A 144,179-nucleotide genomic window follows, 5' to 3' on the forward strand; every position below is an offset into this window, starting at 1 on the left:
CAATGGAATACGTTGTGAGCTTGTAGATCTGATATTCTTGCCTTTTTTAATTAGAAACTTTTGGAAATTTGCCCAAAATAGATTAAAGGGGAGATGCTCTTAACATAATTTAATTAATTTAATTATTGTGATATTATCGCACATAAATGTCAAACATATCAGTCATTTCCCACAAGAAAATGCATGTATATTCAGTCTGACCTGAAGCAGTGTTTAGCTCCCTACTGACCACCAGTATAAGACTGTGGTTGTACTGGTCAGTTTCCAGTGACCGAAAGTAAGACTGTGGTTATATGGTCAGCTCCAACTCACAGTGACCCAAAGTACAAGACTGTGGTAGAAGACTGTGGTCGTACAGAAGCGATATATTTTCCCTGGTTTTTAAAAGTGCTATATAAAGTTAGTTTGATGATGATGAATATGATGATGATGATTATTATTATGAATGCTGTGTGTTCAGTGAAACTTCCATGGATAAGCAACAGTTCAAATGAAATCTAAGCTACTGACTGCAACACATTTGCTGCAACATCAGAGCTCAGAGCATTGTCTGAACAAGTTCCTGTTCTAGGCAGTAACTGGAACCCGCATGACTGCAGGCTATGGGGTTAAAGAGGTTGATGTGTGCGATCACATCCCTCACCTGGCAGGTAAAACTGGCCACGGAACCTAAATGAGTAATGGCTTGGCCTCCTCCCCTCCCTCAACAATTACTGATAACATAACAACTGCAAATGTGGCCTTGAGCAACATATTTAAAGGGGAAATTCACTTTAAAACATTGTCATTGTCATTTTAATGTCTACTCTGGCTGTTTTGTGCACCCAAGACAGTTTTTAAGTTGCTTGATTAAATATTTGGATATTATTGATATCAATTTGATCAAACGCCCTCCATCCTATATAAGCTCATTTAACATCAAACTTAGAGTCAGACAATGGGACACCCGTCACAGGAAGTAGACCCATGGCAGTTTAGTGTTCAACTTGAGTCTTTTGATGTGTACGTACTGTACCTGGAGAAGTAACAATGACAATGTCTGAGGTGAAGGAGACTTGTTTTTTATCTAGATAGATTATCGATTTGAGTGAGAATACAAAGAAGAAGAGCTGGCTTACTGTGCAGGCTGATCGTGTGAGAGCGAGTCAGGAGGGGGTCAAGATTTGTCTAAAATGAAATGATTCATTGAAAAATGTGTGTGTTCACATTCACTAGTAGGACATTGTGTTTACAATGAGTGAGGTTAAAGGTTCTATGACATTCATTTTCACTTTTTTTATTTTATATGTTTTTTTCGGGGGTTTTATGACCTCAATTAGACCCAAAAAAATTGGACATTCAGTGGATTTTCTGTGGTCTGGGGTTTTCTGAATAATTAGGCTGAAAAGTAATCTGTGATTGACCCCTGGACTTTGATGTTACAGTCCATTAATCCCGCCCCCTCTCCTCTCTACCCCTCCCCTATCCATTCCTTTTGGAGGGGGGGGGGGGGGGGGGGGGGCGGAGCAGAGGCGATGATTGACAGTCAAAATCCCTCAACAGCGACACCCGCAGGCAAAGATTTCTTTCTTCATTGCAGTTGAAAAGGCTTTAGAAATCACAGAGAAAAAATCCTGCCATGGATCACTGGAGTGGATTTTTCAGTTAAAACTTTTAATACACGTTTGAAGGACCATGATAAATACTTTTAATGTGTTGTAAAACTGAATGTCATGAAACCTTTAAAATTAAGTTTGATGTCTGATCAAATGAATATCAAGCCATGAATTGGCCTGAAAAAAACATCTACCAGGAGAACAAAGGGGGAAGTAAATGCAATTTTCCCATCTCTTTTGTACATAATAGTGTTTGTATTTGTTGATGACATGATGTATTATGTTAATTTTGTATGCTATGTTGATGAATGTAATACATAGGACCACAGTGGAAGTACCCATGGCATTTTTGTGCTATCCTTTTAGCTTCATAATGTCTTATTGTACCACGTGCTGTTTACATTTCTGAGCCAGAGTAGGCATGAAAATGACCTCAGAAGTGTTTTAAAGTGATATTCCCCTTTAACTGAAAAGTGCTGCAGTGGATGAAGCAGAATAGGACTGCATGTCCTTACCATGCAGCCCATGTGTGAAGTGTTATGTACATTTATGAATGTGAAGCATGGCAGCGCATTCCCATGATAAATGAATAAAGCGCTAAAAAGTCATTCAATAAACCTATGCTAATCCACCCGATCCTTTACCCCTCAGGATTTGAGTACACATAACTTGTGTTCATAGTATACTGCACAGTACTGGGACTTAAAGTTATATGGGCTAGAGGCCTGTTACTTAACTGTAGGAGGGGAGGTACTACTCTGAAGACAGAACAGTAGGTTCAAAGTTATGTAATCCACACACATACACCCACCCACCCACTGACGCACACGCGCGCGCGCGCGCACACACACACACACACACACACACACACACACACACACACACACACACACACACACACACACACACACACACACACACACACACACACACACCTCTGCAGACTAGAGCTTGTCCAAAAAAAAAGGTTTAACAGGAGGAGCATATGGGTTGTCAGTTTGCTGTGACATAAGTTCAGGCTAGCACTCTCTCAGGCTGCGTGTGTGTGTGTGTGTGTGTGTGTGTGCGTGTGTGTGTGTGGTGGCCACAGGAAGGAGGGTGTCAACTTAAACTTCGGCGTTTCCCCCTTTCTAGGGGGCGGGGCTGCACTTGACTTTGACTTGCACTCATTGGCCACAGGTGCCATCGATCAGGGACTTATCGGCCAGTGATTGGTCTCAGCCTGGAGTTTCCCCTGGCCGTGTATTCTTTTCAACACTCCGTGGAGTATGTGAAGCGTTGCCATGTCCGCTTCTTATAAGCGACTTTGTGTTTGTTTTTCCTGTAAAGTTGCTTGTAATGCTTCATAATGTTGTTTAAACATTGTTTTGTTTTGTTGTTCTCAAACATTTTCCCCCAAATTAATATGTATTTGTCCACAGACTCCCTCCCATCTTAAAATATTTTGTGCCAGGGACCCCCCCCCCCCATAAAATGTTTCAAAAATATTCCAAATTTTTAAAAATGTCTTCAAGATTTTTTCACAACACGTGGCATCTCGGCTATTTTCAAATAGCCAATGTATATGTTCAAAGGGAGAAGGGCTAGCTTCTTTTGGGCTTGTTTTCATAGACCCAGTTGCTTATTTCTCTCACACAACCTGGCAACATTGACGTGGAGTAGTGTGTGTGTGCCTGACTAACTGCGTGTCTGTTGAAGTGTGTCTCTCTGTGTGTTGGTGCTCGTGGCGCACTAACTTCTTCCATCCACAACTTCGCGTCGGACTCAAACTTTGAGAAACGACCAGAAAAAGTCTTTTTAAAGGACTTTTTGGAAGTGTGGAAACAACTTATTTTCTGGTTGGGTTTACAGGTCTAGAGGAGGAAGAAAGAAATTAAGATAAGAAGAAGAACAACATGGCAGACGCAGAGGAACACCGAGTCTCTTCCAGTTCTCCTCACTACTACGACGAGGACTCCTCCAACCTCCTCGGAACGACGCCCATGGCGGCCAAAGAAGACCTTCTGGGGTCTTTCAACGAGGCCACGGCGGCCAAACAACTGAACAACGACATCCTGGACCTGGTGGGAGGCGCGCAGGACGCCATCCAGAGACACATCGCCGAGGACGGCTGGACCCACGAGGAGGAGCCGGACCTGGTGGTCGCTTCCCCCCCGACGCCTCCCCCGGTACCCACCGAGCCGAGCACCGAACCCATCCGCGTCACGGAGCTCGAGGAGGCGCTGACGCCGTCGCCGGAGCCGGAGGAGGAATTCGAACCCGAGCCCCCCGCGGTACCGACCCACGCTTGGGACGAGGAGGTTCCAGACTCCACCACAGCCGAACCAGTTCTCCTCCTCGCCCCCAAAGCCGAGCCGGAGAGTTCGCCAGAACCAGAAGCTGAACCAGAGCCAATCCAGCAGCACGTTGACGTGGTCTCCTCGCCGGTGGTGGAACCCCCGAGAGAGGAGGAGGAGGAGGTGGTTGAGGCTCCTCCTTCTGCTCCTCCAGCAGCAGCAGCAGCATCAGAACCGCTCCCACAAGAACAACCGGCTCCCGTGGTGAAACCTGCAGCATCCGAACCAGTACCGGCTCCGGCAGCGTGTAAGTACTGTAGCTTTAGAGTTCGAATCGAATAATTCGATCAGCGTGCAGGAGCGTTTATTATTATTATTATTATTATTATTAATGGAGGGGAGTGTAATTGATTTTTGTGTGATTGTGTCAATGTGCCGTTAATTCATCATGATGCTCCGTAGTTATAGTCGTCGCTTGCCGACAAAAGCGCAGATCTGCAAGCTCACGGCGCTCACTGCGCTTTTGTTCGGCGAGCGACGCCCGTTTTGTAATTTTGTGAATATGAATATGATGAGAGGGACCACCACAGTCAGCATCTTGTGGGTGTCTGTCCAGAGAAAAGGTGTCATATATATATATACACATTGAAAGTGTTATTTATTATAAACCGACTTGATCATCTGCACTAAATGAAAAGTTGGTGAATTTGGCTTTATTATATTTCTTTAGAATATTTCCCCTGCCATCTAAACCCCCGATATACCTTCTTTTTTTTTTTCTTTTAGCTTTTACCTCAGAAGCTATAGGTGTTAGCTGTATAGCCACTGTCAGTGAATGAGGGCAAATTACATTTAAATAGCATAAAGCAAAAAAAGAGCTTTCCCCTTTGAATCTAATTCAAGCCAAATTCAGTTTATGATAATAATAAACAACGATATGGATGGATCTTCATCTTCTTAGATGATGGGGTGAGGAACCAAGAAGGATGATGAGCTAGCAGGTTGAGCTAATGCAGGCCCACCTGTTTTTGACAAACAAATAAACAAACCTGGGAGGGGGGGTTGCTTAATAGCAGATGAATTGGACTTGTTCACTACTACCTGATCAAACTGGATCATCAATAACGCGTTTCCATAGGTTTCGGGTGCCTGATTTGACTTGCAATAATGCTAGGAGGTGGAGAAGAAGATGGCATTATGGCAGACAGTGGCCATCTGCTTTTGTGCCTGTGCTGCTGCTGCTGTGTTGCTAGCACACTGTGTACCACAGATACACCCCTGATTACTCACACACAAAGGAATCTGCCTCTAATGAGCTCCCTGGTCCACTCCCTGGATATGTCACACTCTATGACAGGACTTAAATACAATGGCTTTCCGATCCGTCATCATCGGGTTGACCAGCTCCTAGACCGGCTGCTATGCCGGCCCACTCCCCAAATAATTTAAGACCCCCCTCCCCCAGGCCTTTTCTTGGCCTGTGTTGACGGTGGAATCGGGTCTTATGGTTTAAATGTTTTAAACAATAGGAAACACTTTACACAGTAAGTTGCTGTGTTTTAATTCACAAGTCCTAGTTTTAAGAGCATTATAATGCTTATAGTCTCGGCGGTAGATATACGGTATAGGCCTATAATTGCTTTCTCTGACATGCAAGATAGCTTGGAAGCTAGGAGAGGAAAGGAGGGGAGGGGCAGGGTGGGGCTGTGTGTGTTTGGTAGAGAGGGCCACAGGCGGTCAGTGCTAAGCCGTAATGACTGAGTGACGGCCCGTTTTAATTGTCCACTACTGGCCTACATCTTATTTTGGGTCCCTTACGTCCATCAGCCCTTTGTTTACTGCTGGCAATGTGGTCAGGTGGATTAGAGAGGAGCGGGCCGGTGTCAGCCGTGGAAAGACAGTCGGCTTACACTGCCTGAGCCTTTGTGGGTGTGTGTGGAGGCTTGTCTCTCTCTGGGCACAAGCTATTGTGTGTGCGTCTAAATCCTTGTGTCGGTCAGTATGTTTTGCTTGTGTGTGTAGGCCATTGTGAAGTGTTCCGTCTAGTGTTGTTGTTTTGATCGGGTATCCTAGTGAAGCAGTGTAATCGCAGCACATCAGTCAGATTGCCCTCCCCTAAGCAATAACACACGCACTTCTCTGTCTTTTCTCATCTGTCTCTTAAATACACACACTCTCTGCCTGCCTGCCTCTCTCGCTCTCTCTCTCTCTCGCTCTCTCTCTCTCTCTCTCTCTCTCTGTCTCTCTCTGTCTCTCTCTCTCTGCCAACACAGCAGCTTTTCCACCCTGAGCTACAAAAAAAAACCTGACTTCTGAATTGGATATTGACCTTAAAACCCTATTTAAAAGAAATAGTGAAAATAAAGAACGTACAAGCTCACAACGATTTGAGTGTGTAGGCCCATTATTTTCACTGTTTTGACCATTGGTGGAACATTTTTGAAGATTGTAGTAAACATGCCCAAAATACAGCTACACCAGGTTCAAAGTGATGAAGCAGTTTTAGATCTCACTGCTTTTGCTGTTTGCTCACAAATGCCCAGTTCCAGTAAACGATAACCTGTTTCTACTGTATTGATTTGACTGTAGTCTGTATTGATTTTATTTACATGAAAGTCTTTCAGGCTTTCTTATACATATAGATTTAGTAAGGAGTAAAAAAGGTCTGAGCCATAATGCCCAGATGACATTCCTCCTGAAATCCTTTAAAATCATACAGGAGAATTAACGTAATAGTGCCAGAAAGTTGGTAAGAGGAAAAAAAGTGGTTGGAGCTTGGAGGAATGTTTTCCTAATTGAAAGCATTGAAATGATTTAAATCTTTCTTTCTTTCACCTTGGTATTAGATGTGCTTGATTGAAGTCTATTCTGTGCAAAACGATGATTGATTTGTGCAGATATTACACAATGACTCCCCATCGCAAGCGTTTGTTGATTTGAGAATCCAAGCGTGTGTATTTTAATTGTGTAATATTCTACAGCAGGACAGGTGGCGTAGAGCAGTGGTTCTCTATGTCAAGGACCCCCACATTTATACTTAATTATTTGACTGTGAACCCCCATAAAAGATGCTGTGCCAGGGACCCCCATAAGAAAATGTTTGTCATTTTTCAAAAATGGCTGATTTACAAGCTCACAACTAATCTACAGTTTTGTAGATTGGCTTCTTTCGAATGGCCTAAAAATAAAATGGGGCAAGTGTTTAAACTGGTCTTCATTTTGCTGGGTACCCCCTGGAACCCCCTCAAGGAGAGTGTTCCAAGACCCCACTTTGAGAACCACTTGTGTAGAGGTACAACACAATTAGTAGCATTTTATGTGTGGGGATCTTGATGGGGGGGGCTATGATTTCCTCACTGCATTAGCGACCGCTACTGGTTGATCAGGGCAATGGTTGACCAATGTTTTTTCCCCAGCTGATACTATCACCCCGCCCAGGTTCAGGTTATCCTTAATCTATTCTATACTCTATTGTATAATGGTGTTTCACAATGAAAATAGCAGATCTACTGCTATTTTCGGCATGGAACACCCTTGCACAACGAAGTATAAATCCAGTTTCAGTTGAGGTCACAAGGTCAGGTCAGTGTGTAACTTACATTTCTGTAGTCTTTCGGGCAACACCAGTGGCAGCTACCTGCACTAGGTTGCATCAGCTGTGCATAAGTTCAAACATGGCCTAGTTTTTTAACTTCATTTATAATTTAACATTTTATAAGGGTTGCACCAGCTGAAATAGTCCCAACGTAGGCAGACCAGAAACATTCATGTCAGTGTACTGTTCAAACATAGTTACACACAAGATCTTTTTCTCTACGATACCTACTGTATACATCCTTGGACAACAAAGCACTATTGAACATGACTCAGGTTGGATCTACAAAATAACATTACATAAAATCAAAGTACTTTTTTGGAGAGGATTATAACGTGGTAAATGACAATGATAATGAAGAGGGCTCACCACAGATGTAACTTGGCAGTCTATGCCCTGAATAGCTTTATCCTTTTAATGAATAGAGTTAATAAAATATGAAAGTCCTATTAATTTGCTGTGACTATGGTATGCAACAACCTTATCCCAGATTGATCAGCCCGACTGTTTGCATTCTGCTAATTCTGTATGAGGGGACCGTGTTTTTTCAATTACTTTTTTCATAAAAATAAATAATAAATAATAATAAATAAATAATAAAATAAAATGAATGAAAAAAGTAATTGAAAAAACACTGCCTCCTCACACATTGGAAGGCCAATATCAGTCACCGAAACTAAATATGGGTGTTTTCGATGAGTCTAACATGGTTAAAATGGTGTTTGAAGTTACAATGGGTTGTATAGGAAGGGGGCTTGTCTGATCAAATTAATATCAAATATCTAAATACCGAATCAAGCAACTTAAAAATCATTTGGGGTGCTTGTGAAAGCCAATGTAGACATTAAAATGACCCCAAACATGTTTGAAAGTGAAATATCCCTTTTGAGAGAACTTGCACACGGCTGGTGCAACAGGCTGCTGTTCATTACAGTGATCTGTTATTATAACTTTTATTAGCAGGAGTCCGTTACTAAACTAAAATAGTCTGGCTGGAACTAAGCACCGCCCCCAATACAAATACAGCATGTTCTAAGCTGTAACGGGGGGAACCGAGTCTCCGGGCTGACATGCAACGCAGTGCCACTCATTGTACCATCCCACCCACCCGATAGCATTAGGCATCGGCAATCTTACAGGGTACTGTTAGGATCATAGGAGAATGCTTAACATTGCTCTACTCGAGTCAGGGCACCTGTTCTGTGGGGAGGATAGGAGAGGTGGTGTGAAAACCGCTCACTGTCAGGTGAAAAGCAGCTGTTGACTCCATGTGTGTCGCAAGACGAGACACGTGCAGCCTCCACCCTCCCCAGACCAACAAGTGGGGGTTGGCAGGACACATTGGGAGTAGACTACTGTTTCTCAATGTCTGGTGGTCCCGAGACCACCAAGGGTCCAAATGGACACTTACGGGTCTGTAACTCAGAGAGTGTGCAATGGGTTATTTCTGGCTCCCCAACACCGTAAAATCCTCAGTGTTAATCCTTAGTGTTAATTTAACTACATGATTTTTTTACACTCGAGTTACAGACCCGTAAGGGTCCATTTGAACCCCTGGTGGTTCGTTCACACACCCGGTCGTTGAGAAACAGTGAAGTAGACAACTAAATGGGGGAAAAATGCAAAGCACTGAATAAAAAGAGAAACGGCGTTGGTTTAGAGTTGATAGCATTGGGTGTGTTGCATTGATTTTTGTTTGTTCTCAGGGTGAAGCCTGTATTGCATTGTGTGGTGATAGTGAAGCAAAGCATAGAATTCATGCCCAGTTTGGTGATGTGACACCACGCACACACAGACCCTCTTATAGGCTAGGCTCATACAGAGCCACACCGTGAAAATGTATGGGCTAAAAAAATATATAATAATGATACAAAGATTCTGAGTTACCATACAAAAGAAAACATTTAACGTGTGAGTTCTGGTCAGTTTTGCTTCAAAGGTAGGGTAAGAAATGTTCTTATGATTTTCTATCCGAATATAAATGGCTCTATATTCGGATAGTAATTATTGCTATATAGTGTTTGTTCAGTAACAGGAGTCTCCATACCTCTCCATCTCTTTATTATACGGAAAATGCATTTTCAGGTCAGGGTGGAGAACTCAGACAGGATCAAGTGAAATTGGAAGTGATGGCACAAAGAAATGAGCAGACAAAATGGAACACTATACAAATTAAGCTGATAAATGGGTGCTTTCCCCTGATTTGCTGAAATTTTGGAACCCACCTGAAAATGTATCTGTTTATTAAAGAGCTGTAGAGATGAGAAGACCCCTGTTATCCAACAAACACTCTATAGCAATGATTACTATCAGACTATAGTGCTTTAACCTTTTAACACAAAACGTTTTGTTTTAACCAAACAGTATCACTTACCCTACCTTTTAATTTCAGTCATAACATGCCATCATTGTTGACACTGTATGCATGGACATTTTGCCAGTTAGAGCTACTGCACGGGATTGGCCGATGGAATTCTGGGTATTGTAGTTGCTTACTCAAACTCCTGTCCTCCTGACGTTTTTAATTTGATTTAAATACAGTGATGTGGGTGTATATTATGGATTTTTTATTGGGGATATGTTTAAAGGACCACATAACCCATTTTCAACCTTATGTTCATATAATTGGTCCTCACTAATGCACATTATAAGATTGCACCATTTTCCATCTACTCTCTCTGCGTCTCATTGGTGGGCTGAGGTCCGGACACTTCAGAAACCTGCCTACCCCCATGCTGAAATAGAAGCCATTGTTCTTGCATTCATAAAAACATAAAAGTTTAAAATCTTGTTTGAAATGTCCAAATCTGCCTACCGACGGATGATGTCACTGGCAGGCAGGGTTCGGATTTGGAACTGTTCACAGCCCTCTGAGACACAGAGTGAGTAGACAGAAATTGTGAGGACCAAATATATAGTCCCATGTTCAAAACTGTTACTTTTCAGGATTCAAAACGTGTCGCTTCACGCCTTGTTTTGAGCTTGTAGATCTGCTACTTAGTAGTATGATCAAATAGGGCGTTACTTACTTTACGAAAAAACTCAAAAAGTTATGGAGAATATGAATATCAGAGGTTTCTGCCCGACAGCAACGATATGAAGATGGGTTGACAATGGAGACCAACCTTTTTATTATTTTTTTGTCGGTAAACACACAGGATATCCTCATTGAGTAACTGAAAGAAAGAGAGTCCAATGGGAAGATGAGTGTCTTGAATTGTTTTCAGGGGCCAGCCTGGGAAAGGGGTGGAGTCAGTCAACTTCTAAGTTCTATGTATACTGTATGTTCTATGTATAACCCCAAGCCATGTCTCCTGTGACATGTCAAGTCATGGAACTCAAATGTCATTTGGTGGACTCTGGCCCAAGGTCATAGTAGTTATGTAAAACTAACGAAATAACACACATTTGATTGAAATAAACTTAAAAAATAGGCTTTACAAAGCCTAAAAACTAGCAACTAATACAAAACTAAAATAAAACTAAGCCTTTGCAAGCCTGCTTTAAAAGCTAATTAAAACAAAACTGAATTTAATTAAAAACTGTAAAACTTTAATAACCTTGCTCTGGTCCCGTCCCTGGGTCCAGTTGTGAACTTAATTAATTTATCTTGTATTCACTCTTTTACTCTCTATTAATTTAATTCTCCCTTTACCTCTGCCTCTTACTTTTTTTCCCTTCTTTTCTCGTTCCATCTTTTGATCTTGTGCATTTGTTCATTATCTTTTGCTCTCACCACCTCTGACACTGTCAGATTTTTACAGTAACCACCACTATGACATAAGACCTGTTTTAGACTTTGTGGCGTCAAGGTTGTCAAAAATAACCAAAAAAATGTTAATGGCTGATCTGGCTCGTGAGCTTATTGATCAGCTGTTTTCAAAAGGTACTGGTTGAAAGTAGTTAGAAATGTTAACTACATGGATCATAGCGTGTGTTACTACACTTGTATTACTATACTTGTGAGGGCCAAAGTCCCCACAAGTATAGTAAGTGGGAAATAGAGGACCATTTCCATAGTCCTTACAAGATAAATGGTTGTTTTGTGGTTACAATTCAGGTAGGGGTTTGAGTTAGGATTTGGCATTTAGAGGTTAAGTTTAGGGGTTAGCATTGTAGTTATGCCTGATTTATACTTGGGCGTTGCCCACCGAAAATAGCCGATCTGCAAGCTCACAACGTGTCATGAACTTGTAGATTGGCTATTTTTGACTTGACGGTTAGGGTTAAGGTAAAAAATGGCATTCGTAATAAAATCGCTGTCCTCACAAAGTATAGCAATACAAACGTGTGTGTTTGTGTGTTAGGCTAGCTGTGCTCTTAGCACATGTTATGTCATAGTTTGGAATGGTCGGCAGGGAGTGGAGACGCCTTTTGACAGCAAACATACATTGAGTTCTTTTCTCCTGATGGGCAGATAGCAGCAGGTGAAACATTAGCTCACGTTTTTCAGCTGCTCACTCATTTGAGCCCCTATAGAGTTTCAAAGAGCCAGCAAGGAGACAAGTCTTTCTTTCTTTACAAGGCTCAGTCAGAAATGTAGTCATGTAATAGTGGAGAATGGAGATGAAGGAATTGATGCACCTCCTTCCTTCTACTGCACTCTCATTGTTGCTCAGAGTCAGGAGGATAAGGGCGTTGGAGGCACATACTGTGTGTCCCAGTTCTAAGCAACACACCATTCTCCCAATCCCCGTTTTGTAGTCCTAGTAGAAATGGGTGAATCACTAATTATATTATACGTTTTTCAGTAGGTTTGGGTACCGAAACGAAACCCGTTGTCAATATGACACTTACACATTTGATTGATTGATTACTTTATTAGTCAGAAATGTAAAACAGCACATGGTACAGTCAGACATTAAGGCTAAAAGGATAACACAAGGAAGTCCTGGGGACATTCACACAATAATACCCTTGTGGTCTCCTGAGTCCTGATGTTTCAGGCCAATTTTGAAAGAAGGAAGTGGTCAGGGCATTCCACACGCATTCTACACAAGGTAGACGCCTCCTCTGGCTCTAAAGTGTGTGTATGGTGGACGCACTTCCACTTCTGGGGGGCAGCTGGAAATTTCCGCGTATGTCACAGAAGGGGGCGTTCAGTAGGCCAATGAGAGGCAGGTGGGGGCGGGACAACTAGATTCTGACAAGTCCTGGAAAAGACGCGCTGTGATTGGCCAGTAGTCAACGCGCTGTGATTGACCAGTGCCCGTGCCCCCCGGAAATATGGCGGCCACCATACCAAGCACGTAGCTCCAATGAACTGCAGAGGCCAATGAGGTATCTAGGTTTCTATATCTGTGATTCCACATTTTGGTGGCCGAGTAGTAGAATGAGAACTTTTCCATTTTTGTTCTAAATTTGGGTGGTACCAGATCATGGTAGCTCCCTCTAGTGGTGTGTGGGTGTCACTCACTTTGGAGAAGTAGTTTGACAGGTATGAAGGTATTTAGGTTACTGTCTCTTTGACCATCTTAAATACCAATCCCAGAGATATTTGCTTAACCCTGTCTTCTACATTTACTTAAATCGAACTGCATCGAATCGGTGCTTCATTTTGATGCCACATAAATGCCAGAGCTGTCAATTTGTTCCTCTTTGTGCCAAAACGAACATTACAGGCAACAGAAGCATCAGAACACCACCACACCACACGTGTGACTAGTAAACAACAACACTGCTCTGACAGCAACATGTAGGCTAATTGCTTAGCTTGTTAACTCAAACATGGTTAAAAATGCATGAAGCTAAACAATTTAGACTCTGTGTGGCTCCATTGTACTTGAAAAGATTCTAACACTGGAGGAAATGGGGGGAGCCCCCCCCCCCATTTCACACGTCAAATTTAATGAACAGATTATACTTATTACAATTTATAGCCTAAAGTAGCCGATCTACAAGCACACAATTGCGTTGTGAGCTTGTACATCTCCTTATTCATGGTTGTAATGAAGTTTACAACAATGAGCAACAATGAGTTGCTGACGTAGCTGCCTCCAGTGCCCCCAGTAGTACAACATTGCATCATACCAATCATACCATACCAAAGGTTCCTAGTCCTACCTATATTCCTACCAATACTGCAGTGGGGAAATTCAGTTGTTGATGTAAAGTAATGTTGATTCATTGTAAATCTTGCATTCATACCATCGTTTTGTGCCTTTTTGGTTCAGATACCGGTATCGGATGTAACCCAAAAGATGCCCAACCCTAGATTTAAGATGTGTTGAAAGATGAAGTTGTGTTGTGCTGTTCAGGAAGGAAACTGTGTGAAGGCACAACACAATTGCTCAATGTATATCCAAGTCAAAGTTCATGCCATTTAAGCTCCACATGCAGAAATGTTGAGAAGTGCGTTCAATGCATGCAAGAGATGGTGCAAGAGATGGTACATAAAAAATATCTATATGTAAAAAGCACATATTTTCACCAGATTTTTCACCAGTCATTTTGGGGTGCCGTTTGTCCATAATAATTTCCTTTTTACTGTTATTTTTTTTATTGAAATTCAACGAGTAAGTTTAATTGCTCTGCGTGTGTCTGTTGGGGGTTGGGGGTTGATCCCGGAGAGAGCAGAGGAGAGATGACTGCAACGCAGTAAAGGCCCCGAAATGAAACGAGTACTCATAAATAAGATACATTACATAAATTACATACACAAACATTGGTTGCTGTGGTAACTCTGTAATGACATAGGTGTGAGTAATGCTTGAGTTATACTCTGTATGATGGCGTTGCTCCCTGAAAATAGCTGATCTACAAGCTCACAATGTGTTGACAAAGTATAAATCAGGCTTCAGTGTCCAAGTGCCCATGACATCTTTAGAGATGGGGTTTATTTTAATGGCATTTCAAACCATCTGGAAATGTGGTTCAAATCTGATTCCATCCAATCTGGATGAACCAAAAATAAGATCTGGGCTGCCAGTCTGTGTTGCCATGTCTGCTTATTATAAGCGACTTTAGGCTTGTTTTTCTGTTAAAGGTAGGGTAAGTGATTTACTTTGGTTAAATAAGTGTTAAATAGTTCTATATTCTGATTGTACTCATTGCTATATAGTTTGTTCAGTAAAAGGACTCTCCCATGTCTCTCTAGCTCTTCATTAAACAGAAAATGCATTTTCAGTGCTCTCTACTGATTGGCTTAAATGTTGTCACCTACCTGAAAATGTACTTTATTCTGTTTACTAAAGAGCTGGAGAGAGGGTGATTTAGACTGCAACATACTAGCTATTTTGGTGAACTGAACAGAGCTTTTATTGTGGTGAACTGAACAGAGCTGTTATTGTGGTGAACTGAACAGCTTTTATTGTGATTGTAACTGTAGGCCTATATATTTACTTATATTTATTCATGCTGCTCAGTATGACTTTGTTTCCCTTACGCATTGTGACATGTAGTTAGAATGGAAACTAGCTGATCTACAAGCTCTTATGTGACACAATGCGACATTGCTGTGGGTTGTTGTGAACTTGTAGATCTGCTAGTTATGGTGCGTGACACTGATGATGCATGACACAAAGTATAAAATAAGGCTTTAGCCATAGAAGGAATAGGTTATTCTGTTGTCAATGCCCACCACACTTATTTCCCAGCATTGCTCTGAGTGATCTGTCATGTGATTATCTTGTTGAGCTATAACTTCATAATCATGTAATCTGCATCCATCCACACATAGTCTGAGTGAGTGAAAAGGATTTTAGTCAAATTGTTTAATAAACAAATCTTGCTGTTACCAAAGCACTGGCCTCATCTGTAATTTACCATTGTATTAAAACTCTTCCTCTAATGTGCAGCTTGATGACAAAGCATCAGCTAATCAACATAAAAAACAAAATGGATTCATCAAGTTTAAAGGTTTCATGACATTCAGTTTTACAACACATTAAAAGTCTTTGTCATGGTCCTTGAAACGTGTATAAAGTTTTAACTGAAAATTCCACTCCAGTGAGCCATTGCAGGTGTTTTTCTCATTTCTAAAGCCTTTTCAACTGCAATGTCAAAAGTAATCTTTGCCTGCAGGTGTCACTGTTGAGGGATTTTGCCTGTCAGTCATTGCCTCTGCCCCCCCAAAGGATAGGGGAGGGGGTGGGATTAAGTGACTATGACATCAAAGTCAAGTGGCCAATCCCAGATTACTTTTCAGTCTAATTATTCAAAAAAAGAAAACAGACCACAGAAAATCAATCAAAAAGTCAATCAAAGTTCAGTTTTTTGGGGTCTAATTAAGGTCATAAACCCCCCCAAAAAAACATAAAAAAAGAGAAAATGAATGTCATAGAACCTTTAATGTTGTAATTGTGTTTACTCAGTGCTGGCACCTAGACCGGAGAGGTACAATAACTGAACAACAACACCTTAATTAGGGCTGGAGCCTGGGACAATAACCACATTAGACAGACAGACCTTTATTTGATTCAGAGGGAAAATTCGGGTGTCATAGCAGCACTGCAGTAGTCATGAAACAACCGGGCAGATACAGGTAAAGCCTCAGTTATACTTGCGTGCTGGTGTCATGCTCAGTAAATGGCAGATCTACAAGCTCACAACGTGTCACAAATGCAACTCCTTGCAACTGCAACTCCTTTCAACTACTTGCAACCATTATACCCAAATTGTACCAGTCTGCAACTGGTCAGTCCTGCTGTGACATGTTGCTTTTTTTCACCGCTGTGAGAAAGAAATTGAAGCTCTGATGTGGATCTAGGACTTCATGTGACCAGCCTGTGCTGTGACACATTCATCTATGACGTCAGTCGTCTATGATGTATGACTCCACATTTGGGCAAGGTTACAGTCTGATCCGAGAGTAATTCACTTGACTTATAACATTTAATATTTAGCTTCAATATTTAGCTGTTGTCGGGGAGAAACCGATCTCCATATTCTAACTACATTCTAAAAGTAGCAGATGTCTAAGCTCGAAACATTTTGAGCTTGTTTATCTGCTACATTTGAATTAAAATCCTGAAAAGTAACAGTTTTGGACAAAGATGGTTCCCACCCGACAGACGATTTAAAAGAATATGTAGCCTACTGGCAGTGTGCGCAAGACATTTGGCTCTGATTGCTCGAGCAGTTTGTGAGATTAGCACCGGACACAGACACACACACACACAGTCCCTCTTATAGATGGCTAGACTACACAGAGCCACATCTGAATAATCATTGGGTGTAATCTTATCATTGTCACATTAGCAGAATTAAGAAAACCTCAGATATGATATCTTGTAAAGTGTCCCGTTCACTTTAGGTATTCATTTCACAGCTGCTGTCATTTAGTGTTGGATGAGAGCGTTGCTTTGTGTATTGTAATTGAAGCCTGAGCTCTGCTTCAACACTGATGTCTTTGATGTGGGCCAACAAACATAGTTCATGTTGAGGCTCACTGATTCCCCTTTGGTTTACAGTGGAATAAAGATAACTTATTAGGTATGAGGTATTTTTATTTATTTGTTTGTTTATTAGGAAGGGAATCTGAGAATGTACTCTCTGTGCTTTTCAACCTGGTGTCCCTATGTTGGCACATTTATAGGCAAAAAAAGTAAAAAAAAAAAAAGAACGGGGTTAAAAACTGTAATGTCTGCAAACTCATTGCAGATTCACACATTCAAAAGTGGGAGCTGCCACCTACAAGGGCTGTCACAAACAACATTTTAGTTGAATAGCTGGGATTAATTATTGGGCTTTTTTTCTGTTTGCCCTTTAGGCTTTGTAAGCAAAATAAAATGCACAGGGCAGATAACATTAGTTTTGCGCTCTTTGTTACACACTTCAACATACAAGGCAATACAATGGCTAAACCTAATCCCCTTTGTGTCATTCTCTTCCTAATAATAAAGATGAGTGCCTTCTATCCATTCTTGTGTGGCATGTCTGAAATGTGTCTCTATTTGTAATTAATGCTTTAATACCTGCCTGTCTTTTCTGACACTGACAGACAACCATCTGTTGTCAATTATGGCACTTACTATAAGTGCTGATGCTTTGTCTTTTCTTATCTGACTTCTGTTCCTAAACTCTTGCCAAATGAAACCTTGAACTGCCTACAGTATATGTACATTAACTGTTGGGTCCTCACACGTTTACATATCTAATTTTTTGCCCTTTTTTTCTTTCTTTATAATTTCAGCTTTTTGGGACGTACTGATCCTAGGCGTAGCCAGACGTATCGGAGATCTCTCCTTACCAATACGTCTGGTGACATCTAAATTCACCCTGGGGGCTTGGACTGGGTGGTAAAAAAATCCCAGCTGTTCTAGCCCCTACATTGAATTTAGATGTCACCAGACATATCGATAGGCAAAGATCTTTACAGATCCCATGTATGTTTTTCTTTTCTTCTGGGTTCCCTGAAGGCTTTCATTTGGCAATAAAGGCTTTTCCTTTTCCATTTGTACCTAACTGACTGATTTGGCTCTCTCCGTCTCTGTTTCTCTGGTCCGTCTCTCTGTCTCTGCTACTCTTGTCTGTCTCTTTGTCTACTACTCTTGTCTGTGTCTGCTATTCTGGTCTGTCTCTGCTACTGTTGTCTGTCTCTGCTACTCTGGCCTGTCTTCTCTTCCACAGATGCACATTCTCCATCTAAAACTCAGACTCACCCTCTGATGCAATTCCCCACAGGCAAGTTATCTCTGTGTCGCTGTGTCCACTCCATTCCTCCCTCTCTTCGTCCTTCCTGCAACATCTTAAGTTCATTCCTCATTATGTCTTTAAAATCAGTTTTGTTTATAAAACAAAACAAAACAAAACAAAACAAAGAAACTGCATGGGAGAAGTTGTAGCGTTATTATAATTTTGCGAGTAGTTTCTGCATTTTGTAAATGACTTTGCATTTTCTATGTTACATTGGTTGTATTTGCCCTGCCTTGTGACCTTGTAGTTATAGTATACTAGACTGAATTAACTGAGTTGGAATACACAAGCAATGTCTATTGGAATAATGATTCTTTCTTGTTAGCCACAGACTTAAGACTTTAACCACATTAATCCTGGCATCTAGTTGTAATGTATTACAAATTTACAAAAAATAGCGAAAATTAATAAATTGATGGCTATTTTTGCTGTTCATCATCATACAATGGAGCACCGAAGTCTGACATCTCTGCCGCTAGAGGCCGAAGTCTGACATCTCTGCCGCTAGAGGCCGCTATCTCCCTGGGTCAGTTATTTTTTCTATTGGAATTCCCATCTGTTCCAAAAATAAACAAATCACCCAGCAATTGTATTAATATGGATATGAAGCATCGACTGACGGTGAAAAAGTACAAATTTATCCAAAGATTTTTTTTTTCTCTAAACACAAACGTTATCAAATGTATCTCAATATCATAAACGATACCTGACAAATTGGGTGATTTTGTGTATTTTTGGAACACAATTCTTATGACACAATCTAAGATTTGCCTATGGGAATTCCAATACAAAAAATAACTCTGTGACCCAGGGGTAGTGTAAGTGGGTAAAGTACTAAAAGAGGCTATGCACCTCCAAAATAAATCCGGTGCTGGGTCAAAAACGGAAACTATGGAACGAAGATCACTGCAGAATATTACCATAAAGTGACAACCAAGACTACACATACCATGTATCATTTAAACCGTGAAAGGAAAACATGACAGTGTTTTGGAATTGAATGAGAGGAATCATTATCTCCCTCAATGGACGGCTTGTGTGTGCTTGAGGTTGAATGAGGTTCCATTGGGCATGACCCCTGCTGTCACCAGACCTGGGAAAGAAAATAGAACACATGTGATTTGGGTTTCAGTACTTGAGATCAGGGTGGGGAATTTTTTTTTTACCAGACAAATTGATTCTTGGAATAAAAAAAGACACTGGTTGTTACCTGCTAAAGTGCTTTAGACTAGTGCTAGTGCTTAATATTCCACCATGGCTCAAAATGCAGTTCATATTTTACCCAGGTGTGGTGAGCACTTTGAAGGAATGGAGTGTGTCTTTGATATGTGCTGTATTGCATTCTCCTTCTCCCCTCTCCCTCTCTACTCAAGCACTTGGGCAGAAGGGTGATTCCCCTGCTCCCATCTCTCCTCTTTCCCCTCTCCACTCTCCCGACTCTCTGGAAGAGTTGTCTCTGACTGAGAGTCCCAACCAACCCCCTACTTCGGCATCCGCTGCACTATACTGCTCCTCTTCTTCCTCTACCGAACCACCCCAAACTAAGTCCAAGGACATGCCTTGGGATCGTGAAGAAGTTCACTCCGGAACGGTGCATAGTAAGAATCAGGAAGACGATGTAGATCCCTTAGCGGGCCCTTATCTGAGTTTAGGCAAAGACCCAGTGCACAAGAATCTGTGTGAGGACAGCGGAGTGTCCTTTTCCCCTGAAGACAAAGCTCTTAGTTCAGGCAGTCAGTCGACTGACGGCCCCTCTCCCCTGAGCCCCCAGGTTCAGGCATTCCCAGAGTCTCACCCTGCCTCCTCTAACCCAACAGAGCCCTGGGATTCGACACGCCTTGCCTCTCAAGATAACTCCCGTGTCTCCATGGATACCTTCTCCAAGGACACCACTCCCATTGGCTCCTCCAGGTATGAGCCAGACATGCACGGTAAGCAATCGGATGAAGATGAGGATGACTTGATGTATGAGGTGAAGAAGAGCAGCCATCCGTTCCAGGGATTCTCCCCTGTGGCAGACGCAGGGTACTCCCATTTTGGGGACGGCAAGTCTGACAGTAAGGCCAGCAAAATGTCAGAGAGTCCAACCCCAGATTTGGTCCAGTACGGGCAGACTGGAGATTCCCAAGACACACTACCATCGTTCCTTGATGAGGGCAAAGCGGCGTTTGAGTCTGCTAAGATGGCCACCACAGACTCCCTTATGAGTAAGTTCTCTGGCCTTAAAGAAGATGAAGACGATGATGATGAGGATTCAGCCCTGCCACCGTCTCTTCCTGACATCCTGAAGTCTTCTCCTCTCAACCCTGAAAAAATGGACTCTGGTTCCTCCACCGAGGGGACTCCTGAGGAGCAGAGTCCCGTGCTTGAACGCAGGATGATGGAGTCTCCCAATCCGCCCATCAACCTGTCGGCCAACAATCCTTTCGCCTTCGACTCCAAAGTCTCTCTGCTGAAAGAGATGGCCGAAGAGACGGAGGCCAGAGCTGCCGAGAAAACCTTTGGCGCATTCGACCTGGTCAAGGAAGCGGAGGAAACCACCCCAGCAAAGGTCAAGGAGGAGGAGCCCGTCAAGATTGAGCAGAAGGACTGGTTCTCGTGCCACGACTCTCCCAAGATGGCTGACACATTTAAGCCTCTAGATTTCCAGAGCCAAAAGCTCCCCGCCACTGAAGACGATTCTGATTCCGATGTCCCGACAGCGGACTCTCTCTCTCCGGTTCTGGAGGCCATGATCAAGAACCCTGCCATCTTCCAGGTGGAAACAGACGAGCAGAAGAAGAAGGCAGAACTGAAGATGGAGGTAGACGATGATTTTGCCGAGGAGGTGTCCGAGCCCGAAATCTCCTCGGAGGAATTTGAGTTCATTGAGAGGCCACCCAGGGGCATCATTGACGAGTTCCTGGAGGCTCTGGACAGCTCCAAATTCCCCTCCTCTTCCAAGGCTCCAGAGTTGTTGGATGATGATGACCTTATTTTCGGAAAGAAGGAACATTCTGCTTCAGCAGAACTTGAGGAAGAGTCTCCAAGCCAGACGAGCCAGAGTTCCTACCTCCTCCTGACTCAAGCCTCCCCCAAGTCCTCCCCGCAGAAGGGCAAGGCCGAGCTGGAGAAGACTGAAGCCCCACAGGCCCCAGCCCCATCCCAAGCTCCGCTTATCCATACACCTGTCAGCAATCCAGAGGAGGAGTCTATCGCTAACAAGAGTGCAGAGGGGTGCAAAATGTTTCAGATGCCAAACCTCAATGCAGACACAGGTAAAAAAAATAATAAAGAAATCGATGTTGGCATGGAAAACGTCACTCCATCATCCTCCTTAAGTTTTCACTTGATGCTTCAGTTTTCACTCCATCGTCCTCCTTAAGTTTTCACTTGATGCTTCAGTTTTCGTTGCCATCAACTCCCTCAGCACCCTTATGCCTAAATCAAGCCTTACATTCTCATTATTTATCCTCTACAAATCAACCAGCCATCTTCTAGTCAACCAAACATCATCTCCTCGTCAACAAAATATCTTCTCCCAGTAAACCAACCATCTCCCCTTTCTTTTAAATCGTGAGTTTCTCATTTGCATGACTTTTCTCCTCTGCACCATTCCTTTTCGCAATGACATTTTAACCATTGCATTTTGTTTGATTTTCTTTTCATTTTTACATTTTAACCATTGCATTTTGTTTTTATTGTGTTGTCCTTGCTTCGTTGTGGCCTGAGATTTCCGATTGTGTGGTGTACATTCTCATTCAGTAGAATAGTGTCTCATTCATCACTAAAATATGTTGTATTGCTCTGTTTAATCTTGTGATGGGGTAAGTAGACTGTGACTGTTCACACATCAAAGCCCCCTCTTGCTCAGCTTTAAAACCATTAATAGAAAATATGATAGAGTAAGTCATTTTTTTTTAATCAAGTCTATGTTTAGCACCCTGCTATCCCTGCTATGGGGTGCAGACTCCATTTTACACACGCACACACCCTATCTCTCTCTCACTTGTCGATATCCCCTATAAGCCTTTTTGCTCTTTGGAATTCAATATTAGATTACCGTGTATACTGATTTTAGCTCTGCTCTGCTCCACTGGAAATAACCAGAGGTGTCTGGCTGAAACCTGACACCACCATATAGACCACACCCTAAACACCACCCCCCTCTGGACATGCTCACAGGAGCTGTCATCTCCACCCTGTTCTTGGTTAGAATAGACGGGAAGTCTATCACTGCTGACTTAAAGTAGGTTCAAAAGCTATGGTCTGTGTAATCTGATAAAGTGTGTGATGTTTTCATAAACTGTTTGTGTAGCTGACATTACAGGATAAAAGCGGACATATACAATGTTTATTGAACGAAATTGTGAACGTAACAGTTTGAAGAAGTGAACGGGTTCATTCACGTTCACAGTAAAGAACTAGTTCTTATGAACGAATCGATCATGATGACCGACCCATCACTACCCCCCACCCTTAGAAGCACTTGGAATTGTAGGTATTGCATTTAGTTTGACTCGGTTCCACAGATAAATATCGTGAAAATGCAAAATATTGCAAGGGGAGAAAAAATATTATCGTACGATATAATCGCCACTATCGATATTGAGGTATTTGGTTGAAAATTATTGTAAAAATAATTAGATTTTTATCACTCAGCCCTATTATATCCATATGTTCACAGTTTAAGAGTTGATTGAATAAAATGTATATAGGTTTGGTAGACATCCAGTGTACACTGATAATACTCCCCTAGATGTGTCTGTTTATGATTTAGAACAAAAAAAGCCAGACCTGCCTGCTTCAGCTGGCCTTTCAGGAAGTGATTAGATTGCTGACGTGGCTCCTCTCTCTCTCTGTCTGCCTCTCCCCCCCCCCCCCCTCTCTCTAATGACATTTCAGCTGAGTCTTTACTTTAGTGGATGACTATGTTTTATTCAAACCAATATTGACCCATTATCACACACACATGCGCACGCACACACACACACACACACACACACACACACACACACACACACACACACACACACAGCATCTGCGGGGTTGCAGGCAGTCGTCATAAGTAGAGCAGTGGGACTCTGCTCTTTAGCATTGGCTGCCAAGTTGTGTGTTTGAGGAATCTCCCATTAAAAAAAAACTAAAACGTGTCGTCGCTGCATTGCGACACTGGCGTCCCATCAAACTGTAGCCCTCCTTGCACCCAGTCAGCACCTACTCGTTTGTTAGACTGGAGCTGAAACTCTGCAACGTTAAGAAAAACATGTGAACACTAGCATCCCTATTCGGGGGGGCATTTGCAAAAAACTGCCGATCTACTGCAACGCGTTGTGAGCTTGTAGATCAGCTGTTTTTGGCAAAGAGATTTGGGGTCCTATCTTGCCTTACGCCTAAACTTTTTTGTCATTTTTTACTATTTGAAAATATTTTAAAATACTGAAAATAGCAGATCTACATCAACATGTTGTGAGCTTGTAGATCGTCAGTTTGAACTATTTTAGTTTTAGTTTCAAAATAGTAGAAATATTCCAAAAACGTTTAGGCATAAGGGGTGCCTTTGGGGCCCTTGGTGTAGAGGGAAAAAAGGAACCCCAATTCACACAGTAAAGTGTTAATTTAGCCCTGAGAGGGTACAACTGTGGGTCCATATGGTTCCATGTGTACACTCTCTGAGGTACAGACCTGTGAGGGTCCATTTGGTTCTGAACTATCATTTGGCTGGGGACCCCCTTGGAACACCCACAAGGACCCCTGGGAGCCACTGATATGACCTTAAAGTATATCAAATATGTCAATATTCATTAGTTGAGCCACTATGAGATTGCAAAAGTGTGTGTGTGTGTGTGTGTGTGTGTGTGTGTGTGTGTGTGTGTGTGTGTGTGTCACTCTGCCTGTATCAACTCACTGTTTCATCATCCAGTTACAACTCAAGGCCATGAAAACCTTCTGATATTTGTTGTGTCAGAATTTAAAGCAGGAATGACACAAGGTTCTGTCGCTTTCTTTACAGAAGAATTAGTTAATCGGAGAGTGCTAAACATTATGGGCAAGACACCAATGTGATGAGTCACATTCTCTCTCTCCTCTCTCTCTGTGCAGCTTAAGGTTGGCCCCATTGAATGTAAAGTTCTTAGTGTTGCTTTAATTCTGGGAGAGTTTAATTGGATACAATTAACACTGATTTTAGTGTTTGGTTGGGACAGGACATAAAGATGACAGTTTTGTTTAATAGAGAAAACAATGCCTGTGTCTAGTGAACGAAGAGTGAATTATTGTGTTAAAAGCAGTGGTTCTCAGCAAAATGAGTTAATATAGCATCACAATCACCTTAACCAGATTTTATAGTATTTATACTTGCTATTCAAACATCTATTGTGCAAATCTTTTAATATATATATATTTTCTAAAGCAATTTTATGTTACTGAAATCTTTGTTTCTGGAGGTCCCTGGCACAAAATATTTTTGAGATGGCGGTCCGCAGCCGAATGCATATCAATTTGGGGAAAAAGTTTGAGAACCACTGGTTTAAAGTGATCATACAAAAGAACCAGGTGTAAATGTGTGTGAACAGTGATGAGAGACGTGAAGCTGAAGTCTTTATGAAAGGAGACAGCTGCCCTCTAGTGGACTTACTCTGTGATTACAGCTCTTGATTCACATGCTGCATAGTACATTACATCCAGTTCTTATCGAGTGTTATTTAATGCATGATAGTTAATATCACAATTCCCCATAGCTATTTAAGTGTGTTTGCTACAAGTTATATCTAAACAAAAATCAAATGCTCTTCCCTGTAATATTTGTCTTCATAGAGATACAGTGTTTAGGAGAAATAGAAAGTAGGAAAGTTGAGGGGGAGACAAGAGTAGGAGACAGTGTGGGTGGGAGAGACAGACTGTAGGAAAGCTGAGAGACACGGTACCCCTCTCAGGACCACAATGGAAACAAGCCGTTAGGGCTTTTTGTGTTATCCTTTTAGCATCATTGTTCGCACTACTGTAAAGTATTCAATCAATCAAAGGAGAGACATCGCTGCCGGTAGAGGTAGTGTTTTAACCTACCACTTCATTGATGGACAATCATTATGATTTGCGTTTTAAACTGTCCAGTTCAGTTTAATTCACATTTACCCAATGTGTTCAAGTAGTATTTCCATTCATAAGCCATCTGTAGTGTCCATTTAGAGCTGATTTAGCATCTGTGTCAGACTTGGCCGCGTTCCAGTTCCATTTAGGTAATTGGAGCCGTCTGCTGTAAAAGGCAGAGGTAGTAGAACCTATTACTGGATTCATATGCTTACGTTGAAGTTCATTTTTTAAACCCTCCCATGTGCTTTATGTCTGTCAGAAGATGTCAAGTGTGTGTGTGTGTGTGAGGGGGGGGGGGGGTAGGCCTGTCACAATTATTACATAATCGTCTATTGCAATTATTTGAGATAAATGCAATTATTTTGCACAGTGGTCATAATCATCTCCACGTTGTTTTTTTCATACATACATTTTATTCAAATATTAAAAATAGCAGATCTACATATTGACGCGTTGTAAGCTTGTAGATTGCCATTAACCCATTTAATTTTTTATTTTTTTAGGAAGTTAACATAAGATTATTACATTTGTCAGTAATTTCTTTGTATATTTAAGCTATCTGCCCAATGAATGTTTTGATTACAAGCCTAAAAGCCCTCTCTTAGAACTAGGGGTGTGCCGATACACTAATTTCACCAAACGATACGATACGATATTTGGCTCACAACTTCGATACGATTTCGATACGATACGCACTTTTTTTATTATGAAAATATATGGAGGAGAAAAAAAGAAAATGCAAACAAATAATTCTGTTTTTGCATTATTCAGACATGCAAATTTGTAGCTTTTCAGCTACAATAGCCGTTTTGAATCCAAATAGTATGACACCTGACCCGAAAAAAAAACATGTTGTCACTCTTTTCACTTCGGGGCCGTTTGCATGCCTGATTATTATGATTGTAAAAAAAAAAAAAAAAAAAAAAAAAAAATTTTTCAAAAACGATATTTATTTTTTTCAAAAACGATACATATCGTCGCGAAAACGTATCGCGATATATCGCGGGACGATATATCGGCACACCCCTACTTAGAACCCCTGTCAGCTCAGCACCCAGGACCTTAAGCCTGAGTTATGCTTAGTTTACGGGCGGGGCTTTGTTCAAACTGTAAAAAAAGCTGATCTACAAGCTCACAAAACGTTATTTGCGGTGTGCAAGCTCTGCGCCCAAACCTAAGTATAAATCGGGTATTATAGAGTCTGAACTTAAAAGAGTCAGATTTGTGCACAAACCAGGCTATATATGTCGATTCCAGACAAGGAAATAGGATCATTTTTAAATTATCGAGTCTTTATTCATGCAGTAGATTTCATACATTGGAAGTTCTCTCATACAAACAGAATAAAGCACTGGCAACATCTAACATCATTAGTTCCCTGCTGTGTCTCTCTACCTTATCATGTTTCATGACAGAGTGACAGACAGACGGATGGAGACAGACTTTGATGAACAGACAGATAAATACAGGTTGGTAGGGACTGATGGATTGAGACACGGGAATCTAGGATAGACCGAGTGAGACAGACTACAAGACGGATTGAGACAGATGGAGAATGATTGACAGTGATGGAAGGTTACGGACAGACAGATGGATATAGACAGACGCAACGTGTAGAGGCTCACCTATTCATCATTATGTTTCAAGGCCCAGAGAAAAAAAACTATCCTCAACTCGTTTGGCTTCTATTGTCTCATTTAAACAGCCAGTGCTTCTAATTTATGGATTTTTAAAAAATATATATATTTATTTATTAAATTATTTTCAAAAATGGTGGGGTTTTAGAAAATGTTTTTAAATAATTAAAAACAAGATGTAGGAAACAAAAAATAAAGGGATATTTACTTGTAACCCGTACAAAATGGTCCGTGACCCACAAATGGGTCCCGACCCACTGTTTGGGAAACAGTGGTATAGGCGGTACGGAGGGAATATGTTGTTCCCCCATTAAAGCTAGCAGTGGTGATCAGAGCTGAATTGACATTATGTGTAAAAGGGACAGCAGGCACTTAATGTGCTCTCTCTCTCTCTCCCACATTCTTCTTTCAGAGACCAGCATTAATCAGAACCAAACATATCTGTCTACAGCATCTACGGTCCGCTCCGCACACCTTCTCTTCCATTTCTCCTCCCAACGTATTGATCGCACACAACACGCCGCTCGCACGAATTCGCCGTCGTAACGTGATGCACAGCAACTTTGCTTGTGTTTGAACTAAGAGTGGTATTTAAATGTGCACAAAAGCATCTCAACAGACGCTGATGATGTTGTTTTAACCACTTTAACCCTGGTGCCCCCATTTTGGGGACAAATTGCGATAGCCAAAAAGTTTAATAGTGACAATACGTTAAGATGCGACTCATTGTTGTGAGCTTGCAGATTGGCTATTTCCGCTGATCATCGTACGATGAAGTAGATGGGGCTTCAGTGGTTGACGTCGCACCTCTTCATTCTGGAACGCTGGCATGCTATGTAAAAGCACCCCCACTGGGGGGTGGTATTAGGCTGGCTTTGTTTGGTTCTGTATAAAGAAGCAAAGCTGCATTTCCGTTGAGCCAATATTGTGGGGTCTCTATATTAATAGAGGGATAGTTAGAGATTCACTGGGTTTATGAGTGGGAGAGAAAGCAAATGACAGCTGTGTGTGTGTGTGTGTGTGTGTGGGACAGTGAGATTCGCTTACTGCAGTCGTCTCTCCAGGGGAAGGTTTGGGTTGGTGTCCGCCCCCCCCCCCCCCCCCCCCCCCTCCTCCACTTTCACTCCCCACACTACACCCTCCCTCCAACATCACAGGGCACCACAGCACAGCGCACCACGCCACAGCTCACCAAAGCACAGCTCGCCACCACAGCACAGCACACTACACCACAGCACAGCACTCTACAGCTCTCTGTCTCTCTCTCTCCCTGTGTGGAATCTTGTATTTGCCAACTCCTGACAAGAATGGAGACCAACGGTAACGGCGTCACTAACGGAGTGGACAAGAAGAGCCATGTCGCGCCTTCGCCCAAAACCTGGAAAGATCACGGTACTGCTGCTACTACGCACACGGCTCTGTCTTTTTGACACGCTTGACTAAGGTGTCTTTATTTTTTCAGATTGCTCTGCTGGTAGGCAGCCTCTGTTGTGCTGATAACACGGCTGTTTTGTCGGATCGATTGTGGTAACTGTAAAAGCAGGCTGTTGACATTAGGCTGCAGCAGTGACAGATATTGTTGGTTAATTGTTAATTGTATGGGAAATGTCAGCACTGCTGGGTCGCTGGTAGGTCACTGTCTGGCTGTTCATGCGCAACACCCTCCTCTGTGACTCATGCCTTCATGGTTTCATGGCTGTGACTGTGGCCCTTATTTTGAAATGTGACTGCAGAACTTTGCATTTTAGAATTCCTATGAGTATTGAAAGCATTGTCGTCGTTCTGGAATGTTCTGGAATGTCCATGGAGCTTGTTGCTAAGGGAACTGAGGTAGCTGCCAGCTCTAGTAGCCCTGCAGAAACCTTTGGACGATTACTGATTGAGCAAAGGTGGCTGTGTGTGTGTGTGTGTGTGTGTGTCTGTGTGCGAGCACACACACACAGTCACACGTGCAGGTGTTTGGTCTGAGCATGGTGACATTTAATCATTGGCTCGCACATACTGGCTCACAGTCTGTGTGATATTATGTTCATAGATTTTGTGTTGGTCAATATGTTGTATTCTCAGATATCATTTTAATATGCAATTTATCATGTTGCAGTTAATTTATGGTATTCAACAGTATGAAAGGATAAACTAATTCAGCATAACAATCTCTCCTAGTGTCTCGGTGGCTTGTTCTTTGAATGTGCTATTCAGAGAAGTTTAGAGACGACATTAAGACATATTTACTACAATTGTTTGGTCCATTACCATGGTGAATTGGTGATAATGCTATACTAACTGCTGTAGCTGAGTCACACTGTGCTCACAGTATGCAAGAGACCCCCTAATAGAAGCATCAGGGGTTGGTTGCATTGTATGTGGTTGATATATGATGTATTAATATTAGTATTTTAAAACGGACTATTATTATAAAAATCACTCCAGCCTTATATTTTTAAATAGTAAAAATAGCTGATCTACAAGCATACACACTGAGCTTGCAGATCTGCTATTCACAGTATTTTTGAACATTTGGAATGTTTTAAATGTTTTGACAATAATTTACAGTATCTCTGGCTCTCTCCCTCCCCCCTAATGACAACAAAACTATGTTGACAAGACAATGTTGGTGTAACTAAGAGATTTGCTTGAAAGTCAAAGTATTGCATGCTTCTATTGTCAACTAATATGCAAAATAGTTAACAGCCAATGGCAAAAGATCCCATATGCTGGACAAATAGCTTGCACCCGATTGGCTACTTCCTTGCAGACAGGTATCCTAAAGGCTGGAGGGACAATTGGTCTGCGTGATTATTAATCCACTAAACCCTTATTACCAAGCGGTAGCTCACAAGCTCAGACGTGTGTGTGTGTGTGTGTCAATGAGCAGGTGAGAAATGTGACTGTACTTTTGTCATTGCGTGCTTTTTGATATTGGTAAATTGGTCTTACATTCTGAGTGGCATTACAAAGTCTAGTCTTCAATCACTTACCTAAACCTGCAGTTTCTACTTTTTAAAGTGAAATGTCCATTTTTTTTCAGTGGAGGTGTGGCATTGCAAGAGCAGTATCAGTATTGAATTCTCTGTAATATAATATTTTAGATCGTCCCATCGGAACGAGTCATGTGGCACCAGGTTTGTACGTACAGTGAGTTCTAGTGATTTTTAATATCAAGAGCTTGAGTTACTGCTGTTTGAGACATCGATCTATTTCTGTCACTTACACATCCCCTAGTATCCCCTACCACTAATGTATAGTGTGTCCAAGTTTATACACTTAGCACTTCATGTCATTTTTCTATTATTGGCGTAGATTTTCAATATTGTAAAACAGTTTTAGATGCATTATTGAAATGTGCACTGTAAAGTTTATCATGACTTATTTAATAGGGTTGAGCAGAGTCTCCATTCCTGCAATCAAAAACATACATTATTAACCACCTTATATACAGTACTTGTTAACCGGACTCCCCCAGGGGTCTATACTAGACCCCCTATTTGTCTCTCCACACCAAATCTTACCTGCAAAAATAGCCATTCTACATCTACAAGCTCACACGATGCGTTGCGCTGTTGTGAGGCATTGTGTGAGCTTGTAGATCGGCTACTTTCGCCGATGTTCACCCCCAGTATAGGGACACTAGGGTTCATGGGGTTGGACCAAGTAAAGCTGGCTGCCTGAAGGACTGCAGGAGTCATCATTTGGTGTCAAAGTTGGCCGCTCTTCTGCGTGCATGTGCCTGTGACACGGCTCCTATTTTTGGGGTGTGCAGCTGAAAAGGTTGAGGAGCCACTGTTGTAACCTATATCTGTGCGTGTCACTGCATGACCCCGTGAACCCAGCATATGCTGCAGGCTGGGTTCAAGCGCTAGACGAGCAACAGTGAGGGGAAACCCAGCGCGTTGGCTCACCGGAGCATGTGGCCGTTTATGCAATAAGTGCAACATGACAATGTACGTACTACATACACCAGTCGTCACACTTAACTAGGACCAGTTGTCACACTTAACTAGGGATGCAGCTATCTATTTTCTTAGAGATTATTGTACCGATTACTTTTTCAATTAATTGAATAATCGATTAATTGAATAATCTTGAAGCCTATTTTTTCATATTTTTTTGTTTTATACATTTCAACAAAAAAAGTTAAATTGATTATTTTAATAGAATCTGTTTTTTTTTCCATAATCAGTTGATCGATTAGTTTGATACTTATTGGTACTTATTGTAGCTGAACACCCAGAGCCATGCAGGCACCCAGAGGAAGCACACCTGTACCAGACATTATAGTACATACATATCAATTACAACCTAGACTGTAATCGGTAAATGTCCATATCGCTCTACTTATAGACTATATACGTATAGTACGATATGTACGTACATATCACTGTACTGTACGTACAGACCGCAAGCTATACATATCCCTTTACAAATAGACCGTTAGACTAAATGACTGTGTTTTACTGTGCAGAGTAATGAATTGACGGCTGATGTAGATATGATGACTGATACTGATATGGGGCATCCCTAGTGCCATGAGTACCAGGGTTGGGAGCCACTGTTAGAGCCATATGAAATCCGTTTTATTTTTTTCCCAATTCCGTTTTATTTTTTCCCAAATTCTGTTTTTTCCATTTTAATATTTCTGAATTCTGTATTTTGCTTTTTATGCTCATTTTTACCATAAAAAAAAGTGTCTGGTAAGTGGAAATGAATAAATGTTCAAGATATAACAGTCCATACATGGCCCTTGTTGTGTTATACGCAAAAATGTTCCCAAAATAATTCGGTGACTTCGGTCTGAGCATGCGCAAAATGGCGTCGCGCGTGTATTATTGTTTCTATCGTCTTTCTAAGACTATTTCTACGTGGATTTTACTGTTTATAAAGTAGGATGTGGCCATGCAAAATGGTGGTGTCCCGTGGATTTGTAAAAATTCGCGGTAAAAAAAAATATTTTACCGCGAATTTTTTTTTTTTCCAAATTCTGCAATATTCCGTGTTTTATTCCAATTCCATTTTTATTGGTCATTTCCGCGATTCCGTCCGCGATTCCGTTAACACGGATTTCATATGGCTCTAGCCACTGTACAGTAAAGTACAGTATGTAATTTGGCTAACGGGTTGTTTCACATCTGTCTAGTTATGTCTAGGTTAAATATGAGCAACATGACTTTCAAGTGGCATCGTACATAAAGCTGTATTATCCTAACTTTTTTTTAATACAATTTTATTTTCTCCAATCTGTATGGTAGAGTATGTTAATACAATATAACAAATGGGGTGGTTTTTGTACGATGTGTCAGACATGTGACAGAAATTTGAAAATAGTTGATTTGAGGTTTGACAACATTCAAATCATCTTCAAGAAGCTGAGAAAAAGCGTGTCAAAGATCTGTGTTACCTCACACATCTCAACATCCAGTTGCTGATTTAAGGACATAAGTATTTTGTGATCCTAAAACGAATCCTAAAAACAAAACAAACCCATCATTTAACGAAACAAAACTATTTGATAGACTTGACTAAACATCCTTATTGATATAACTTCATCAGACCGCAAAATGCAACAGACTTGTTGTGATTAAATTATATTTCCCAGCCCAGGTTGATATAGTGTGGCCTGGTTGTCATGTGTCTGGTATAGAGGTTGCATCAGTTGAGACTGTGGAACACATTGCAACACAGAGAGCTTATTGTATCACCCTCGCTCTCTCTCCCTCTCAACGCCGGGCTTGATGACCCAGTGTCAAATCTATTTGACTGGATGACCTGCCATTTATTCAGCCTAATGACTTCTATGGAGTTATCTGGCAGGGCGCGTTTGTTATTCTACACCACAATGAAAGGGGTGTTTGTGTTGTTCAGGTGTGTGTGTGTGTGTGTGTGTGTGTTGCTACGACGCTGAGTCATATACTGTGACTAAGCAGATTTTGGATGTGTGTGTGTGAGAGAGAGAGAGAGAGCAGCTTGAACCAAATAATATCTTAACATCCACCCGTCAATCAATCTTGCAACTTTTGATAGTAAATTATCCTTGCTTATTATGACAGGCAGGCACGCTCAAATCTGATTCCTCTGAACGTTATTGTCCCGCCTGCCTATCACTTTTCACTCAGACATACATCATGATACGGAAGTTATACCCTAAAAAATGCCATTTCATCTGGACTTTAAATGTATAGCTTACTCAGCAGTACGTAACAGCTGTCTAGCTTCAGGATGGAGGATTGTGTGACCTCTCACACACATACAGTACATGACTGGGATGACTCACACACCCCTTGCTCTTTTACCCATATACTGCTGCATTTGATAGATTGGGTAATAATTAAAAACAACCCTTATTGTACAATATTATTGGGTAATAATTAAAAAGAAACTTTATTGTACAATATTGTGGAATGTCTATGGTACAACGTGCAACTGTCCGCAACTCTGCATTGAGCAACTCTGCATTGAGGAGGGTGGGGGTCTTTTTGAAATGCAGCCAACGCTACAAAAATGAACAAGCGTGTGTGTGTGTCTGTTCAGCAATCTCAGCAAACATGTCTGTTACTGTACGCTTCCTTCACCAGTACATCCACATGGGGCCGTTCTTACTATTTCTGCTAGTTCAAAACCACTTAAAGGAGGAGTTCACCCAAAAAATGACTTATTTTCTATCAATTACACACCCCATGAAGCCTTGATTTCATGGATTTATTTTAGTTTTTGTGGCATTCCTAAGACAATAATTTGATGACTGTGTGTATTTCCGGTAGGAGACACAAATAATCTACTTTGTGTCTCCTACCGGATACATTAGCCGGTAGGAGACGGGAATCAAATTATTAGCTTAGGAATGCGTCAAAAACAAAAAAGAATCCATGGATTCAAGGCTTCATAGGGTGTGCAATTGATAGAAAACAAGTCATTTTTTTGGGTGAACTCCTCCTTTAAGCCCTATATAATTTGATTTATGACAAATAGCGAAAATAGCCGATCTACAAGGACACAACACGTGGCTGGCACCATGATGTGTTCTGGGCCTGTTAGATGTGCTACTTTTTTGCCATTTTTGACCATTATTGGGCATTTCATATGGGCATATTAAATGCCCATAATAGGGATGACAGGTTGAAAGTCTTCTGATAAGCTCTTCACTGCTTTTGGTTGTTGGATCTCCATTGGCCACAGTGTTGTGACTCAAAAAAAAGCATAAACTAACCACATATCTGCAGCTCCAACAATACTTGTGGAATTTGTGGAACGAGCAATGCCAGTTGTGTAACGCCAACCCACACCCAGTTACTGTCACACCTGGCTGATAACATGCAGCATTTTACAGACATTTCCATGTTGATTGTCCACCTCAGTTTAAAAATTAACATTGTGTACATGTGTATACTCTGACCTTAGTGTATACTCTGACCTTGCTTTCCTGTGGTATTTTGTTATACTGCTCTGAATTTAAGTATAGATCTTAAATGTAATTCTGTCAAAAAATATGCTTTGTCTTCCTCTTATTCCCTCTGTCTCTGTGCGAATGCACACACACACACACACACGTATGCACACGCACACACACACACACACACACACACACACACACACACACACACACACACACACACACACACACACACACACAATTGTATTTGTTTTGTACAATAGTTTTCACATTCAATATATCCTATATCCTGTAATCTTGTATTAGAAGGTAGAATTTGCAGGTAGAAAATTAGAGTCATGCTGAATGTCTTTTTAATCCGACGACAATAATTATTAGGAAATAAAACGGTATGCAAGACGAGCATTTGGAAAAAGAACAAAAGGGTTGAGAAGTCAGCTAATGGGTGTTTTTATTGCCTATGGCTAGAAGTATTAAGGAAAAGCATTTGTAACAGATTGTCTTATTTCATCTTTTAAAAGCAGTAAATCGTCTTGTCGGTGGAAACCTCATGTCAAACTGTTACTTTTTAGGATTCAAATTCAAAAGTAGCAGATCGACAAGCTCAAAACGCGTCGCTTCGCGCACTGTTTCGAGCTTGCAGATCTGCTACTTTTGATGCTTTTGTGTGACGTTGTAATATGATCAAGTAGGACATTAATGTACCAAAACAAGAAATTACTAAAGTCATAATATAGCCGCTTGCGGCAGGCTTTTTTTGCCCCAATCTTTTCATAGACCTGATTACTTGTTTTTCGGATTGCTTGTTTCTCTCGCCAGCGTCACAGAATCTGCGACGCTAAACGCTCTAATGTTTTTTATATAAGTGGTGGCAACATTTTGTGACACCACATGGGTCTTCCCAACAATAGCTAAGATTGAAGTCAGTGTGAACATGGCCAAATAATAACTTAAAAGCCAAACTAGGTGTAATGAAGCACGCTAGCATTTAGGCTAACCCTCCTGCCTGAGGCTCTCTCCCTTTCTCTCTCTCTGCTGCAAAGGAGAGGCGGGTGCTGCAAAGGGCCGTCTCCCCATTGGCTTAAACGGGGGGAAGTGTGAAGGACAGCCAGGACAGCCAATGACAAATAGGTGTCAAAGGAGGAGAGGCGGGTGCTGCAAAGGACCGTCTCCCCATTGGCGGGAAGTGTGAAGGACAGCCAGGACAGCCAATGACACTTAGGTGTCACTTGGGTGTCGGACTAGGACTAGTGCTGTCTGTAGAGCCGGCAGCTTTCAGCAAGCGGCTAAAAACTGAAAAGGTTGAAATATGAATTTAAGAGGTTTCTGCCCGACAGCGACGATATACTTGAGTAAGTATAATATGTTTATGTTTAAGGCTGCTTTGAATAGACCCCTTAACAGACGACGTCACACTGATAAGAACCAGTATGTGCGCAACCAGTATGCCCGCAAAGAAACAGGTTGGGAATTGATTGCATGAAACAATCACCTGTGTCCAGTCTCAATGTAGAGTAAACAAATAATTGGTCTATTGCCTCAGGCTTATGACAAATAGTTGTTTGTTGTTTTGTTTTGTTTGTTGGTTCATTGTTTTTGCATCATTTGGTTCATGAAAGGTGCCATATAAATTCAAGCTATTATTATTAAGTTAAAAAAGGAGAGGAAAAAACTAAGTCATGCATTTTATTTTGAAGTCCACTACAGGAAGTGATATCGTGCCCAGTAGTGCTGCGTTGCCTGCAGGTTCCTCTCTCTCCTCTCTGTGCCTCTCTCTCTCAGCCTCTCTCGCTCTTGTCCGTTCCTCTGAGCTAACCGTGCTAACTAACGTTAGCCGGGCGGAGCTAGCAGCCTAGCCTTAATAATACCAGGGAGCCTCTCAAGATGGATTCCAAACAGGGTTAGTTGTTCCAAACATATTAATCTCTTCTTTTTTATAACCGTTTTGAACGCGTGCTTAGTTATTATGACGCAGTTTTATTACAATTTTTTTTTAACCGACCGTCGTGTGTCTCGAACGAGCGGGGCTCAGGAGGAGGGGTAGTTAGTTGAGGGACGGGAGGAGGAGGCTTGTTGTGGGGATTGAAACGCAGCCTTTGGTCTGTGTGTGTGGTGTGTGTGTGTGTGTGTGTGTGTGTGTGTGTGTGGGTGGGTCAAGCCGCGGGTGTATGATGATGATGGAGGCTGCACTGTCCGTCCGTCATCATCACCCCCCGCAGAGGTGATCACAACACGGACGCCAACCCGTCATCATCCCGCTGCGGGGCTGGTTGACCATAGTGGATCAAGCCCTCAGGGCTTGGATAATAAAGTGCTATTTATAGCGTTGCTAGCTCATGCTTTTGCTACCATATGTAGACAGAATAGACTCGCTCTACACCCCTCCTCATCCTCCTAACAGCGCTGCTGTTTGTCGGTTCCCCACACAGTGGTGTGGTGGTGTCGCTCTCCGAGAGGACTATCTACAAGCCCACAGTGTGTGCTTGTAGATCGGCCTCTTGTCGCGGGAAGCGACGCCTAGTTCGCGGGAGATGAAACAGCGTGGCAGCCGGTGTGTGGCAGCGTTGAGGTCAGCCTGGGTTGGCCGCTATCAACGCCCTCGTTATTTGACCCACTACCGCACCCACCCACCCCTTCCTCCATAGCAGCACAGAACCTTCCAGAGTGTGGTGGTGGTGGTGCTGCTGCTGATCGGGTGCATTTCATTTATTAGATCAGTGATTGGTTTTATTACTCGACCTTTATAAAAAATTAAGGTACCCTCAATCTGATAAAGATGTTTTTTTTATCTCTGGTACCCTAATCTATTTAAGATTTGTTTTTATTACACGATTGATACATTTTGGTCCAGAATTCCTTTACACACTATGTCCTGTTATATATAGATAGGTATATAGATAATGATTATTCTCTGATCAGAAAAACTGTTCTGTTCTCAAGTTGTATTTACATGTATTATGTAACGGTGGTGAATATTAACCCATCAGTCATTTAGCTGGGGACCCCCTGGAACCCTCCTCAAGGACCCCTACTGGGGTCCCCAAACCCCATGTTGAGAACCACTGTATTAGATGTTGGGGTAGCTTTTATTTAGAGACGGCACGCATCCATTTACTCTAATGTGTATCGGTTAAGATTTTGGGGTAGCTTTTGTTTCGATACACATCCATTTACTCTAATGTGTATCGGTTAAGATTTATCTGTTTGATGTTGGACCAGCCCATCATGTCCCTCAAAAAGCAGTCACTCGTTGCTAGAAATGTGGGTTTGTGATTTCCAGGCCTGTAAGCTCTGATTCATTGCCCGGCGGTGAGCCATTTCAGGAGGGTTTTTGGTAGGCTGCCAAGATGTGTGTCGCAGTCGGGGTGGGTTATTCAGCCGGCTAGCCGGTGGTAGAGTGCAATATGGCAGCCTCTAGGCTACATTTGTCGGATAAAAGTCACGTTAAGGGGTGCAGCGAGTCTTTGGTTCACACTGCGTCAGAACCAGTAAGGAAACGTACTAGGACTTGTTCTTGTCTAATATTGTCCAGTGACCTGCCAGGAATTCTTGGTGAAACATAAGCACAGTCAGGTGCTGTACCCTTAGACCCGAGATCAGCTGTCTAGCAGGAGACTACCGACTACCCACCCAACCCCCTCCTAACTTCAGTCACTCCCTCCTAACCTCAGTCACTCCCTCTCCAGTTACCAGTCCCGTCTATCCCCTTGACAGAGAAGCCCCCCCCCCCCCTCAGTTTTGAGCATACATTTTTCACGTCTGGGCCCCCCCAGACATGAAAAAGTTTTTCATGTCAAGGACCCCCAAGATTATGTTTTAGGCCACGGACCCCCATCTCAAAAATATTTTGTTCCAGGGGGACCCCCAGAAGCAAACATTTGAGTTAAACATGTTTGATTTAAAAAATATATATATTCAAAGATTTGCACATTTTCAAGATTTTTCTAAAATGAAGTGACGCGGTATGAACTTGTATATCTGCTATTTTTGAATAGCCGAAGAGATGTTTTCCCAGGTTTAATAGGTTAATTAGGCTAGCTAGATGATCATTTTTGCAGCTTACGTGTTTTAGGATGGCATGTTACCTTTGGTACTGAGGACCTGCTAGATTTCTGTTCTGTATCAACTACTGGATTGCTTTTACTTTGTGAATATAATATTAGGGCTGTTGAGAGACTGACTGAGGGTTACCAGTATTTTATCTTATGTATTCATTCATCTTTTGAACCATACGTCATCTTTCCATGAGTTAAAGAGGCATAGTTGTTCTCTGAGAGACTGAAATATGACTCTTTGCTTTGGCATTTTTAGGCGTTGTAGCTGACACTGTCAGTATGCAGGGCGAAGTTCACACTCTGACCTGTTAACCTTTTAATAAAGGAGTGTTTAGATTATGATATGTACATAGTGTACCCTTATAACTCCCTGCGGAGGAATCTGGACAGAGAGCTACCTGCTGAATCACTGTAGCATTCCCGCTGAGCGTTCGCTCTCTGGATACAAGTGACAGCTGAGAAAAGGTCAGAAATAACCTTTGGCAGAGAGAGGCTTGCATTGCAGAATGAGGGCTTCACAAGGCTACACTGATGATCCTAAAAGTCTTTTTCCCCCTTTTTATTAGAAAAAATAACTAGCATGAGCATACATTTGTTAATTGAGATTATTCATTTTGAGCTAGCATGAGCATACACGCTTGTTAATTGAGATTATTCATTTTGATTATTTGGTGAAAACTAGTTTTTAGAATGTATACCATTTGTGTGTGTGTGTGTGTGTGTGTGTGTGTGTGTGTGTGTGTGTGTGTGATGTCTCAATGCTGCAGACATGCTGATGTTTTGTGATGGAAGGACAGTTTTAAAATATTTTTTTAATGATGAGTAATCCCTATAATAAGGCACATAATCATTTCAGCAGATCTATTATCAAATTTGTCATCTCATTTTGTGATCAAATCCAAAACGATTAATCCTAGATTTGACAAACAAGTTGTTGTCGCAGCATGACCATCCATCTTCTCTGCAGAGCATTCCCGTTGTAGTAATCGCACTTGTGGTTGATACACAGACCTGCCAGTTCAATTAATTGTTATTAATTACTTCCCTCTGTGTCTCTCTCTCCCTCCCTCCCTCCCTCCAGTGGTGGATCTGTTGTACTGGCGCGATCTTAAGACCACCGGCGTGGTATTCGGGGCAGCCCTCCTTCTGTTGCTGTCCCTGACAGCATGCAGCATCGTCAGCGTGTCCTCTTACATCGGCCTGGCCCTCCTGTCCGTCACCGTCACCTTCAGAATATACAAGGGCGTCCTGCAGGCCATCCAGAAGTCGGACGATGGCCACCCCTTCAAGTGAGTCCTCATATGACACTGCCAGAGTGTTTGAGTGGGAGGAACTTTGACCCATCGGCTTTAAAAGATTATAAAGCACTTGTCTTCCATTACAGCGTTTTACCTCATATATAACTAACCCTGAGATCAACTCAGGTTTTTACATATTCACATTTCTATATGTCTGATTTTGTTCTCCTTGTTTTGAACCCATAGAGTGGACCATGCATGTACAAACCGTTTATACATTTCTGTTTGTGATGTTTTTAGCTGCTGTAGTCATCTACAAACAATGTACAAACAATACGTCTAGGGAAATCTAAATTCAATGTAGTGTCTACTAGAACAGCGGAGAAAACCAGTGTTAACAAAACTACACTTACTGCTTTGGAAACCAGTCCTGATACCATCCCAATATGAAGGACTGTTCTAAAGTGTTTGCATTGGTTCTGCAATGCAGTTTTGTTTTTAAATCTCTCAGATGTTTCCATGCAGTTTTAAATCATTCATTGAAATTCTCTGATAATCTGGCTATGCGAGACTATAGCTGCTGTTGACATCCAGTGTGTCTTAAATAAAGTCCAATCACAGAATATAAATGGTGGCTAAACAATTCCTAGGTCACCCCATTGCAAGTGAGCAGTTATAAGTGGAACAAGGTCGAACGCATAATGATGACGGCAGGCAATCTGTGACCATGGTGGCTTCACTGACCTATGCCCACACACACGCACCCTTCTACCTTTTGTATTGCCCTTCAAAGGCAAGGAGGAAAAACGGATTAAACGGGGTCCCCTTATGTCCTGTTATTATACTTGCAAAAAGATGCGGAACCACAAGCCCACAATGTGCTGCTGCGTTGTGAGCTTGTAGATCTGCTATTTAAAACTAATTTGTAAAACCTGAAGCCTATTATCATATTATGACATGCCCAAAATTGGGACGCAAGGTTGAAAGTGGTGAAAATTTCAAGTTGATACAGTAGAAGTAGATAACTTAATTTGGTTATATAGTTTAATTGTATTTCTGGGTGTTTGTTTATAATAAAAACGTCAACCCCAGCCATGACTTATTATGCCTTTTTAAGTCAGACAAAGTGATTACTGCGGTTTGTATTGGCCATATCTGCCGCAGTGGAGAACAGACTGCCAGGAGCAAACATCAATACATTGTGTCCTCCCTCAGCTTGAACCGCTGCCAGTTCTACCGTTGGTTTATTGTAGCCCTGTGATGTGATATGGTGTTTTCACATTGTGTTTAACAAGCTAGGAAATGAAGTGTTTTTTTCTTTTTGTGTGTACTACTGTACACATGGCGGACTCATCATTTAGCAGCCACATTAGTGTTACCAGCAGCCAAAGGTGATCCATTCTTTTTGAATAAGGACCTCCTCTGATAGATTGTTGGTTACCTTCCAACTCTTACTGGTGAATTAGGCCAAACTTGTCACCCACAGCTAGAATTGAGCACCACATGGGCCTGCTGGTTGGTGGTCGCTAAAGCTTTAATTTGATGCTCCATCGCACAAGGGACACGTTTGCTAGGCTTGTAGATCTGTTCTTTTTGGCAAGCGATGCCGTCATACTGCGGGGTATCAATTGGGCTTAAGCACTGGAAAATAAGTCCTGCTTGGATAGAACCTGGTCATTGGCAGCAGGCAGATCTTTTAATGAACAAATGAAAATGTCATCACTTTGTTTCAAATCTGAGTTTTGGAGAATAGATCACCTGGCGCCCATTGCCAATTATTGACACTCTCTCGACCCGCAGCAAACCTAGTTTGTAGGAATAAAAGAAAGAAAAGAAAAACATTAGTTTCAATAGTCTGTGATGAATTCTGCAATTATAAGCCATGTTTGTCTTTAACCATATCATGCAATCATTTTAGGTAGATTTTAAGTTGCCTTTTCAATGCTAAAGTCTAGATCCTTAACTTACAACCTGGTGTCCCTAATTTGGTCATGTCATTATACGTCAATGGTCCAATTCCATATTTTTGCTGCGTGATTCCATCATACTGATTTGATGAAATACAACAAAACAAGAATATAACATTTTGCTTTCACAATTATGTAATCTCTCTCTCACTCAATGTCTGTCTCACACACACTCGCGCAAACACAACAAACTAACACTACCTAACATAAACTTGTCCTATGTGCAGAACACACGTCATGTAGCGGAGGTAGTTTTAAGCTTAAAGACTGTATTGCGTTATTCACTGTCTTTCTAGTGCTGAGTTTGCTAAAGTACAAAACTGAAGGCAAGCACACAGTACTTCTCATCACTTTGTTGCACAATTCCATGGCATCTCTGATCACGGGTTTCTGGGGGGGGGGGGGACTTGTGACTAGAAGGTTGCTTGTTTCAATCCCCTAACAACAAGTGTAAAGTTAGAAACACAGTGCGCTACAACAGTAGTATACACTGTGGTTCTAGTGGTCATTTCCCAGTGACCAACAGTAGATGACTGTGTGGTTATACTGTAGCCACACAGCTGTTACTGTATGCATGGATTAAAGTTCTCAGTCGCCACGACTGATTTCAGTCATTTGCGTCGGCTTGTAGATTGGCTATTTTCGGTTTTATGTTTTTTTCTTTAAAGATTAGAGCATTTGAAGTGGTCAAACTAGCAATATTTTAGAAGCATCTTCCTTAAGACCCTAATGGTCTCGGATATTTCATAAAAGCAAAGGTTAAAGCCTCAGTCTGTGATTTCATAACCTTGTTGGCAGTATGTAGAAAAGCAGGAACAATATTACTTATTGTCTAGGAAACCGCGCTAGTGTGGGGGGCTCCTTCCACAAATGGCACAGTAGGACTTGGCCATACAGATGTGACTGTATGGCTACAGGGCATGCTGCTGTGGTGCTCCTGTGCACAGTTGACTTCTCTGTTTAAAAAAGGCTTTTGTTAGCTGGCATTCTGAGCCTGAGGTTTTAGAGCTCAGCCAGGGCAATCTGCAACACGTTCAGGGTCAGTTAGTCCCATTTTAAGATTAGCCAGGGAAAGTGAGCTCAGAAAGTCATAGCTCTCTAAGCTGATTGGACTTGCGCTCTAGTGTTAAGTCCTTAAAAGGACTGAGGGATTTCATAATTTGCATTGACATTGATAGCCCTGACCTCTGCAGTCGAGGTGATCCACTTTAAACCTTTTTCGGGCGTGTCATTATAGAAAAGAAATGTTTAAAAACTTAAACATTTGAATTAATGGGCAATTCAAATTTCAGTTTCAGTATGACAGAATTCAGTGAATTGTGAAATTCACTTACTACAGCTATTAAAAAAACACCTGCAACCACATTATGCGGTTGCAGTTAATTTTTTAGAATATAGCATATGGTAGATGTATACTGAATTAGGGCCGGTATTGTGGGTGCATGTAGGTCTACGGGGGTGGGGACTGCAGCCTCACCCACCGACCGGTGTCAAATTACACCGTCTCATTTCCTCTATCCTAAACGCTTCCTCATGTTAACTTATACGTTATCGATATCCTGTACAGAGGCACATGACATCTGTCTACGTTTCTCATCGAGGTTACGCCTGACCATGGCATATTCTATACACACACCCACTCACTGCATCAGGTTTCACATTTCATGATCTTAGTTCAGTGTGCTTTATTAGCATGGAAGGCGTGTGCATTACATCTCTGCCAATGCCAAGTTCACTTACTGTACCCTTCATGTGTTCCTGAGCTACTTGTTGGCACTTGAGACAATTGATGTGTTAAATGCCTCCAGTAGACTGTAAAGCTAATGTTAACATCTCTGTCTAGTTTGAACTATGAAAAGTGATGATGTGTCTCTGATACAGTCAGGACTGTAAACGGATAAACCCCAGACTCCATGGATGGATAAATGAAGGGAGGGAATGCTGGAGAGCTGGGCAATATGGACAGAATCAAATGAGACCCTTTTTTTTAACAAAATACCTCCTCAATATATCATTAGGCGATAATTTCATTTGGTTTTACATTGTGTTTAAACATTTTCAAAAATAGCAGACCTACTATACAAGCTCACAATGTGATGCATTGCAAAAACGTTGTGAGCTTTTAGTTGAAAGTATAAAATAAGGCCTAAGTGGTTAAAACTACGAAAAGATGCATGTCGCAATATTACGATATCTGAAATCCCAGATGATCTCCAGTCTCATCACGATATCGATATAATACTGCCCAGCGATGGGTGGATGGAGGCCTAGTGGGTTTTAAAGTAGATTTCGTGCATGCTTGACATGGTCTCCTCATGTTGTCTACATAGGGATGCTAGGGTTCATATGGTCAACCATTGGTATATCGGCCCAGAACATTCCACTAATCGATGTATGGCTAATTGTATGGTCTAATGTTTGTGTGTCTTGCAGGCAGTACCTGGACATGGATATATCTCTGTCAGATGAGCTGGTTCATAAGTACGGTGATGCAGGCCTGGCAAGATTCAACAAGCTGGTAGTGGAGCTGAGACGTCTGTTCCTGGTAGAAGACCTGGTGGACTCCATTAAGGTGAGACTTGCTGAACTGGAGTACAGAGCAACTTTCTTTCACTTGTAGTCGAGTAATATTTGACCAGGAGTATCTATACTTGGACTCAAGTACTGGGGTTGAGTACTTTGTCCAGCACTGCATTATCCCCGCTGACACAACCACTTCAATATAGTTATAATGATAATAAACAAAACCTTACAAAGTGTTCCAGCTCTGAATGCAAAAGCCCGATCTTCTTTAGTTTTAGTCAGGAATTTGGGATGACTAGGAGAGCTTTATCCAAAGCGTTTTGGTACATATGGCTCGAGTAGCTCAGAGATATAGGATGGGGCCAGACCAGAGATGGCCTCAAATGTAATCAATATAATTTTAACCAGAATTGGTGAAATATGGTCTCTTTGGAGCCAGTCAGGACCCGCACTGCACCGTTCTGAACTAGTTGTAACCGTTGAATTGACTTATTGGAGAGAGAGGAATACAGAGAGTTGCAGTAGTAGAACTGTGAGAATTGAGCTGCTAGTCCCACTGATTGCCATAACGCTGCTAAAGCATGCGTCATGACGTACAGGAGGAGCTGAGGGGCTTAAATGTAGCTTATAGACCATATTCACACTGTGAGCATTTTGGCATTTTGCATTGAAGAAACGGGGTGGCATTTCATTAACTTAATAGCAAAATGGCCGCTGTGTGAATATGGTCTATATGCAGTGGTTCTTAAAGTGGGGTCCGGGGACCCCCAGTGATCCTAGGGGAGGTTCCAGGGGGTCGTTAAGAACCAAATGGATGGACCCTCACGGGTCTATAACTCTTGACGGCTGTACAAATGTAACCAAATGGACCCGTGCCTTACGCCATTGGACCTCTATTCATCAAGTATTCTTTGTCTTTGGATTCTTGATTCACCGTTAAGGAATGTGACAAAAACTTAAATGTTTAAGATTAATTGAAGGCTTCATGGAGTTAATGGTATAAAACGCTTTAAACTGCTTGTGGTCTATGTATGAAATAAATAGTTATTATAATAGGTCCAGGTAGTTTAGTTTCAAAGCAGAAGGATAGAACATGGACATATGCAACATGAGGATAGGACGATAAGACGAAACATTGATGTCCACGAGGAAACGCCCCCAAGTATCATGCAGACACATCAAGATGACCATGAGATCTCATATTTCAAAGGGTTTGAAATGGCCAGCCAGATGCTCTTAAATATTTGTCCATGGCTGGAAAATTTAGACTTTAGTCCAAAAAAGGATGCAAGCTGCCCTGAAAAGGACCGGTACATTTGGAGGCATGCTGTTCAGCCCTCGTGAAGCCGGGATGGGAGGTGGCCGGTAGAGGGGGGGCTAGGGGTGGTGGGTGGGGTCTAAAGTTGGGTGTGTGTGTAGCTGACGGAGGAAGAACCTTTTAGAGACGTGCAGCTGTTGAGGTCACTGCACGCCTGTCAACACCTCGCTGCTCCAAACTCTACTATCACCCAACATCCTGGGCTGTGGATTGCTTGGCAAAAGACAAGAATTCATGTCACGTTGTGCAGCAATAAGGGAGATGTACTTGTATATCGCTGTTGTCGGGTGGAAATGTTCTATGTCCAAAGCAATCAGTTTTCAGGGACCTGTGTTCCAATGTAGTTATTTTTTTTGTCACAAGCTCTTAATACTTTTTATTGGTCAAAAACTATTAATGAAAACCCACAGTCTTACTCGACAGACGTAAAGAAATATTTCACCCCCAAAATGACTTTGAAAATTCTCCATGTATTAAAGTAATCACAGAGAGTGAAGAATGCATTGCTATTTATGCTCCTTCTACGTGACACTGTCATATGCCAAAGTATACAATAGGGCAGTGGTTCTCAAAGTTTGGTCCGTGAGTGGGTTCCAGGGGATCCCCAGCTACATTTTTGATGGGGAGCACCCAGACGAACGTAAGTCTGTAACAGAGTTATGGGGGTCCGTGACCTTAATGCATATCAGGCTGGGGTTCTTGACATTAAAACGTTTGAGAACCACTGCAATAGGTCATTCATTTTTAAACGTAAAAAGATGAATCATGGAATATGGGGATACAAGTTTTCTGCCCCACAGTGACATATGTTCATAGATAGGACAGTAAGAGTGACAGAGAGAGAAAGATATGCAGCACAGCACAGGTCTCCAGACTAGAGTTGGGCCAGAGTTTCCTTGAGTTTAACATCAAAATAATATATCATGTTTTGTTGGCTTCAAATCCATAATGTTACCATATTAGTACAGTTTTCATTTGCTTTGACACTTCTGTGAATCGCTGCCATGTCTCCTTGTTAAGATAAAACAAGCCTACATGAACTTTGTAAACGACATGCTCTGTTGGTTGCCTTTTTCAATAGGTCACCATTCTTGGTATGACACAGGCTACTGCCAGCAGTGTGCTTTGTTGACAGACAAGCTTGTTCATTCATCATTTCATGTGGCTGGTTTGATTTTGGATATGATCAACCTTGACGATTAAAATGGCACTCAACTGGGGTCAAAAGTTTATAATTTGTCACTTACTGTTTTTCACAATTTAGTTGTAGCTAACAATGTCCTTGATGGATACATCTTCATGCATATAGGCTCTGTTGATTGTAACAACCAATCAATATGTATATGGACAGCACTATTGGGTCATTGAGGGCCTGTGTTTAAACTGACTAATATCTTAAGTTACATACTGTAGGAAATAGTGCATTATTAATAACCCACAAGCCACTATGACTGAGCTGTTGCTGCTATTAATGTGTATGTTTGTATTGGAGAGAGAGAGATTGTGTGACTGGTGGCTCTCATCAACTCTCCTCATAGAATGTACAGTATATAGATAGATGGAGCACGTGTACATGTATGGATTATAGTGGGTTTTTTATAGAAGTTCACTTGAGGATAGTTCAGTGGTGGAAGAAGTACTCGATTTCTTTACTAGTAAAAATGCTGTTTCAAGTAAAGGTCCTGTATAAAAAATGCACTTCAGTAAATGTATTGTCATCAAAGTATACTTGCAGTACCAAAAAAAAATACTCAAAATGTTATATATTCTTTTTCGAAAATAGTCGATCTACAAGCTCGCAGCTCGTCGCACTGCAGTCTGAGCTTGTAGATGGGCTATTTTCGAATAGACAAAGTATAAAATAGGGCTTAATGGAGTAATAATTTGTAGCAGAGTAAAAAGTACATTATTTGCCTCTGAGATGCAGTGGAGTTGGAGTAGAAGTATGAAGTATCGAAAAATGGAAATCCAGTACTTCGGTAAATGCACTTACAGTAGATACTTTACTTCAGATGAACATTGTTAAAAGACTCCATCACCCGGTCTGGGTTTATTTTGCAATGATGTACGTTAACAGCACATACATTACAAACACATACTTACAAATTAAATCAATAATTTGACACGCGATACTGCCTTTAAAAGTGATGTTTTATTATTGGCTTACATGCTTCGTTAAAATAAATAGTACCATTTGATTCTGAGATTAGAACTGTATCCATAGCAAACCGTTTCCATAACAACATAAACACTGTAGACTGTAGCCTTATGTTATTTATGAACAACAGACCGCAGAATGCAGTAATTGACCAATCATAATTGAGTATTTAAAAAGCTAGTTGCTCCTTGTGACCACATGCTCCTTGTGAATTCCTTGTGACCAAGTTCAAATCCGACTCCTGTCATGTCCTGTATGCCTCCTCTTTCTCTGCCCTATCCCATCATCTCTCTCCACATGCCCTTATCTAAACATAGAAAAAAAACAGCTAGTGCACTCCAATAGCTAGTTAAATGTTATTTACTGTAACTTGCATAAAGATTTAATGGGCATGACTAGAGTGATTTTGTAGTTTGTTTTCCAGTTCAGGTTAAAAACTACAGCGGATTAAAAACATGGCAGGCTAGTAAGCAACGCAGGGGCAGCTGATACAATCAATAATGTGTGTGTGTTAGATTGAGGTGTGCCCAGAACTATGGGTGTGCCACTGCGCAAGTGTAGATGTTAGTCAAGAGCATTGTCAATGCACTTTAACACAAATTAAATCTAACACACCTATTGATTTGATTGGCTGCTGTTCGTGTCGTTTTTACGCCATCATTATTAAACAATCAGCCTGCCATGTTTTTACCCTGCTGTGGTTTTTAACCTGAACTGGAAAACAAACTACTGTACAAAATCAGCTTAGGGTTTCTCCTTAAAGCACAGCTGCCACATTGCAGAGAGCTCATGGGGTTCTTACAGCTGATGTTGAGCACAAATCAATATTTGGCACCGTGGAAACCACTGCTGCTGACCCGACCAGAGACAAAGGGTCCCATGGTAGCAGTGATTATTATTTTACCTGCCTTCCTTTGGGATATGAGGCAAAAAAAAGTGTTTGAATTGCCCCACACCTTCAGGATTTTCTTGTTTCAAGCTATGTCCCTGAGACAATATCCTGGATTTCAACACAATTGATAATCTGCTATAAGTAGTCCAGTTTGCCTGTCGTACTGATGGAAGTAAATATGAGATGGCATTGTATGCGTCTGTGTGTTCCTTTGCTAATCCCCCTGTCATTTCTCTCTCTCCCTCCCTCCCTCCCTCTCTCTCCAGTTTGCTGTGCTAATGTGGATTCTCACCTACATTGGTGCCTTGTTCAACGGACTCACCCTTATTATTCTGGGTAAGTAAGAAGCTTGATTGAATAATGAACGGAAAAATCACCAGCACTCCTTGGGGCAGCATAATTCTACCTTAATGAAAATAACCTATAGGACATTTCTGTGAGTGCTGGTGATTTGTTTCTCTTTATATGAAAATACTATTTGTTGAGTTTTGCTCGCATTCTCTTAATTTGATTGAGTCATTGGTCTTAATGTTTTGATTGAAAATTGTATATTGCCAATTTTACATTTTATAGAAGAATTTTAAAAAGGCGACTCAAAAGATGTATACAGTATATACTATATCTATTTGTCATCAAAACAATGGCCAAAAAACAACAACACTACTTTGTTATCACATAAACAACCAACAGACTGTAGGACTTCAAGAACAATTAAATAGGACTTTGATACACACACCACTCTTTTGAATAACAATCAAAAAGGAGATCATCTTCAAGGAAAATTAACTGTTATAATCTCTTGTTTTCCACAGTTCTGGTTAGCGCATTCAGCCTTCCGATCGTCTATGAAAAACACCAGGTAGGACTGCAACACCCACAATGCATCAGCAGTATCACAGGACAGACTTTTTGCTCTATGTCTGGATGAACGTGTAAAGCTTAATAGGCTATCGCACAACAATGTCGCTTGCCGAAAATAACTGACCTTGTCGGCAAGCGACATGTCGTACTATACATTTAGCTTACGTTCCAGTTCTGCTGTCACTGTGCTGTGTTCTTTATTATGACCGTTTTAAACCCCACTGTGTGTGTGTGCGTTGCGTGTGTGTGTGCACATGCAGGTACAAATCGACCACTACCTGGCTCTGGTCAACAATCAGGTTAAAGATATTGTTGGGAAGTAAGTACATTTTATACATATTTAATACTATGTGCACTATAATTCTATTTTGGTATTGTATACACATCTTACTGGGTAACATTATGACAAATTCACCAACATTATATTGAAAATATTATTTATTGGTTCAAATAACATTTTATGTATTCAACTGTGATCTGGATTGCAGCCTTGAAGTCCTGTCAAGCTTTGGTTAGATTGTAGTTGTAACCTTGGGTTCTGCTGTCTCCTGAAGGGTCCAGGACAAGGTACCTGGACTGAAACGCAAAGCCGAGTGAAACGACGTCTGCAAGTAGGTTTTCTGGAAGCCCTGGGAAGAAGATGACTGGCGAACGGAGAGAGGGAGTGAGGAATGAAGACGATGCTGCCATCACGGCAACATTTTTGAAGGAAGGACAGACGCGAGGAGAAGGGGGCTCTAGCGTTGTGCAAGAGACCCTCAATGGTATCACGTTTTGTCAATAAATAAAAAGAAAAACACTTTTCCAGTTCAGAATTCCTGATTGTGTTCTCTGGAGTATACAACCCCCCTGGGCTTTTGAGTTTCTAGTACTTATGTTTTTATTTTTAAAACCCCGGCTCACAGCTGATATTGTACCCTTCACTTTGATGCAGCAAGAGATTTTACGTATCTTTGAAGACCCCCCCACCACCACCACCACCACCACACACGCCACCACCCCACCTCGCCCATATCGAGCTTTCATAAAGTAGTCTCAAAGTATTTAAAAAATGAAAAGCTTGATTTTCCCTGCCCCAGATGCACTCTGGGAAGTGAAGTATTTCTTTGAGTTGGGGGGGGGGGGGGGGGGCTTTCAGGGTATTTCCTCACCCGACAAACACACACTGTTTAGCCAATTGAGAGAGATTTTTTTTTTTTCTTTGTTGGTTCTCCTTATTTTTGTGAGCGGGGTCGTGGGGGGGTGGTTTAGGACTTTTGTGGGGATTGTTCTTTTTTCCTTTTTCCTCCGGTATAATTCTTAAGTTAGTGGTATTTGTGATTTTACTGATTGACTATGTAGTGTCACAAAAGCTTTCTAGCAGTTTTTTTTTCTCTTCCGTGGCTCTTTGAGAGTGTGCAGCGGTCCTCAACCTTGACGAATGATGATTCTACGACTCCTTTGTGGGGAGCCGTCCTTGACTCTTAAAGCCTGATTTATACCTCGTCGTGCATGGCTGTCGCGTGCCGTGAAATAGCCGATCCAGAAGCTCGCAACACGGACGGGTTGTGAGCTGCTAGATCGGCTATTTTATGGCACACAACACCGTATACGATGGACAATAAATTAAGCGTTAGGGGAATGGGAGGGGGGGGGGGGGGACTATACCATAAGCAGTTCATCGCTTTTGAGTATCTAGCTAGTAAACAGCGTTTGCCAGTACAATTACAATACGAGTACATTTATTATTACACCTGTTGTCATTTCATTCATCCATTGCAGCTGCCTAGTTGGAAATATTCTGAAGAGGAATGACCATGTTTACAAACATATGACATAATGAAATATATAAAAAACTAAACACAAAAAACAAAAAAACAAAAATGGGGCTGGGAGGGATAGAAAGAAAAAAAAAAAGTAACCATACTGTCTGTGGACCCAATCTATCTAAAAAGCTGCAAAACGATGTAACTTGGGAAACTTTAAAGCATTTGTTTGTTATGCAAGTAATTGTGAATGATACTTCATACTTCAATTGTGATGATAAAAACTCCCTGCTGGGAGAAGTGTTTGTGGAATGCATTGTGAACTATAAACAATTACCAATAAAGCTTCTAGATGAAGTGCGCCATCTTGTGGTCTTTTTTACTATTGGCTTTGACCTGGAGCTGAGATTCTCATTCCCTTGACTGAAATAAAGGTATAAATAAACTCTTTCATGATGAATGAACTGCTATGACTCAAAATATGATTATGCTAATGCTATATGCCACCGAAGAAACACTTATGTTACCAAAAAAAATGATACTAGGGCCCTATATCTTCCCCAAAAAAGTGCAATATTATAAAAACCCATCCAAACTTCACAATTTATAATCTAACATACAAAATTATCTGTCATGTCGTACCATACCGTCAGAAAGGGCAGTTTTAACTGACATTGCCATCAAAAGTCCTGCACTCGCGTCGTAAACAGCAAATATTTTACATAACAAAAATTTAAGATGTGGTCATCAAATTAGTTGGGTTCATCCTGTAATGTTCCCATTATATTATGAGATGAGATATTGTTCAAAGTTTATATTTAGTCTAAGGGTGTTGCTAGTGTAGGGTCATGGGGTATGAAGGTGCACAGTTAATTCCATGGCAATCCAGCCAGTAGACATCAAGATAATGTTTAGGATCAAAGTGGTCAATGGACAGACAACTGACCTTCCCGCTACTAGTGGGGATAAAATTAGACCCACATTCACTTAGTGGCTATAATTTGCTGGCACAATCTAATGCTCTTTCATCATAGTAATCTGCACTGAGACTCTAATGAGGGCGCGTTAGCTACAACGTGTCAGTTTTGTGGCAATAAATCATATCCACTAATGAAGTTTGCCATCTAGAATGTGTCTGCTGTTCAGAATTCATGTGGCCAGCCAGAATGAATAGATGTGGTCAGTCATCTATGACAGACTATCTGACACGTGACTCCAAATTTGGGAAAGGTTTCAGCATGATCACAGCCCTATTGAGTTCCATTACAAAATTAAAGTAAACATGTAGGCTACTCATCCATTCATAGGCTTGAAGCAAGTCATTCATTCAAGTTAGTATGCCAGTGCCATCTGGTGTATAGTAGATTTATAATTTTAAAATGTCATAAAGTTTAAAGCTGCTGAAGTGATATTATCTGGTCACAACAATTTATTTTCTTTTTTTTTTTTAAGTTAAAGCTAAATATGCCAAAGTCCATGAATATCAGTCACCAGAACCAGGGATGTGTCTTTTAAATTAGTCTAACATGGTTAATATGGACTTTGATGAAATGAAAATCAAATATCTAGCCTAAATATTGAATCAACTAACTTAAATTCTGTCTGGGGATCACACAAAAGCCTGAGTAGATGTTAAAATGAGCCCAGAAGTTCCCCTTTAATTTGAAGTCATATATTTGAACGTAAACTCATGGCTATGTTTTCAAAGTATCCTATACCGGTTTACAATCATATGACTGATTCATGACTGCATGTTTATATTTGCTCTGTCCAATGAAAAGCCACAGCACAAAGTGCATGGAGGTTTGCGCGGCCACTTTCAAAAAAATTGCACAAGACCGTTTAGGTATTATTGTGATTACTGATACACCATTTCCATATCTATATTCAGAATGCTTCTAATGTTAATTTTAAACTGGTACAGATCGGAGGACACCTACTGGGTTGATAATGTCAATAGATAATGTAAATATTGAACCAAGCAATGTAAAAACTCTGCGGGTGCACACAAAAGCCAGAGTAGACGTTAAAATGTGTTTTCAAGTGTAACCCTTTAAAATCTTACAGCTTTGTAACCTGGTTGTTAAAAAGAGATGGCTAGGAGTGTTGTTTTTTATGGTGTAGCTCCTGTGGGCCAAGTAGTCTAGAAGAATGTCTGTATGTCTAGTGGAGAGAGTTGAGGGTAATGTAGTTTAGGGGATAGTTGACAGAGAGGTTTGTGGGTATTGTAGTCTAGGACACTGCTTCTCGATGTCAGGTCCGGGGACTAACAGTGGTCCAAATGGACCCTTACAGGTCTGTAACTCTGAGAGTGTACAAATGGAACCATACACTCCCGAAAAAGGTTGAGATAATCACTACTCTCTAGGACAGTGGTTCTCAAACTTTTTTATGTCAAGGACCCCCAACTTGACATCTATTAGCCCGCGGACCCCCATTTGAAAAGATATGCCATAGGGACCCCCATAAGAGAAGATTTTTACGTCTCTAGCAGTGATTCTCAACCATTTTAATTTCAAGGACCCCAAGTTTGACATGCTTTAGACTACAGACCCCCATTTAATGGCATTTCTATCTCTGGGACCCCAATTTATATTGTAAAATCAATGTTAATTTAACTCTGAGCGTGTACAAATGGAACCAAATGGACCATTTCTACACTCTCGGAGTTGCAGACATAAGGGTTCATTTGGTTCCTAACTATCCCTAGTTTAGCTGGGGACCCCCTGGAACTCCCTCAAGGAGCCCTGGGGGTCCCCGGACCCCACTTTGAGAACCAATGTTCTAGGAGATAGATGACGGCGAGGGGAAGGGGTTCTGTTTGCTGACGACCAGCTTCTGGTGCTGATGGGAGATGTAACCCTTGATATGACCCATATAGATGAGGTTAGCCAGTATGCTCTGCACTTCATCAATGTCAATGTCCTCCACCCTCATCATCTTCAGCGCAACGAGGAAGACGTCCAGAGGAAGCTGGTGTGTCTTCAGCAGCAAGTTCAGCTTCTTGAAGAGGTTCCTGTAGGTGATGATCTTGAGCTTCTCCAGGGTGAGGAAGATCCCACGACGGATGAAGAAGGTCTGGTGTTTGGACAGGGCTTCGTTCAGCAGCAGCAGGTTGCCCTCGCTCACGGCTTTGGTGACGTCTGCGAACTGCATGAGGTCGTACTTCCTGAGGAGCTGCTGAGACGGCATGTGACCCAGCAGCATTTTAACGGGCAGCAGGTAGATGAGGATCATCCGTTTATTCTTCTGGCTGGAACGGTGGCAGTGTTGGAAGGAAAACGACAAGCACTCGTTGGCCGGTTCGAGGTCGCTGTCGATCATGGCTTTGCGTCCGACGTAGTACTTGAAGGTGACCCTCTGGGCCATGCTGTACTCGTTCTTCAGGTTAGAGCCGTCGATCGCTCTGACCAGAGGCATGCACAGGTGGAGCTTGTTGATCTTGAAGTAGATCTTAAACAGCTGGTTGATCAGAAACAGCATCCCCCACTTCTTGGAGTCGTCGATACCGGCGCGGTTGTCGCTAGCGCACACTCTGAAGCAGCTCAGCAGCTGCTCGGCAGCTTTCTCCTGCATGTCCCCCGGCTGGCCTTTTTCCTTCTTCTGTAGCTGCTGCTCCGCGTTGTTGGCAAACACTCTCAGGTCAAGGGTCACCGCAAACATCACGGGCAGGGCCCAGTTCTCCTCTTTATGAGACTGAAAGGCCTTCAGGAAGGACTGAACCACGAGGCTCTGGAAAGCGTAGGCTTCTACAAAGTCGTGGTTAGCCACGGCGTACGTACACTTGAGGTGAGCCGCCACCATCTCGTCTGATGGAGGTTCAAGGATCTGCTGGCATTTCTCCTCTGGACTGGCCAGCTGCAGGCGTGAGTTAGTAACATGTGGATGTTTGAACGACAGCAGCTCAGCACAGACGGAGCCGTCTCTGTTGTCGAGGGCCTCAGAGATCTGTTGGAGGTACTGGTTTATGGTGATGTGTGCCATTGTCGTCCTAAAACATTGATTATGAATCAGAGCAGATCAGTTCTCACAAGAGTTGCTCTGTAAATGAAAGTAGTCATATTGTGGGCGCTGCCACTTATTTAGGTTCGGCAAGGTTTGGCCAATTTGTGCAGCCGAAACCTGTTGATCTCCCTAATATGGCAATTTGATCGCCATAGTAACCGCAGCCCAGGAAATGTTGTGGAAATGCCCTGCACTACACAGCATGTCTGTTCAGCATGTTTTTTGATTGATTGATTGATTGATTGATTGATTGATTCATTAATTGATTCATTGATTCATTGATTGAATACTTTATTAACAGTTCGCAAAAAAGTTACAGTGGTACAGATTAGACAAAAGAATGCTAAAATGATAACCCCAAAACCCCAGGGCTTGTTTCCATTGAGGTCCTGTTGACAACTAATGTGACTGTGTGTTAAACTGGTTGTGCTATAGGTCAGTGTTTTCAAAATACAGAATACCCACATACCCCTGCGTTTTCATGGATTGCAAGTAAATATTAGTTGTTTGTTTACTTTCCATTAAAGAAATGATTATGTGTGTGTGAAAATAGCACAAGAAACACAAGCTGCAGTGACAGACAGACATGCTTGTTGTGATATATTTAGTTAATACTTTAACAACAAATGAATAATGGTGAATGTGATACACAAATATGTAATTTGAATCAAAATGTTTAACCCTTGCTAGGATTTAGGGGTCAGTTCAAAGCTTGTTCAGTTAAATTCTTTATATACTAACATATTCCATACCTATTATCGTAATCAGTTTGAAACTCGTAAAGAGTAACAGCTGCCCTTCCTACTGTGTATTGTGTATGTGTCCATAGGCAGCCTAACTATTACCTCACCAACTGTTGGTTAAATTCTTTCACACATCCCAGAATGAAATGCCTGCTACTCAATTCACACCTCAACCACCCAATCACCTTTAGTCATAGATACATGTGCTTAATTAAAGTATCCTTAATGCAAACTTAATTAAGACAAAGATGCCCTATGATTGATTGATTGAATACCTTATTAACAGTTTGCAGAGACAAGCACAGGGAAGTACAGTTCAATACAAGGTATGTTAAGAGGATTTTAAACCCAAGAAAGGTGCTTCATTATGAGATGAAACATTTAAGAACACAGTACCAACTTAAACATAAAAGACAACAGAAAAATGAGATCATATACATTAAAACGGGAAAGGCTGACATATTTGCACTTACAAATTAACCAAAGAATAAACATTAGGCTACATACCGTCAAAGAGACAGTGAAGTCACTGTAAGTGTCTGTGACACTTGTCCTTCTAACTTCAATTGTTTCTTTAGTTTGAAGTTAATTTGTTATTATTTTGCTTATTTTGGGATACCTTTATTCTGACACTTCCTGTTCCTGTGTATTTTGGGATACCTTTATTTTGACACTTCCTGTCAACAGACCAGACTTAGCTGAGGTGTGCTAGCGTTACGCACACAGATCCACTCACTGCCGGTCAGAGCAGAAAGAGACGCAGTCGCACATCAGCGTGTTTCCTTCACAGCGCGACATGGTACGAAATGTTTGTTTGCTTTAACGTTCTGTGGCCTATTTGTAACCTGTAACCCTGTATTCTACACTTTAAATGCGCAGTTGGAGTAAGTAGTATTAGTATTGTTCACAGTGCCTGTTGGGACGTTTGGGGGCAACTAAATGATCTTTTGAGTTACCTGAAGCCAAGGTGGTTTTGTATGCAGCCCAGCACCCTTTTGATAGCGGAGCGAGGTACAGGAGTGTTCTTTTGTTTGTTTGTTTTGGATTTTTTTTTTAGCGGCACGATCCTGCTCTATACCTGACTTTGTCCGTGTTCACCGTCAACGTTCTGATTGGTCAGACCCGTCAACGTTCTGATTGGTCAGACCCGTCAACAAAGTGATTGGTCAAGCTTCACGTGACACATGGCTATAAACACATTATAAACACATATCGATGACATAATGTATCAAAGGCGCCGCTATACCTTCACACAGGGTGTGATTTTTTATTTTTAAATTTGGGATCTATTAATTGTTTGTCTGGTATTTTTATTTGGTTATGGTACATTTTCGGTTGGTATTTGCATACTATAAATTAACTATTTTATTGTTGAATTGTACTTTGAAAGTGATACTTTGAAATGCACTTATTTTATTGTTGAGTGAAACTATGAAATTATTTAATATGATAACAGTATTTATTTCTATTTTATAGTTTTCCCGGTGTTGCAAGAGCTTCATTCTGTGTTGAAGAGAAAATAAATACACCCGTTGAAACCATCCACCTTCGTCATCATTCAAATCCAAGGGCCGCTACAGTCACAATGATTATAGGCCTACATAAACTTTATAGCTTCGTAACTTCTATTAGCCTACTGATCCACCATTATCCAGCTAATGGTGGGGTCCTGAATTCAGCGACATGACAGTGGCTGCAAAATATATATCTGAGAGAACATCTGGAAGGAGCACCCACTGTATAGCAAAATAGAAAGAAAACCTCACAAAATATCCAAAACAATCCCCCCCCCCAGATTACCAATATAACATAATGTAAGAGCAATAAGTGAAATGTCACTTACTTTGTTCAACAAAAAACATATAATTGAAATGCAATGCAGCTGTCATAAATTAGATGTTATTAAGTAGGACTAATCCGAACACTATGTCACGTGAACCCTGGCCAATCAAATTCGGACGTCCCGTTTGTGACCGGATTTGGGCAATCATATCCGGATGTACCTGTAGGCTATATATCCATATATATATCAATTTATATACACCAGTTATTGTATGCCATATTATTAATCTACACTATATTGTAATGGGTTGATATTGTATCCATAATAATTATATAAAATATATTCATATATAATAACAATTATTGTTATTATAATAATAATAATAATAATAATAATAGCAATAATGATAATAAAAAAAGGGGTTCCCAATCCTTGTTTTTTTTTTGTCACTTTATATAGCCTATGTCTATGACACTTGGACAATAATGCTGCAGTAGCAGCATGTGAATCACAGGCCAAATGTATTATACTTTTATGTTTGTGTCCAAAAATCCGGAAATAAAAATGAACTGAACCGAACCCTTGATCAGATCAGACACCAGCAGAACAGGGTTACAACAATCAAGTGCCTTTGATTGCTAACGTTGGGTCAGAAGACTGAATCTCTTGTCTGAGGACTGGGACATCCCTAAAAAATGCACACACACACACACACACACACACACACACACACACACACACACACACACACACACACACACACACACACACACACACACACACACACACACACACACACACACACACACACACACACACAGAGAGAGAGAGAGTGTCAAGCTAAATGATGTGGGAGCAAATGTGTGTGAATATTTGAGGGTACAGGACAAAAACAGCTATATTACACTGTATTACTGCTTACTTGATGGTACTCCTGCTGTGTAGTAGTAGGCCTGCAGATAGAGAGTTTCTTGAGGTACCACTCTTTTACCTGTAGAGGGCAGCATAACATCATTGATGAATAGCAATCTCCCCTTCACTCCATATGGGATTTTTAACAAGTTTAAGTTGTTATCATTCACATCAGTTCATTAAAAAAATACATTAAATTATGCATACATTTGACAAATTAATAGTATTTTAAAACAGTCACCATCCTGTCACATGTACTTAAAACACTACATGAAAAGTGTGCAAATATGCTTTGAGGAAATGCCATGTGATACCAGGACACTGATTAAAGGTGAGATTCCTCATTAAAGTATGATTTTAAGCTTGTTTAACTACAGGGACTTCCCTTTTGCTCAGGGACTATACAGACTCCACTCGGGTGGCGTACATGCAGTGGGTCACAGAAGACACAAAAGGACAAACAAAGAGCAACATTGAAACAATGTTCAAAACGGCAGTTGAAAGGAGGTTGAGAGCATGCCAAAGGATCTTATCGAGATCGAAACCTTCCGAATTCCAAAACGGCCACTCTACCTCCTGAGCCACCTGGTGTTTTTTTATACTGAAATGTTTAAAAAACGTTTGCGCTACATCAGTTGTCAGTATTGCAACGAATTAGGTCCTTATTACAGTATATAATTTTTCATAATAATTTAGACCTACTTGCTCCTGCGGGGGGAATTCAGTTTTCTGCTTCACCCAGCTGATTGCTACCCCACAGTGGGAGTGCAGAGGGGGAGCATTTAGGGGTTAAGTGTCTTGTTCAGGGACACATTGCTGCATCGTACCTGGCTGGGACAACCAGGGCCTCTGGCTCCCCAGGCAGGCTCACTAACCATTCAGTTATGGCCGCCCCCAAAAATTAGGAATGCTTTACGAATTTGCGTGTCGTCGTATTTCCTTGGCCATATTAATCTAATATTACTTAAACATTAAAATAATAGTATAAAATAGGAATGCTTACCAAGACTTAAAGAATACAACAACACATTACTTGTCATACATCAATGAAATCTGTAAATTCAGTTGGCCTACTGTCACAAAAATGTCAGGCCTGTCACAACACCGTCTTGTCCTGTCACACAGGATATTATGATATAAAATGTATTATTTGAGAAGCTATTGATTAATTAATCTGTTGAACTGTGTCGATAAAGGTGGGTTTATATATCCATTTATGTTTTTGTAAAAAATATCCTATGTAAATAACTATCTGAGTGCCTGGTGGTTTCATTACATATGATTGACATGTTGATTATTTCTTATATGAATTATAATACCTATGTTAGATACAATCAGGGATATGTGATGAATAACAAAAGAATACAAGTATTTCTATCAAATTTAATGATTAAGAAACGATTTAAGGCGTGAAATGTGTATACTGTGTTTCTTTTATTCAATTATAAAAACATGCGTCTGCCCATATGAAAACGTTTCAGATTGAAGAATAAAATGTTATTTTCTGCAAGATTTTAAATGTATGTTTCTGGTAGAATGTCCCCTCTACATCTATCTCTGGTTTAGTAATCGCTTGTTGTATTCACGCACATGCAAGTGATTACTTAACAATGATATACAAGTGATTACTGTGTTTGTGCGTGTGTGCATGCGCGCGTGCTTGTTTATACAAAACAAAACCCATTACCTTCTTAGACCGTAGGCAGTGAAAGACAAATATTAGCATCCCCTGTAGACTATTTAGGATAGTGAAGATGTAGACCACTGCCACTGTCCCGTCTTCGAACAGGAACACCCCAAACACCCACGTCAGACCCAGCATGCACAGCAGTGCTATAGCTTGCCCTGTGAGCACTCTAGAGGGGAAGCAAGGGAGAAAGAGATGAAACAACCATATTAACCAGTGTAAAAATCAGGCATAATGCAATTCCTTATCAGGCTGCCCTCTAAGGATAGGTGGGTGGGCACTAGGGACATCTGGGCACCTCAATGTAAAATTAGCTAGTTTGTCCAAAATGTTAAAACATTTAATATTAGGCCTATAGTAATGTAAAGTATACATGATGCGAACATGCACGGTACATCATTTCATTTTATCCTTCAACTTCTTGTTTATAACCCAAAATTAATAAATCATTTAGAGTAGCCAATTCTTTTTTACCCCCTTTTCTCCCAAATGTAGCCATTATTCCAATGAATTCCTTTTTGAACCCCCCCCCCCCCCCCCCCATTTAATAACTCTGAGGACCCCGGACCCCCTGTTGAAGACCCCTGCTCTAAACACTCTCCAGCTGGTCCAGAACACGGCTGCATGTGTACTGACAACACCTAGTAAAAAGAGATTGTATCTCTCCCACATTGGCTTCTCTGCATTGACTCCCTGTCAAATCCAGAACTGAATTTGAAATACTATACCTATTTGAGCCTTAATTGGTCAGGCATCATAATACCTTAAAAGAGCTCATTGTATCATATTATCCTACTAGAACACTGCACCCTCAGAATGCTGGCTTAGTTACTTCTAGAATCTCCAAAAGGATGGGCGATAGAGGCAGAGCCTTCAACTATCGGGCTCTTCTCCTGTTTGGAACCATCTTACAGTTACAGCACACACCCTCTCTGCATTTAAGAGTATAGGCTTACATTTTTCTCATTTTGTTAAAGCTTATATTTAGGGCTGGCACAAGCTTGAATATGTCTAGATAGTTATGCTGCTATAGACTCATCAAGCTCCTCTCTCCTCCTCTCCCTCTCCATCATATAAGCATTCACATCCCATCAATACTGTGTGATTGCAATGTTACTAACTTGACCCCCCAAGTTCTGTTTGAGGTTTCTTCGAGTTTTTCCTTGGTACAGTCACCAAAGGCTTGCCTTGCTCATGGGGGTATTGTTGGGAGTATGGTCTTGGCCTGCACAATATGTCGTGTGCCATTTAAAAAAAAAGGTTATTTTTTTGGTGCACCGTTGTGCAACAGAGTTGAAATTAGGCTCTAGGGTTTGTCATCTGTAGAAAGCCAACAGACGGATATGAAAGATTATCTCTGAACCAGTGTTTTGTAACTGGAGGTTCGGCTGCAACATTGCACTTTATGTGAGAGTTTTGTGTGGAGGAAGACTGGGAGAGAGATGGTGACTGGGGGGGCGATGTGGAAACCAAAGGGAAGAAAATAACTATTTTAGATCAGTGGTTCTCAAAGTGCGGTCCAGGGGTTTTTAAATGAACCCTTACAGGCAGTGGTGGAAAGTAAGTACATTTACTCAAGTGCTGAAGTACAATTTTGAGGTACTTTTACTTGTGTATTTCCAATTTTCAATACTTTTACTTCTACTCCACTATCTCAGCAGAACATATTGTACTTTTACTCCACTGCAATTATTTGACAACTTTAGTTACATGCTCACAAAGCGACGCGTTATGAGCTTGTAGATCTGGTATTTTCAAATAATTTCTATACATTTGGAAACTTGTGAAGTGGGACATTCTGCAAATTTTACTTTTACTTTCAGTACTTGCGTATATTTTAATGCGAATGCTTTTGTACTTTTACTCAAGTAAATTTTGAATACCAGACTTTTATTTTAATTTATTTACCAATACCACCAAGTATTTCTACATTGTGGTATTGGTACTTTTACTTAAGTACAAAATGTGAGTACTTCTTCCACCACTGCTTACAGGTCTGTAAGTCTGTGAGAGTGTACAAATTGTTCTATTTGTGCACTAATTCCATTTCTGCCTAATTTCAACTCTATACAAACTCTATACAACTCTGCACAAAATTAAGTCAGTATGTGCACGTGCATGCACATACTGACTTAATTTTGTGCAGTTTGGAGTGGTCTTGGTTGGCTCTGTGCTGTCTGAGTGTGTCAGAACCACAACAGCCCGACAGCTGTTCAATCAGCTTCTGGACAATGAGGATGAAGAAGAACACGTTCAGGGCGATGATGCCAAACACAGGACCAATGAAACTCCAGATGAAGCCATGTTCCAGTGACAGCCAGCAACTAAAAGGGAAGACACATGTGTTCATGTTAGGGCCGCCAAGAAAGAAACAAAACAAAGTCAAGTAAATTTGTACAGTCTCAAAGTGGTGTACACAGGCCCACATTTAACAAAGGAAACAATATGACTGTAAATGACAGAGGATTGTGTAATATCATAATGTATACTGAAACCAACAACAATAATCAACCCAACATATTATTTTGGAGCAATGTCATCATCGACATCGATGGACTGCCATAAGTAAGTTTGTGTGTGTGTGTGTGTGTGTGTGTGTGTGTGTGTGTGTGTGTGTGTGTGTGTGTGTGTGTGTGTGTGTGTGTGTGTGTGTGTGTGTGTCCTGACGTTAAACTGCTCCGTTGTAACTACCATCATCAATGTAGTAGGTGCAGTGGATGCATTTGCAACTTCTGTGGACTATGTAGCTTGCATACAAGAAGGCACTACTCACTGGTGAAATCTACCAAAAGACGACGCTACCTAACGGCCCTTCCCGTGAACAGCTACCGGGAAGAGAGGCAATAGACCCTGTGGCCTTCCAGCGGTATGTCTGTCCGCTGTCGGAATAACAATGTGTGGACTTGGAGGCCCATAATGAGAGCAACTCAGAGAGCGCTTTAACACCAAGCAGCAGTGCAAGACTAAGAACTTTAGATACCCACGGACTGGTTGTTGGAGGGTTTCGACTAGCCTTGTTCGACAAATTGGGTTGCCCAAAGACGAGGCAGAAAGGCTGGCAAAGTATTTTGCTGTCTCTGCTGCCATATACAGTATGGCAAAGCAAAGCAAAGTTTGTTGTTTACCCAGGGTGTCGGACTAAGTACGAAACTTGTTTCCAGCCGGACCCTGCATGGAAGCCTTGCTCAAGGGCTATTCAGCGGTGATTCATGATCGATGTGATGAATTGGGGAATCGAACTAGGGACCTTTCGGTATCAAGGCCGCCCCTCTAACCACTAGGCCACCGCTGCCACTATCGGCGGAGCGGAGCCGCCGCGGCGGAGAGCCGCTGCTTGTGCCCATGGAGTGCTGAGTGACATGCGTGTTGTATCTATCTATCTACAGTATCTATCTATCTATCTATCTATCTATCTATAATTTATTGTCACATTGATCTCCTCAGAAAACACTTCATAGATTTTAGAAATAGAATGACTTGTTTTCATAACATTAGCGTCAGTGCTAGGCTTGATAAACAGGTACACTCATGGTACACTGCATAGTTTTAACAGACTACGGGGGGAAAACTCTGCCGTTTAGTTTGTTTATCCGCTGCGTGCTCCGCACTAGCGCCGTCCTCTCTATGTGCGCTGAGGCACGGCACTGACGGCAGCAGCGCACAGTGGAGAGGGGTGGGGTATACAAGTTAGGCAGTGATATTCACCATAAAGTGTTGGAAATTATTCATATTTGATGAGAATCTGTCAAGCGGACAGTATTTTCTTTGTGTATCTGGGGATTTTGTGGTTGACATTTCAAAATAGAATCGTCTTATTTAGCTACTTCCCCCTATTGTGTCAGGATTTTCCATGCCACATTTCATACTTGTAGACCAACACAGGAACTACAAATTTCACGCCCACTTTTGAGACAGCGCCTCCAGTTGAGGTCCGTTCGAATGATGTACTGCAGCTGCCAATGCATTCCCTATGAGAGGATGAGAGTTTAGCCTACTTTTAAAATTATCCTACATTAACTGGAGGCGATATTGATTTAAATAAAAATATGTTTCCAAATGTATGGAGTGTCTTTGTCAACATATCTTCTTGTTTTCTTAATAGTTGATGTGTTTCACATTTAATTTGACACTTTTATGGGTTACCCATAATGTTAACACAGCAGAGGGTAGACGGCAGACAGACAAGTAGTCGCATTTCAGTGACATCACTGTCTTTACGAGTGCCGAGCGTCCACTCTGAAGTGGGGAATTCTCATCCCAATCCCGACTGACTTTGTTAATATTTCTATATTTTGAACATCTCATAGGCTTATATTAATTTTCTACCCACCACGGAGCTCCGACGCTACATGACAAATTAAAACGTGTGGGATTACGGTATTTTACAATGCCTCTCATAGAGATTGCTTTGAGAGCTGCAGTTCATCGTTCTAAAGGACCTCGAGTAGCGGCGCTGTCTCAAAAGTGGGTGGGAATTTGTAGGCGCCCGTCACAGCCTGTGTTGGTCTTTATGTCTATTCATGCAATTGTATTACCCTAATATTAGCATTTACATAAGTTTTGCCAGAAATATTTACCAATAAAATGGGTTTTGGGACCCCTGAGACTAAATTGTCCAGAGTTGGGAGTGTTCAGTATGAAATGTGATGGTATATGCCAGCAGGACATAATTGTGAAAAAGGTAGCAGGAAACATCCTGAGAGATAGGCTTGGCTCCCAGTCTCATATGGCACCGGTGCAGAAAAAGGATAATCATTTTGTATTTTAAAGCAAAATGCCAGGCAGGAACAGGACTTAAACTCCAGTGGGCACAGGGCGCTGACAGCGGTGCTGTCCATTGTGCTGAAACGGTCTGCATCACTAGCACAACAATCTGGGAACCCATCGCCAAATAAAAAGGAAAAACAGCGCCCTCTGCTGTTTTTTACTTATTCACTTGGCTCTGGGAGGAGCTCAACGAAGCCCCCGTGCGCAAGGAAACCAGGGTTTTTGGTCTGCATTCAGCCTTTCACTTCCGGTGGTGCGACTATGTTTTCATTCCCACTAACAATATTTCTCCACGGAACACTAACACCAATTCTCCCAAAGAACATGGATCGTTTTGTTATAAGCCCACTTGTTTCTATGAGGAAAGAGCAATTTAAAATAACTTTCCGTGGTCTTGTCGGCTTCGAGGATGTTATTGTTAAATGAGTTTCGAGCACACATGCAAATCCCGCCCACTACATTTGATTGGGTAAAGCGCGGCCTGCTTCCTGATCTGATAGCACGCCCATTTGTAACCAATGCGTAAGGGTTGTCAAAACGGCTACCGACAGATCCAAACGCAGAGCAGAATCTGTTCTTGAGAGATTACTAGCACAATAACCGCAGACTCCCACCATAGGCTTCTACTGATGCTGTCAGATCACCTCTCAAGCTTCCAACAGTTGGCTCTGAAAGAAAACCATCAACTATAGAACTGGACTAGCTGATCACTCACTTTCTATGTTCAGCAATGCTTGCGCACTCTCACACACACACACACACACACACACACACACACACACACACACACACACACACACACACACACACACACACACACACACACACACACACACACACACACACACACACACACGCTTACTGTCGTTCAGTGCCATATCCCATAGGCCTGCTGATGGCAGATATCACCACTATGACCAGCGGTGTTCCATATCCCACAGTGTACAGGTACAGAGGTCGAATGGTGGCATTGATGACCACCTTCACCACCATCTTGTAGAGCAGGACCCCTTCTAACAGCATCCAGCAAAATGTCCCCAAGAAGAAGTAATGAAGCAAGGCCGCCACAAGCTTACAACCAACCTGAAAGACAAAATTATTCCACCCACGATTTCAACAGAAAGATTACCCCACCTCCCCACCAAAAAACTAACAAAGAACAACATTTGAATTACTAATTTATTTTAAATACTTATTTTGGGACCCTGAATACAGATTTGCACAATATACTTTTTTATAATAAAAAATATAATTACTCTATATTTCCTAAAAATGAATATTGTCTTGCTTGAGCGCAGAGCCCCACCAGGCTGGGTTGTCTACCCAGAGTTGTGTTGTGCACCACCATGAGCCTCATTTGATTTGGGGTGGTGGTTCTTCAGTCTACTGGGAGTGTGCATGCAAAGTTTCACACAGCAAGTGTTCATGATTTGTGGCATTTTGTGCAAAACGGGTCCCTCCCACAAACATTTGAAAGGCAATCGTAGCCAACGGAATGGAATCGTAAAAATACGACAGAACCATCTTGATCACACGATCACAGAGATAAGGTGTACCAATTTGGGTGAAGTCTGGACCTAAAACCTGTAGGAGTAGTAGCAAAAAGTGTGTTTTGCTACTACTCCTCAAATGCGCATTATTGTCATGGCCGAGTCTATGTTTGCACCCTGTCCGTCCCTCCATCCGTGTGTGTGTGGTTCCGCCTGTGTACAGCTAATCTCCGGCACCGTTGGCTGGATCGCAGCCAAACTGTGCACACCCACTCCCTGGATGCCAGAGCAGAATCTTTTCTACATGGGCCTGTTATAGCGCCACCAGGAGGCCGATTTTTGCATTCGCACTATGTTTAGGAACAAATGTCACCCTTTTAACATTGCCCTATTATAGCGCCACCAGGAGGCAGATTTTTGCAAAATATTTTTTTTTATATTACTTCTACACATTTTGTCCAAACATCACGCAAATCGGTACACATTATCTTTATAGTCAAGTGATCAAGACGGCTCCGTCCGATTTTTCATATTCCATCCTGATTGGCCCATTCCCAACATTGCGGGCCCACAATAACCTACCTGACCTGGCGGAGACTTATGCTCCACTTTTTCTAGTTAATGCTGTTCCTGTAGATGGTCGACTGCCATTTTCATCTGCACAACATTGCTTGTGTCTACTCCAAATGCCAAATCGTCCATTTAAGTAGCAAGGGGCATGTGATTTGCTATTAAAATACTGTGGAACGAATTACAACGCACTTTAAAAATGGATTCCATGGTCTCACTGGGTCAATTTAAAAACATGCTAGCTAATCTTGTTGTTTTAAATTGTCACTGTTTTAATTAATCTGTCTTTATTACAGTTTTATTCTTTTTTTTTGCTGTTTTCACATACATAACTTATTTTATCCTGTTGTTTATATTCATCGTTATTATTTACACTGTTGTATTATGCTTCTGTAATCTCGGCATCATTGAAAATGAGGGCTCTGCCCTCAATGTATCCCCGAGAAAATAAATAACGGTTGAATGGAGAAAAAAAAAACTGTGTAAAATTCATTTCAGTAGACACATACTGGTAGCTTCCTGTCATTATAGTGTTTGTCTATAGGGAAGGAATGGGGGAAATGAATGATGCAGGGTCCTAGCACTCGAGGATATTTAGGAACGTACACATCGACAGCAGTAGGCCTATTCATTAATGTAATTTCCTGACATTTCTGATACAATTCTAGTGCCTATTGTGAATAATATGAAAGATTATATCAAAAATAACTTCTGTCCCCCCCTCCCCCTTTTTTTCTACTCTGTACATATAGTGTTTTTTATTTATTTATGATGATATTGAATGTTTGGTGTTATTTTATACGTTGATGATTTTTTTGGTGTTATCCTTTTAGAAAAAGTGTTTGACTGTACTCTTGCTGTTTTTACATGTCTGTCTAATGAAATATTCATTCAATCAATCAAGACTCTTAAGGTCATGGACCGCTTATCTGTCACAATCGGAGTTGGACACACCCTGACAAAATGTATTTGTCCTACGTTAGAGACAGATCGAGTAAATAGGACAATAGTCCCTACAAACCTCAGATTCAGTCTGTGAAACGCCAGTGAGGAAGATCAAGTCGGCAATAAAGAGGCAGATGCAGAGGTGGAGGTGGATGGTGGTAGGAGTTCCCTTTATGGAGCGACAGAACCTGAAGGTGAAGATGCACACTGCCAGACACAGCAGAGAGGTGACAAGACCTAACATGGTCAGCAACTCCAGCTCAAAGAGCTCCTGTACAGGGAAATAGAGCGGGTTTACTAGTGTGTGTGTGTGTGTGTGTGTGTGTGTGTGTGTGTGTGTGTGTGTGTGTGTGTGTGTGTGAGAGTGAGTGTGAGTGTGAGAGAGAGAGAGAAAGAGACCCATGCCTAACCTCCAAGTGGTAGAGGGCCATGAGCACAGCAAAGCCTTTGATGTGTTTAGAACGACACACAGTGTGTGTGGAGTTGGTAGATTGTTGAGTGCAGCCATCTGTGGCCCAGGCCCCTTCCTCCCCCTCCTGTCCATGTGGTCCAGACTTCCAGTATGCACAGATGAATTTCACCTTAGAAGTATTCTTCTCCTCCTAATACACAATAAACACACCCATTATTATTATTGTTAGCAGTGTTATTTATGTATTTATTTTTAAACCGCTGACAGGATGATTACAAGGTAACAACATCTCGACCTAGACTGCTGCTATTGGCCCACCTGCAGGTGTCGCATTGTGAGAATGACAGGTTTGTCCAGGAGTTCTATGGACACTACAACTGACACCACTTTAGAGTAGACCTGGTAGTTAGGATCCACACCATCCTTCTGGTATCCACTGAGATGCTGAAAGGAGTGGTTAATGGACTTCTCAAGATTCTTGTAGCTCACCAACACAGTGAGCGCAAAACCTGTGAGAAATCAGAAAGTCTCTGTTGATAAGAATTATGTATGTATCGGCCCTGGACACACAAAAACACAAACACAAACATAGCGCTCTCCAATTATAATAGTAATAAGATAAGATATAGGAGTTTAGTGAGGACTTTGGAGGCGATGGCGTGGAGGATGCTATTGTACGTTGGGGGTGGGGGTGAAAGGGTAGGGTAGAAAATGGTAACATTTATTTAATGATTTTAAGGTTGCGGACGTGGGTGCAGGGTGCGAGAGTGAAGCCGGCACTGTTGAGTGAGAAATCCTGGGAGAGAGTTTGGACCAATGATGAAATGCTTTCAATTAACACCACAAAATGTTGTACATGTATCAGCAGATTATAACTTTTGTATTGCTGACACCCTGAACAGGGCTCCGTCATAAAAGAGATTGTATCTCAACTAGTGGTTCCATCTAGAGTTCGGGCCGCTATGCGGCCTTCACACCTACGCCACAACGCCAATCGGTCTGATATGCCCATATATGGAGATCTCTGTCTCTGTCAGTCCTTGTCCCTTTTATGCCCATATATGGAGATCCCTGATGTCATCAGTATATGCCCATATATAGAGATTTCTTTATCTGTCAGTCCATGTCCCTTTTATGCCCATATATGGAGACCCCTGATGTCATCAGTATATTCTCATATATGGGCATGCCCACTTTTGTGCCAATATATGGAGCTGAGTGATTTGTTGGAGCCTGATGCCATGACGACACATTGAGGTTAGACAGCACATTATTATTTGGTACACATATTTGGGCGTAGCTGCATTGGGAACTCCTTATATGCTTATGGCTGAGTCATGGTGACATGAGCGTGACATCAGAGGTCCGCATGCCCATCCGCCGGCTGGCCGACTTTAATATAGGATGGGACTTACCTGTTTAAATAAAGGTCAAATAAAGAAAAAATCTGACACAAGCACACACTGGCCCTCCTTATTATATTATATGTATTATTAGTTTGTTATATTGTGTTTTTGTGTTAGCACAGTCTTTGCGGAACATGTCACACCAACATTTAGCTGCTACCTGTATCAGAAGGTGAGAAATAAAGGGGAGGAGAGGAGAGGAGAGGAGAGTGTATACCAGGGTATGTTCCATTCCCAATTACTGTCTGCCAGTCAGTGTCTAGAGTAGCACTGGGAATGCTCAGATGAATTAGTCCAGTGGGTGGAGTCGTTCCCTTCCTCACAGCAAGCCCCGCCTCTATTCAAACACAAAACCCATTTCAGTGAATCTATGAAACTTATGAAATATCTATAATGCATTATAAACATGCTTATAATGCATTAGAATCTGTGTATAACACTGTATAATTATAGTTACCGTATACAAGTATAACTATAATCATAACACAGTATTAAACATTTCATCATGACTTACAGTATAAGATCAAACATAAATGCATTGTAATCTGCTTATGACACTGTATAATTATAATAATTATATTAAAAGCACCCACAAGTACACATAATGCAATCATAACACATTATAAAGCCTTTTATAATGACTTATGAATGAAGATCAAGAATTATAATAACTTTATAACTGCTCACTCACAGACATTTTCTTTTGGCCAGAATCAAGTGTGTTATAGTTATCATACTTATAATGCGTTATAATGTGATTATAAGTCACTATATGTGGTTATTTGGTGCTTTCATTAAAGTGGAAAAGAACAATACAAAACATTTCTACCTACACCTCCAAGAATGTCATTTCTTTACATTACCGGTGACCACTTATAGTCGTTCACACTATAATGCATTATAACAGTGATTATAATACATTATGAAATTATCATAATGTATTACATGAACATTATAATACACTAACCTGACAAAAACATGTAAAGGGCCAGTCACACTGAGCACTATAACTATAACAATAACAATAACTATAACTATAGGCCTATCGTTCAACATTGAATTTGTTATAGTTGTGGTGTGGACTTTTTAGCCTATAATGGCATGCCCACAATTGGGATGTCAGAGTTAAAGTGGTTAGGAATACTTTAGAAAACCTGAAGACTGGGATGTTATCCACTGTATATACTGTAGGCCTACAGGCAGGTGGCAGTCCTGAGACAGGCATTAAATGTGGCATGGTGCAAGTATATTCCATGTTTGGGATTTCAATAATTGGGTCTTATCAGTACAGACAGTGCTTCCATCTTACATTGCAGGAGTAAAGGGGCCGCTTAACTGCAAAGGTGAATGGGTGCGTATTATTCTTAATATGGTTTACAGTATGTAGATGGCTTTTCAGAGGACAGAGTTACTTGAGGACAGGAGGAGACAGGAAGTTCTACCAGCTAAACTAGTTTTTTGTTCGTCAACGTAGCTTCAATAGTTGTGGTTTCCATTAACCATAGAGCCATAGGCCCTGTCGTCTATGTTGATGAGAAAGTATGCCGATGGAAGAACAGGACTTGAGAGTCAAAACAGATAATTATGTACATGACGAGTGATGAATGAAGGGCATGACAGGATTTAAAGGAATGCAGTGTCACAATAGTTGCAAATGCAAAGGTGCCTAACTTTGATCAGAGGTGAGGAGGAGGTCTGATGGTGTGGCTGTGGATCCAGGGTTTCCATGGATTATGCTTGTTGAGTGTTATTATAATTTAGTTGTTATTGTTATTATTGGACACTATGAAACACTTTCTCTCAACTGACGAAAATGTGCTTGTCCAGTTCTGCCCTCCTTTGCCTTGGTGCTCCTTCTCAACATGATGACATGCCATGTTTTTGCTCTTTTCCACTGTGGTCATACCGTTGACTTGACTCACATACCGTACGACGTACGTGGTACAGGTATCACGTACAATACCACAAATCTCCTGCAACATATTAATGAGCATGTCATCCCGACACTTTATGAGTCACCAAAATTATTCAAACACGTTTGTTAAGATTAGATTGTGAATATTAAAAAAAGAGAATAAATTATAAACAATATTTTTCGTAAAAAAAAAGAAAAAGAAAAAAAACAAGTCTTGCCACGGACATGTTTGTCCATGTACGGACATGTTGATGACCCCTGCAACAGTTAATATACAATAAAATAATTACGACATAATCTAAGAAAAAGCTGTGCGATAGAGGTGAGTTTTTAGAAGAGATTTGAAGGAGGACACTGAGTTAGCCTGAAAACTGAGTTCCACGGCAAAAGCCGCCCTTTGTGACAAAGCAAGACTAGGTACTGTCAATAAGGCCCTGCTAGATGATTACAGGCAGGGCAGGCAGTGGCCTGGCTTATAAGGAGTTAAAAGATCACAGATATACGCAGGAGCCTGATCATTTAGGGCTTTAAAAACAAGCAGTAAAATCTTAAAATCAATTCTAAAACTCACAGGTAACCAACCAGTGAAGGGCCGCAAGGACTGGTGTAAATATGTGCTCACTTCTCTTTGTGTAGGTCAGGAGCCTGGCAGCTGCGTTTTGTATCAGATGCAGTCTTTGAATATTTCGCTTACTGATCCCTGAATAAAGTGCATTGCAATAGTCAAGTCTGGAGGAGAAAAACGCGTGAATGACCTTTTCTAGGTCTGCAGCTGATGTCAAAAGTCAGCTCTGGGTCAAACATGACACCCAGGTTATGGGCCTTCTTTTTAACATTTTTGGAGAGGGCACCGAGACTTGAAGTGAGATTATCAACTATTTGTGTGTTGGGGCAGGAGGGGGTGAAGTTTTTAGACATCCATTGTTTGTGGTCATTGAAGCAGGACTCAATGCAAGTGACTTCGGTTATATTGTGTTATAAGCAGATTATAACGCATTATAAGTATGTTTAAAGCATTATAAACATGGGCTTCAAACAGTAGTTAGTGTTTTATTTGTAATGGAGTCCTTCGTGTAGTTTACTGTGTGTGTGTGTGTGTGTGTGTGTGTGTGTGTGTGTGTGTGTGTGTGTGTGTGTGTGTGTGTGTGTGTGTGTGTGTGTGTGTGTGTGTGTGTGTGTGTGTGTGTGTGTGTGTGTACCTGTCTGGTTTGTCTCTATGTGGGTGTAGTTGCCTTGGAGCTGGGGTCCGATTAGCCTCACAGCATCCTCCACTGCCTGAAGCAACCGAGTCACCTTGTCACTGTTGTCACTGTTGTCACTGTTGTTGAGGTGACCGGGGGACTCCAGCAGGTCTTCCACTGCTGTGAACATCTACACAACAGACGAGAAGGGACAGAAAACAAGGATATGTGTTTGTGTGTGCGTGCGTGTGCGCGCACGGCCGCACGCGTGTGTGTGTGTGTGTGTGTGTGTGTGTGTGTGTGTGTGTGTGTGTGTGTGTGTGTGTGTGTGTGTGTGTGTGTGTGTGTGTGTGCATTTCTGTGTCTGCATCTGTGTGTGTGTGTGTGTGTGTGTGTGTGTGTGTGTGTGTGTGTGTGTGTGTGTGTGTGTGTGTGTGTGTGTGTGTGTGTGTGTGTGTGTGTGTGTGTGTGTGTGTGTGTGTGTGTTTCATCCATGATTGCTACCTCTAGTAGTATATCTCCATGACTTGGCTTTCCTTCAGACAGGTCAGTGCAGCTGTTCCACATCAGGGACAAGATATTAGACACACCTGATGAAGACTGTAGACAGACAGACAGACAGACAGACAGACAGACAGACAGACAGACAGACAGACAGACAGAGAGAGAGAGAGCAAACATATTTGTATGTATACGCACATACATAATAGTGATTCTGTATCTAATGATTGAATATAGGCTACTCACATGTGTAATGTCTGCTTTGAACTGATCACACTGCAACTCTGTATGGAAGACAGATCAGAGCTATACAGTAACACATCACTATATGACTATACAATTAAATAGTTGCTCATTGCTATAGAGTGTTTGTTCAGTAACAGAAGTCTCAATGTCTCTCCAGTTCTTTATTAAACAGAAAATGTATTTTCAGGTGTGTGTGTGTGCGTGTGTGTGTGTGTGTGTGTGTGTGTGTGTGTGTGTGTGTGTGTGTGTGTGTGTGTGTGTGTGTGTGTGTGTGTGTGTGTGTTTAATAATTTTAACTCTTTCACTCCATGTCTTATTTGTAATGTTCTTCAAAAGGTGGGTTATCATTCATTCATCATAATATGCTAGCTTATGGTTTTCTCTTGCAGTTTTCTTGCAGTTGTAGTAGGGTAAAGGGGGTACATGGATTCAGAAATCAGGTAAAGGGGGTAGGCTACTGAGCAAAAGACTTTGAGAACAAAATACTTTGAGAACCACTGAACAGAAACAAAACATTAGTGCAGTTTGCTAAGAGTGAAACGAAATACAGTTGCCAAAATGGAAATAGAACACTGAAACTTGTATAACAAGGAAACAAGGGTTGAACATTCTGTGAAAATAGCAGATCTACAAGCTCACAACATGTTGATGGAATATGAAAATTGGACAAATCCGTCTTGATCACATGACTATAGAGATAATGTGTACAGATTTGCTTGATGTTTGGACAAAATCTGTAGGAGTAATATCACTGTTATGCCCTGGCCTATAGGGGAACCTTAAAGGGACATTTCACCCCTGGAAGAAAATGACCCAATGGTAATGAAGTTTAGGACTCAATTATTATTATTTTTGTGTATGATCTGTGTTTTGAGATATCTAGTAATCTTCTACCTTCTCGTGACGTTATTTACGTCACGAAATGTTATGTCATTCCTTTTCCGCACTACATGTTGTCTCGACGCGTCTCACACAGACCAGCTCCAAAGACCGCCCCAATGGGGTGTCCCCACACAGTCCAGGCCCGGATTGGCCGTCGGGAGGACCGGGACTATTCCCGGTGGCCTGCCCTCTAGTGGCCTGCCTAAAAAAAAAAAAAAAAAAAAAAAATTTTTTTTTTTTTTTTTTTTTTTTTTTTTTGCATAAAAAAAAAAAAATCAGGTCAGGCCAGCCATCCACAGCCAGCGCGGCGCTTAAGTGATGCAGCAAAAAAAAATCTCTCCTAAGCTCAGGCCAGGCCAACCACAGTCAATTTCAATTCAATGCAGTCAGTGTTGCTTGCAGCTCAGTGCAGCTGCGGGCCTCCCCCCTACCTTTAACCCCCAAAAAGGCCCCCCTTTTGTAAGGCCCCCCAAAAATAAGGCCCCCCCCAAAAAAGGGCCCCCCAAAAAAATCGGCGCGCGCTGCGCGCGCGCAGGTTGGCCTGGGTGGGCGTGTATCTCCCGGCCAGATTTGGAGTCCCACTCCGGCCCTGACACAGTCACTCCCATTAGCTGCGCCCCCCGTTGCAGAGTGAGACTTTACTTTACCTGAGTTATCTTCTGATAGTTGTACTTGAATGTTGACATGAAATAATAATCCTGTGTAGTGTTTCATAAGCTCAAGCGTGAAAAAAAAAAGACAGCGTGGAGAGGCAGCTGGTAAACAAACCGTCGCGAAAGGCTAGGATAAAAATACCAAGGATTCGACAGTGATGTCACTACTATGCGACACGGAAGTAGAACTGCATGAAGATAGCAAGGATTTGACAGTGATATGACATCACTAACGAATCCTTGGACATATATGTAACTAGATGAACATGTGCTAGGTTGACGTTCTTCAGTCAGTGTTGCCAGATATTGTGAGAGAAATAAGCAACCAGGTCTAAGAAAACAAACCCAAAAGAGGATAACTAGGCCAACTTTACCTAGACATGTACATGGGATATTATATATTTGAAAATTGCCGATCTACAAGCTCACAACGCTTCGCTGCCCATTGTGAGCTTGTAGATCTGCTATTTACAAAAACATCTTGAGGGGGAAAAAGTGCAAAATGTGGAATATTTTTGACAAATATCTGTTAGGGGCTCCCTGGCACAAATTATAATTTCAGATGGGGGACTGTGGAAAAATACATGAACATGTTTGAGAACCACTGGTTTAAACAACAATCAAAACATTTGGAAACAAGCCCAAATATCAACTACATTTTAGAAAGAAGCCGCTTATAATAAGCAGACATGGCAACACTACCATGCTGTTTCAACGTCGTTGTTGGAGATCACACCCACACAGAATCTCCCCTGCCACAAGGAGGGGCAGTAAACCAAAAGCATTATGGTCATTGTAGTAATAAGCAGTCCAGTCAAAACCTAGTCAAACACACAGATTTCATTATTTTTATGGCCATAGGGTGCAAATTTTAAATTGTGCTACTGTTATCTACTACAAATACTATTACCATTGAGTGATTGCAGTTTCTTCCAGGGGTGAAATGCTCCTTTAAGGCGCAAAACAAGTGGGACTCCCCTGCTACCAGCTCCCAAGAACCACCAGTAACAAGGGTTTGCAGCCTTTTTATGGGTTTTTATTTAAAAAAAAGCCAGTTACTTCAGGGTGGGCGTTAAGTCAAGACAATAAACCAAAGAAACCTACATAAGAACCTGAACTTCAAATCAAAAGAAACCAAATTACACACACACACACACACACACACACACACACACACACACACACACACACACACACACACACACACACACACACACACACACACACACACACACACACACACACACACACACATTTTAATCATTTATTTATGTCCACATAAGAGATACAATACAAGGACACAAATATTACAAGGCGCTGTCAAAAATGTACAGTCAGCAAATCATGGACAAATACTCCCACACCTTTTAGGGGTACAAATAACAGCGTCTTCGCCATATTTGGCGGCTACCGATAGTAGAAGAGATTCCACAGAATTTTGCAAGCCTTTTGGCTGCTTTTTTGGCATCCCAAGTTGTTGGAAGCCTCTTACAACCAACCTATGTACATGTCCTAGGCTGCCAAAGATAAACACAAATAGATTGCACCTATAACCTAGCTCTGTGATGGTATGGAGGAGCGGCTGGTATTTAATGACTTTGGTCATAAAAGCTTCCTCTAAGCTAGAATCAAAGGTGCAGGCCATTTCAAGAATGGAAACTGATCTGTTTCCTTCATTGACAACAACAACATCTGGTGTATTAGCAGAGAGATGTGCAAAGATTTCAGGATTTTCAGTACAGAGTTGAACACACACACACACACACACACACACACACACACACACACACACACACACACACACACACGGACGGACGGACGGACGGACGGACTACAGACAGATAGACAGACAGACAAACAGACAGACAGACAGACAGACAGACAGACAGACAGACAGGTGGAGTCAAAAAGGAGGGTACCTAGTATAGAGCCCTGGGGGACTCCAGTCAACAAGGCTTTAAGTTTTTTAAATCATAATCGTGTCATGGATCTCACCTGAGCATGTGGTCCTTTCGTTGCCGTAGTTACTGTACCCAGCTGAACAATTGCACCGGTAGCTCCCTTCACGGTTTTCACAAGTCCCCTTTACGCCACAAATGTCTCCATCTTCCTGACATTCATCTGTATCTGGATGGTGCAGGAGGGAGTCGAGGTAGTAGAACATTACTTGACGTGACTCTTAAAACACATTTATATCATGGCAAAGGGGATTTGATTTATGTGAGATTACCTATAACACTATACCCTACTGGAGGAGGATAGGAAGTTTTCCACCAGATGGCGCTGTTCTCTAACACAGAAGTTGCTATATTCAATGGGGTCACAATGTATTTTTAGCCGCATGCTGAAAGCTAGCGGCTCTACAGACAGCACTAGTCCTAGTCCGACACCTGAGTGACACCTAAGTGTCATTGGCTGTCCTGGCTGTCCTTCACACTTCCCGTCAATGGGGAGACGGTCCTTTGCAGCACCCGCCTCTCCTCCTTTGACACCTATTTGTTATTGGCTGTCCTGGCTGTCCTTCACACTTCCCCCCCTTTAAGCCAATGGGGAGAGGGCGCTTTGCAGCACCCGCCCCTCCTTCTTTGCAGCAGAGAGAGAGAAAGGGAGAGAGCCTCAGGCCGGAGGGTTAGCCTTAATGCTAGCGTGCTTCATTAGACCTAGTTTGGCTATTAAGTTATTATTTGGCCATGTTCACACTGACTTCTATCTTAGCTATTGTTGGGAAGACCCGTGTGGTGTCACAAAATGTTGCCACCACTTATATAAAAAACATTAGAGCGTTAATCTGCCAGGTTTGGCGAGAGAAACAAGCAATCCAAAAAACAAGTAATCAGGTCTATGAAAAGATTGGGGCAAAAAAAGCCTGCCGCATGCGGCTTTATCATGACTTTGGTCATTTCTTGTTTTTATATCAATATATATATTGATATTGTGACTAGTTGAAAAGGTAAGGAAAACCAACAATTGCTGGCAGTGGGCTCTTCATTTATGTATTTAATCTGTCAGTGAAAGAGTTAAAGCTGGGTGCAAGGTGCATTCAGTATCGTCCCCCCAACGCAGTTGTTAAATTCACTTAGCGCTCGGCGCTAAGCGGAAGATGGGTCCCTAAGGACTTCACTATGTGGGAAGATGAGCAGAACTGTTTTTGTTTGTAACTCACCGATGCAGCCATTATGGGTGGAATTGAGGTACAGGTTGGTGTATCCTGACTCACAGGTGCAGGTGTAGCTAGGAGGCAGGTTAGTACAGTAGGCATTAGGACCACATATGTCCTTGTCCCTTAAGCACTCATTAATGCCTGAGAGAGAGAGAGCGAGAGAGAGAGAGAGAGAGAGAGAGAGAGAGAGAGAGAGAGAGAGAGAGAGAGAGCGAGAGAGAGAGAGAGAGAGAGAGAGAGAGAGAGAGAGAGAGAGAGAGAGAGAGAGAGAGAATGCAGTCATTTCTTCATACTCATTCATATCTGTACATTAATACAAAAACACATAAAAAGAAGAAAAACAAAATACACAATTAGATAGAGGTCCTCTTCTACAGAGTGCATATCTCTGCCTACCCAAGGCTGTGTAAGTCATGTTTTGCAGCTGTCAGGAGCAAGGAGGCTGTGGGGGGCAAATTGTGTTTCTATGACCAAACCTTTTGCATGTGTGGTGACCTCTATAGGTGAAAACACCTATAGGTGCGCTAAATAGAGAACCCTTTTTACGGTTAATTGGACGTTGCGTTCAGCAGATCTACAAGCTCACAACATGTCGCATCTGACACACGCTGCAAGCTTGTTTTTTGCCGTCATTATGACGGAGTATAAATATATCAAGGCTTACAAAATATTGCCTGTACAAGCAACAGTTGTCTCTTTGACATTATCATGGCTGGTCTTGATGTACACTGTGTCATTCTGTCATTGAACACAGCATTGAGGGACATCTCTGTACCTTGACAACTAACCGTGTGGCATCTCTGCCCAGCGTAAGGTACAACAGAGGATGTTATCAAGGGAATGGCGGCATTGCCACAATTTGTCTCTCCACTTCAGCTTCTCTTATTCCCCAATTAACATTTATACCATAACCAATGGCTGCCGTAGAAGACCTCCTGTCTGCCTGAGCAGTAGTCAGTCCCATTAGTCTAATAGTGGTTAGATTCTTTTTTTAAGAAGTATTTTAGAAGTCATTTACTAGCACATCCCTGCCTACTGAACTGTACTTGTGCACTTGAATATTGCTGAGACTTCAATCTGGTTGCTGTGTGTAGGATAATATCACGAAATAATTCCTGTTCAAATTGCTGTAATACCACAGTCTAATGCCAAGACCAAGGGTCTCTAAAATTCAGAATAGATCTTGAAAGGGAATAGTATTCTGAAAGCCTCTATGAGGGTTTAATTCTTCCAATGAGATCTGATGTCTTTTGAACAATAATTTAATTTACATGAACTGTGATCCAAGGGAATAACACGTTAATGTCATCAAGTGAATTACATGAAACATAAACAGAAGTGAACAACATAAATAATCCATGGCACACAATAAATCGTATATGGAGCTTACTTGAACAGATTACACCAGCATCATGTCTATGGTTGCAGTAACTAACTCCATATTCCAAGTGATGAGAGCAGGCATCAAGGAACCTCTCATGGCCCAAACATTCCATATCAGTCAACCAGATTTTACCAAAGCCTTGACCAAAGAATGCCTTTGATTTGGCTGTCAGAGCTGTTCCACAGTCCACCTGTCTACACACTACTTGAGCATCATTGAGATCCCAGAGACCATCACATATTGTTCCCCACTGGCCTTCATGATAAACCTCCACTCTACCAGAGCATCCATCAGTGCCATTCACAAGTTTTACCTGTGGAGAACCTGAGGACAGAAATCTAAAGTTAACAGATATTACAACATGATAATAATAATAATAATAATAATAATAATAATAATAGTAATAATAATAATAATAATAATAATAATAATAATAATAATAACTAGAAAAAGTGCTCCTCGGAGCACAACTCTCCGCCAGAAGACTTGTGTTGGTTCGAAGGTCGCGAAGGTCGCTATCCCTCTTGTATATGTAAGTGTCCTATCCATCCTGTCTGGGTAAGTGTCCTCTTCCGTTCATTCTGTGTAAGTGTCCTATCCCTCCTGTCCTATCCGTCCTGTCTATGTAAGTGTCATATCCCTCCTGTCTATATAAGTGTCCTATCTGTCCTATCTGTCCAATAAGACAGATAGGAACAATTGGACCGCGACTACTTGACTACTTCCGGTTCGAAGGTCTGGGAGTGAGCTAGTGGCCGGATTTTCGGTATTGGAATCTGGCTTATCACAGTGACACATGTATTTATAGGTCGCTATCCCTCTTGTATATGTAAGTGTCCTATCCAACCTGTCTGGGTAAGTGTCCTCTTCCGTTCTGTCTGTGTGAGTGTCCTATCCCTCCTGTCTGTATAAGTGTCCTATGTCATATCCCTCCTGTCTATATAAATGTCCTATCTGTCCTATCTGCCAATTATGTACTATATCAGCCATGCAGCCATTTCATGGTTCCCGTCTTACCTCACTCTGACAGTGGCGGAGACACTGTCAGAGTGATGCCATGTATATATAGGCCCGGTGGCGTCACTAGCCAATCAGATCACAGTATTTCACGTGTCACGTGAGGCTTGACCAATCGGTGTGTCATGTTTAGAAAGTGAAAACGCAGTGATAACAATACTCTCCTGGCGGAGAGTAATAATAATAATAACAACAATAACAACTAGAAAAAGTGCTCCTCGGAGCACAACTCTCCGCCAGAAGACTTGTGTTGGTTCGAAGGTCGCGAAGGTCACTATCCCTCTTGTATATGTAAGTGTCCTATCCATCCTGTCTGGGTAAGTGTCCTCTTCCGTTCATTCTGTGTAAGTGTCCTATCCCTCCTGTCCTATCCGTCCTGTCTATGTAAGTGTCATATCCCTCCTGTCTATATAAGTGTCCTATCTGTCCTATCTGTCCAATAAGACAGATAGGAACAATTGGACCGCGACTACTTGACTACTTCCGGTTCGAAGGTCTGGGAGTGAGCTAGTGGCCGGATTTTCGGTATTGGAATCTGGCTTATCACAGTGACACATGTATTTATAGGTCGCTATCCCTCTTGTATATGTAAGTGTCCTATCCAACCTGTCTGGGTAAGTGTCCTCTTCCGTTCTGTCTGTGTGAGTGTCCTATCCCTCCTGTCTGTATAAGTGTCCTATGTCATATCCCTCCTGTCTATATAAATGTCCTATCTGCCAATTATGTATCAGCCACGCAGCCATTTCATGGTTCCCGTCTTACCTCACTCTGACAGTGGCAGAGACACTGTCAGAGTGATGCCATGTATATATAGGCCCGGTGGCGTCACTAGCCAATCAGATCACAGTATTTCACGTGTCACGTGAGGCTTGACCAATCGGTGTGTCATGTTTAGAAAGTGAAAACGCAGTGATAACAATACTCTCCTGGCGGAGAGTAATAACAATAATTATTATTATCAGTACCGTTTATTCTTTTATTTACAAATGATTACCACAGTAACTTTTGTACACATGCAGTGTATAAAAGGCACGGAAGGCCCAACAGATAGATGTAATGATTAACCAAACATACCTGTACACTTCAGAGCAACATTGTCACATGTTGCAGGGTGGGCCTGAAGTGCGCAGTCTGCGATAGAGGTCTCATTACCCAAACACCTACTAGTAAACCCTCTCAGCCCTTTGCTTTCACCAAAGTAAGGTTTTGCTTGGGAACTGGCTGGATTTCCACACTCTAGCTCTCTACACGTCAACACAGCCTTGCTTGAGCTCCAGTCATTACTACACAGTTTCACCCACTCATCGTTGTGGAAGACTTCCACTCGACCAGAGCAACGGTCGGTGCCGTTGACCAGCCTGGTTTTGTCTGGAAATCAGGAAAAAAACAAATTTAAAAGTGTCAGAAATGCAAATGTTCAAGGAAAGGTTCACATGACTTGAGCTGAAAATATGTTTTCAGCTCAGGTCATGTATGGACAGAAATCTGATATTCATGTAAGGACAGAAATCTGATCTTCTACGGCAGCCACTTGTTATGGTATACATGTTAACTGGGGAATAAGAGAAGCTGGAGTGGTGTGCAGAGAGACAAATTGTGGCAATGCCGTCATTCCCTTGATAACATCCTCTGTTGTACCCTACGCTGGGCAGAGATGCCACGCGGTTAGTTGTCAAATTGTTGTGATACAGTCTAATGCCAAGACCAAGTGTCTCTAAAAGTCAGAATACGTCTGGAAAGGGTGTATTATTCTCAAAGACTCAGACATGATGAGAGTTTAATGCCTAGTTGTCCAATGAGATGTCTTTTGAAAAAAACTATTTGACAATTTATATAAAGTGTGATCCAAGGCAATTACATTAAACATAAACAGAAGTGAACAACATAAATATTCCATGGCAGACAATAAAACATGAAGCTTACTTACAGATCACACCAGCATCCTTAGCATGGACTTCATATCCACTGCCTGCCTCGTCATCAGAACCAGATCCAGAGACCTCATCATCCCAGTCCTCCACGACCTTCGCTGGCTCCCAGTAAACCACAGAATAGATTTCAAAATACTGATCACCACCTACAAGGCCCTCAACAACCAGGCTCCCCGTTACCTATCTGACCTCCTCCAACGCCACGCCCCCTCCCGCTCCCTCAGGTCTGGACAAAGAAACGCACCTGGGGTGACAGCTAGGGCATCCTATCTGTACATCTAAACAAAAACATAAGAAAGAAGAAACACAAAATACAGAATATAGAGGCCCTCTGCATATCTCCGCTAGGCCAGGTGGCCTATTCAGGGTCTGTGTAAGTCCTGTTTTGCAGCCGTCAAGATCCAAGGAAGCTGGGAGGGCGAAACAGTGTTTCTATAAAATATCTTTCAACTTGTATAAGGAAACAAGGGTTGAGAATGTAACCACATTCTAGGGCATACATGGGCAACTGGCGGCCCAAGGGCCACATGTGGTCCCACCTTCACTCAATGCTGCCCGCAGGTTAATATCGGATTACTGATATTGATTTCAATTGACAATTTATATGTGGGGCGTATAAACCTGGTTTATACCCCCCAAAGATGTCCGCCGCTACCAAATGACACTTGTTGACGCCCCCTTCAGGATTTTTGGCACGCTCTATACCCTACTGGGGAGGATAGGAAGTAGTGGTATAATGGACAGGATCAAATGTTGATGGAGAGAGTCAGGGTGCAGGAGTGTTAATTTAACTCTGAGGCCCTATCTTCTGCCCGGCGCAATGCCCCTTAAAGCCGGGTCCAAGGTGCATTCGGTATCGTCCCCCTGATGCGATTGTTAAATTCAGTTAGCGATCGGTGCTAAGCGGAAGATAGATCATTTTATAGGACTTTACTATGTGGGAAGATAAGCAGAAACTGTTTTTGTTTGTAACTCACCGATGCAGCCATTATGTGTGGAATTGAGGTACAGGTTGGTGTATCCTGACTCACAGGTGCAGGTGTAGCTAGGAGGCAGGTTAGTACAGTAGGCATTAGGACCACATATGTCCTTGTCCCTTAAGCACTCATTAATGCCTGAGAGAGAGAGAGAGAGAGAGAGAGAGTGTGTAAATGGGATCAGTCATTCATTATACAAAAGCACATAAAAAGAAGAAAAACAAAATACATAGATAGAGGCCCTCTACAGAGTGCATTAATTCTTCCAATGAGATCAGATGTGTTTTGAAAAATAATGTTGAAAAGTATTTTACATAAACTGTGATCCAAGAGAATAATACATGATGTCATCAAGTGAATTACATGAAACATAAACAACAGGAGAATAATATAAATAATCCATGGCAGACAATAAAACATGGAGCTTACTTGAACAGATCACACCAGCATCTTCATCATGGTCACAGGTAGTAAGTCCATATCCCCAGTGACCACAGGCATCAAGGAACCTCTCATGGCCCTTACACTGCATTATATCCAACCAGATTTTACCAAGGCCTTCACCAAAGAACGCCCCTGTTTGATCTGTCAGAGCTGTTCCACAGCCCACCTGTCTACACACTACTTGAGCATCCTCGAGATCCCAGAGATCATCACAAATTGTTCCCCACTGGCCTTCATGATAAACCTCCACTCTACCAGAGCATCCATCAGGGCCATTCACAAGTTTTACCTGCGGAGAACCTGAGGACAGAAATCTAAAATTAACAGCTATTACAACATGATATCTATAATAATAATAATAAGGGTAATAATAATAATAATAATAATAATAGTAATAATAATAATAATAATAATAATAATAATAATAATAATAATAATAATAATAATAACAATAATTATTATATTATTATTATTATTACTATTATTATTATGTACTGTTTATGCTTTCATTTACAAATGTTTACCACAGTAACGTTTCTAAAGAAAAGTTGCATGTGTATAAAAGCCAAAGAAGGCCCAACAGATAGATGTAATGATTATCAAAACATACCTGTACACTTCAGAGCAATATTGTCACATGTTGCAGGGTGGGCCTGAAGTGAGCAGTCTGCGATAGAGGTCTCATTACCCAAACACCTATTTGTAAACCCTCTCAGCCCTTTGCTTTCACCAAAGTAAGATTTTACTTGGGGACTGACTGGATTTCCACATTCTAGCTCGCTACACGTCAACACAGCCTTGCTTGAGCTCCAGTCATTACCACACAGTCTCACCCACTCATCGTTGTGGAAGACTTCCACTCGACCAGAGCAACGGTCGGTGCCGTTGACCAGCCTGGTTTTGTCTGGAAATCAGAGAAATTACAAATTGAAAAGTGTCAGAAATGCAAAGGTTCAAGAAAAGGTTTACATGACTTGAGCTGAAAATATGTTTTCAGGATCCAGTAGTGGCTAGAAATAAAAAATAGAGCAGTATCATAACAGCACATCACTTTGCTTTGAAAACGATTGAGACTGAAACTTGAACAGCAAACTGTATACTGACTGTAGAATAATATCCTAAATTAATTCCTGTTAAAATTGTTGTGATACCCTAATGCCATACCAAGGAACTCTAAAAGTCAGTATTTCTCTGGAAAGGGTCTAGTATTCTGAATGACTAAACATGAGGGTTTAATACCTAGTCATCAATGTCAATATATATATATATATATATATATATATATATATATATATATATATATATATATATATATATATATATATATATATATATATATATATATATATATATATATATATATATATATATGTATGTATGTATATATATATATATATATATATATATATATGTATGTATGTATGTATATATATATATATATATATATATATGTATATATATATATATATGTATATATATATGTATATATATATATACATATATATATATATATATATATATATATATATATATATATATATATATATATATATATATATATATATATATATATATATATATATATATATATATATATATATATGAACTAAATAAGACTCGTGCACATCTTTGTAAGACCTCGACTGGAGGTGCAGGTCAGTGCAAGAGATGTATATAACTAAAAGGAAAAACCTTCAAAAGAAGGGGCCGCACAACTCCAGGACTGATTTTGCTTTCTTTATTTGCACAACGCGTTTCGCTTGTTTGCTTCTTCAGGTGCTATACAGCAGGTGTCAGTGATCATCAGTTTATACAGAATGCTCCACCCCCACCAAGTAATATGCCAAGTTCATTGGCTCTTCAATTATTACATTTCATTTCATCATTTTAACAGATGTGATGCATAGAAATCTCATATATAAAGTATACAAATCACATATATTTATACTCATTTTGATACAGTGTGAAAAAAAATCCTATATATATTTCTGCGTTGTGCAAATAAAGAAAGCAAAATCAGTCCTGGAGTTGTGCGGTCCCTTCTTTTGAAGGTTTTTCCTTTTAGTTATATATATATATATATATATATATATATATATATATATATATATATATATATATATATATATATATATATATATATATATACATATCCAACTGTGATCCAGGGGAATAACACATTAACTGTTATCAAGTGAATTACATGAAACATAAATAGAAGTGACCAAGTACTGTAAATAATCCTTGGCAAACAATGAAACATGGAGCTTACTTGAACAGATCACACCAGCATTCCTTTTATGTCTGCAGTGACCATGACCTCCATATCCACTGTGATCGCAGGCATCAAGGAACTTCTCATGGCCCAAACACTTCATACCACCCAACCAGACTTTACCAAGGCCTTCACCAAAGAACGCCTCCCTTTTGGCTGTCAGAGCTGTCCCACAGCCCACCTGTCTACACACTACTTGAGCATCATTGAGATCCCAGAAATGATCACATATTGTTCCCCACTGGCCTTCATGATAAACCTCCACTCTACCAGAGCATCCATCAGGGCCATTCACAAGTTTTACCTGCGGAGAACCTGAGGACAGAAATCTAAAGTTAACATATATTACAACATGATATCTATAATAATAGGGGTAATAATAATAATAATAATAATAATAATAATAATAATAATAATAATAATAATAATAAGGGTAATAATAATAAGGATAATAATATTATTATTAATAATAATAATAATAATAATAATAAATATGTAATAATAATATTATTAATAATAATAATAATAATTCATATTTTTTATTATAATTATGATGTACTGTTTATGCTTTCATTTACAAATGTTTACCACAGTAAAGTTTCTAAAGAAAAGTTGCATGTGCATAAAAGGCATGGAAGGCCCAATAGATAAAACATACCTATACAGTCACATCTTTTCAGCACACACAGTAACCCTGTGGAATAAGACAAGACTTTATCAATCTGTGATGTCTTTCACACCACATGACAAGCTGTCATTTCACCGAGTTCAGAGCTAAGGGCTTTTTCAACCTGCAATTTGTTGTTTCCCGAGACCATGAGAGCCGAGTCATCCGCGAACCAGAACAAATTGCAGTCACAAGCTGATGTCATGTCTTGATATATTATGCTTTTTGTTTTGTGTAAACTACTTTGAATTGCCTTACTGTTGACATTTTCAAAAGAAATAAACTGTCTTGTATTGCCTTGCCTTACTGTGGTGCATCTAGCCCAGTTCAGACAAAAGACAACAGTCCACATCCAGGCACTGAGCTCTGACCGATTGCCATCAGCAATGGTATTGTCATATAAACCAGTGGTTCTCAAACTTTTTCATGTCAAGGACCCCCATATTGATATGTGAGACACAGACAGTGACAGTCCACATAAAGGTGACGGGCTGACGTACACTTATATAAAAAATATGAAATGCTCTGCTCTCCCTTCCTTTCTCTTGCTCACTCTATCTCTCTCAATAAAAAATGACGGTCCCGGATCACTAGACTGTGTGTGTGTGTGTGTGTGTGTGTGTGTGTGTGTGTGTGTGTGTGTGTGTGTGTGTGTGTGTGTGTGTGTGTGTGTGTGTGTGTGTGTGTGTGTGTTTGTGTGTGTGTGTGTGTGTGTGTGTGTGTGTGTGTGTGTGTGTGTGTGTGTGTGTGTGTGTGTGTGTGTGTGTGTGTGTGTGTGTGTGTGTGTGTGAGAGAGAGAGAGAGATAGGGGGGGGCAACATGTATAATGTTGGCAGATTCGCATGAAAAATGTGTTACACACACAACGCTGTTGCTGGTAGCAAGTCACAACTCGTCTTGTTGCTTTACTCTGAACTAGGCTTTAGTTATCACCCCGCCTTTTAACCTCGCGCGTCTTACTTGTGTATTTACAGTACCAAACGTAACAGTAGGCTACTCATGCAGAATGTCCCATTTCTCGAATGTTTGCAAACTTTTGCAATTAAAAACAATAACAGATCTACAATGTGAGCTTGTAGATCTACCATCTTTGAATCGCCACGTATGAAATAGGCTTAAATGGTTCATGTAGGTTTTGTATTGATAATCTGAATCTGCAAAGTATTCAAATAATTGTAGTGGAGTAAAAAGTACAATATGTGCCTTTGAGATATAATGGATTAAAAGCATAAAGTATTAAAACATATAAATACTCAATTAAAGTAAAAGTACTTTGTAATTGCTCTGAAGTCTGAGTAAATGTACTTATAGTTACTTAGTTCCACCAGTGGATAGACTTACCCATAATCAGTAACACCTTCTCAGGCCCCATGTCAAAGACGGACCGATTGAGCTCACTCAAGTGATGACTTTATCAGAATAGTAGAGCTGCTTCTCTGTAAAGATGACCAACCCTAAAAATGCATAAAAATAAGCATTTTTTGTAGAATCCTCAACCTCTCTGCAGCTACAAATTTGGTGTCCATGCAGTACAGTAAAATCCAAGATTTTACGGAGTGAAAAAGAAAGTAAATGAAAGCCAAAGAAGAAAAACAGGAAAGTGCATGGCACTCTGCCTAGGATTATATACCTCCTCAGAGGTACTGTAAGGATAGGCCGGGCCAACAGGTAATGGCAGGCCTACTGTATGTATTGAATTGTTTTTGTTTTTTACAACTTTATTTATAGGATTTTCACGTATAAAGACATACAACCCCACATATACGGTTCCCTCACAGAAAAAAACAACAACAAAAATCAAAAAACAACAACAATAAAACAATATGAATCGGGGGGGAAATAAATAAAATAAAAAAGAGTAGTAAATTATATGAAGTTGGAATTGGAAATAAAATAGACATGAAAATAAAATGGTAAAATGAACGTTAGTAAGATTAAGGATTGGATTGTTTATTTTTGGGGGTTTTTTTGTTCGTTTTTTATCTCTCTTCCCGATTGCAACCCCTTCTTCTCCTTCCATTTCTTTTTTATGGATATAACCAAAACGATGGAGCTTTAACAAAAACAAATTTCACCCACTGTTTTACACCTGTAAACCTGTGATGTGACAATAAAGTTGATTCTGATTCTGGATTACCTGGTATAGTGGTTCTCAAAGTGGGTTCCGGGGGCACCCAGGGGTCCTTGAGGGGGTTCCAGGGGGTCCCCAGCTAAATTAGTCTAAACAGTTTACCTAAAGGGATATTTTCCTTTCAAACATATTTGGGGTCATTTTAACGTCTACTCAGGCTTTTGTGAGCACCCTAGACAGTTTTTAGGTTGCTTGATTCATTTGACATTCATTTTATCAGACAGGCCCCCGTCCTATACAAACCCATTGTAACTTCAAACTCCATTTTAACCATGTTAGATTCACTGAAAAGTTCATAGAGAGAATTGAGTGCACATCCCACGCCCACATTTAGGCCAGGTGCTGAACATCAAGGGAAGAAACAAGGACAAAGAAGAAGAAAGTCAGCACACTGTTCTCAAGCTAAAAAAAAAACCTTACTTTGTTCATTGAAAACACATGTCCTTGGTTGGTGACTGATATTGTCCTTCTAATACATGACAGGCTAGTTTTTTTTATTAATTTTATTTAATTTTATTATTATGTTGTTGTTTTTTCCAATTTCACAAAGTGTTTGCATGTTATGACATGCCCAGAATAGGGACGCTAGGGTTCATGTGGTTGAATATTGTTTTGGGGGCACGGTGGCGCAGTCGGTAGCGCTGTCGCCTCACAGCTAGAAGGTCCTGGCTTCAATTCCCGGGGGGATGCTGTGGGCTCTGGGGGCGTGTCCTCTCCTCCGCGTCATCAGTGCCCATACCCTAGGTGGGGTTGGCGAAAGGGCCTTTCTGTGTGGAGTTTGCATGTTCTCTCATTGTCTCCTAGGGTAGGTACCCTCACAAAAACATGCAGTAATCGTGGTCACTATACTTCCTCCCCCTGGCCAGCCAGGGCGCCTGATGGAGGGGAAGGGAACTGGTTGGAATAACGTGTTCCTTCCACACGCTACGTCCAACCAGGGAAACTCTCCCCTGTCAGGTGATAAGAAGGTCAGTTGGCTCTCATGCATTGAAGGAGGCATGAGCTCGACCCTGGCCTCCCTAGGTTGGCAGAGGGAGTGTAGTGCCCAGGATTACATACAATTGGCACTGGGTGTAAAAAATTGGGTTACAAAATCGTGGGATAAAAATGTAAGAAAAAAAGAATATTGTTTTGAGGGTATGTGCTGGAGTGATGAGGCCAATAATGTCAAGGTCAAGTTTTGTACATCGAGGCTGGACATTCTGTCTTCATCACTCTGGTCCCCAGCACTGGGGGACCAGGTACTCAGATTTTTTTCTTGAATAAAAGTAGCAATGCCAAAATGTAATAGTATATAGATGGTTAACTTTGACAACAATCATAGACTTTACATTTGAGCATACAACATTTTTTTTATAATAATCCTTCGGACATTTGGCCCCTTCCATACCTGAAAGCCCTCATACCCAAGCCCCTACAACCCTAATCTGAGTTCCCAGAAATTTTCGCCAGCACTCGCATACTCACATACGTTTCACTGTTTCAGCCCAGCCCTGCACATGAACTCTGCAGCCGCACTGAGGCTTTCACTATTCATCGTACAAACAAGTATATTGGTATTAAGTGGTTACGTGTGTTTGTGTTTGTACTGTAGACCACTACCCGAAGACCCTCACAGTCCACTGGAAGACCAGGAGAATCCCCCCACAGACAGACCAGGTGAGTCTCACATTCCTGGGTTACAGAACTATCACCATCATTTAAAAATATATGCTTAGCTGCAGGAATTAATACAAATTATGTGTTAACATTTATAACTCAAATCTCTGGGGATTCTACAAATGTCTTCTAAATCCTTGGGGGAAAAAAACATATGTTGCTATAATATCAGTGGTTCTCAAAAATGATATGTATTTGGCCGTGGACCCCCATATGAAAATGTTTTGTTGCAGGGACCCCCAGAAGTTGTAAAAGAGTTAAAAAATAAAATAAAAAAGCAGATCTACAAGCTTGTAGCGCGGCACTACTAGCTTGTAGATCTGCTTTTTTATTTTTTTTTATCTGCTATTTATATCTGCTACTTTTTAATAGCCAAATAAATCTGAAAATGACACACGGCATGTGTTTCCGGTTTTAAAGGGTTAATTAATTCTATTAATACGTATTATTTTTGTAAAGTTCTAAAAGAAATCCCGCAATACCCACTGTTCTTAGAAAACATGCTGGAGGCTCTCATTCACATCTACTGCCCATAAACTGGTCTGCGCTGGTCTGATCTCTTAATTAATTGAATTATTTCAAAATTGTGAAATAATTGGGGGGGGGTTCAAAATTGTGAAAATAGGCGTTGTGAGCTTGTAGATCGACTATTTTCACAATTTTAATCTGTGGAACAAAGTCAAAGAAAATGGGTGGTCCCCAGTTCAAATATGATTATTTTGGGGGGTCACAGCCTGAAAAGGTTGAGAACCACTGTCTTAAAGGACGACTTCACCCATTTTAAACCTATCTTCATATAATTCATCCTCAGGTTTGCACAGCCAGCGCCAGAAACAAGCAACCACCTTCATGAAAAAAAAAAAAAATGTTCCAGGGGTGTCCCCGCGCGTCCCAACACTCCACAGGGGGTCAGTGGACCATCAGGGGGTCCGCGGACCCCCTGTGGACCCCCTGAAACATAACAAATATTATTTCTTCAAATTTTTTCCTTTTTCAAAAAAAATTCTCCACACTTTTACTCCGGCGATTTGGGTCCCCCAATATACACACGGCCACGCTGGGCCCCGTGCGCGGCTGGGGTTGAGGGGGGCGTAGCCCCCCGAAACTCTAGTACATGATAAAATGGTACCATTTCTTTCTACTCTAGTCTACTCTATTCTAGTCTGTGTCTCATAGGAGGGCTGTGGACAGTACAGAAACCCGTCTACCAGTGATAACAGAAGATTCCAAATTTTGTATTTAGATTCTTATTAACACCAGAACAATGGCTTCTATTATTGCATTGCAACTTTCCAGGAATAGAAAGCCTGCAGTTTCTATTAGCTTGGATTCCCCATCCATGATGTCACTGGTAGACGGGACTCTGAACTGCCCACAGCCCTCCTCTGAGACACACGGGTCCATTTGGTTCCATTTGTACACTCTCTGAGTTAAATGAACACTGAAGATTTTACAATGTAGATTGGGGGTACCAGAGATAAAATATTGTATAAAAATGGGGGTCCGTGAGCCTATAATGCATTTGAAACTGGGGTCCTACTTGAGATGAGAATCCCTCATGTCTTCTGTGGAGCTTATTCTCAGGGACAGATTTAGTAGCCCTGTAAATTAGCACAGAATTACACAATAATTAGCCCAAAATCTGTAAGGAATTACTAGTTGGATAACAAAAATAAAAGAGGGCTGAACCATGCCCTAAATTAGTGCTAAGTTCTGGGAACACAAAACTCAGAACTTGTATTGATTCTCTGGGACTCTGGACCTCATGGTATCAGAGCTGTCTTTAGTAAACAGAATATAGTACATTTTCAGGTAGGTGACAACATTTAAGCCAATCAGGAGAGAGCACTGAAAATGCATTTCTGTTTAATAAAGAGCTGGAGAGACATGGGAGACTCCTTTTACTAAACAAACACTCTAATAGCAATGAGTACTATCACAATATAGAGCTATTTAACACTTATTTTAACCAAAGTAAATCACTTACCCTACCTTTAATTAGATGTTAGCTGTAAATAGCATTAAAGCAGAATTAATAAATGATTGACCGATTATTTGTATGATTGATTGATTGATGTGGTGACCAATCACGCTTGGATGCATTGTAAGGACAATGTTGTTCTTGTGTCGTCAGTGAGAAGTTCAGCAGGAAGTTGTGTTTCGTGCGGAGTCTGCAGGAGTTGTCAGAAATGTTACCCCTGGACCACCTGCAGATCCCTGAATGTATCAGACAGTAAGGCACACACACACACACACACACACACACACACACACACACACACACACACACACACACACACACACACACACACACACACACACACACACACACACCACTTCACACACACACACACACACACACCACTTCACACGCACGCACACTTCAAGGTTATTATTGTTTAGGAAAACTAAACAAAAATAACTCAAACTAAATTAAAGTTAAAAAGCATTTTAGTTAGCTGAAATGAAAAGGAGGCTTTACAAAAACGATTACTAACGATAGGCTTACTGAAATACTGACACTGTATTGTGAAAAACTATAGCTAAAACTAACTAAAATCATAGAGAAAATGTCCTCTGTTTTCATCAGTCTAGTATTTTGGGTGGGTCAAACTCAGTTTTAACTGTGAATAAATGTGTTAAATGACCCAAAAAAAAAAAAATCACAACACAACTAACACTAGTATTAATAAATAAACTAAAAGCCTTTTCAGAAATGTAAAACTATACTAAACTAGTAACCCCGCTTTAAAAAGGAATTAGACCTGAACTTAAATTGAAAAAAATTGAAGCAAATTAGAAATAAAAACGTATGGAAAAATGCGAAACTATCGTTCATTGTGTTGTCTTTCTGCTCTCCTCTATCTCCAGGTTTGATGAGGAGCAGAACAGATGAAGCAACGCCACGACCCAGAGAAAAGACAGGAGAAGACACAGAGGAGGGGATGAGCAGAAGACATGAACAGAGAGGTGGATTAATAGCAGACATGGTGAAGAGATAGGTGGAGGAATTGAAGAAGACATGGTGAAGAGAGCGGTGGAACAATTGGACACATGATGAACACAGAGGTGGATGTCCATCCACGTTACAGACCTCTCTGTTCGTAAGACACGATGGACTGGGTGCTGCCACTGCTCCAACAGTGGAAGACGTTTATTAGCGGTGCCAGCCGCTCTACCTTTGACTATGTCCGTCCGTATGTCCGTATGTCCGTATGTCCGTATGTCCGTATGTCCGTTTGTCCGTTTGTCCGTTTCAGCACAGGCTTTAAACAGCTATAACTCCAGTTCGCAGCATGCCAGCAAGTCCAAATTTGGTATGTGGACTTAGATGACCAATAGGGACGAGCATTGATTGCTGAAGCCCCGCCCCGGCCTATTATAGCGCCACCAGGAGGCCACTGCCTTTAAACAGCTATAACTCCAGTTTGCAGCATGCCACCAAGTCCAAATTTGGTATGTGGACTTACACCACCAATAGGGACGAGCATTAATTGCTGAAGCCCCGCCCCGCCCTATTATAGCGCCACCAGGAGGCCACTCATCAAAGGCACCGCTTCCTTCACACAGGGTGCGATTTTTTTTTTAATGTCGGGCTTGTCCCTTCAGTGACCTCTGACAATAGCTCCAACCGGAAGTGACTTTCAGAGGAACTGCAACAGGAACTACCATTTTAAAAACAGTGCACTTCTTATATTAAAGATTGAAACTCAGGGACCTTGTTTGTCATACTCTGCCATATGGCATCCCCCAGTTTTAGGGACTCTTTAATTCTCTTTATGCATGCTTCTCCGTGGCTCTATGATTGAGAAATCTGTTTTGAGAAACATAACATTCTGTACCACTGTTAAGTTCTGCCCCGTTAACGATTTTAAATCAAATCTAAAGACCCACCCTTTTCTTGTGGTTTTAGCTTAGTTTCAGGTTGCCCCACCTTTGATGTTTTCTCGAGTCCACTGAATGTATTTAATTTAATTTATTTGTAATACCTTACAGCGTTTTAATCAGTTCCTGTGCATCCTGTACTTCCTGTGTGGTGATTAGCATTTTCCAAAGCTTATTTTTGTACTTCCTGGTTTGCAGTGGTGTAAAGTGACTAAGTTTACTCAAGTACCGTACTTAAATACAATTTTGAGGTACTTTTACTTTAATATTATGTTATCATATATTTTACATTATTTACTAGTATTTCCAATTATCTATGCTTTTACTTCTACTCCACTACATCTCAGAGGCAAATATTGTACTTTTACTCCACTATAATTATTTGAAAACTTTAGTTTCTAGTTACTTTGCAGATGTAAATTATTACGTTATAAAACATACATTAACCACTTTAGCCCTATTTTATACCTAGGCTATTTGAAAATAACCAATCTACAAGCTCACAACGCGTTGCGGTGCGACGCGTTGTGAGCTTGTAGATCTGCTATTTTCAAACATTCGAGTACTTTTACTTTTGGTACTTTAAGTATATTTTGATGCCAATACTTTTGTACTTTTACTCAAGTAAAATGTTGAATTCCGGACTTTTACTTAACAGAGCAGGCTACTTCTACATTGCAGTATTGATACTTTTACTTAAGTAAAACATTTGAGTTCTTTTTCCACCACTGTACTGTAGTTATAGCTCTGTTTTCACGGCACCACCTGAATGACAGTGTTACTTTCCCCCAAAGATACAGCATGTCACGGGAAAAACTTAATATCAGAATATCAGGTTCCTTTAAATTAGGACAGATTGAAAATTACTTTATACTCGTCGTTTAACCACCTGAACCCCAGCATCCCTATTGTGGGGGGAACATCACGTGTTGTGAGCTTGTAGATCGGCTATTTTTGGCAAAGAGATTTGGTGTGCAGTAGATGGAAAAAGAACGCAGTGAGGCGAAATGGTTAAACTGAAGTGATACATTGATGATTTCCAAATATTATCAAAGTATTCTGCGCCCACCCTGGGCCCTGGACTTGTGTCACGGCACCCGAGGGTGCAACGGGGGCCGGGGAACCTACTTTGAGAAACCCTGCCCTTGGACAGTGGTTCTCAACCTTTTCAGGCCGTGACCCTCCAAAATAATCATATTTGAACTGGGGACCCCCCAAAATAATCATATTTGAACTGGGGACCCCCCAAAATAATCATATTTGAACTGGGGACCCCCCACCCTGACAAGAACTTGGAAAGTAGGAGTTGAGGCGTTACATTTAGTTTGACTCCACAGATAAATATTGTGAAAATAGCAGATGTACAAGCTCACAACGCCTCACAATGCGAAGCGTTGTGATTTTGCAGATTGGCTATTTTTTTTGGCTATTTTATATTATTTGACAATTTGGCCAATGTTTGACCAGTTTTTATAGTATTTTGTTGATGTTGAGTGTGTGGGTTACTTTTGATGTAGTACTTGTATTTTTGGTATTAAAAAGGTCTTAAAAGTCCTTTATTTGTCATTTCACTGTCAGGGAACTCCCCCCCCCCCCCCCCTCAAAAAAAAGAAAAACATTTGAGGACCCCCCTGGGGGGAGAACCACAGGTTGAGAACCACTGCCCTAGGAAGCAGGGAGGGGCGGGGCTATTAGAGTCCTCTAATTGTCAGCCCCTCCCCCTCTCACACACACCTTCCATCAAGCACAAATGTTTGTGGCCCACTCATAGAGTTAAAAGGACCCATTGTGTTTGCAAGGAAAAACACTCTTATAGTGAAATAAACAACTCCTAAAGTAAGGTTACTCCACATGGACGTCGAGTAGAGTTATCTGTGTTTAGCAGGCTGGTGAAAAAAAGCTGTTAAAACACACCGTGACCAGACTGTGAAAACATCTCCATCCAGACCACCAAACAGGTAAGTGTTCTGCAGACTGCAGGTGTGTGTTAGCTACTTAGGAATTGATGAAATGGCGTGTAATTTCACTGTTATTTGACTTGGTAAAAAAGCAACAACTAGTGAGGATGAAGCATTGCTGTGTGAAGTGAATATGAACCGACCAACCGTCTTTGTTTTAGTGCTGAAACATGACTGACTGTCATGGACTAACTTAAACCTGGTGTTTACAATTTCTCCATTTACTGTCCGTACATCTACATAAACGATCATATTTCAAATATAAAGTGCTGACTTCATGGCCACGGATGTTATTATTGTGTACGGGCCCTCAGAAGTACCTGTATCTTCTGTATTTTTAAATAAAAAGCATTTTAATCTGATTGGTGGCTATTTTCTCCGTCTTTTTGCCATATTCTTTAAACTATGCCACCCTATCGGCTGGGAGGTGTATTGCACTATGCTACATTATAACTCTATGAGGAAAATGGCCACCGATCGGATTAAAATGCTCTTTAATGAACATTACGGAAGATTCAGGTACTTCTGAGGACCCGTGCATAATTATAACATCCGTGGCCATGAAGTAAGCACTTTATATTTGAAATCTGAATGTTTATGTAGATGCACAGGCCGTAAATAGGGAAAGTGCAAACACCAGGTTGAAGTTAATCCATGACGGTCGTGATGCTGACACAGGCTTTGGTGTAAAGTAAGTACATGTACTCAAGTACTGTACTTGAGTACAATTTTGAGAAACTTTTACTTAACTGGAGTTCCAATTTTAAATACATTTACTTCTACTCCACTACATCTCAGAGATACATATTGTACTTTTACTCCACTACAATGATATGAACTTGAGTTACTAGTTATTTTGTAGATTTTTATTACAAAACATACACTAACCACTTCAGCCCTAAACTGTATGTATGTATGTATGTATGTATGTATGTATGTATGTATGTATGTATGTATGTATGTATGTATGTATGTATGTATGTATGTATGTATGTATGTATGTATGTATGTATGTATGTATGTATGTAGCTAGCAGATCTACAAGCTCACAACGTGTTGCTTTGCAACGGAGCTTGCATTCTTGCTATTTTAAAAATATTTTAATACATTTTGAAAACTTTAAGAGACATTTCTGCATAATGAGTACTTTTACTTTGGTACTTTGAGTATATTTTTGATGCTTATACTTTTGTACTTTGACTCAAGTATGTTTTTAATACAGTACTTTTACTTGTATTTCTACATTGTGGTATTGAGACTTATTCTGTTACAAATAGAAGTCCGGAATTCAAAATGTACTTAAGCAAAAAGTACAAAAGTATTGGCATTAAAATCTACTTAAAGTACCAAAAGTAAAGTACTCATTGTGCAGAATGTCCCATTTCAAGTTCTCAAATGTATAACATGAATATAGCAGACCTACAAGCTCACAATGCGTAGTGATGCGACACATTGTGAGCTTGTAGATGGGCTATTTTCAAATGGCCGAAATTTATATAGGGCTGAAGTGGATGTATGTTTTGTAATAATAATCAAAATGAAAGCTAAAGTTAGTAACTAATACTACAAATAATTGTAGTGGAGTACAATATTTGCCTATGAGATGTATTGGAAGTAGTGTCAAGTCCAGTGGTACTGGATTTGACACTCAACAAAAGCTAATCCGTCCTTATATTGCATAAACTTGTGTTGCTTTTCATTGGTTTCATGTTAATGTGTATTTTCAGACATTTAACCACTTAAACCATCAACACTAAGTAAACTTTAACTCTGTACTTAGTCTGCTCTTTTTTTCCCCCTCTCTTTGCCGAAAATAGCCCATCAACAAGCTGTTAGCCCTTGTGAGCTTGTAGATCGGCTATTTTCCGCAATGTTCCCCTCAGAATAGGGATGCTAGAGTTCAAGTGGTTAATGTAAATTAAAAAAAACTATCGCACAAAGATTTGGCGCACCCCCTGTAGTAACTCTGAGGACCCCCTAGGGGTCCCGGACCCCCTGTTGAAGACCTCTGCTCTAATGTGTTTTAACTATGCACATACAGTATGTGTCATAATGTGCACCGATGGATGCCTGTTGATGCTGTTTGCCTAAACCTTGTACGGCACTTTGCTCAGCTTCTGATGTTTTGAACCCATTAAGACCTGGAACGCATCTGTGTCACTTTTTCATTTGAGCTTAAAAAGCATAATTTTACGCTTTGGCTATTCAAAAATAGCAGATATACAAGCTCGTAGCGCGGCACCGAGTGCCGCGCTATATATATATATATATATATATATATATATATATATATTAGGGCCGGGACTTTATCGCGTTAATTTCGATCAATTAATTACAGAAAAATTATCGCGCTAAAAAAATTAACGCATTTTAATCGCACCCGTTTTTGCACCGCGGAACGTTTATCACTGGACGAGTTTCAGACGGACCGCTTATGCCAGCGCACCAAGCTGAAACGACGCAAGCTTATCTAGCTGAAAGGACGTGGTTCTCACTTCTCAGACAACAACAAAGTTGACTGCAACCAGCACAGTGCATGAGCACTGCTTGATAATGTTGGCTGGGCATAAAATCTGTAATGGATGCCCCCCCCCCCCCCACGCGCGCGTTTGTCCCGTTTAGGGGGGTTGGTGGCGGTAAGCTGGGGGGGGGTGCATGATGCGGTGCGGATCACATGCGCGCGATTTTTATTAATAATTAATTAAACTACTATAAAACAACAGTAACAACAACACAATCTACCAGCCTCGAGTGGTGGAAAATAGCAGATCTACAAGCTCACTATGCCTTGCGCTTAGATCGGCTATTTTCACATGGTTACCACCACATGTTTTATTATAATAATCGAAATCTACAAAGTAACTAGTAACTAAAGTTTTCAAATAATTGTAGTGGAGTAAAAGTACAATATTTGCCTCTGAGATATAGTGGAGTTACTGGAGTAGAAGTAAAAGTATTAGAAATTGGAAATACTCGAGAGTCAAGTGCAAATACCTCAAAATTGTACTTAAGTACAGTTCTAGAGTACATGTACTTAAATACGTATGCCAAAATCCCTTTAAAAAAATAGCTTTTCACTGTTTTCAGGTCAAATATTGATATGCGATTAAAATGCGATTAATTGCGATTAATTAATTACAAAGCCTCTAATTAATTAGATTATTTTTTTTAATCGAGTCCCAGCCCTAATATATATATATATATATATATATATATATATATATATATATATATATATATATATATATATATATATATATATATATATAAAAGCAAACATAACTCAAATCTTTGCTTCTGGGGGGTCCCTGGGACAAAATATTTTGAGATGGGGGGTCCGCGGCCAAATTCATATAATTTTGGGGGTCCTTGACTTGAAAACCACTGATATAGAAACATACGTTTCCTCAATGGGTTAGATGTGCTGTGTGTAAGGGCAAGTGATGCTGGTGTTCCGTTATGCAGATTACGCATTATTTGGTTTCAGCCCTGGTACCATTTGCAGGCAGGTGTGTGACTGGCACTTGAGCATGGGTCCTGCAACTTTGACATCTGTCTTTGGTACCGTTGTGCAAATCTTGCCTGTAAATCTATGGTTCCTCAGTGAAGCAAGGGGTCTTGGGTTGTTGTCTTCCTTGTTGACTTCACCAGTCTCACAGAACTTGGTCTTAAGTTTGGAAATTACATTTCCTTGTAACTTGTACATTGCAGTATTGAAGTGTGATGAAATGACGGCATGAATGCAAATTTGACTTGATTTTTAGCAACGTTCCTGAGCTGGAAGAAACATGATTGTACAAACCCCTGTCACTTGACCGTTGAAGGACAAAGTGTGCAGTGGTGTAAAGTAACTAAGTACATTTACTCAAGTACTGTACTTAAGTACAATTTTGAGGTACTTTTACTTTACTGGAGTAGCCTACTTCCAATTTTCAGTACTTTTACTTCTACTCCACTACATTTCAGAGGCAAATATTGTACTTTTACTCCACTACATTTATTTGAAAACTTTAGTTAATAGTTACTTTGTAGATTTTGATTATTATTACAAAACATACATTAACCACTTCAGCTCTGTATACATTTCGGCCATTTGAAAATAGCCGATCTACAAGCTCACAACGCATTGTGAGCTTGTAGATCTGCTATTTTCAAAAGATTTATATGCATTTGAAAACTTGAAATGGGACATTCTGCATGAGTACATTTACTTTTGGTACTTTAAGTACATTTTGAAACCAAGGTTCCCAAACTTTTCAGGCCGTAACCCCCCCAAAATAATCCTATTTGAACTGGTGACCTTCACCCTGACAAGCACTTGGAATTGTAGGAGGCAGTTGAGGCATTAAAGGAGGAGTTCACCCCAAAAAAATCACTTATTTTCTATCAATTAGACACCCCATGAAGCCTTGATTTCATGGATTTATTTTTGTTTTTGTGGCATTCCGAAGACAATAATTTGATGACCGTGTGTATTTCCGGTAGGAGACACAAAGAATCTACTTTGTGTCTCCTACCGGATACATTAGCCGGTAGGAGACGGGAATCAAATTATTAGCTTAGGAATGCGACAAAAACAAAAAATAATCCATGGATTCAAGGCTTCATAGGGTGTGCAATTGATAGAAAATAAGTCATTTTTTGGGTGAACTCCTCCTTAAGTTTAGTTCGACTCGGTTCCACAGATACATTTTGTGAAAATAGACGATCTACAAGCTTGTAAAGCGGCTATTTTCAAAATGTTTGCCTTGCTAATGTTTGACAATTTGTTTTTATAGTATAGTTGGTTGCTTTTGACGCAGTACTGGTCTTATTAGTTAGTTTTTATTTCTCATTTTAGAGGTATTAAAAATCAATTCTCAACCTGTTTCGGGGTGCGCTGGTTTCAGCGCACCCCAAGACCCCCTCTTGTGTGTTGGCTAGTGAGGCGCGTCCTAGCGAGACCTGATAGAATGGGTTTCATTGAGCGCATACTGGTTGCACGCATACTGGTTCTTATCAGTGTGACGTCGTCTGTTAAGGGGTCTATACAAACATTTAAGAAAAAAAAATTCAATATTGAAATTTGTATATATATATAATTATATCATATCATTATTATTTTTTGTTGTCAATATATTATCTGCTTTTAGAAGCAATTGAAAATACAAATAATACTTTGTTGACGCCCCCTAGTGAACTTGAATATCTGTCAGCTCTCCAAGATGATCAGAAGCCTAAGACCACATTTACACAGCAACAATCAGAACAGAATACTGTTCTGAAAACTGTGCCGTTGCGTTGTCACTTCTTATTATGCATTTACACGAAGACGCTCCAGTGATTTAAAACGCTGTAGTGTGCCAGGATCACAACTGTTTTTTTTTGGTTGCCATGTCCGCTTATTATAAGCGACTTTGGGCTTGTTTCTAAAGTGTAGTTTCTTATTTGGACTTGTTTCCTAATGTTGTTTAAACCAGTGGTTCTTAAACATCTTCCTGTCAAATTATGTATTTGTCCACATACCCCCCCCCCCCCTTCTGAAAATATTTTGTGTCAGGGACATTTTTGTGTCGGGGACATTTTAACATTAAAAACGTTAAAATGTTTCACAAATGTTGCAGAATTACCTCTTTTTATTTTCTCAAGATTATTTTTTCTTTTTTGAAAATAGCTGATCTACTAGCTCACAACGCATCGCATCGTGATGCGTTGTGAGCTTGTAGATAGGCTATTTTCAAATAGCCGCAGACTAGTTGCTGCTTTTGAGTTTTCATAGACTTGGCTGCTCATTTTTCTCGCAGAATCTGGCAACACTGGTTAACACCGTCTTGCCCGATATCCACTCTGGAAGGAGATATCACTTTGCCGTCTAAACGGACGGCACATCTGATACTTTATTTTGCCGTTTTCTGTAGAGACCGTTGTTGTGTAAACGGGCCCTCGGACTTAATGCCACTTTTGTTTAACCGCTTGAACCCCCAGCATCCCTATTCTGGGGGGGACGTTGGCAGAAATAGCCGATCTACAAGCTCACAACGCACGCAGCGTGTTGTGAGCTTGTAGATCGGCCATTTTTGGCGAATCGATTTGTGTAGAGTGAAAGAAGAATGCACTCTTTACAGGTCTGTGTTATCAAGTACAGAGGGTTTAAGTGGTACTGGATTTGACGCTCAACAAAAGCTAATTCATCCTTGTGTATGACGGACAATTTCACAATAAATTAAAATCTCTGCGATAACGATTATTGTGAGCGTTTTTAATAACTATTATCGCCCCATCCCTAGTTGTGACAGGATACAGTATGTACGTATTGCCTCACTTCACTGGCTCCCTGTCAATTTTAGAATTGATTTTAAGGTCCTTTTTATTTGCTTTTAAATCTTTAAACGGGCTAGTAATAGCTCCACTGTACCTCGCTGAGCTCCTGGAACCATTACACCCTTAGTATAGCCAGGGCTCTGAGGTCTTGCCGCTCAGTCGTTACTGGGCGTTGGCAAAGACTAGCAAAAAGACCAGGGGTGGCCGCACTCTGTGTCGCGCTATGAGCTTGTATATCTGCTATTTTTGAATAGCCAAAGAAATCTAAAATGACACAGATGCTTTCCCGGTCTTAATGGGTTAAAACCCACCTATTCTCTTTGGCTTTTAATGTCACTGGATCCTCTAATGCAGGGGTCTTCAACGTTTTCAGGCCAAGGACCCCCTCTCTGAGAGAGAGATGGAGCAGGGACCCCCACTATATATAGCATAAACTTGTGTTGCAGATAAAAGCTTTTCATAGATGTTGGTTTCATGTTAATGTGTATTTTCAGACATTTCACTTAAACCATCAACACTAAGTAAACTTTCACTCTGTACTTGGTCTGCTCTTTTCACCCCTCTCTTTGCCGAAAATAGCCGATCTACAAGCTCACAACGCCTCGCAGTGCGAGGCGTTGTGAGCTTGTAGATCGGCCATTTTCTGTTAATCCCCTCAGAATAGGGTTCAAGTGGTTAATGTTGAATGAATGAATTAATATTTTTCTGTTTCTTCCTTTCTCAGAGTGGAGACGGACTGTGCCGAGGTTGTCCTTGTGCCATAAATGCCCAGAAGACTGAGGTTCTCACCTACAGTATAACACCCTCCCAGACACCAGGAGACTGAGGTTCTCGTCTACAGTATAACACCCTCCCAGACACCAGAAGACTGAGGTTCTCGCCTACAGTATAACACCCTCCCAGACACCAGAAGACTGAGGTTCTCGCCTACAGTGTAACACCCTCCCAGAACATCCACCTCTAATGACTCACTACACAGAGGTTATCTGGTGAAGCTACAATGTGCAGGTGAGATCTTTGTGACTACCTGGGGAAATTCTGAGTCCCTGAGTGAGTGGGGGTGTGTATATATATGTGTATATATATATATATATATATATGTATGTATGTATGTATGTATGTATGTATGTATGTATGTATGTATGTATGTATGTATGTATGTATGTATGTATGTATGTATGTATGTATGTATGTATGTATGTATGTATGTATGTATACATATACATATACATATACATCTATATATGTGTATATATATATATATATATGTATATATATATATATGTGTATATGTATATATATACATATACATATACATATGTGTATATATATATATATACATATACATATACATATACATATGTGTGTATATATATATATATATATGTAAAAAAAAACATGCAAACTATATGTTCCACCTGGGTCTACTAGCTTTAAGGATTTGGTAAGAGAGGAAGAGAGGGAGGAAACGGATGCATACACTTCAGTGATCAGCCTTGCATAAAGACAATAGTAATTGTAATCAGCCTGCTTTGAGCAGACTGCAGTTAAATAAATCAAATCTGTTTGTCTAAATCATTCACATACATGTTTGGGCTAATTTTGAAGCTAATAAGATGTCATAATATGAGCTTGTGTGAGACTACAGTTTTATAGAGGTTAAAGAAAATTGTCACGTCAGTGTAAAGGAGGCAGGTCCATTGTGCGTGAAAGGCTGGCCAAGAAGTCTTTTGTTCTTAAAGGACGACTTCACCCGTTTTCATCTTCATATAATTGGTCCTCATTAGTACTCATGATAATATGGTACAATTTTTTTCTACTTGGTCTGTGGTACATTCATAGGAGGGCTGTGGACAGTCCAAAAAGCCGTCTACCAGTGACATCATTGCTAGGCAGGATTTTTTCCCAACAAGATTTCTTAATGTATTTCTCGCGAAGATCTACAACATGTACACACACGTACATTCACAGCCCCCCAGCCCCTCACTCGACTTCATTTTAGTCCCTCAAAAGGACTGTTCATTTTATTTCCCTTATTTTCTCCCCCTTTTAACATTTGTCACATTTTCTTTACGGTATTAAAAAGATGTTAAAAGTCTTTAACTTGTCACTTTAGAAAGGTGCAGATAGTCTGTTTACACTTTATCTTCAACCTGTAACCTGTAAATAAGTGAAGAAGCAAAAGACGCTGGTATGGAACTCCTGGTTTAATGGGATGGGGTTCAATTCCCTGCGGCGTCTGCTGATTGCAGGTTAAGGGCGCGCTCTTTTTCCTCCCATCTGTTTCCTCCCTCTCTTCCTCTCTTACCAAATCCTTAAAGCTAGTAGACCCAGGTGGAACATATAGTTTGCATGTTCTTTTTACATATCAAATCTGTTTGTCTAAATCATTCACATACGTGTTTGGGCTAATTTTGAAGCTAATAAGATGTCATAATATGAGCTTGTGTGAGACTACAGTTTTGATAGAGGTTAAAGAAAATTGTCACGTGTCAGTGTAAAGGAGGCAGATCCATTGTGCTTGAAAGGCTGGCCAAGAAGTCTTTTGTTCTTAAAGGACAACATCACCCGTTTTCAACCTATCTTCATATAATTGGTCCTCATTAGTACTCATGATAATATGGTACCATTTTTTTCTACTTGGTCTGTGGTACATCTCAAAGAAGGGCTGTGGACAGTCCAAAAAGCCGTCTACCAGTGACATCATTGCTAGGCAGGATTTTTTTCCAACAAGATTTCAAATGTATTTCTCGCAAAGATCTACAACATGTACACACACACACGTACATACACCCCCCCCCCCCCCAGCCCCTCACTCAACTTCATTTTAGTCCCTCAAAAGGACTGTTCATTTTATTTCCCTTATTTTCTCCCCCTTTTATATTTAAGATACTTCCAAAACATTCCACATTTGTCACATTTTCTTTACGGTATTAAAAAGATGTTAAAAGTCTTTAACTTGTCACTTTAGAAAGGTGCAGATAGTCTGTTTACACTTTATCTTCAACCTGTAACCTGTAAATAAGTGAAGAAGCAAAAGACGCTGGTATGGAACTCCTGGTTTAGTGGGATGGGGCTCAATTCCCTGCGGCGTCTGCTGATTGCAGGTTAAGGGCGCGCTCTTTTTCCTCCCATCTGTCTCCTCCCTCTCTTCCTCTCTTACCAAATCCTTAAAGCTAGTTGACCCACGTGGAACATATAGTTTGCATGTTCTTTTTACATATCAAATCTGTTTGTCTAAATCATTCACATACGTGTTTGGGCTAATTTTGAAGCTAATAAGATGTCATAATATATGAGCTTGTGTGAGACTACAGTTTTATAGAGGTTAAAGAAAATTGTCACATGTCAGTGTAAAGGAGGCAGATCCATTGTTTCCTGGAACTGAAAAAAGTTCCAGGAATTAGTCATGCCCAGAGAATGTAATGGTTCCAAAAAAAACATTACATACTCTGGGCATGACTAATTCCTGGAACTTTTTTCCAGTTCCAGGAATTAGTCATGCCCAGAGTATGTAATGGTTCCAAAAAAACATGACATACTCTGGGCATGACTAATTCCTGGTTCCAAAAAAAAACATTACATACTCTGGGCATGACTAATTCCTGGAACTTTTTTCCAGTCCAAGGAATTAGTCATGCCCAGAGTATGTAATGGTTCCAAAAAAACAATTACATACTCTGGACATGACTAATTCCTGGAACTTGTTTTTCCAGTTCCAGGAATAAGTCATGCCCAGAGTATGTAATGGTTCCAAAAAAAACATTACATACTCTGGGCATGACTAATTCCTGGAACTGGAAAAGAAAACATTAATACTCTGGGCATGACTAATTCCTGGAACTGAAAAAAGTTCCAGGAATTAGTCAAGCCCAGAGTATGTAATGGTTCCAGAAAAACCATTACATACTCTGGGCCATAGACGGATTAAAGTGAAAATGGGCCCCCCCCGCACACATGTGTCCCGTACCCGTGCGCGCAACTTTTTTTTGCGGTAATTGTGGTTATATTGGCCGTTTTTTGGTTACTTTATTTCGGTTTTAGGGTTAGGGTTAGGGTATATATATATATATATTATATATATTTTTTAAAAAGCCTATTAAATCCAAGGCCCCCCATTGGCTCAGGGCCCTGTGCACGTGCAAACTGTGCCCAAGCCATAATCCGTCCCTGGCCTTTAAATGTCCATTGTCGCATTGACAATGCATTGGGCGCTTAAAGTTAAATATCTCCAAAACTACAAAAGATTTCAAAGAAAAAATCTCAAGCATGCATGTCCACAGTAAGGTGAAATTTTTTAAACGTGAATGGAGTTTCTAGGTGAAAGTGTTTTTTTGAGGTCCCAAAATCGTCCATCGACCTCCATTATAAATCTCTGAACTTTTAAAGGAGGACAATTCTAAAACTATTAAACATTTCAAAGATTCCTTTTCAGGCAAACATGTCCACAGTAAGATGAACATTTTAAAGTATGAATGAGGTTACTAGGCGTAAGTATGTAGTTGTAAGCCTGCCTTTAAATGTCCATTGCCGCATTGACAATGCATTGGGCGCTTAAAGTTAACTTCCTTTTCGGTAGTGACAAACTTTCGTTTCGGTATTGACACAATGGTGAAAAAAAAATGTACTAAGTCCAGAGCTCGATGAATGTTAGGGACCAAAAAAAGTCACTACAAAGTACTACCAATCAACTCTAAATTGCCTGAAACGTACTCCTAACAGGTTTTTGGGGGGACGATTTTGGCCTCCACACTTAGTGATTTTTTTGGATTTAACTTTCGTTTCGGTAAAATAAATTTTACCGAAACGAAAATGATCAATCAACTCTAAATTGCCTGAAACGTACTCCTAACAGGTTTTTTGGGGGACGATTTTGGCCTCCACACTTAGTGATTTTTTCGGACTTAACTTTCGTTTCGGTAAAATAAATTTAACCGAAACGAAAATTACCAATCAACTCTAAATTGCCTGAAACGTACTCCTAACAGGTTTTTGGGGGGAGTATTTTGGCCTCCACACTTGTGAATTTTTCGGATTTAACTTTCGTTTCGGTAGTGACAAACTTTCGTTTCGGTAGTGACACAATGGTGAAAAAATAAATTTACTAAGTCCAGAGCTCGATGAATGTTAGGGACCAAAAAAAGGCACTACAAAGTACTACCAATCAGCTCTAAATTGCCTGAAACGTACTCCTAACAGGTTTTTGGGGGGAGTATTTTCGCCTCCACACTTAGTGATTTTTTCGGATTTAACTTTCGTTTCGGTAGTGACAAACTTTCGTTTCGGTAGTGACACAATGGTGAAAAAATAAATTTACTAAGTCCAGAGCTCGATGTTAGGGACCAAAAAAAGTCACTACAAAGTACTACCAATCAACTCTAAATTGCCTGAAACGTACTCCTAACAGGTTTTTGGGGGGACGATTTTGGCCTCCACACTTAGTGATTTTTTCGGATTTAACTTTCGTTTCGGTAAAATACATTTTACCGAAACGAAAATTACCAATCAACTCTAAATTGCCTGAAACGTACTCCTAACAGGTTTTTGGGGGGAAGATTTTGGCCTCCACACTTAGTGATTTTTTCGGATTTAACTTTCGTTTCGGTGGTGACCAACTTTCGTTTCGGTAGTTTGATTACAAAATGTAAGTTGTGTAAAAAAAAGTCTGACTATACTAAGTTGTTATTTGTTTGTTTAAGTCAGGCTATACTCTACTCAGAGTCATGAGTTTACAAAATGTACTAAAGTACAGTGAACGTCTGTGCGGTTTGTCTTCATCACTGAAAATAACGTACATGTAAACAGATATAAAACTGCTGTCATGTGCAGTTGGGGTGAAGAAACACAACCATTTCACTCCTAATAGTACCTATTTGATTTGACATCCTGACTTGCTGCTGTGGCTGAGGCTTGAACCTGTTACCAGCGGCTCACTAGTCAGTGACTCTATCCATTCACCTACAGCTGTTTCCTTGGAATCTGTGGTTCTAAAACGTTTTGTTGTCAACCCCACAAATTGACATGTATTTGGGCAGTGGACCCCAATGTGAAAAGATGTAGTGTCAGGGCCCCCCATGAAAAAGATTTATATTTATGCTGTAACACATTTTTTTAAAGTTATTTGTCTTGTTTGTTGTTCAAGTCAAAGTACCAGGAAGGCTGTACTTGTCAGCCATCTGTTAGCTCAATGGGTTGAGACGCAGTATTCATGATCCAGAGGCCATGAGTTCAAATCCCATTGATGTCTTTCCTATGAGTCTTTCCTATGCAGACTGGCTTCCAGAAGATCAACTGAAAACCACCAGGAAGGCTGTATTTGTCATCCAACTGTTAGCTCAATGGGTTGAGACGCAGTATACATGATCCAGAGGCCATGAGTTCAAATCCCACTGGTGTCTTTACTGTGATGCTTTCCTTTGCAGACTAACTTCTAGAAAAACAACTTAATTCTAAAAAAAAAAAAAAAAGTTATAAACACCAGGAAACATGTAACTCTCAGCCAACAGCATAGCTCAACTGGTAGAGCGTCTGTCCAATAACATGACTTGACTGGGTTCGATTCCCACTGGAGTCAAGTGTCCCCGGTAACTTGGGGCAACGGATAAATTGACCGATATCCTTAGTGATGCTTCCCTTTGCAGACTAACTTCTAGAAAAACAAGTTAATTCTACAAAAAAAAAAAAAAGTTATAACCACCAGGAAACCTGTAACTCTCAGCCGACAGCATAGCTCTACTAGTAGAGCGTCTGTCCAATAACATGGCTTGACTTGACTTGACTGGGTTCGATACCCACTGGAGTCAAGTGTCCCCGGTAACTTGGGGCAACGGATAAATTGACCGATATCCTTAGTGATGCTTCCCTTTGCAGACTAACTTCTAGAAAAACAAGTTAATTCTAAAAAAAAAAAAAAAAAGTTATAACCGCCAGGAAACCTGTAACTCTCAGCCGACAGCATAGCTCAATTAGTAGAGCGTCTGTCCAATAACATGGCTTGACTTGACTTGACTGGGTTCGATTCCCACTGGAGTCAAGTGTCCCCGGTAACTTGGGGCAACGGATAAATTGACCGATATCCTTAGTGATGCTTCCCTTTGCAGACTAACTTCTAGAAAAACAAGTTAATTCTAAAAAAAAAAAAAAAAGTTATAACCACCTGGAAACCTGTAACTCTCAGCCGACAGCATAGCTCAACTAGTAGAGCGTCTGTCCAATAACATGGCTTGACTTGACTTGACTGGGTTCGATTCCCACTGGAGTCAAGTGTCCCCGGTAACTTGGGGCAACGGATAAATTGACTGATATCCTTAGTGATGCTTCCCTTTGCAGACTAACTTCTAGAAAAACAAGTTAATTCTAAAAAAAAAAAAAAAAGTTATAACCACCAGGAAACCTGTAACTCTCAGCCGACAGCATAGCTCAACTAGTAGAGCGTCTGTCCAATAACATGGCTTGACTTGACTTGATTGGGTTCGATTCCCACTGGAGTCAAGTGTCCCCAGTAACTTGGGGCAACGGATAAATTGACAGATATCCGTAGAATAACTTGTAGGAGTGTGCTGGTTCAAATCCAGTTCAACCCAGGACCGAGCGGTCCTGGGTTCGATTCCCACTAACGTCAAGTTCCCGGTAAATTGGGGCAGCGGATAAATTGACTGATATCCGTAGAATAACTTGTAGGAGTGTCCTGGTTCAAATCCAGTCACCACCTTAGTAACTGAAACCGAATCTGGCCAATTCGGTCTCAGTTACTGAGATAGATAGATAGAGGGTGTGTAGAGTAGGCGGAGTAGATTAGTGAGTAGAGTAGGGGTAGAGTAAAGAGGGAATGTAGGGGGAGGAGTAGGAATAGGAGTAGGGGGAGGAGTAGGGCCCAGAATAGGGGGAGGAGTAGGGCACAGAGTAGGGGGAGGAGTAGGAATAGGTTCCAGAGTAGGGGGGGGAGTAGGAGTAGGGCCCAGAGTAGGGGGAGGAGTAGGAGTAGGGGGAGGAGTGGGGCCCAGAGTAGGAGTAGGGGGAGGAGGCAGAGTAGGGGGAGATGTAGGAGTAGGGCCAAGAGTAGGAGTAGGGGTAGGAGTAGGAGGCAGAGTAGGGGGAGGCGTAGGGGGAGGCGTAGGGAGAGGAGTAGGGGGAGGAGTAGGGCCCAGAGTAGGGGGAGGCGTAGGGCCCAGAGTAGGGAGAGGCGTAGTAGGAGTAGGAATAGGGCCCAGAGTAGGGGGAGGAGTAGAAGACCAGGAGAGGGTTATGGTTTTGGTTTCTGTATGGAGGTGAAATTTTATTAAACATTTGTAATATTGCGTGTGTGGAGCTGAAATAGTATTAGAGATTTGCAATAAGAGAGGGAAATAGGAATGTTGGCCCTAACTATAATTTTCAACTCAGTCCTATTTCAGTCCCTACTCTGGGCCCTACGCCTCCCCCTACTCTGGGCCCTACTCTGGGCCCTACTCCTCTCCCTACGCCTCCCCCTACTCTGGGCCCTACTCCTCCCCCTACTCTGGGCCCTACGCCTCCCCCTACTCCTCCATCTCCCCCTACTCTGCCTCCTACTCCTACATCTCCCCCTACTCTGCCTCCTCCCCCTACTCTGGGCCCTACTCCTCCCCCTACTCTGGGCCCCACTCCTCCCCCTACTCCTCCCCCTACTCTGGGCCCTACTCCTACTCCTCCCCCTACTCTGGGCCCTATTCCTACTCCTTCTCCGCCGCCCTACGCCTCCCCCTACTCTGGAACCTATTCCTACTCCTCCCCCTACTCTGTGCCATACTCCTCCCCCTATTCTGGGCCCTACTCCTCCCCCTACTCCTACTCCTCCCCGACTATATTCCCTCTTTACTCTACCCCTACTCTACTCACTATCTACTCCGCCTACTCTACACACCCTCTATCTATCTATCTCAGTAACTGAGACCGAATTGGCCAGATTCGGTTTCAGTTACTAAGGTGGTGACTGGATTTGAACCAGGACACTCCTACAAGTTATTCTACGGATATCAGTCAATTTATCCGCTGCCCCAATTTACCGGGAACTTGACGTTAGTGGGAATCGAACCCAGGACCGCTCGGTCCTGGGTTGAACTGGATTTGAACCAGCACACTCCTACAAGTTATTCTACGGATATCTGTCAATTTATCCGTTGCCCCAAGTTACCGGGGACACTTGACTCCAGTGGGAATCGAACCCAGTCAAGTCAAGTCAAGCCATGTTATTGGACAGACGCTCTACTAGTTGAGCTATGCTGTCGGCTGAGAGTTACAGGTTTCCTGGTGGTTATAACTTTTTTTTTTTTTTTTAGAATTAACTTGTTTTTCTAGAAGTTAGTCTGCAAAGGGAAGCATCACTAAGGATATCAGTCAATTTATCCGTTGCCCCAAGTTACCAGGGACACTTGACTCCAGTGGGAATCGAACCCAATCAAGTCAAGTCAAGCCATGTTATTGGACAGACGCTCTACTAGTTGAGCTATGCTGTCGGCTGAGAGTTACAGGTTTCCTGGTGGTTATAACTTTTTTTTTTTTTTTTAGAATTAACTTGTTTTTCTAGAAGTTAGTCTGCAAAGGGAAGCATCACTAAGGATATCAGTCAATTTATCCGTTGCCCCAAGTTACCGGGGACACTTGACTCCAGTGGGAATCGAACCCAGTCAAGTCAAGTCAAGCCATGTTATTGGACAGACGCTCTACTAGTTGAGCTATGCTGTCGGCTGAGAGTTACAGGTTTCCTGGTGGTTATAACTTTTTTTTTTTTTTTTAGAATTAACTTGTTTTTCTAGAAGTTAGTCTGCAAAGGGAAGCATCACTAAGGATATCGGTCAATTTATCCGTTGCCCCAAGTTACCGGGGACACTTGACTCCAGTGGGAATCGAACCCAGTCAAGTCAAGTCAAGCCATGTTATTGGACAGACGCTCTACTAATTGAGCTATGCTGTCGGCTGAGAGTTACAGGTTTCCTGGTGGTTATAACTTTTTTTTTTTTAGAATTAACTTGTTTTTCTAGAAGTTAGTCTGCAAAGGGAAGCATCACTAAGGATATCGGTCAATTTATCCGTTGCCCCAAGTTACCGGGGACACTTGACTCCAGTGGGAATCGAACCCAGTCAAGTCAAGTCAAGCCATGTTATTGGACAGACGCTCTACTAGTTGAGCTATGCTGTCGGCTGAGAGTTACAGGTTTCCTGGTGGTTATAACTTTTTTTTTTTTTTTTAGAATTAACTTGTTTTTCTAGAAGTTAGTCTGCAAAGGGAAGCATCACTAAGGATATCGGTCAATTTATCCGTTGCCCCAAGTTACCGGGGACACTTGACTCCAGTGGGAATCGAACCCAGTCAAGTCAAGTCAAGCCATGTTATTGGACAGACGCTCTACTAGTTGAACTATGCTGTCGGCTGAGAGTTACAGGTTTCCTGGTGGTTATAACTTTTTTTTTTTTTTTAGAATTAACTTGTTTTTCTAGAAGTTAGTCTGCAAAGGGAAGCATCACTAAGGATATCAGTCAATTTATCCGTTGCCCCATGTTACCGGGGACACTTGACTCCAGTGGGAATCGAACCCAGTCAAGTCAAGTCAAGCCATGTTATTGGACAGACGCTCTACTAGTTGAGCTATGCTGTTGGCTGAGAGTTACAGGTTTCCTGGTGGTTATAACTTGTTTTTGTTTTTTTTTAGAATTAACTTGTTTTTCTAGAAGTTAGTCTGCAAAGGGAAGCATCACTAAGGATATCAGTCAATTTATCCGTTGCCCCAAGTTACCGGGGACACTTGACTCGAGTGGGAATCGAACCCACTTAAGTCAAGCCAAGTCATGTTATTGGACAGACGCTCTACCAGTTGAGCTATGCTGTTGGCTGAGAGTTAGAGGTTTCCTGGTGGTTTTAACTTGTTTTTCTAGAAGTTAATCTAGAACACAGATGGTCCTCCACTACGTTGATGGCATGGGACTTGAACCTGCGAACTGTCTGTAGCAGAAGCAACCGATCAAGCACCTAGACCACTGCGCCAACGCACCTTTGGGCCCTCAGAAGGTTTCTCTTCGTGGTTTTGTCTTGCTCTTTTGTATTTTGGCCTTGAAAATTTCAAAGTACAACAACACTGAAGTATGTGACGAGTGGGATTTGAACATGGAACCTCTGTGCTGGGAGTCCAACCTTTAGACCACTACTCCATCTCTCCGCCATACCGAACAGGTCTCTTCGTGCTTTTGACTTGCTCTTTCGTATTTTGGCCTTGAAAATTTCAAAGTACAACAACACTGATGTATGTGACGACTGGGATTTGAAAATGGAACCTCTGTGCTGAGAGTCCAACCTTTAGACCACTACTCCATCTCTCCGCCATGCCAAACAGGTCTCTTCGTGGTTTTGACTTGCTCTTTTGTATTTTGGCCTTGAAAATTTCAAAGTACAACAACACTGAAGTATGTGACGAGTGGGATTTGAACATGGAACCTCTGTGCTGAGAGTCCAACCTTTAGACCACTACTCCATCTCTCCGCCACGCCAAACAGGTCTCTTCGTGGTTTTGACTTGCTCTTTTGTATTTTGGCCTTGAAAATTTCAAAGTACAACAACACTGATGTATGTGACGACTGGGATTTTAACATCTAAAGGGTTTGACTGTAGGCCTACTGTAAAGGGTTTGACTGTAGGTCTACTCTGAAGGGTTTGACTGTAGGCCTACTCCAGAGGGTTTGACTGTAGGCCTACTCTAAAGGGTTTGAATGTAGGCCTACTCGTGCCGTTTGCATTTCTGTCTAATAAAGTATCCTGAAACTTTAGAAGGCATTTAGAATGCTCACAACCCATCACAATGTGACGTGTTATGAGCTTGTAGATCGGCCATTTTCAAATTGCCAAATATATAGGTGTGTGGTGGTTTTGTAATAATAATCAAAATCTACAATGTAACTAAAGTATTCAAATAATTGTTGTTGAGTAAAAGTATAATATTTGCCTCTGAGATGTAGTGGAGTAGAAGTAAAATTGAAAATTGGAAGTACTCAAGTAGAGTAAAAATAACGTAAAAGTATACTTAAGTACAGTACCTGAGTAAATGTACTTTCCACCACTGCCATCCATTCGCCATGTGAGACAGGCGACTGATTCTAGATCAGCACCACAGCGTGCAAACATAGATTTGTGTAAGACTTTAATTATCTAGGTAAAATAAGTTGAAATATAAATGAGTGTGAATGAAAAAATATGGACGAAGGGAACGGTGACGTCACCCATTGGTTTCTACAGACCGTAAATGAAGCCGATTGTTCAGTAACGTGCAATCCGCCATTTTTAATGTATACCATTGGGCACGTCGGAACTCAAACGCTATTGCTTGAGACCAGACATGTGACCAGGGAACCGGAAAACAATCCCCAAAGAATGCTATTGGTTGGGTAGCTTGTCAATCAAGAGCGGGGGCGGGGAATGAATGTTATTGGTTGTGTAGGTTGTCAATCAAATCCTCCCGCCCCTCCTGGAGCATAGCCTACTTTATCGTCAATTTTAGAATAAATGGGACCATAATTTAGCAAAACGCATATCATGATGATTGAAAGGAGACTTTAAACTAGCGACTGAAAGCATATAGTATGACAATCTGTATTAAGGTAAGAAAATCTAGTCTAAAGTTTGTCAAAAACCCATCCGCTTACACTGAGAGAATATTCCTTCTGACACCTGCAGGGGTAAAACAGCGCCATACAGGCCATTCATATGAACTGTCTCTCTTCCGTATCGGCCTCATTGTAAATATGTCAGGCTGGCCCCTTGGAGAAAACATGAAAATGTGTGCAAATCTTTGAATATATGTTTTTTAAAGTTAACTCTTTTAAAGCAACTCAAATCTTTGCTTCTGGGGGGATTCTACAAAATGTCTTCTAAATCCTAACAGTTTTTTTGAAAATGTATTTGGCCGTGGACCCCCATCTCAAAATATTTTGTTCCAGGGACCCCCCAGAGTTGTAACAGAGTTAAAAATGTTCCCTTTAAGAATATATATATTCAAAGATATGCAATAATGTTCACTATTTTTCAAAAATAGCAGATCTACAAGCTCATATTTTTGGCGACGTCTTGTGCTTTTAATTTGTCGGCAATACTTTGCCACGCTTTCTCCCTGGATCCATTTATTGCTTATTTATTGTTTTGGGTCTTGAGTCCAAGACTCAAGACCCTAAAGAGAAATTTGATGTCTCCCCGGGATCCTCTGTCTTGACTCAAGACTCTTTTGGGTCTTGAGTCTTGGGACTCAAGACTCAAGGCCGTGGACCCCCATCTGAAAATGTTTTGTGCCAGGGACCCCCAGAAGCAAAGATTTTAGTTAAAAATGTTCGCTTTAAAAATGTATATATATTTCAAAGATATGCACACATTTTCAAGATTTTTCAAAAATAGCAAATAGCGCGGCACTCGGTGCCGTGCTATGAACTTGTAGATCTGCTATTTTTGAATAGCCAAAGCTAAGTGGTTAAAAATGATTGTGACGCTATCAGTGGCGTACCCACCGTAGGCCTAGAGGCAGGAACTAAAATCTCGCCTCCCCTAGAAAATTAAGTAAAAGACTGACTGAAAGAACAGGCAGTGAAAAAAATTCTAACAATAGTGGCCGTCGGACCATTAGCCCGCCTACTCGTCCATTCATGGGCAGGCAGCTAGGGGGGGGGGGGATCTCGCCTGCCCTAAATGTAATTCCTTATGAGCTGCTGCAGTGCTGCTGTTCAGCCACAGAGAAGAACGCCGCTCTGGTTTTGAGCTCCATGATTGGTCAAGGATGTTCAAGAATTCTGCTATCGACTTACATCTTTTATGGGAATACGTGAAGCCTGGCTTTACCATCCTGGCTCGACACAGCCTGGCTTGACAAGGTCTAGCTCGACTAAGTCGTTCCTTTTAAGCCTGGCTTGGCGTTCATGGAACGGAATAAACCCGGCTGTACGGACCAGACTTTGTCAAACCTGGATTTGACTTAAATCCAGGCTTATTTAATTCTTCTTTCGTGTAATAGGCAAGACCTGTGCTCAGAGGAACACATTTTTCTAGTTTCTACTAGTATTTATGATTTCTTGTTATTGAATGTCTTTAATGTCTTTATTCATCTCGATGAATTGAACACACATGAACACACATGCCCAGAGAGAGAGAGAGAGAGAGAGAGAGAGAGAGAGAGAGAGAGAGAGAGAGAGAGAGAGAGACAGAGAGACAGACAGACAGACAGACAGACAGACAGACAGACAGACAGACAGACAGACAGACAGACGACAGGGGCGAAAACATCTCCCCTGCCTTCTAGCATGGCATGGCCAGACTAATATCACTGCTGTAGATATTAGTCTGGAATCTCTGTGTGGAACCTGCATTTCCAAGGGGCGGATTAAAAAAATGCCTCTGGTGATAAACCCGCCCCATATTTGCATACCGAGCCCTGATTGATGTGCCAATCAATCAGGGCCCAATTTTTAATTTGCAAAACCAGATTCGTCTGGCTTCCAGGCTACCTTCGATCTGGTGGAGATAACAAACTGTTTCCATGGACTTATGACAGAATGGACGTGGAGCTCCCATAGTGACGTCACCGTCTCCACACCATATATACAGCTGGTGCCTGAGAGGGGGATCACAGTTAACATTTGTGCTCAGCCATATACTTACAAGCAGAAGAAAGCTGTTGAATACCATAGGCTACATAGCTGTAACGTCAAGCCACATTACAACTATAACATTTCAACAGGGCTTTGACCTCGGAGGGCTGTCCCAGCAATGGTCAGTTTCCTGATCAGGGTGAAGAAGGGTCTCTTCAGCAAACCGAAGAGGACCAGAGATGCATCGGAGGAGACTCAACCATCTGCCACGCCCCCCTCCCCCCCTCCCTCTGAGGGACCTTGCAGGAGCAGATGCTTCTACAAGCTCGCAAGACTGGCGGACCCGAAGCGCAGGGTCAAGAAGAAGAATACGGTACGTTACGATATAGTTTATGACGAGGAGGACAAAGACGAGGTGCTGCTGACATCAGGGGATGACAGGCGGCTCCTGAAGGACGCCATCTTCATGGGTTTGGTCGGGCACACCATGGGTGTATTTTGTCTAACTTATTCAATAGCCATTCGAGTACTGAGTGGGTCTGCGTTACTAGTGATCCTGTCTGATCCATTGCTACTTTTATTGGTTGGTTTAGTTGCTTTAATTGATTTTCTGATATTCCAGGCACTTTTTCTGTTATGAATAACTTGATGCCTAGAGTACTGTGACTCTTACTGGTCCATTTGGCTCCATTAGTACACTCCAAGTTAAGATTATAGTGTAGTTCAGGGATCCGGAGATAAAAATGCTATCGATTGGGGGTCCAATGTTTATCAAACCGGAGATCCTTGTAATGCTCTATGGCTGGACCCTCACAACCACCTCTAGATGGCTGTATTTACCTGCTGCTGCGCCTTTGATGTATCGTGGCAGAACATCAACCTACGACGGCATGCAGAGAATGACTGTCCGACACCTTGAGCTTGATACCTGGCCGATTAAACTGTGGGAGCCAAGCAGGGCACTGCCTGGAGGAGAAGGCTGGTCTACGCAGAGAAGCTGCAGGTGTTCATGGTGGCCATAGCTGAATGGGTAGAGCAGCAGGTCCCAGGTTTGATTCCCGGGCCCCAGCAATGTGTTGAGGTGTCCCTGAGCAAGACACTGTCTTAACCCCTAACTGCCCCCCAACCCCTACGTTCACTTGAGAAGCACTCAGCTGGGTGAAGCTGAAAACGGAATTAAAACTAATTAGTGAGCACTCAATATGAGCACATGGAGGACTCGATTTCCTTGTGATCGGTTAAGAGGGCTAATGACAGTTCACCTTTTTTTTAAGAAATGTCATGGGAAGACAAGCAAATGTCCTCCTATTCTGGAATGACCCAGTTTTGTTGTTTGTTTTAACCAAGAATGAATACAGATGTCATCTGTATTCCACTCTACAGGCTCTTGTTATTTAGACTATGCCTCACATACCCTATGCCTCATATACAGACACAAACAGCAGGCAGAGGCCACTAATGCCAAATTCTGTGCCCGACTATTAGTGGACTTGTTTGAGAGTGTAGTAGCATATAGCTAGTATGGCTTTTGTATGATGCAGCATACTATAGTATGCTAGTATAATGATGTAGCATACTGTTTTTTAAACGATGATGTATACTGTAGTAGGCCTTTTTTAATGATGTAGTATGGCTTTATTATTGATGTAGTACAGTATACTGTATACACTGTTATGTGGCTTTATTATTGATGTAGTACAGTATACTGTATGTACTGTAGTATGGCTTTTTTTCCGAGTAGTGTACTGTAGTTTGGCTTTTCTGTTTTTATGATGTCGTATAGTATTGCGGTCATTTGATGTCTTTTCTCCACCTGCCGAAGGCAAGGGGGTGAATTGTGTTTTCCCTTTTTCAAGGAAGGTTTGAACTTGTTTTGTTCAAATTTATGAAATATTGAACTTTAATTTTATAAATGGAAGTCATTTTGCAAAGGCAGATTCGTCTGGAACCAGCCTAATGGTGGTCGGATCAGGCTGGATAACTTGGATACATAACAGATGAGTGAAATCACAGACTGTTCACATGAAGTCCGAGATCCACATGGATCTATTAGACCTGTCTTTTTTTTTATTTTTGATCTTTTTTTTTTGGCAATGTTTGCCTCACTACATTTTGTTTAGTCTACACCACAACCAAAACACACAGCAAAATGAGAGATGACACACTTTGTTTTAAAAGCACACACGATAAAGTTTAATGAATGAAAAGAGTGGAGTTTCGGTAAACATTATGTCGGTGGCACTACATACATTCAGCATTATTGGGAGTTTATCAGTTCAATCCCACCGTGAATCCTGCAACATACAAAGCAAAAGCTTATCTGTAGGACAGAACCCAACCAGAGAATATTTATTTATTTATTTTTTAAACGTTTTTTTGTTCTTTTTTTTATTTTTGTTTTTAAATGTTTTTTGCACCAGTTCAATACAACAGAGACATTGTGTCTTACATTAACATGTTTATGAATACAGTTCATAAGATGGGAAATGGTTTTATGGTCACCTGACCTGATAACTGAATTACATCTCAATATAGCACACAGCGTCACTAAAGATGTCTCTACCAGGAAGTTGAATTCACCTGTCCAGTACAGATCAGTGCAGATGAAGGGAAAGGAGACAGGGAAACAAACATAAGCCATTCCACTAGAAAGGTACACCTCTATAAGATGCGTAGCCTAGGGCCTGATTTATGCTTTGTTGACTAAAAGTCCTTACACCTAGGGACAATTTGTTCCTGTGTCAAGCTACAGTATTAGCCTACGCGACGATAAAGGGATGCATTTAAAATTCGGAACCAATGCCGATTTCTTACCGCAAATAACAACATCAACCTGTTCGAATGAGGCACCAACTATACGAATAGGTTTGATGAGAAATACTCGCCAGCAATTCTCGTATAGTTTAGTCTTCATGCCCCCCCAGTGCGTAAACGACCATAAAGCCTGATTCATACTTCATCGTACGATGCTGTCGCTCACTGAAAAAAGCAGACCTACAAGCTCACAACATGTCGCAGATTCGACGCATTGTGAGCTTGTCGGCTGCCTATTTTTTTTTTCTTATTTGTTAACAGGTGTCATTGTCGCCAAAGCATAAATCACTGCTCATGAGATTCCTTGTTGGGATTGTTACACCTCTTGAGATCACATTAACAGTATGTAAAAACAAAGTTTAACGTGGGAATCGATAAGGACAGGAGCGCAGAGATGTGGGCAATAATTGGTGAAGATCAGGGATCACACCTCAAGAATGATTTTAGATGAGTGACATGGATTAAACGAGCTCCCTTCTCCTCTGAGAGAACCAGGTCCATCCTTAGGGACCGCCACTTATGAAACAGAATGGGATGTCTTATATCTTACATTGGAAAACTAAATAACAGCTAAAAGTTACCACTTCATGAATAAGCATAGGTCATATTTATCTATACACATTTATACATTCAGGTATGACTGTTTAGTTCACTGTAATTGGCACCATTTCTTCCCTATCATATGGTCTATATAGCCGGTCAGAATTGACAGACATTTAAAATGGCTAGAACTTCCTCTTTTGTATATCTGTCAGTAGTAGGCATATAATTCTTTACATGTCTGTTCTAACAGATCAAGGAGGATCTGCCTCGACGTATAGATCAGCATCTATAGAGGCAACTTGATCCCATATACTGTAGATCAGCATCTATAGAGGCAACTTGATCCCATATCCTCTGGCTTGACAGCAGCTTATGATCAGTTGAGCTTGACTACATTTGAACTCTTTTAAAGCTGCGATCCATAACTTGTTTTGTGAATAAAACATTATTGTAACCAATCTGTAAATGGTAGAGTATGTTAATACAATATAACTAACACATCTTCATCGCTCCGCACATGAAACTCAAAGGAAAATAATTCCCCTTCCCAAACATACTCTCTTAGTTGGCGCTCAGGCAGGGGGGGGGCCGAGTTTTGAATCCCGGTTAGGGTAGGATGTGAAAGTTACGGATCGCAGCATTAAACTATAAAATCAACCTCAAAGTACCTCTCTTTATGGCAAACATTTTATCAAATGAAAATGACGAAAATACAACAAAATCAACATGAACACAATCTGAAACCTTTCTGTATATTTTCAAGTGTGGTATGGTAATTACAGGGGAGATCGATCCCAGGGGGATATATTGTTTTTTTCCTCCGTTTCGATATCCTTTCTATCTCAGCTCTGCCCTCTCCCGGCAGTTGCAGCAAACAAGGAATGTCTGAGCCAGAGAGAGGAAGAAACACTGTCAGGACTCTCCATATTAAGTGATTTCTCCAAATACCTTACAGATTTTTATGCTAGTTTTATTTTTTAAACTTTTTTTTCCCTCTTTTTTTTACATTTTTGAAAATATTTGAAATTCAGCAACAATTTATGCCTTTTACTTTCTACAGGAAAAAGCCTTTAGATAAAATAAATAAAAAACAAAAACAAGCACAGACTCTGCATGAATTAGATGTAATATTCACATGGAAGACAACATATACAATATTAAACAGATTTCTAGACCAATACTGACTCCTATACAAAAAAAAGAAAAGGCCAATCAATCGCTGTCTTCTTGGCCAATTACAAATTAGGTGGTTTGAGCAAGTGAAATCAATAAATCATAAAACACTTAGGGAGCCTGTCGGATACCTTTCCACCAGCTCCACAGCTTCCAGAAAACACAGACTTACTCTTTAACATAGAAAAATACTATACCAAAAAGAAATACAAATATATATATATATTAGAATCTGTTAGGCATTTCTGTATAAAGAGAGGGCTAAAAGGAGTTAGGTTACATCATGAAACAAAATATAACAAATAAAACAAAAAACAATTTAAGAAATTAGACGTAACAAAACCAAATGAGAAAACAAACAAAACAAAACAAAAAAACAAATCTGCAACTTTTTGTTTTGTAATAACATTGATGATATAAGAAGCTCTACATATTCATTGGCAAACTTTTTCTCCGCACATGCAACAGTTTGCACAAGTTTAATACTGCAGGCATAGAGGGGAGGGGCTGAACAACCTCCTTCTCATTGGGGGAGGGGCTTATGCAAATTAGCCTAACCCTGAGGCAATGCATTCTGGGGGAACAGATAACCACCGGGCACTGCCCGCACTAGATGGGGTCTCTGTGTGAAGAGAACAGACGGAATTGTACCAAACACGCCCTCTCACTGCAAGACTAAGAGTGTGTGTGTGTGTGTGTGTGTGTGTGTGTGTGTGTGTGTGTGTGTGTGTGTGTGTGTGTGTGTGTGTGTGTGTGTGTGTGTGTGTGTGTTTGTGTGTGTGTGTGTGTGTGTGTGTGTGTGTGCGTACTGTATGCGTGTGCGTGTGTGTGTGTGTTTTACCGGTTCAATTTATTGTCACATGCACAACAATACAGCAGGTAGCAACATTGCAGGCAGTGTGTGTGTGTGTGTGTGTGTGTGTGTGTGTGTGTGTGTGTGTGTGTGTGTGTGTGTGTGTGTGTGTGTGTGTGTGTGTGTGTGTGTGTGTGTGTGTGTGTGTGTGTGTGTGTGTGTGACAGATCATGTATATGACTAATTCTCAGTGCTGCTAGTCAGTGCAGTCTGTAACGCCGTGGAGTTTCTATGTATGTAAGGTAAACTCACAGCGGACGGCTGTGACAGCGGACCACCAAACCTCGAAGCCCCTCTGATCCCCACTGGATTTATGTGCCACTTTGACCTGACCTTCCTCTGTTCAATTCGACGTGGGTCGCGCATGCGTGGATGGAAAGCCGTAACCCGGCAGAGAAATCCCTACACCTCGACCGACAACTCATTTAACTCGACCCGAATCCAAACAACAGCCCAGTCCTGCTTACAAGCCCAGCCAAGCTCAACTCAAAATAGCTTTGCCAAGTCAAAACGGTCCCACTCTCCTCTCATCCACTCACCTCTCTACCTTTGTTCAATCTCTCTACGTTGTTTACCTTTTCTCTTCCTCTCTACAAAATGTGCCGTCCGTCCGTCCGTCCTTTCCCTGGACACCGCTGTCCTCGCCGTTTGCAGGAAGTGAACACGGGAGATGGTTGACTAGACTGCCAGAGGCCTCACAGATGGTTGTGGAATATGCACTGGGTGTTTCGGGGAGGGGGAGTGATGTCTCACTCTGAATGGAACACCTTGAAACCTATGGACCCCCTTTTTCCAACGTTGTTGTTGCAGATGCAATGGGTTTCGGCGCTGTATTGTTGATTTCTCTGTGACTGTACTGTAAGGTCACGCACCCTTGGAAGGGAAGGAAATGTCTTATTTTACAAACATTGTTGTCCATAATATATAGATAGAGGTTTTATATATATTTCTTTATACTCTCTCTCTCACTCCCTCTTTCTTTCCCTCCCGACGCTTTCCTCCAGTCCTCTCTCTCTCTCTCTCTCTCTCTCTCTCTCTCACTTCCTTCCTTCCTGTCGCCAAACTCAGTGGCGGCGGTTAGCAGGTGTGCGAGCGAGGTGCTACATGCTACAGCCCACGCAGCCGCACTTGATGGTCTTTTCCACCTCCTCGCTGAAGGAGGTCCCGTCGCTGCACTCAAAGGAGTATTTCCGGCGTTTCATCCGCTGGCTGGCGCAGCAGGAGCCCGTGTTGCAGGCCCCGGAGCACTCCACCCAGGACACCATGCGCGTGGTCTGGCAGATGGCGTAGCCTCGCTGCACCTGGTAGAAGTCTCGTACGGGCTCCCCTCGGCATTCAGACTCTGGACAGGGGGAGGCAAACCACCACCAGAACATTAACATTAACCACTTGAATCCCAGCTTGCCTATTCTGGGAGGGGGAACGTTCGGCAAAAATAGCCGATCTGCAAGCTCACAACGCTCAAGTTGTGAGCGTAGATTGGCTATTTTTGGCCAAGAGATTGGTGTAGATGGAAAAAAGTGGTCAAAGTACAGATGTAAAGTCTGGTTCAAGTCCGGATCTCTAACACTGCAGGGTTTAAGTGGTTAACCACTTTCAACCTGGCGTTCCTACACCATGCACTGTACGACAAAGTAAGAAACAAGAGTTATGTGGTTAACTAGTGATGACTAGTGGTGCGATCAGCAGAGCACATAATGGGAACTGCACTCCAGGAACTGTACTGGGTAAATTATATTTCTACTGCACTGCCACCCAAGTGTGGAATGCCCTGACACCATCCCTTAAAAAAATGTGGATCACTGGTTTCCTTCAAAACAGGCCTGAAAATCCATCTTTCAGGAGGCCAAAGGGGGAGGTAAATCTCACTTCTCCTATAGAGAGGTGAAGGCAGTTACTGCCTACACCCCCCCCCCCCCCTTTTCTACTCTGTACATAATAGCGTTTTAAATTTGTTGATGATATTGTATTGGTTGTATTGTAGTGTTATTTTTTATGCTATGTTGATGTATTGAATACATAGGACCACAATGGAAACAAGTCCCCAGGACTTTTTTGTGTTCTCCTTTTAGCCCAAATGTATGACTACACAAAGCGGTGTGTAGTCAAAGCCCAGCGCATCATCAAGGACAAGCACCACCCCAGCCACAAACTGTTCAAACCCCTACAGCGACCACGGCCGGGCAAAGGGGCCTACCGCAGTATCAAGAGCAACACCACCAGGTTCATGAACAGCTTCCACCCGGCTACCGTCAGACTGCTGAACAAGGCATGAGCACCGCCTGTCGTCAGGCTGGTCTTAGACTTTTGCTCTTCCTTGGGACTACCTGCGGATTATACCAGTGTCAGTTTACCTTATGTGGATTATGTGGATTACGCTTACATTTTACCCCAACCTTTTTTTTTTTGCTTATTTTTTTTGTTTTTCTCGTACCTTAACTAACGTCCATAGTATCACGTACAGTATACATCTGCTGCTATGCTCACGCACCTTTATATCTTACTTCTATGTGTAAATATGTAGATAATTAGTTTGTTTTCTATGACTGATCTCTCTTGCCCCCCCCCTTCTTCTTCTTCCCTTTCTTTTTTCTATGGAAATAACAAAAACGATAGAACATTGCACAAAAACGAATTTCACCCACTGTTTTACTTCTGTAAACCTGTGATGTGACAATGAAGCTGATAAAGAACAAAGAACTAGGGCCGTGTCCATCCACAGAAAGCCTTGGAGCGCTCCTCTTCCCAGCGATGAGCATCGCGCTTCAGTGCTCTTGCCGTCCAGGAGCGCTCTGAACGTCTCAAGTAGAAAATAGTTCAACTTTTGGAGAGAAGCGCCACTCACCAATGTCAATCTTTTCAAAATGACCAATCAAAGGACAGGCGGTACTAAGTGGATAACTGAGCTATTAAGAATCACTCTGGGCATAATCCCTTTAATGCAGGTTTTTACAGTAACCGGATCATTCTCCCATGATGGATATTTATTGTATTACCACCAAAGGTGACGTTTCGAGCATCAAAGCTCTTCCTCTAAGGAAGGGCTTTGATGATGGACTTTGCAAACAAAATGTTTCTGTTTTCATTTGTTCTTCTGTCCAGCACCTGCTATTGTATCGTTTGTATGTGTGTGCTAAACCAACCTGCGTCACAAAGCTCTCCGGTGTAACCGCTCTCACAGTGACAGAAGGCGTCCCCTGTGTCGGAGATCTGGCAGCGTCCGTGTTTGCACGCCAAGCGGTGGCAAGGGTTGAAGAGCTCCCCCTGTTGGTTACACAGGGCACCGCGGTAACCTTCTGTGCACTCACAGCGGTACGACTGATTGTCCAGCGGTATGCACTTCCCGTGCACACACCTGTGGAGACACAAAGCTCAGTTAGACATCGTTAAAAGTCAGATATCTGCACTATGGATTCCTATAAAGTTCTGCAGAAACTGATCTGGTAAGACTCAGATGTGACCTAGCATTCCAATTCCAACAATTTTCAACCGGTAGTGAAAGAAGTACAGTACATTTTACTTGAAGGAGAATTTCACTTGAAACACTTCTGGGGTCATTTTTATGTGTACTCTGACTTTTGTGTGCACTCCAGGCAGTTTTTAAGTTGCATAGCCGTGCTCATTGAAAATACACTTGCCTGCTTGTGGTGACTGTTATTGTCCTTCTAATGAATGGTGAGACCTTCATTTTTCGATTAGTCGTGCATGGACTTCATGGATTTCTTGCATGGACTTACAGGACTGCTTGACGCAACATTACATTATAGAACATATTAACATAATGAAGTACGGTAGTTAATAAAAACAATCACACCCTGTGTGAAGGTAGCGGCGCCTTTGATACATTATGTCATCGATATGTGTTTATAATGTGTTTATAGCCATGTGTCACGTGAAGCTTGACCAATCACTTTGTTGAGGGGTCTGACCAATCAGAACGTTGAGGGGTCTGACCAATCAGAACGTTGAGGGGTCTGACCAATCAGAACGTTGAGGGGTCTGACCAATCAGAACGTTGAGGGGTCTGACCAATCAGAACGTTGACGGGTCTGACCAATCAGAACGTTGACGGTGAACACGGACAAAGTCAGGTATAGAGCAGGATTTTAGCGCCGCTAAAAATCACACCCAGTGTGAAGAGAGTGGTGCCTTTGAAAGTGTAACTGGTTGCATCCGCAACAATCAGCAACAATATGTTTTCACGTGACACGTGACAACATATTGTCACGTGTCACGTGAAGCTTGACCAATCAGCTTCACGTGACGGACACTTACGGACGGACGGACATACGGACGGACGGAAATAGGGACACACGGACAAAGTCAAATGTAGGAGTGGTTGGCACCACTCAAAAATAAAAAATAATGAAGGTCTCCCTGTTCATTAGAAGGACAATATCAGTCACGAGAACCGTGAAATTTAAAACGGGTGTTTTAAATACTTAACATCGAACAATAGGGAACGTTACAGTCAGATCTATCTTGGCGCGCTAACAGTGTAACATACTTGCTGCCTTGGCAGGGGTTGGTGGTGGCCTGGTCACAGTGCGGCCCGCTCCAGCCCGGCTGGCAGTGGCACACTGGTCCCTGGTCCCCGTCCGGCTGGCAGATGCCGTGCAGACAGTAGATCTTCTTGCAGGGCTCGCAGCCCGGCACCACGCCGGGCTTCATCTGCGTCTTGGTGAAGTCCTGGAGCTCGTTGTTGATGTACAGGTTCTGGATGCAGCCGTGGAAGCTGGAGCCGTTCTGGATCTGCCACATGCGGAAGGCCGCGGAGTGAGCGTCCACTGGCATACCTGAGAGAGAGAGAAGAAACAGACAGACAGACAGACAGACAGGCGGGCAGAGAAGCAGAAAGAGGTGACAGTCATTAGTGTGAAGGAGGTGGAAGGGGACCACAGACACGACAGCTAACACAGGGCTGATATGAGTGTAATGGAGGAAGCCGTTTTCAAGCAACGTGTGTCCCACTGGTGCAGATATTATCAGGTTTTGTTAAAATGTTAAAGCTCTGTATTCCAATTCCGTAATCATTGTTATAGCATGTTTGTTCAGTAACAGGAGTCTCTCCAGCTCTTCAGTAGACAGAAAATACATTTTCAGTTCCAATTTGGTCTGCTCATTGTTTTTTCTTGTTGTTGTTTTTTCATCACTTCAGATTTCACTTGTTTATCCTGTACACTGCATGACATCTCTCTCTTGATTGGATACAATTTGTATCCTTCCTGACCTGAAAATCTATTTTCTTTTTGATAAAGAGCTGGAGAGACGTGAAGGCCCCTATTACTGAACAAACACTCCATAGCAGTTACTACCTGAATATAGAGCTATTTAACGCTTATTTTAACAAAGGAATACCACTTACAACTCCTTTATTTCTGCTAATTCAATAGAGAATGGATTGCTACACTTATTGCACCATAATATGAGGCACAGCATTGTTGAAATAACAGACATAAAAAGACAAACACAAGGCATCAGTGTTGTCTTATATGAATGCTGGGTTATATTCACTGACGAACAGCACAAAACATCACATCACAAAACTGTAACAAAACTGGCAAAACTAGACAAAGACACTCATTACACCAAAAATTACGTTGTTCAAAACACATATACAACAACACATAAATACAAATGTAAATGAGTGTCTGTAAAAGGCATGCAAATACAAAACATAATGTGATTGAAGTGAAGACTGTGTCTGGTAGTTCATGTAAGAGTCACTAGGGGGCACACTTCGCACACAGTAAAAATGTCTTGTGAAGGTGTTGCAGTATTAGTCTATGGAAAAGGCAAGCGTTCAGTGTGTGCTTTATGTTAAGCAATATGTTATATAATTTGAGACTGTGCGGACCTAAAGGACCTGAGAATTATTGTACTGTATTCATGTTAAAACAGCTATTTGTTTAAAACAAATATTGTCTCTGTCGGGTGGAAACCTCATGTCCAAAACTGTAACTTTTCAGGATTCAAATTAAACAATTTAACAAAAGTGGCAGCTGTACAAGCTCTGAACCGCGTCGCAAGATGTGCCACTTTTGATGTTTTGTGTGTCACAATAAGTTAGAATATGGAGATAAGAGCTTTCTGCCCGACAGCAACGATATGCATGTACTGTAGGCTATATTGTGAGATTTTTATATTTTAGGAGTACAAATTTACTGTGCAAGAATAATTTGGAGTACGTCGTCTCTAGCAAACACAGTCATGGCTGGCGGTGGGGATGGGTGTGGTTGGGGGTGGGGCATGGTAGTGGTTGGGGGTGCGGCATGGGTTTGGTGGAAGGTGGAGGTGGGGCAGGGTTTGCGGGCAGTGGTGGAAAGTAACTAAGTATATTCACTCAAGTACTGTACTCTATTTTGAGGTTCTTTTACTTTAGTTCAGTATTTCAATTTCTTTGCTTTACTTTTTACTCCACTACAATTATTTGACATCTTTAGTCACTAGCTACTTTGCAGATTTATATTATTTATATAAAAACATACATAGCTACTTAAGTGCTACTTTATAGTTCAGCAAAATTCGAAATTAGTCGATCTATAAGCTCACAACACGTAGCACTACGGTGCATGGTGAACTTGTAGACCTGCTATTTTCAAAAAGGTTATGAAAAAATGGAGTAATTTTACTTCGGTATTGTATTAAGTATATTCTGATGTCAATACTTTTGTACATTTCCTCAAGTCAAATTTGGAATACAGGTGTTTTAGTGGCACAGTATTTTTCACATAGTGGTATTGCTACTTAAGTAACAAAAAAGTACTACTTCCACCACTGGTTTGCGGGGGGGTTGGGGGTTGGTTGCGGTGGTGACATTGCGAGGGGGGTTGGGGGGTGATTGACAGTAGTGTAGTATAGTTAGAGTGCCTGCAGTGGAGAGGGGTGTGTTCTGGAGAGGGCCCCTACCCCCCACGTATAGCGGAGCCTCCCCGTTGAGGGGCCGCACCGCCCCAAAGCTGTCCATGCTGGTGGGGAGACCCCCGTCGATGGACAAGTTCACCATCTGGTCAAAGGTCACAAGTTCTACCGTGTGAAACTGCCCGTCGTTGATGGTCTCAGTACTGGGAAAACACACACAAATGCACGCACACGCACACGCGCACACACACACACACACACACACACACACACACACACACACACACACACACACACACACGATTTAGCCATATAGCTTAAAGCATAGCAATCGTTGTTTTAAACGTAGCATATTGTCGTTTACAATCGTTCACACGTATTATATTATATTTTGCTATTGTGTAATAGTCTCAAGGTCATGGTTAACTTTATTGTCCACAAGGAAGAATTTGGCTTGGGCTTACATCCCTGCTACAGCCAAGACAAATTGTGAGATTCACCCTTTACAATCAGTCCTATTTCAAAGCATCATTTAACAGTTTAGTTGACACAGGTACAAATGAGTATTTAAATCTATTTAAGCCACACATGGGTACCCTGTACCTTCTAGCAGAGGGCATTAATTCATACTAAAACTACATATGTATTTTAGAATTGTCCATTTCTGGTAAGCAGCAACCTACTGTAGATATGCTTTGAATAATATGATTAACAGTAGGACACATGTATGCAATATAGGCTCTATGCACAGCAGCCATATTGGATAGAAATTGGGTCTCTTCCTTACTTCCTTCATACTACTTCCTGTAGGTGTTACCAATGATACTAAAGAAGGCTCAGTTCCATTTAGTGTAGCACAGTGGTTCTCAAACTTTTAAATTTCAAGGACCCCCATAACTCTAAGATGTTTCAAGTGAGCCAACATGCACAATATCAGCACCCTGATTCTGTTTGACCAGAGTAGAACACAACCTTAACTAGCACCATTGCTAAAACCTGTGAAGGAAGTAAGGAAGCGGCCAATTTATCACCAATATGGCTGCTGTTCATACAGCATATTGCAACGACAAATCGGAAGTTGCGAGGAGGGGGACATCCACTTTACTGTCTGTGCATTTTTTTCAGCGCTTCCTGTACGGTGGAAGCATTCAAATTCCAATACCCAAATCTCTGCTCACTCGCTCACTCCACACTCGGTCATCCAGCTTAACCCGGAAATAGTTTTGTCCAAAAGGGTAATTCTTTTGGAGGAGCCAAGACCGGACAGCAAGTCAGCTCTCCAAGCTGCTTGGAGCATCAAACAGCGAGTGTACATCGAGTCTAGGCTTCAGCCTGTTCTCGTCCTCTCGCCGGAAGTGTTGACTGCCTATCTGTTCTGTTATTGGATGGACCGTCTCCTCTGGCTATGGGGGGGAAACCATGACTGAGCTGTCTGGGAGATGGGGTCTAAAAAAAACAGCAGTGCCGTGTTGCAGACTTCAAAGGGATGTTTTAGAGCCGACAAAACTTTGATCTGCATGCTCATATCCTAAAATGTAAACATAACGTGCCTGCATGCCTGTGTTGAACGGTTTGAGATGTCCCAATTGATTAAACTGAAGATGTACTGAAGTGCATTTATATATATCATTCTGAATAACAGTGATCAAAGCTACTGAAAGCAACAAATTAAATAATGGGTTGATTTTTACTTCTACTATCATGCTGTTTGTTGTGCGAGAATGCACGTCAAACAGCTCATATATATGAGAAATACAGCATCTAACATACCAGGCAGGAGTGAGGAATTACAATGTGGCTTCCATACCAGCCGTCTTGTTCCTCCGGACTCCGACCTATAATCCTCTCCTCCTCGCTCGGAGGCGGGACTAATGAGCGAGTGGAGTGAGCGAGTGTGGAAGTTGGGGTATTGGAATTTGACTGGAGGCAGCCATTGCTTTACAGTGTTGCAAAATGGCAGCCATGTTGAATGTGATCAATGGAACCTAGGGGGGGGGGGGGGTTTGGTTAATGGTTAATTACCTGTAGATAGCGTGCCCAGGCTGGCTGCCGGGGTCGTAGCTGACCTTGACGTGACCTTCGTAGAGCTCGACGGCGATGTGGTCGTTGTCCCCGTTGTACAGGAGAATCCCGTTGTCCTCCGCTGTCGACACCTGCACACAGTCAAATCCTGAGTGTTAATTTATCCATCTGTAAACTCTGAAAGTGAAATGTACACTTTTACATTGAGTTAAAAGGGCAGTAGGCAACATGCAGCCTCTACACGTCACACTTACAACACTCTGTTGCAAAACGTTCATTATTTCCATGAATAATGCCTATAAGGCAGGAGTAATGTAGTCAACACTGTAACGCAATGGCTGCCCCCAGTCGATGTTTTAGGGAGTAAAAAGTACCAAACTTAAATACCCAATGAAAACAGAAGCACACATGGATAATGGCAGCTGTTTAATTCTCACATTTTTTAAAAGCTCTGTTCATTCATTATTTTCTTTTGAATTTTGTTAACATGTTTTTTTTAAATTAATATACCTTTCCATTTTTGGTTTTGTCTTCGTCTTATCAGTTATACAGTCAGTCTGTAGTTCACATGCTAATAAAAAAGGTCATATAAAAGACTAAAATGTCCTTTAAATTAACACTTGAGGATGTTACAGTGCAGGCTTTTACAGTGCGTGTTCACCTGGAGCGTGATGTTGGCCTGGGGCCAGTTCTTCAGATCGGACAGCAGCAGGTAGGAGTCTCTGTCTATGAAGTTAACGCTGACCAGCTTCTCACAGCGGGGACCCCCGAAACCTGGAAGACACTGGCAGAGGGCCCGGCCCCCTCGCTCCACACAGGGGGCCTCGTTCTGGCAGTCCGCCAGCTCGCACAGGGACACCGGCGACAACGACACTTCACACAGCTGACCACTAAACTCACACACACACACAGAGCGAGAGAGAGAGAGAGCATTCTTGTTTAACCACTTAAAACCCCAGCATCCGTATTGTGGGGACATTTTAAAAGCGGGGAAAGCGAACATTTGAAACTCAAATCTTTGCTTCTGGGCGTCCCTGGAATAAAACATTTTGAGATGGGGGGCCGTGGCCAAATACATATCTAAAAATGTTTTCTAATCAGCGGTGCTCCAACTTTCCCATGTCAAAGACCCCCAAAATTATATGTATTTGCCACGGACCCCCATCTCAAAATATGTTGTTCCAGAGACCCCCAGAGGCACAGATCGGAGTTTAAAACTTTCACTTTAAAACATATACTGTATTTTCAAAGATTTGCACACATTTTCCACGATTAAAAAGATATTTGCAGATCTGCAAGCTCTATGAACTTGTATATCTGCTATTTTTGAATAGCCAAAGAAATCTAAAAATGACAGAGATGCGCTCCCGGATCGAATGGGTTAAGGGAAAGCAAATCGAGCTAAACTGTGATGTATAGAAATAGAAGGCCTGTCTCACCTGTAGCCCTCATCACAGATGCAGGAGTATCCGTTGAGCTCGTCCACACACTGCGCCCCGTTCAGACAGCGATGCTCCTGGCAGTCATCATAGTTCACGCTGCAGTCATCACCCACGTAGCCAGGAGAACACACACACCTGCATCACACCACGCAAACACACACACACACAGTCACACACACATGCAAACACACACACACACACACACACACACACACACGCGCAAACACACACACACACACACACACACACACACACACACACACACACACACACACACACACACACACACACACACACACACACACACACACACACACACACACACACACAAACACACACACGCACACAAGCACACACAGGCACGTGTCCACACAGTCACACACACAAGTAGTTCAATATTTGCACTGAAAGCATGTCGTACACTGCAAAGGTTCTCAAAGTGTGGTCCGGCGACCCCCAGGGGTCCCTGAGGGGGATTGCAGATGGTCAGTTTAATTTCACCTCTACAATACCGGCAAGAAGTATAAGTTATAACCAAATGAGAAAGAGTGTAGAATGACTATTCAGATCACTCCCCTCACCTACAGTTTATACAGTAATATAGAATGATGTACTAAATCCAACCTAACAACAATATCCTCTTATGGTGGTCCCTGGCACCATATCTTTTCAATATGTATCAATAGGCTCTATGCACAGCAGCCATATTGGAAAGAAATTGGGCCTCTTCCTTACTTCCTTCACAGGTCTTACAGATTATGCTAATTTAAGGCTCTGTTCCATTTATTGTAGCACAGTGGTTCTCAAAGGTGTTTAATTTCATGGACCCCCATAACTCTGACAGTGTACAAATGGAACCCAATGGACCCATACGGGTCCATTTGGTGCCATTTTTACACTCTCAGAGTTACACACACGCCAGGGGCCATTTGGAACCCCCTCAAGGAATCATGAGGGTCCCTGGACCCCAATTTGAGTGTTTCGAGTGAATTTGACCAGAATGGAACAGAGCCTTCATTAGTATAATTGGTAAGACATGTGAAGGAAGTAAGGAAGAGGCTCAATTCCTTTCCAATATGGCCTGTCTCCCCCTGACTCACTTGGGCCCATTGGAGGTGATGAGGCAGGTAGACTGGTGTTTGCAGGGACTCCGTCCCGGAGCACAGACGTCCTCCACCTCTTCACACAGCTCCCCTGCAGGGAGGAAGATGTAGGTGAAATTATGCAAAAGAACCACGATGGAGATATTAGTGACAAGGAGGGTGTGCTGTGTGTGTGTGTGTGTGTGTGTGTGTGTGTGTGTGTGTGTGTGTGTGTGTGTGTGTGTGTGTGTGTGTGTGTGTGTGTGTGTGTGTGTGTGTGTGTGTGTGTGTGTGTCACGGGACCGTACCTGTGTAGTAGGCGGGACAAAGGCAGGTGTAGTTGTTGATGCCGTCGACACACGTGGCCCCGTTCTCACAGTCGTTGTCCTCGCATTCGTCGATGTTGGTTTGGCATGTGGGGCCCTCGAAGCCCAGGGGACATGTGCAACTGGGTGAGCACATAAACACACACACGCACACACACGCAAGCACACACACACACACACACACACACACACACACACACACACACACACACACACACACACACACACACACACACACACACACACACACACACACACACACACACACACACACACACACACATACACACACACACACACGCACACACAAATTAATAACATCTTCACATTGGAAACTTCTTCATGATAAAATGAAATACACAATACGTTAGATCTTTCATTCCCTCAGTGATTACACTGTGACGTTCGCAGTGTTTCTGCAGATCATTCTTCAGTTCTCACCTGAACTCTCCCTCCTCATCCTCGTTGAGTTGGCAGGTGCCCCCGTTGGCACACGGGTTACTCACACAGGCGTTCAGAGCCGTCTCGCAGTTCTTGCCCTGTTACAGCAGTGCAGGACAGAATGGATCGCCGTGATTACACTTCTACAAATAAGATATACTGGTGCAGCTGTTGCACCAGGAGTTAAAAACCACTGCCAGATGGATTTTACACAGTAGATCGCGGTTCCCAGAGATTGAACAAAATGCCATCAAATAAGGGTCCGCAATATGTCTAATATCTAATGCATATCGCCTCTGTCGGGTGGAAACCCGACGTCCAAAACAGTTACTTTTCAGGGTTCAGATAAAAAAATTGCAAAAGTAGCAGATCTACAAGCTCGTTTCAAGCTCACGGATCTGCTACGTTTGATGCTTTTGTGTGACACTGTGGTATGAAATGATCAAGTAGGGCATTCATTTACGAAAAAAAAAACACACAAAGTAAAAAGAAATACGGAGATAAGAGGTTTCTGCCCGACAGCAACGATATCAAACCGGGGTTCATTGTGAACAATCACCATATTAGAGGGGTTCTGACCTTGAATCCTGGGGGGCAGCTGCACCTGTAGATCTCCCCCAGGTCACTGTGACAGATGCCCTGGTTCAGACAGGGACTGGACAGGCATGGGTTACACTTCGCAAGGATGACGGGGTCCACCTCGCCTGAACACATGACAACAACAATGACCAGGGATGATTACTGTATTCCAGTCAGATAACTCACGAATAGATTGAGACCATTAACCCATTAAGACCTGGAACTGTGTCATTTTTAGGTTTGAGCTAAAAAGCATTATTTTACACTTTGGGCTATTCAAAAATAGCAGATATACAAGCTCATAGCGCGGCACCGAGTGCCGCGCTACGAGCTTGTAGATCTGCTATTTTTGAAAAATCGTGAAAATGTGTGCAAATCTTTGAAATGTATATATTTTAAAAGCGAACATTTTTAACTCAAATCGTTGCTTCTGGGGGTCCCTGGAACAAAATATTTTGATGGGGGTCCGCGGCCAAATACATATCATTTTGGGGGTCCTTGACATGAAAAAGTTTGAGCACCACTGATATAGAAACATACATTTTTCAGAAAACTGATGAGATTTAGGAGACGTGTAGAATCGGCTTCAGGTCTCAACATGTTATTTATAAAATGTAAAAAACGGTATTATTATTACTTCATATATTATATTTGATCTCCGGCGGAGATCTCCGTAAATCTCAACCTGACCGCCGTGCCAACTCACCGTAACACTCAAACTTCTTGGCTGGCGTGGTCAGTAGCAGCTTGCCCTCCATGCCCTGTGGGCCGGCACAGCGGGCGATGCCAGGCTCCTTGTAGCCCGTCTTTACCCAGTCGGACAGCCAGCGCAGGCGGCAGTCGCAGTAGAGCGGGTTGGCGCCAATAGCCCTGGGTTGACAGGGGAGAGACTTTGGTTAGGGAATGGGTTCATTTTCTTTAAAGAAAAATCGATAATGTATGTCTCATGCTTCACAAAGACACTCAAGGTACAGTATAGTGTGTTACAGTTAGTCCTAAAACTTCAAACATAGATTACACCTTTATTAATATAATGGACTTTGAAGATGTTTTGTGCTTTTTTACTTTGATTAATTGCATGTGGTCACAGTCACGTTGCAGTCGCAGTGTGTTGATTATTTTTAATTATCCTGAACAAAACGTTTGAGTATAATATCGCATATGCTTGCTGAGCTTATTGTCTGTCATCATTTTGCCCAACTTAGCCCACAAAAAGACATCATCATCACTAGAACAATCTATTAAGGCATTTCGATTCCACAAAGAAGCAGACCAATGCTTTATAATAAAACCTAAGCTTTGTAATGCAAGTTTGTGTCAAATACAGGTTTGATTTTGATGCAGATTTTGTAAAAAGATATTAGATCAGAATCTATGAAACTACATCTCAGTCTAATTGTCGAAACCTCTTTACGTCAAGGTATGTGCACGCAATGCACGACACCACCAGCAGGTGTCTCTCTAAGCACTCACATAAAGTTAACTTGTGAGTGCACTATACAATTATAAATAACGCTTGCTTTGCTAAGTGAAGTGCATATTTAACGTATATTCACTAACACCTCTCTCTCTCTCTCTGTCTCTCTCTCTCTCTCTCTCTGTGTCGTACATCATGTGGGGGGCGAGGCCTCTCAATTATAGAGGAACGCGGTGTGAACAGAAGGCACACTTAACCACCTCTGTCACGGTGGTCGTGAATCAATGCGGCTCTGTCCCCCCCACCCCCCACCACACCCCCCCCCCTCCCCCCACAGATGCACAAACACTGGATGAATCGATGCCGTTCCATTACGGAGGAACACGGGCTCATCTTTCAGGACCCGGGCCAATAGCTGACACCTGACATCTGCTAACATGGAAGCCACTTGACTGTGGCTCCGGATCAATGGAACCTCTCCGTCTCTCCTCCTCTCTCTCTCTCTCTCTCTCTCTCTCTCTCTCTCTCTCTCTCTCTCTCCCTCTCCCTCTCTTTCAGGTGGCCTTGACTCCCTGCGGCCACGATAGCATTAAAGAAAGCTCCTATCTTTGTCCCGTTCCTCTCTATCATTCCTTCATCCAACAGCATGCACCACAGAAATCCTAAGTGTTCGTTTGACTCAGAGAGTTTGACTTACAGAGTCAAACCAATGCTTAGGATTTTGCGACGTGCTGTCTCCATCTCCACGAGCGAGACATTGATAGGTTAGATTGACGTGAATTTGTGGCCAAGACGGTGCGCGCGTGCGTGTGTGTGTGTTGTGTGTGTGTGTGTGTGTGTGTGAGAGTGGGGATATACTGTAGAGATACATCTGTTTAGTTTTAAATGTAGCCACACTGACAACACACACACAACACACAACACACACAAACACGCACGCATGCACACACTCACAGAGACTTACAGGCATAAATAAACAAACAGAAACAAGCATAACTGTCCCTCAAACTCCACAGACCATGGAGAATGTTGGTAAACCTGTAGGGTATGCTTGTGTGTGTGTGTGTGTGTGTGTGTGTGTGTGTGTGTGTGTGTGTGTGTGTGTGTGTGTGTGTGTGTGTGTGTGTGTGTGTGTGTGTGTGTGTGTGTGTGTGTGTGTGTGTGTGTGTGTGTGTGTGTGTTGGAGATGTAACAGAGAGATGAGACAGTGGAGGGGTCTGTGTGTTGCTGTTAACCGCAGGGCTGTGGCCCATTAGGGGAGGGGGCCAGGCTCATGTGTAGCAGCCCACCACGAAGCACTACAGACAGGCCACTGTGAGACACACTCCCCAGGCAGTCAGGCCTGGACGGACCCCCTCTGTGACACACATGAGTGTGTGTGTGTGTGTGTGTGTGTGTGTGTGTGTGTGTGTGTGTGTGTGTGTGTGTGTGTGTGTGTGTGTGTGACTTGGTAGTGTACTGTATGTGAATATACTCAGCAGACTGACTGGGTGGGTGGTAAGTGCATAGGGTATTACTGTACATAGACTGTGGTTGTATCTGGGCACATTGTTTTGAGCTGTGGTGTGTGTGTGTGTGTGTGTGTGTGTGTGTGTGTGTGTGTGTGTGTGTGTGTGTGTGTGTGTGTGTGTGTGTGTGTGTGTGTGTGTGTGTGTGTGTGTGTGTGTGTGTGTGTGTGTGTGTGTGTGTGTGTCTGTCTGTCTGTCTGTCTGTCTGTCTGTCTGTCTGTCTGTCTGTGTGGGGGTCTGTAACTCTGAGAGTTAGTGTTAGCTAACACTAGTCAACACCGAGGATTTTACAGTGTGCTGTAGTTTGGGTCTCAGAGGTAAAGAAAAAAACAAAAAAATGTATACAAGGGGGTCCGTGGTCTAATTCATATGAAGTGGCAAATGAGGAAGGTTGAAAAGTACCTGTGCTTGCTTGCGTGCGTGCGTGTGCGTGCGTGCGTGCGTGCGTGCGTGCGTGCGTGCGTGCGTGCGTGCGTGCGTGCGTGCGTGCGTGCGTGCGTGCGTGCGTGCGTGCGTGCGTGCGTGCGCGTGTGTGTGTATACTCACAGGTGGGACAGAGAGGCCACGTCATTGAAGATACCGTCTGGGAGCTCTGAGATCTCGTTGCCATGAAGAGACCTTATAAGGAGTGAAGGAGGGAGGGTTCATAAAGGAAATGGGGGCAAAAAAGAAGAAGCATATTACTGATCACATGAACGTGAAAACAACCTGGTTTGCGTGTTATTTTTCACAGTGGTTCTCAAAGTGAGTTCTGGGGTGGGGACCCCCTGGGGTCCTTGAAGGGTTCCCGGAAAAATTAGTTAATATAGCACCACAATCTGATTAACCACTTTAACAGTATTTTATACTTGCTATACATAAAATAGCAGATCTACAAGCTTGTAGATCTGCTGTTCTTGAAATGGGGGTTCCGTGGCACAAACTCTTTTTTTAGATGGTGGTCCGCTGCCAAATGCATATCGACGTGGGGGTCCTTGACATGAAATATGTCAAGGAGAACCACACATTCTTTCGGACCTGTGCGCTAGCACTGCATCCGAGGCATGTTGAGTGAGGGAATAAAGACATAACGCACATCGTTATGAATGTTTGACTTGAAGAGAAGGCGAGTGTTGGTCTGAAAGGCTGGCTGGCTGGTGGGTGGGTGGGTGGCTCGTTTCTCGGGAGCGGAGCCTCCTATAGCTGGCAGAGACCCGAGCCACAGTGAGTCTGGTATGACTGGTGTCAAGTTACTTATATATATATATGTCTGGATGGCAGGGCCAACAAGGGTACGGAGGCGGGGGGGAGTGTGGGGGGTGCGTTGTAAAGTTGAGCTGACCGCACTGCACACAAGAGAGCGCGGGACATTCCAGGAGTGTGTAGTTAAAGTATACAGGCAGGTATAAGTGGCAGGCATACAGTACGGTACATGAAGGAAGTATGGAGTCTTATGGAGCTGTGCACGAACAAATACCGAAATACAAATGTTTAAAAGGCAGTGTGTGTGTGTGTGTGTGTGTGTGTGTGTGTGTGTGTGTCATATGCCAGGACTGTTCCCTTTGCCAGTTCCCGTTGAGTAGGATGTGGGGTGACAAGCCGACATGGCTTAATAGCTCGGATGACGGATGGCCGGCGTAATCCGCCAGCCCATTACCACCTCCTAACCCTCCCGGGCTGACCGCACCGTTAATATAACCACCGCAAAACCGTCCTCCCTGCAGCCAGGGCTGACGCCGACCGCCGCGTGGCGGATCCAATCTCAGAGGCCGTTAGGTCCTTAATGAACAGAAATTGAACGACCGTGTATACAAACAAGACTTATGAGCTCCCGGCGGGCTCCTCCACCATATTTGATGTGTGAATTAAGGCTTTACACTGTGCCACACAGGGAGAGGATATTGTTGCTGACGGGCAGAAACCTCTTATCTTCATATTTTAACTTTCTGTGTTTTTTTTTGTAAATTAACGCCCTACTTGATCATAGTACAGCGTGACGCAAAAGCATCACATTCAAAAATGGCAAAAGTAGCAGATCTACCAGCTCAAAACGCGTCGCTTCGCACCACATTTCGCGCCACGTTTCGCGCCACGTTTCGAGCTTGTAGATCTGCTACTTTTGCCATTTTTGAATTTGAGTCCTGAAAAGTAACAGTTTTGGACATGTGAGGTTTCCACCCAACAGAGACGATACAGAGAAAGATGACCTGCACAGGGGTTCCCGAGACCCGGTTCGAATGCCGTACGTGACACACAAGTTCCAGACCGCGGCTTTAAGCCTTATTCATACTCCATAGTACATACTGTATCGATTGCTGATAAGAACTGATCTACAGGATAACAATGCAACACATTGTTAGCTCGTAGATCAGTTCTTGGCAAGTCATACCCTTGAGCGATGGCGTATGAATTAAGCTTAAAAGCTACAATGTATAACTTTTATGTCATATCATACCCGGGATTCAAAATCGGGTCTCCCGCATAACAGACCTAACATCTACCGACCGCTCATTCAAGAGGGAATCCCTGCTTGGCTATTAGGGGAGATATTCCACTTATGAGCTTCGGGCAGTAATACCTGTCAACCAGCAGGTGTCCTACCTGACACCAGGGTCTAAATGTCTCAAAGGAAGAGCAGGGACACCACCTCCAACCACATGTACTAGTTATATATTAACATACTCAACCATACACATTGGCTAAAATAATGTTTTCATTCATTAAAATGAGCTTCCGGATTGCAGCTTTAAGGCAAGCAAAGGTAATTGGCCCGTGGATTCTGTGTCAGAAGCAGGGGGATGGGGGGGTTAGGGGGTTGAGTTAAGGGTTACAGCAGGTTGGCGGTGGCTGGGGAACAGTTATAGGGCACCGTGTGGGCATGGAGCCAAGCAGCACTGTGCCAACCTCCCGGGACTTCTCACGGGAGACAGGAGCCACAGAGTCTCCAGGAAGAAACCTGATCGTCTCTCCTATCGGAGTACCTGTCTTCCTACACGTCTCTCTCTCTCTCTCTTCTCTTTGTTGGCATCTCTCTCGATCTCTCTCTCGTTCTCTCTCTTCTGTTTTCTCCAGCTATGTGACACTAATCGTTATTTAATCAGGCCGTACCCACACTCTTGTTCTCTCTTTCACTCTTCAACGTTACTTTCTCTCTCTCCCCTTCCCCCTGGCAGTGCCACGCCCTGGCGTGCCCTGACGCTCTCCCCCCTCACACCTAATACCCAGCAGGCCAATTAGCAGCTTATTAATCTGCAGCCCAAACCACAACGATCACTCTCTCTTCCACACGCCAAATCCCTCTCTCTCTCGCACGTGCACACACACACAACATACACACACGAGTGCACACACGAGTGCACACACACACACACACACACACACACACACACACACCATGAACCAAACCACATCCATGCCAGGCCTAGACCCCCGGTCCGTTTGAAGCTGGGAGCGTTAATGATTCAACTCCTCTTTACTGCTCTGTAAAGCCAAAGGTGCCACTTTATGAAGGCTTTGGCACCTCGCTGAGTGTGTGTGTGTGTGTGTGTGTGTGTGTGTGTGTGTGTGTGTGTGTGTGTGTGTGTGTGTGTGTGTGTGAGAGCGAGCGAGCGCTTTGGCACCTCGCTGCGGTTTCTGCCAGGCTTTGAACCCGCCAACGTTGAACTCTGATCCCCACGCCTTGAAGAATCTTAAAAATCAAATCTATGAACCGGGGCTCATTGTCGCGTCGTGTTCTCTTCACCCCCAAATTAAAGCAAAAATAGATGTGGCACCAATTAACATCTTAGAGGGATGGGGGGGGGGGGCTGATTGATCAGACCAATAGTAAAAACATCAAAGTTTGGACTCCCGTTTGACTGGTGGTCCGTGCTCGCACTTAACACTGTGCGATCGTGTGTGCACTTCTAAGTCAAGTCTGGGGGATTGGGCTGGCGTTGGGGGTCTAAGCGTGGCGTCTAGCATGTTTGCACGGGGGGGGGGTAGGGGAGTTGGGGCGGGGTGGGGGGGGGGGCTTAGGCTACGCACGGTTCTGGCGTTGAGTGAGCGAGAGCAGAAATAAACGCCGTAGCTTCGTTAGGGATCAAAGCGAGGGGAGCAGACTGGCAACGCTGCATCGGCCTAATGACGCCTTGAGCTTCACTCTCATTCCACAGAAAAAGGGGTTTGTGTGTGTGTGTGTGTGTGTGTGCGTCTGTGTTTTCGGCCTCCTAATGAACGGGGGGCTTTAGTCGAAGCCCACCGTAAAAAAAGGAGGCTTTGTTGTCCACAGTAAAAGAAAAGTATGTCTGGTACAACGGTGCACAAGGAGGCCTGATGAGGTCTGGTCCCTCACACACACACACACACACACACACACACACACACACACACACACACACACACACACACACACACACACACACACACACACACACACACACACACACACACACACACACACACACACACACACACACACACACACACACACACACACACACACACACACACACACACACACACACACACACACACACACACACACACACACACACACACACCACACACACACACACACACACACACACACACACACACGATCAAGGTCAGGAGACGACAGATATGGAAGCATGGCTGCACTTGGCAGTGCACAATGGCACAGAAATACTGCACATATATATATACTACTGTACACACACACAAATATAGAGCTACATCCCAAAAATACACTGACACATCGTCTCACACACACACACACACACACACACACACACACACACACACACACACACACCCCTAACTATCCCATGAGCAGTGCTCTATGGCCTGGCAGCTTCACCAGAACTGTATGTTCTGTTGTATGTTAGAATTGGACCGATCCGGGGCCGGCTGCCGTATCGTTTGGACGCGGTGCCAAGGCTCCATGGTCTTGTCTGTCCAACTCATTTACATTCTGCAGCCGCGTTGCTTAGCAGACGGATATGTCTGCAGGAGTCCAGGGTCAGTCACAGGGCTTTAGAACTGCCATAAAGGCCCCCCTCCCCGGAGGCAGAATATCGTTGCTGTCGGCGCAGAAACCTCTTATCTCCACATTCTAACTTGTTGTGTTTTTTCCGTAAATGAATGCCGTACTTGATCCTGCTACAGCGTCACACAAAAGTATCAAAAGTAGCAGATCCGCAAGCTCGAAACGCGGCATGAAGCAACTACTTTTGCCAATTTTGCTGTTTTGGAATTTGAATCCTTAAAAGTAAAATCTTTGAACGTATGAGGTTTCCACCCGACAGAGACAATATTAAACATTACAGTTATAGCAGGGCTTACATTCTCCAGTAATCAGTGTCAGATTGATTTTTAGACTGTAGTCTTAAAAGTCCCCACAATCTACAGTGTAGATTGTGGGGGTTTGCGTGCAAAGGCCCTCACGCTGCTGAGCCCATGATGAGCTCTGAGGCATTTGGAGGTGAACCGACAGGCCGGTCAGATGTTTGAAGATGTGGCCTGGGCAAGCAGTGCACAGTAAAACTCAGAGGGTTATTGATGGCTTTTTTTCATGTAAACAAATAAAACAAATATTATACATCCTTCACAAAGCCTTTAAAATGTATTACGATTGTGAAATAATAATTTTGTGTTTTTTCCCCCCAAACTTTATGCTCGGAGACAGCCATCACCATTACTATGCTGCAAACTTCACATTATTGCTGCCTTATACACGCAAATCAGCGAAATAACAAACTGAGGATTTT

At 41.9% G+C, this 144,179-nt stretch overlaps 4 protein-coding genes across 6 annotated transcripts in view; 1 reads left to right on the forward strand and 3 right to left on the reverse strand.

Moving 5' to 3' along the window:
• Positions 1-3,256: 3,256 nt before the first annotated feature.
• Positions 3,257-51,307, forward strand: LOC311058558 (uncharacterized protein). Its single transcript, XM_084076021.1, has 11 exons — positions 3,257-4,178; positions 18,036-18,089; positions 19,475-21,358; positions 22,266-22,291; positions 27,967-28,201; positions 39,330-39,537; positions 43,887-44,025; positions 48,611-48,680; positions 49,157-49,203; positions 49,466-49,524; positions 49,760-51,307. Exons 1-11 carry the CDS (start codon positions 3,491-3,493, stop codon positions 49,800-49,802), a joined length of 3,453 nt encoding a protein of 1,150 aa, XP_083932147.1. The 5' UTR covers positions 3,257-3,490; the 3' UTR covers positions 49,803-51,307.
• Positions 51,308-53,647: 2,340 nt separating this feature from the next.
• Positions 53,648-54,934, reverse strand: LOC311058244 (PCI domain-containing protein 2-like; the record flags this gene model as incomplete). Its single annotated transcript, XM_084075614.1, has 1 exon — positions 53,648-54,934. The coding sequence occupies one exon, from the start codon at positions 54,932-54,934 to the stop codon at positions 53,735-53,737; it is 1,200 nt and encodes a 399-aa protein (XP_083931740.1). The 3' UTR covers positions 53,648-53,734.
• A 1,297-nt stretch (positions 54,935-56,231) lies between these two features.
• Positions 56,232-88,442, reverse strand: LOC311059345 (adhesion G protein-coupled receptor E5-like). 2 transcript variants are annotated; one of them, XM_084077174.1, is made up of 23 exons: positions 88,245-88,442; positions 86,895-86,930; positions 86,234-86,551; positions 84,572-84,865; positions 83,947-84,261; positions 83,518-83,655; positions 82,537-82,638; positions 81,684-81,977; positions 79,599-79,916; positions 78,212-78,349; positions 77,044-77,175; positions 73,514-73,551; positions 73,271-73,366; positions 72,785-72,956; positions 69,888-70,007; positions 68,583-68,773; positions 68,263-68,454; positions 67,929-68,123; positions 65,710-65,930; positions 62,213-62,404; positions 60,081-60,249; positions 58,404-58,472; positions 56,232-58,169 (listed from the first exon to the last, which is right to left on the reverse strand). In XM_084077174.1, the coding sequence occupies exons 1-23, from the start codon at positions 88,273-88,275 to the stop codon at positions 58,131-58,133; spliced, it is 3,810 nt and encodes a 1,269-aa protein (XP_083933300.1). In that variant the 5' UTR covers positions 88,276-88,442; the 3' UTR covers positions 56,232-58,130. The 2 variants fall into 2 exon arrangements, with proteins under 2 accessions (XP_083933300.1, XP_083933301.1); XM_084077175.1 differs by lacking the exons at positions 82,537-82,638; positions 83,518-83,655.
• Positions 88,443-121,716: 33,274 nt separating this feature from the next.
• The window catches only part of slit1a (slit homolog 1a), a 147,455-nt gene continuing 124,992 nt past the window's right edge, over positions 121,717-144,179 (reverse strand). Inside the window, exons 25-37 of one of the 2 annotated variants that reach the window (XM_084076695.1) lie at positions 139,018-139,089; positions 136,253-136,416; positions 135,547-135,671; positions 134,968-135,065; positions 134,509-134,648; positions 134,219-134,312; positions 133,116-133,253; positions 132,338-132,566; positions 131,677-131,807; positions 129,703-129,857; positions 127,301-127,589; positions 125,937-126,148; positions 121,717-124,135 (exon numbers count right to left, since the gene is read on the reverse strand). In XM_084076695.1, the coding sequence (XP_083932821.1) occupies positions 123,894-124,135; positions 125,937-126,148; positions 127,301-127,589; positions 129,703-129,857; positions 131,677-131,807; positions 132,338-132,566; positions 133,116-133,253; positions 134,219-134,312; positions 134,509-134,648; positions 134,968-135,065; positions 135,547-135,671; positions 136,253-136,416; positions 139,018-139,089 (2,089 nt within the window). In that variant the 3' untranslated portion in view covers positions 121,717-123,893. Of the gene's footprint in view, positions 124,136-125,936; positions 126,149-127,300; positions 127,590-129,663; positions 129,858-131,676; positions 131,808-132,337; positions 132,567-133,115; positions 133,254-134,218; positions 134,313-134,508; positions 134,649-134,967; positions 135,066-135,546; positions 135,672-136,252; positions 136,417-139,017; positions 139,090-144,179 lie in introns of both variants that reach the window. The other variant, XM_084076694.1, reaches the window with a different exon arrangement.

Source organism: Gymnoscopelus microlampas (assembly GCF_963454915.1).
Source record: "Gymnoscopelus microlampas genome assembly, chromosome: 13".
Lineage (NCBI taxonomy): Eukaryota > Metazoa > Chordata > Actinopteri > Myctophiformes > Myctophidae > Gymnoscopelus > Gymnoscopelus microlampas.

Coding starts and splice junctions, on each gene's coding strand:
- LOC311059345 (XM_084077174.1), bottom strand. CDS start 88,275: ATGGGGCCTGAGAAGGTGTTACTGATTATGG. Junction 78,350..79,598: donor TGCTGGTGTAATCTGTTCAA/GTAAGCTCCATA, acceptor TCTCTCTCTCAG/GCATTAATGAGTGCTTAAGG. Junction 70,008..72,784: donor CATAGAGACAAACCAGACAG/GTACACACACAC, acceptor GTGTTTGAATAG/AGGCGGGGCTTGCTGTGAGG.
- LOC311058558 (XM_084076021.1), top strand. CDS start 3,491: ATGGCAGACGCAGAGGAACACCGAGTCTCTTCCAGTTCTCCTCACTAC. Junction 4,179..18,035: donor AGTACCGGCTCCGGCAGCGT/GTAAGTACTGTA, acceptor TCTCTTCCACAG/ATGCACATTCTCCATCTAAA. Junction 39,538..43,886: donor GACGATGGCCACCCCTTCAA/GTGAGTCCTCAT, acceptor TGTGTCTTGCAG/GCAGTACCTGGACATGGATA.